We start from the raw sequence: 135,442 nt of genomic DNA on the forward strand, positions 1-135,442 counted from the left end.
AGCTGGAAAGTTTTGTTATGCAACAAGCTGTTGCCTGTCATATCTACCTGAAGAGGAATGGACCAGGTGCATCTCGCAGTATTACACTTTTTCACTGTGTATGTCCTGTAACTCTACAGTGTTTGGCTTCTTTATTTGTACTGCAGTTTCAGAATTTTAATCTGTCCAGTGAATGTTTTGCACAATACTTATTTTGGTAAGACTTTACAATACGGTACACAAAATACTGAGTAGTTAGTAATAGTTACTGATAACTAATGAATTGAGACCAGGATCTTCTATATCAGTGGATCATTTATAATGATGAGTTCATAAATCAATTGGAATAACAACCACTTTCTTAATTCCTGATTAATCAATTAACCACAGAGCAGCACACATTTGTAAAGACAATTATGAGTTACTCTTTTTGTGCACCCCGAAGTCAAGTGGAACATCATAGTAGTTACTAAATAGTCCCTCATTACTTCATGATCATCTGTCAGTATTTACTTCGTTACTGTGTTCCCCTTATATTAAACTCATAGTTTTACACATTCAAATCAAGCAATAATTAATTAGTTATACTAGCGCCAGAGGTTGGGTTGTCAGAACACATTAAAGCCTCAGACAAGTTAGTGCAATTAACCTCAGCGCTCAGACAAAAGCAGAATGCCAGGCAACACTTGAAATAGAACAGTCAGTCTGCAGATAATTCACCCTAGCATGAAAACAACAAGACAAATGACTACACCTCAAGCCAAGCCTGCTTAGACAGGCAACACCCAAACAGGCGATGTCCATCACAGGTTTGTTTCACTCCATGCTCCCTGGTTTTACTCTCCCTGCTGACCACACTCCCACAGCACACTCCCGGTTCTCCCCATTCATGCTGAGTCGACGTGGTACCTTGTATCTAGAACCACCAGTGGTCGACTGACTTCAACGTGGTGCTGCAGGGCCGCCAGCAGGGGGTTCACCTGCTCCCATTTCCTCTCACCTGAGCTAGTCTGAGCTCTAACACAAACCCACACCACACATGTACGAAGACACTTGATTAGCTTTCATCTTGACTGAATACCTGGTACAAATCTGTTCCCTTAAGGCAATAAAGCAAGTAAAATAAGTATCCAATACATTATTCTGCAGTAATACAATAGTAATATGTTTATTGATCGTGAAACTGCACTTTTTAGTGTAGGCTGGTGTATTTAATCACTATATTGTATTTTTTTTACCTTGTGTAAAAACCTTGCTAATATCAACACTAAGTATGATAAACTGCTTCCTGTGTGTAGGCAAGTTTGATCAAAAGTAAAGTTAAGACTTTTGAATGCCTGTAGAATCTAAAGCTAATCACATTGTCTGTATATGTGTCAGCCCTGCAATTTACTGGCACCCTATCCAGGGTCATTGTTTGCCTCTCACCCAGTGCATGCTGGGATAGGCTCCAGGGCCCCCATGACCATCAACAGGTGTAGAAAGAAGATAGATAGATGCTTTGAAGAAACTGCAGACTTATCAGGGAATGGGTCTGTCTGACAGGGCAGATCTCTAACATGAAACTGTTTTCTATAACTTGTACTAAATAGACAATAAAAGATTATGTTCTGGGGGGAAAGAAAATCCCTTACATTGTGATCCAAACGTTGCTAAACTTTGCACAAAAGTACATGATGTCATCTTTCACCTACTTTAAAGCAGTGAGAAAGCATGGACAAAAACTCAAATATAGAAATCTTTCATGTGAAATAACTACACAATGTGTATTTGGTATTTTGTGGGACCAAGTTGTTGCCCATCTAGCATAGATAATTCAAGAATACCTACTGAAGTACACAGGGAATGCAAACTGTAGTTAACCCTTTCCTCTGAACTGTAACAGCCACCAAAAGCCAAGCGAGAACTCGTCTTTCTCCTTTTGACATTATGAGAGAGGCTGTGAAAGCAATTACCTGCATAATTGTATGTATGTGTGTGTGTGTGTGTGTGTGTGTGTGTGTGTGTGTGTGTGTGTGTGTGTGTGTGTGTGTGTGTGTGTGTGTGTGTAAAACCACTCAACTTACCCCAACGAGGACTCCCAGATGTTGAGCTCACTGCTGAAGTCTAGACTGGGCAGCAGGTCATGTGGAAACTCAAGCTCGTCCTGGTCTGCAGATGCACCTCTGCTCTCCTCCACTCCGGTGATGACGGTGACGTCTGGGAGCACTGGTTCAGACAGCAGACTCAGCTGGCTGGTCGAGGCTTCGGTCAGAAGCGCCCTGTCGTCCCTCCGGGTCAAACTCTCAGCCTGAGCTTCGGCCTGCGGGACAGCAGAACATAAATGTAGTGGGCTACATGCTTGAGTCTCTGCTGCGCTACACATGACAGAGTGTGTAGTTAAACAAGTGTGAGCATGGTGCGTGCAAACATGGGAACACCAACAGATTCAATGCTCAAAGCCAAACCTCACCAACAAATAACTCCACCCATGCGTTAAACTATTAAGTAAAGTGTTGTTTGTGTCGTAATGCAAAGGTCATATTGACTGGAGCCTCTATCGTTGTTCCTCAACTTGCTTTTCTGATACTATTGAGCATCACATAACTATTCTTACCAAAAAAAAAGGAACTACTTATTTCATTACAGTCTGGTGCTTTGCCTCTTACAAGGAAGTTTGATACAATAAAACATTTTACCCAGCAAGTAAGACTAATCATTAAAGACAAACCAGTCCTGCTAGTACAACAAGTACAATCATGTGGTTTAATCATTGTCTAGAGACTTTTTTAAGGATGCAATTTAGTGTCTTTCATTCTTACCTTTATCGGTAAATAACTAAGGTGTAGAGGAAAAGCCTGCCTTTAATATGCGACTTAAAATCTGGCTTGAAATCTTGCGTGTAGCCAATACATGGAGCACTTGGCCTTTTCTGTCTGTCCCACTGCTTGACAGACAGAATCACACAGCCTCACACCACAACACTTGGCTGTGGCATCGCGTTGCAGCAACACTGCCCTCACAACACACAACACTCAACTGTGGAATTTTTCCAACACAGGCCGCCTCTGTGTACAGCCTCTGTGTACAGCAGGGAAAGTTTCCATTATTTCACCCAGTCAGATATAAACTGAGGTGTGCAGGTGCAAACAAATGTGAACTTGCGCAGACACATACAAACATGTGCAGATGTAACGCAGCCCTTTAACACTCAGTCTGGAACATGTGAGCGGTTTCTTACAGAGAGGTCCTGTTTTTAGCAAATTACGATGCGAGTTGATTTAACGTGCGAGAACAGAAGGATGAAACACTACTGAGGTAATGCTCTCGCTGAGTATCAGCTGAGATTCAGAATTGAATCCGTTCATTCATTATTTATGAACCAGTAGTAGACAGCATGGCTGCACATAGGAGAAGGTGATTAACTCTTTTTGGAGTATATGTACATTTAGTTTATATCTGTTTTACACTTGTATTCTCAGTCATTTACATTATTATTCAATTAATGTAGTAAAAAAAAAAAAAAATGTTAAGCCAAATTTGCATGACAATGATGGAATAAAAAAAAAAAATCTAATATTAAACTCCTCCTTCAGGAGTACAATACAAAATGCCACTTCTCCCCTTAGTGGTGTACTTACTGGATGCAGATACTGGAGACGGGTTAACAAGTAAAGCTGTTTGTGTGTACTGGGGAGGCTCTCACCTGTTCAACCACTACAAAGAGTCTTCTTTGTGAGACACATTAAGCACAGATGGAGTATCACAAATATGAATTATGCTCACACAAACACAATAATAATAAAAAGTTTGAACTTTGACTCCTCCAGGCTTTTAAAACTAATTTTAAAGAATGTTGGCCAATTATGTAGCCGCTCTCTTTACTGTGTGTACCAAGCTCAAGCAATATTAGGTTATTTTTAAACGTACTTTATTTAGATTACTCCTGCTAGCAAACTTTTGGTTGCAGAAAAACAAAACACAAGAGAACATAAAACATTAAAGAACAGAGTGAAAGAAACTGAACCCAAAAAAGTGCTGCTGCAGGTACGTGTCACTCTGAATGCCTGTGATCTCCATGCTGCTGTCATTTTCTGTATTACTGTTACATAATAGGATGCTAAAAAAAAGAATTATTCCACACCTTAACAGCCGTGCTTACAGACAAGAACATGTCGATTTAATCAGTAGATGGCTGAATGTTGACATGTCTTGGGTTTCCTGTTTCCTTAACTGTCTCACCTTGCTATCAAGAAAAGATAATGTCAAAACGGAAACAGATCACTGATATCAACTCAGAGCAGCTAAAACAGAATAACAAGGAACAGCACCAGGGGGCATAGCATGTCCAAGTTCACAGCTACTCACCACACTCATTCACAATATGACTGGCCCCTGAATAAAGAAGGGGAAGCATAGTGAGATGGAAAAGCAGAGCCCTTGTGTTAGTTAGCCTGACCCCCACACAGAAAGCCCTGTCTGTTATTAATTAACCCGCAGGAACAAAACAGAAAGCAAGCTGAGGTTGCCTGGAAACTGCTACTTGTCCAACAGTCATTAAGTTATACTTACAGTTAATTCAATCCATCAGTGCCCATGTGCTGACTCAACTTTAATACTTTACACATGACTGTTGTAAACAGGGAGGGGGCGGTGCTAAAGCACAAACCACGCCCCTACTCGGGCACAAACAGACACCTCGCATAGATTTCAACACGTCCACTCTCTCTCTCTCTCTCTCTCTCTCTCTCTCTCTGTGTTGCACTTACCCGGCAGTGTGCTCCGCTGTGCTTGAAGGTGACTGCAGCTCCTCCGCTACCCTTCTACCTTGCTCACTGTGTACAGGCAGCCTCTGCAGAGCTCTATGCTTCGTAGGGGCGACACAAACATGCTGCAACACATGCTGCTGACGCTCACTTTGCTCTCCTGTACTGACTCAGCTAACTTCCTCCTCCTACTTTCCACACTCCTGTCCTCTCCTCTGCTGCCGCTCCCCTGTTAATTCTCGCAGCGCGTGTGGAGTCAAGAGACGCTACGCTGACAAACACAGCTTGCTGTTACTGACTTGACAGGGCTGGTCACGGGGAGAGTGCCGAGCATTCTCCTCCCCTTCTACTGTAAACTCTCTCTTCCCTCCTCCTCGGGCTCCCCCTTCCCTCCATTCTTTCTTCCGTCCTTCCCTGTCCACCTCTGCTCCGGCTTCTTCTTCTTCCTCCTCCTCCCTTCTATTGCTGCTGTGTCTTCTGGCTCGTTGCATTGACTGACTGACCGTGCCTCCGCAGGTGAATGCCGGGAATTAGGCCAAGGGTCGGGCCTGCAATGACCCCCTGAGAGCGGATCAGTTTACACTCCAAGCAGCTTTGGTTACACACACACACACACACACACACAGACACAGTGGGCACAAACACACAGGCACACAACATCCTACTGCATTACAGAAGATGCCACTTCATCCATCTTTGACCTCTGGGTGTTGGTAAGGAATGACATCATCAGTACACATGGACATGACAGCAGCTTCACCTTGACACTTAATTAGCACCCCCTCCCCTGCCATACACCACGTGTTCCTCTTGGGTAACAAACACAAATGCACAAACATCTGTCAGCACACTGAATGTTTTCAGCTGCAAGTGTCTCCTGTGGCTTTTCACTTGGTATTAAGCCAACAACAATATTATCTTCTGTGTATTTTTGTGGGCCGTTCTCATTTAAAAGCAAATCTACAAAACAAACAACTCGGTCACAAAACCAGATATGGGTAGTAAAGAGATTTGCAATCTCAAGGAGTCACAAGCCTCCGGAGGATGGATTTTCCAAAGTCATGCACATTTGAATAAAAATAGACCTCAACTAATGAGCTTATTGCAGCACACCTGTGTGGCCAAACAAATGTGTCGCCTGAAGGGATACTGACATAAATGTGAAAGGTATAAAGAGTTTGAAATCTGTTTACTTTTTCCAAAATTGTGTCTGTGCCCTCTAGGAGATAAGATAACGGACACACTTTCTGATTTTGAGTTTCACAATATCCACACAGGATACAGGGAGGAAAAGTAGGGCACTATTGAGAGCCATAACAAAATCATCATTTCTAAGATTTCATGTTTATTGTGAAAAGACGCATTAAGATATCTCACCCACTAATATTTTCTGAGGCTCTCTCTCGCTCTTTCTCTCTCTCACATGCATACACTCACACTCACGCACACACACGCACACACACACACACACACACACACACACACAAATATTATACCTGAGAGTCATTTTGATTTTCCTGTGGTGGAAACAGAAGAACATTGTCTGGAGCGCCCTCTTCTGGCTGTAATAGGGAGTGAAAGAGTTCAGACCTACGTTACAGTATACAGCTGTAATCACTGAAAACAGATCACTATTGTTTTAAAAGCAAAAGTAACAATGTTAAGCCTCACTCTGCATTCACATCTAATGAGGTCCAGCACATGGTCTGTAGCTCATGAGACAAATTATTTAAATAATCCTATTAAGATAATCCTGAATTCCACCGCTGAAGTCCTTCTCTATAGTTGTCTTTCTTTTAAATTACAAAGTACACAAATACACTAAAAATGTATTCTTAAAACAAGCTAATTAAGCAATAGCTCTACATGCACACTGGAGGTATTAGTAATGGCCTTTCAACCATCATAGGGATGATGGATTTCATTAGCAGCAAGAAAGCGAGCTTTGAAGTATCCAGGTGTGTAGCAGTAGACACAGATGGCATAAACATCTAATATTTGTCTTTATCTCTGCTTTATAACAGTTAATTGGAGTTAACAACAGTAAAATGGAGCAAAGCGTGTTATCTAAATGTTTATTAGACAAGCCTCAATTAAGCATGGGAACGTGCACAGCTCCCAGTACGTACCATGTGTTTTACTGAAGCCAACCGTTAGTAATCATGTTAGCCAGTATTAGTATTGTTAGTATTGTTATTGTTAGAGTCCGAGACATGTACAGCAGCACGGGGGTAGCAAGTAGCAATCCCAGCCATCCAAAGCCGGCGAGCTCGCCCTTACCAACGCTTCAGTTGTGCTGCTCTCGTTCCCCATGACTCAGCCAGCTGCAGGGCCACAACTGCGCTGACCGACAGCCTCTCACATCAGCTGGCTGAAAGACACCGGCACAGAAGGACCATCAGAGTGCGACTATTCCCAGAGAGACGCAGACTGAACAGGGGATCTGTGGTCCCTCAGTAGTCACAGACTCCTGCTGCACAGGATTAGAGGTCTCTGGTATGAAGTTGAACCAGCAGGGAGGGAGAATGGTTGAGAGTGTGTCTTGTTTTAAAGATTAGGGATCTGTGATGCAAGACCTCCCTCCCAGATCAAAGTGCAGGCTTTACCTCTGCTGATGTGGGCTTATAATCAGAAACAGCTTCCTCACAGCATCTTGTAATTATAAAAATAATTTCTAGAGACTACTTTAATGGTACATTTACAATGACCAGCAGGACCCATCTGGTCTGGATTACCTCAAACAAATGGCATTGCCTCCCAGAAAAAAACACCTTGACATGCAGTGTGCTGCGACTGAGTGACTGTAGCATACTGACACAGTGACTGAGGCTCAGTAAGGTAATCCTCATGTGGTAAATAACAGACTGTGGCTTCCAGCAGGGTTCAGTCTGTTGACGAAGTCAAGGCTATTGAAACCATTCCGGAGCATCTCCAATCCAATTTGTAATCACGACATAAACAGTATGTTTTAGAAAGGCTTTGTAAAGATATTTTAATTATTGGAAGAAGAGGACAAAAGTTTTTAGCCGTGGACTGATTTTGTATCAAATACAGGTAGAACCACTTTCATAATCATATCAAATATCTTCTGACAATTATCTTTCTTGTTTATTTCTTTGTTGTATGAATTGCAGCTGAGCAGTAAACACTCGTGCCGACAGAAATGTTGTTTGTGCATTCCTCATATATGACTGCAGGGACTGTACGGTGTATAGTCAGGAAGCACTGACCTGAATATGCAAGACTTTATAAATAGAAATCTGTCCGCTGCTGTTAGACTTTATTCCAGTCTTGTGCACAATTTGTCATGCACACTTCATTTCCAAAAAAATCCCATGGGGAAATTAAATATCTGGATTTCCCCTTATCTTAATTGTCACTTATTCTGTGGTGTGGCAACTCTTCTCCCTGCTTTCTATTTGTGTGAATGGGGTGTAATTTCAGCCTTCAAGCTGTGGACGTGTGTGCACTTTAGCTGGTGGCCGTGTTTCAGGGCTTTTTGGCAGCATAGGGGGCACTGGAGCAAATCATGTGATTCGACTGTTGCCTGGTCTTTTCTCACCTCATCTTGGCCTGTCAGTCACTCAACATGAGCCGACGTTTAAGCTCTTGGGTTTGGATGAGCACCGTATGTCTTTGCTTAGACACCTACAGTATGAGGTTACCGTTTCCTGCCCTGTAACTGACCCCTCCACATGGCACAAGAAAACCAGCAGGAACACAACCTGTTCAAACGTTGTTCAAAATCCATTGTAGTATTTCTCAGATAACACACATAATATAATTCAACAAGGTAAGAGACCGAGGAAAGCAGGTAAACATAGAGTACAGTAGATAAAGTTCTGGTTTAAACCAAGTTCTTCAACATGACCAAGGCCACATACATTGAAATCATCATAAAACATCAAACCAGCTGATAACAAAAGCAAAACAAAGACACACATTTCAATACAAGCCTTCGCAATCCCCACTCTTTACCTCGTGTTGCTCTATTTACATATATTGTTGACCACTACAAACCAAACAAATAATTCAAAAATCTGTACCATTGCTGCAACGCATCAACTACTCACCAATGCAAACAAGAGACTCTTCCACACACCGTGTGAAGCTTTTGACAAACCCAAATCCACTCTGTGTTTACTGTCCAACTCAAGGCCAATATTTGTTTCTGTCCTCTCCACTGAGGAGACCCAGTCTGTTGCTATTTTTGTATTGCACACTGAGTGGGAGGAGAGGACGGAGGGTGGACACAGGACAGGGACAGAAGAGGGGACAGGACTGAGGGGAGGCGACCGAACTGGAGCTGGGGAAGCCATGTCTGCTTACGGTGGTAGTGGTAGTGTGGGGGGGGGGGGGGGGGGGAATCACCTGCTCTGACAAGCTCAGGAGGCCTGGCGGTCAGCTGGAGGGGACGCTAGTTCTAAAGGCAACACTGTGACCAAACAGGCACGCTATGGACAGAAGGATGGGGTGATGCTGTTTCAGTGCCTCTCGTCTGTCCATTTGGCAGAGACTGACAAGAGTTAAAACACTACTGCAAACCTGCTCTAACAAGACGACCAATGGCATGAATAGCAAAGCAACCATGCAAGCAGGAGTCAAACTGACATATCTGGACACCAGAGGGTTTGGAATATTTTTAGGATCCTGTCTTATCTGCCTTCATCACAGGCCATCTTCAGCTGAGTGCCCAGTCTGGGACACAGCAGGCGCAATATCATTCCTATAAATAACACTGGTTTGATCAGCTCTGTTTCTAACAAGCTTACTTCAAACACACTTGTTCCATTTCAGGTTTCTCAGCTGTCATCCAGTCTTTTGCCTGAATAAATCCAACACATGCACACTATCCATTCGCTTGTCAACCTGCCTCCCATCTTCCTCTACTACCATCAGCATCACCCTCTCACTTTTTATACTCAGCTCCTCCCTTCCTCGCCGTCTCCACAGCTCCTTTTCCTTGCTGACGTCGCCCCTCCTCCACCACTTGAGTCTCTCTCTCTGCCTTTGCCTGAGTAAAGACTCAGCTGTCGACCAGAAAAAGGCATTGATGCTTCACTGCAGAGCGCCCCTGCTCAGCATCCTCCCTCTCCTCCTGTTTACCTGTCTTCGTGAGATTCCGATGCAGCTCCCCATCTTGTATTCCATGTCCTCCTCTGGTGAAGTGACTCTGGCACTACATGGCTTACAGAGCACTTTCCTGCAGAACTGCATCGTTATCAGTCAAGACTGAGCATCACCAGGGAAGGCAGATCTCTGCTGGAGCTGCTGAGTGAGCGTGTGCACGCCCCTGTGTCTGTACGAGTGTGTGCCTCAGTGACTAATAAGTGCTCGGCACTGCATAGCCCGTGGTGCGCCTGTGACATATATTTTCAAGCCATTGTTATATAAAATCTACATTACATAAGGAATCCAAACTCAGTAAAACGAGCGTGAAAAAAAGGGAGCTTCTCTTTCCAGCCTCATATGCTGCTTAGCCTTACATCACTGCACGGGTGGGACTGAAGCACCGCTTTGGAGGGAAAAAAATGCTCAGAGAGGCAGAGAGGAAGAGATGGGGAGGCAGCATAGAGCGTGTCTGTCCCTTTAAAAGAGCCAGAGATGGTGGTATATCATCATGATGAGAAGGCACGATGATTTCAGTGTGTTCATCCAACTAAATCAGATCATAGTTAAGTCGTTAACAAAACAGAGCAGGGGGGGATTATTTTCTTTTGCTTATCCACACTACCTTCCTTTACATATTTATACAATCAGCAGAAACATGGATCCTGACAATGCCTGTTCTCAAGATAGCAACCATCTACAGTGGTGTTTTTCTTGGAAATTACAATTACACAATTAAGGGAAGGAACAGGATTAGGTCTTCATTTTTGGGGATTTTCAAATTGTTTAAAAAAAAAGATGAAAATGCTGGCAAATTATCTGCACATCAGCACTGCACTATACACAAATAGAAAGCCTACACCTGGACATAATAAGTTGATTGAAAAACCGCATACAGTATATGGTAGCTAGGAAACATTGTCCCAACCGGGCCGGAGCTGGTTTGTGTTCATTCATTCTCAAATCACATCACAGTAAGGCAGTGGTTGCCTGACCTTTAGGCATGTGGACCCTTAATGTGAATTAATCTCTCCTTGTGACCCATTGTAACCAGTTGCATATCTAGGTCATGGGTCATGGACTTTATGTGCACACACATGCCATTTGTTCTGCGTCTTTCAGGGAACTGCACAGCACTAATACATATTTAAAGGTTTTCTGTATGATATTCCGAACATCAATAAAGCTGCTAGCTAATATTTACTATGTAAAGATATAATGGAGTAATGTCTACCTGAGCAGAGAATGAAGTCGCTCTCCCTTGTGTGTGTGTGTTGTAATCTGAGCCTCTCTGTGCTTTGTTTACATAGCCAGGCTACCTGGGCGTTGTGTTTTAGTGCATGTGAGCGTGCCCCACTGGTTAGCTCATGGCTGACGCTCTGCACTGCGCTGCGCTGATAAGGGATTAACAGCTGACTACACCTTCCCGACCGAAGGCGTTGATGCGGAAGCGTAGCACCCACCCTCCGGTTCCCCTCCAGCTAAACACAGTTGGCTCTGTCAGCACTGTTAGCTGCGAGCCGCTGGCTTAGCCGTTATCATGTTGAGGTGTGTGTCGGTAACAGATATGCTCTGAATTTCATATTGAGCACCTTTAATGCATGAGGTTGACCAGTTAACCCAGCTTATACCAACCCAAATATCATTCAAACAGAATATAGCATATATGCCATAAATAAATGAAAACAGAATGAAAACACCAAAATTCTCTTATTTCTCTTTTTATTATTCAAACTTCTAAAAACAGTAAAAAGTAGAAATTAAAACAAAATGTACAATTGAGTAATTGGGATCTCAATGATGTGTTTACAAGAGTAACCTTCACTGAAATTCGGCCTTTGAAAATTTAGAACAATTTGTCTTTATTATTTAGACATTTAAAAAAAGCATTAACACACCTAAAAACAACGTTCGGTTTCAACTAACAAAAAGTGGCAGGGTCCATCACTCATTCTGTGTGTTTGGAGGCTGAATCATTGTGTCTGTGATGTCGAAGGCCTCTATAAGCTCCTGGGGGGGAAAACAGTTGGAACATTAAAATCATGATCAAAGATTTTTTTTTTTTTTAAATCTGGGTCTTGTATCGTTGCTAGGTTAAGTCTTCTGTGTTGAGGCCAAAACTTGCTAACCTTCCACATTTTGGGGCTGATAGAGACGATGCATTGTTTACGGCTGATTGATCCTCCAGCTTCCACCTCTCCCTCCTCCACAGGTGCTGAGACACAAAAACACACAACACTGGTAAAGTCATTGGCCTAAAAACATTTTCTCTGTTATTTCCTGGTCCGAATTATACAACAAAATCTACATCTTCTCACCTATACAAGGCAATTTGGCATTATCCATGTACATCCGTGCCAACCCATCCTGAAACACACACAAAGTTGTCACACCTGTTAACAATCACTAGAGGGCAGAAAAGCTCAATTTAAACAAACATGAGTAAAGGCAGCTCACCCTGACTAGAAAAGACGTGTGGAAAATGTTCTCAACTGTCCGGGAAAACGATTTGGGGTCGATGACAAACTCGTAATACGATATAGGTGACGTTGCTGCGATAGAATACAGAGTCACATGAGCAAATAATAATAATAATAATAATAATAACACCACAATGATGATGAAATGTTAATATCCGTGAGCTCGGCTTTCAACTCACGGTCATCTTGATAATAACTCTTCAGGTATCCCAGGATCCTTTCCACCTCTTTCTCTGTCGCTTCTTGATGGGAGCCTTCCATTCTCTTCAGCTGACAGACAACATTAACATAATGCAGTAAGCATCGGGAACATTAAAACCCTCTCAGACAAGATGCCTTTTGAAAGACTATTGACCGACTTTGTCACTTTCACAACACAGTTGTGATGGTATTTCACTATCACAGCACAGATTGGTCATCTATTGTTACACACTGAGATTAATTAATGAGGAGCTAGAGGAAAGTGAGCATAACAGTTGCCAATCAATGGTACATGAATATGTGGTTATGATAAATCTGAACATTATCAACTTTTTTTTCTTCCTCATCGTGTTAGATAAAGAACTACATTACTTGGCGGAAAAATTATTCATCTACTATCAATAAATGATTGCATTTTTTTGTTTTGTTTTCAAGTGCAGCTACCTGAGTAGGCATTATCCTTTTGGCTTCCTTGCTGGGGGCCTTCCTTTGCCGTTCTATCCTTTGCTTCGGAGGAGGCGGCTCTGCATGGAACGAACCCATCCTGATGAAACGAGTCCCACGGCAATGAAAATGTCAGAGACAGAAAATATAGTGCAGAAGGACAGTAATTAACCAGGGAAAATGCAATAATAACCTATAAATAAAAACAACTATAATAAACCTATTTAAAGGCACTTACATGTAGTGGAAGGCGGGTGCTGCCCGGACACAGCACTCTGCTCTCCTGGCCACTCTGTGCCAAGCGTCCTGGGGCAAGTAGCCGTCAGCTGCCCCTCCGTTCTGCTGCTCGTCCTCCCCGTCTTCTAGTCGGTTGAGACCCATGAAGGACAGCTGTCCGAGAAGAAGAGAGATCTCCACATGACCACTGCTACTTGGAGCTCACATTGAAAACCTATTCCGATTTTCTACATCGTTTATAGTAACACGTTAATCATGTTGCTTAATATGTTGTATTTTCTTCAATGTTTTTTCTCCTTTCTTTTGCTAAGTCTCTCTCTGTGTTGTACAATTAGGCACTGTGTTAAAGTTAAAGCCTGTCAGTGTCCCGTCTTTGTCCAGAAAAGGACAGAAACATTTTTCTATAACAACAAGTGTCCCTGGTTAAAGTTGAGAGGTACAGAACACTGACTTCAGACCATCTGTAAATGTAGTTATTACAATAAAGCTAGAATGATGATTTCTGTGGTCTTAAAAGGTGCATTCAATTGAGGTCACACTGTTCGATACATTTATTTGACTGCTCCTCACTGACCTATCAGACTAATTCAGGGGGAAAATCCCTCTCTCCAGTTTTAAATAAAACAATGACAGCAAGTATGTTAAGTTTTTCAACCAAAGGAAGAGACTTATTATAACTGAAGGATGAAATACTGTAAAGAATGAACACTGGCCGAGGCGATTTATCGATCTTGCGCTACTTCATGCAAGTAACAGCACACTGGGCCACCTCAGTGGTGCAAGGAACCAACCAACATCTTGTGTATGTAAGCGCTTATAATAGCGTAAACAATAAACTCACTCACAAGATGCTCGGCAAAAGCAGTGGGATCAAAAGCAGTGCCCTCGGCGAACAGTTGGCTGGCTTTCTCCTTTCCCAGATCTGTGGCCACAACAAGGAGCTGGGCATCCAGAGCTGCTTCTCTCGCCTGCCGGACTGCCAGGGAACACAGGGAAAGCACACTGAGCAGAATGTAGGGCTGCGTGTTGACGATGACTCCTAAGTCAGGTATGAATTGTTACTCTGGACTTTGAATTCCTCATTTACATACACTGTAGTGTTATATTTGTGTTTATATAACGTGCAACGTCCGATGCATATTTACTTAAGTGAAAACCCTAAAATTAAGAATTTGCTCCAATTGAGAAAATGTAAAACGCTGTGGCTTGCCTCGACACTTTCCGTGTATTAATTAAACAGCCCCGCAGTCTAATCATGCCAAAAGGCATAGTCACTGGATTGCAGCCCAAATTCAACATTTCTGTGGTTTCAATCACACTTACCATCTTTAAACAGTTTGTTTGCCTCTTCTAAAACTTCTGTGAGCTTGTTGTTGGAGGGTCTCAGCATATCTTCCCTGTTCTCTAGAGGGAAACACACAGGAAGGAAATGCATCAAAGACGTGTCAACAAATAAAGTTAAAACAACATCAACGTCCTCTGCCTGTCAGTCTTACTTACGTTGCACTGAGTTGATGAGGTCTCTGTACTTGCTCCGTATCTCTCTCCTGAGTCCCGGGTCATTGTCCTCGTCTTGCAGGTCAGCTGCGCCTAAGTCACAATCACCATCGTCCCCGTCACTTTGCTGTTGTTGTTGTTGTTCTCCTTTCCTTCGGCCAGCAGAGCCATTCTGCCGCGTAGCTTCCTCATCACCACCTGCTTTGGCCCTCTTCATCTTTGACGTTAGTCGTTTAGCGGACGAGCTGCGTATTGTGAGAGGGAAACACGCGGACGTAAAACACAACAGGATCAGTATCACTCTAGACAAAGTATGTCTGTGTTTGTAATAGTTTAGTTAACTTCCTTCTGGCTAAACATTTAGAAGAATAGAGTATAAAGACAATCTGATTCAAGTTGTTATTTTGCGACATGTCATTTTGCGTCACCCATCATAACCGGTTTCCGTAAAACCAAAGACGTCAATAAAGTCAAGATAACATTCCGCTACTCTACCCCGTTAACGAGGAGGCTAGGCCAGGTGTTATATATTCTTATATACAGTCTTTGTGTTACATTGAATAAAAGTCGTCGATGTGGTTGATATGATGCACTCGACTCACCGATGTCGTACTGCATACCGTAAAGTGCTAAATGGGAACTAACCATAGCTAACGTTAGCTGTTAACTAACTAACGTTACTTACAAACAGCGTGTCATTGTATATCAACAAGTCACACCATTGTTGTTACTGCAAATAGGTAAATGCATAGTTACCAAACATACCAAAGCAGCGGAAATATATTTTAAAAACCCAAACCATGTTCGCCTATCAGCAAAACCATAAGCAACAAACGTAAACACGGAAGTACTAGACAGACTGTCATCTCGTTTTAGTTACTTTCAGTGCTCCTTTGGTTTTAGCGAACGTTAGCTAATGTTAGCTAGCACAATCAGTTGTGTAAACAACGTAGCTACACGTTAACGTTAATATATTTATCGCTCCTGCCCTATCAAAGGTCACACTAAAAATAAACGCATTGCGTGCTTTAGTTATTGTTAAACTAGTTGGATCTATCCATTTTCTGACGATACTTGAACATAAGTACCTGTGTAGCAGCAGAAGGCGTTCCTGGAGCGTTTCAGCAGGCTAGACGATGACGAAGTTAGTTTCGTATTGGTACTGCCTTATCTGAGAACGGAAACTGAAATTGAAACTTGTAATCAAATGACAAATTACACTTTAATAATAATAATAACAATAGTAGTAATAATGCAAAATAATAAAAAAAAATAAAGTACTTCCTCCCAATAAAAACATGAAAAAAAGGAAATGCATACATCAATCGGAATTAATAAAATATATTCAAACCTTCAATTATTAAAATAAATCAAATTAAAAGGAATAAATAATATATGTGAACATTCTCATTATATTGCCATGTTTCAAGATTAGCATTTAAAGCAATTAACAAGCACTAGGCATACTTTTAGCTGGGAACCCGAAACAAAGTATTTAAACGTAAATAAATGACTTAAATATATATATTGCCTTTTTTTACAAACAAGATCCACAATTGACGCGTTTTGGGTTTTTTTTGCCAAGCTTGTTGAGGTTTCAAATAAAATGCTCTCCCTCTAAACTTCAGATTAACGAACGCTTGACGAATATGGAACTAACTTCAGTAATCGTAAACAACACCCGCCTCTGCTCGGCGGTGAAAAAAATGAGACGCTCATCCGGGTCACTCACCGGCAGGTGGCGCGCTAATAATTTCAAGTGTCTTCGGCTGTTTTTATGGTTTCAAGTAGATGCACCCGAGGGTCCCCCATTTGGACGCAGAGTACATAAAAACTTAGAGAGTTTTGTGTTAAAAGTAACTGGCAGAGAACCCACGAAGAACGAATATAATGATGTTATAGTTCTGCAGAAACCTCAGCGTCCTGGGAACAACATGAACTAGGTCACTTCTACATGAGACAAACACATCTCCCATCAGCCAAGCAAACAAATAACAAAATATCATAAATCATACTCGATATGACTGGGACAGACCGGAGAAAACAGCTGCTACACCCCGTTAGCAACGTGCTACCTACGAACATGCAGCATGAAAAAGCATGTCCGCCTGACGGAGATTACGGACATAGTTTCCATTTCTCTCTCCGGTAAACCATCGCAGAGATATTCAGCTTCGAACACAAAAAGTCACACAGCTTTCATCGAATATTGTACTCACTTTTGGTCGAATCTCAGCGGAAAAATGAAATATCTCCGTACTTCCACTGCATGTATGTCCAGCTGCATGTGCTCCGTGTGAATCCGTTCGATTCGTGTCTCTCCGACACTCCTCGGCTTCTTGGGGAGGGTTGGAAGCTCAGCAAATCAGATTTCAGATCTGCCATCAGATGGGACGTTTTGGAGCTTTATTGGCTAATAGTGCTGTCAATCATCTAGCTTTCAATTCCAGGCAATTCTATTGGCTCCTACGGTTCGAAGGATGTCTCAATGGTGAAAATCGGAGAAAGGGGGGCTGAGATACAGCCCTGAACAGAGAGAGTGGGCTGAATCTGAAGCAGTATTTGACCTTAAACTAAACAACTAAAAAGGGCTTAGAAACAGCTTAAAACACTCAAAAAAGGTCCAATCTTCTGTCTTTTGATTCATTGAACACCAGGAGTGATACATAGAAGTGATATAGAGTGTTTTTGAATTTAAAAAATATTTTTTTATTCAAATATTGGAATATTTAATCAGTTTTCTAATTTTATATGCTCTATATTTTATAAATGTTTCACTGTATCTATGTATAACTGTGTATATACAGCCTATATCAGTTGTTCTAAGAGCTCAGCATATTTAAAGTCTTGGATTTCCATACTTTCCAAAAAACACTATCCTGAAATTGCTGTTTTTCCAGGGCAAGCTTTTGAATTTTCCAAGTTGTGCTGTGTTCCATCCTTATCTTATGTGAACCTGTAACATGTATTCTGATAGTTCCATCATTTTTCTCATCTCAAAAATATATTAAAAAAAAATATATATATATATTTTTTTTAATTTAATTATACACTTAATTAGGTATTTCTTATCTTTATTCTAGCTGAGGCCTGCAAATAGGCCTCGTGTATAAAAGGTTAAAGTGCTTAGTGTTTGTTTTTTTCGACATTTCAATGTGTTATATATTTAAAACAAATACGTTAAAACATGTTTACTTAAAAGTACAACGTTTCATATATACATGTGATAATGTTAGCTTGAAATAATAATTGCATATAAGTTAAGTTATATAGTTAAGGATTAAAACAGCCTAATAAAAGTTGCAAAACTGTTCCCTTTTAATGGGGTCTTTTATGATTGAACGTCACTGTGGCTTTTGTTTTAGGCTTCCCGTTATTTGCCAATATATTGCCCTGTTCGCCTATCCAGGAGGTTATATCATCGTATTATTTTACTAACGTTAATTTTAATAGTACGCTACATGCTGGTGTTTCAAGTGGTAAAGTATAATGTATTAATCCTACTTAAATGTTAAATCATTGCAAGTCAAAGGCTTTTTGGCAGCCAGCAAAAACAAGGACAACCATGTCCCTGATCTCCAGTATGCTATGATTTAACGTTTTCTCACATCTGTATAAATAAAGCTGTCTTTAAATAGTAAATAGTGAGAGTAAAACTGTCAACCCTCGATCTCTCCGTCTGTCATCTACAGCTGAGGTTGGAGACAATGAGATGCAAATGAGCTCCGCTCGTCTGCAGCTAATCCCTCCATGACCTCTCCGTGCTGGGAAGCCGAAATAATGTACTTTGTATGTGAGCATGCGGGACCAGAAGCAATGTTTTAACACTCGAAAACTGGCATCGAGGTAATTTCGTTGTTTCGTAATGGGGGAGCTGAGGTCCACGTCTCCCGGTCCTCGTTTGGACCTAAACAACTTTGACTCGGCCGCAGCGGAGAGGAGTCGGTACGTCTTAACGAGTCCCCGCTCGCTGGAGTCCTGCACGCGACTCGGTATCAAACCCGTGGAACTTCTGATCAAGTCGCTGAATGACTTCATTGCTGAGCAGCATGGCGTGCCCTTTGAGGCGATGAGAGTCATGCACGAATCCTACGAAAGGGAGAGACTGAAGCTTTTACAAATGTGCCGAGAGGAGAGGCGGAGGATTATCCGGGCGGCGGGCGACAGGTGGCCATCAGGCAGTAACAGAGTGTCAGGCCCGGAGGTGGCGCCTGGCACCAAACTGAAGGGCCACAAAGGGGACAGAGAGACAGCGGGGTCCATCCCGTATGCGGAGCTGTGCTTTAAGGGGAAACCTGCCAGCAGGTCCTCCTGTTCTAACAGAGACAGGAGCACGGTCTGCAGCTTCAGTCTGGGAGACCTCAGACACACCGCGGCCACCGAGATGAAACTGGACAAGCTCACCCGGGACATTCAAAAGAAGATGTGCGTCACAGTATCAGAGAGCGACCGCAAGATAGCGGCTCTCATGTTGGTGAAGCACCAGGAGGAGCAGACCTGCCTGCAGCTCTGTCAGCGGGAGGAACAGGAGCGGCAGGAGGCCCGCAGGCACGAGGATGCCCTGCGGGCCGAGGCGGACAAACAGATGAGGAGGAAACTGAGGCAGAGTATGCGACGCTGGCACGAAGAGCTGGAGGCCCGCAGGAGGCTGAGGGAGCGTCGGGAGGAAGAGAAAGCGGGACAGCTGGAGCTGGAGGTGCTGCTGCAAGAAGACCGCTGGAGGAGGCTGAGAGAGGAGGTGGAGGTCCAACGCAGAGGAAAGATCGAGGCTGTGCGGAGAGAGGCGGGTGGCCGCAAACGCTACCAGGAGAAGCTGCTGAGGGAGAAGGAGGAGGTGGAGAAAAGGGAGCGAGAGAGGGAGCGACAGGTGGTGGCGGAGAAGGAGCAGAGGGCCAGGAGGAGCAAAGTGTCGCGGGAAAGGGAGGAGATGAGGAGGCTGCAGGAGTTAAATCGTAGGGAGCTGCTACGTCACGTCCTGCTGAAACAGCAGGTAGAGCAACAGGCGGTGGAAGAGGAGGCAAAGGTGAGGAACGCGCTCGAGGAGAAGCTGCGACACTCCCGCGTGAAACGCGCCCAGGCCCTGGAGGCGCGACTGAGGGAGCTGCAGGAGCGGGCGGCCCGGGAGGACGAGCAGGTTCGGAGAGCGCAGCAGAGGGCCGAGATGCAGAGCCACCAGCAGCTCGCACACAAGCAGATCCTGGTCCAGCTGAGCCAGCGCCGCACGGAGAGAGCCGTCCTGCGCGCATCAGCCCAGCAGAGGAGCAGAGGTCAGGAGGCGCGCCGGTACAACACGAGCAGGCAGCTGTGTCACCAGAGGCTGAGGGAGAAGATGCAGAGGGAGGAGGAGGCCGCGAGGAGGGCCCGGGAGAGCTGCATCTTCATGAAGGACTGGAGGAGGGAGAGACTGCGGAGACAGCGGGAGCAGATACAGGAGGAGGCGCACCGGCTGGCTCGGGCCTCCTTTCACATGAGGGACAGAGTGAGACAGCAGACGCACAGGCGAACCTTTGACCAGATGGCTCTGGAGGCTCAGCTGACTGCCTCCATGAGCCGCATGAAGCTATGAAAGGAATGATCAACTCCCATCCTGACGTCTGCAGCAAGGACGTGCCATACAGTGTTATAACAGTGTGCACGTTGCTGCACGGGGGGCCCAGTGCAGCAACGTTTGTGATATAACAAAATATTCTATTAAAAAACGCCTGATAGAATAAACTTCATTCTGCTTTGCAGAAATATGCTTTTTTTTCTTTCTTTTGTATCATGTGAATCATCTTGTAACCCTTGTGAGTTATCTTTGGATCCCCTGCCATATTTTTTTTTTCCAGGATGGAGAAGAAATGACCCGCCCGACTCTGCCTCTGATTGGCTTATACCCTGATATTCTTACCCCTAAAACCCAATCAATCCTTTACAGTAACACCAGCTTTCATATAGAATAACTAAAAACAACTCAGCTCTGTGAGCACAAAATAGTCTTTGTTTCACCACACATGCATCAAATCAAAGCAGTTTGTATTGTGATCCACTATCACACCACAGCAATAAATGGTTAAATGTCAGGGATGCGAGATCAACTTCCAAGCTTAGAAGGGATCCGAAATAAAATTGAGCAGTGCTGGTGAGACTTGCAGACCAGAGAATTAAGGGTTAACTTGTAGTCTGCTTGAAGGCTGACATCTGTGTTTTGAATGTGATATGAGCAGCCATTAGCAGCCAGCGGAGTGCAGATAACATTTCGAGAAAACTTTAGGGAGGTTGAATATGAGATAAGCTACAGCGCTCTGAATGAGGCCAGACTCTGCTTAGTGTTAAGCACCATTGTGTTGTTATTTCTGCTCCTCTGACTTTATTCAGTGTCTACCATAACCTCATGTCTCGCCAGAAGCACTTTCAAAAACAATTTCTTTGTTTAAAGTAGGGCAGATTAAGCAAAGCTTTGAATTACAAGATTCAAGCACAAACCGTAGTTCATGGACTCAAGTGGAATGACGTTTATCAGTGTAGAATAGAAACAGCTGTGACTGCTCCTGATTTCAAATGTGTCACTTCTGTTCAGGACCATAAGAAATGGAGTATTTATGACTTTACTTGAATGTTTTATTTCACCTTATTGAATAAATCATACTTTTAAAGTGTAAAACGCCTTTTGTTTTCATATTTAACCCTGGTTAACAGTTTCCCACTGCAACAAAAAAAAAAAAAGAGCGAGACAATAAGCAGTCGAATAAGCCAACATAACATGAGCAGACATGTTTTTATTAAGAAGGAGCTGAGAGAGAGATGACCCAGATTCTTAAAGTGAAATGGGAATAAATTCAGTGGAACATCTACGATTGGAAGTACGTATACTTGATGTACAACACGTATACTGTCAGCCACCAGTTTCTCTGAGGCACAGATTATTTAACAGATTTAAAGAGCTGCTGGACTTCCTACGTATTGTTGCAGCTCACATCCCAGAGGCTTTGGCAGTTGTACTGATAATACAATTGCACAGTTGCTTGGTCATTTGTAGCATTGCACATTGATACACTTAAAATCGGGCTCTATTCAACAAAGTAGATCTCTTACAGATTATTTGGTTTTTCCAAATGTATCAAGTCACCACTGAACAGGCCGTGTCCTTAGATTGACATGATGAAAAGGCCATGAGAAGGCTTACTGAATTCAAACTTGGCAACAAATGATACCCTTTTATTGTCATTCAGGGAAACTCATTCTACCATGGACAATGCATTAACTATCAGATTCCTTACACCCATTTTACTACTCAAACAATAGCTGGACTTCAAGGCAAGTTTCACTGAAATAGAAACACAGTTTAAAAAGGTAAACTCGAGGAGTTTTCCTTTCAGGTGTAGCAGCACTGTGCTCTTTGCGCTTCACTAATAGCCCACAGACGATTTCTTCTCAGTCGTCATGCAGCCCGAGAGCCAGCACCATCGGGAGCCCGACCCCGAGGACCAGGGTGAGGCTCTCCAGGAGCCCCAGGTGCTGCTGATGGCGGCCCTCGGCTCCGGTGTGTCGCTGGAGGTCAGAGGGGGGTTGTCCCGTCTTGATCTCGGGGAGAACATGCACCGTGGCCACATAGAGGAAAGTCCCAGCCGAGAAGAGCATTCCCACACCTGTTGCACTGAGCTGGTTCTGAGATGAACTGCCAGACTGTGGACACAAAACCATCCAATCAAACAATGCAGAAGCACCAACTGTAACTCTGTAATAAGAGACAACGCAGCTGATGTGTTCTTTCTTACTGCATGTAATAAGAAGTATGTTGTGATGGCAAGTATAGGTGCTGCTGCCGAAAAGGCCAGTAAATGCCCCTGAATGTACTTCTTTTCGAGGCCTGTGTGCATCAGAAAGGAGACCAAACCAAAAGCTGCAGGCGCCTACAAGAGATAAGACAGATATCAGGTCTTATTGTCATTTCTGTTACATGTTGTCTGGTGATATTTTATATATATATATATATATACATCACTGCAATGTTCTGTTCTGTCAGTGAGGCTCACCTTGTGTAGGATCACAGCTAAAAACACTATAACCTGCACTGTCACTTGACCCGTGGCCACAGCTGCACCCACAGCAAATCCGTCGGCTACACACAAACAAAACAAAACAAAAAAATCTCATTAATCTCAACAATCTGGACAAACATCACATCAAACTGATGGATGAGTCTGGTTTGATATATACCGTCTTAGCGCACAATCTGAGCTGAGCTGAAGCCTCCAGGCTGTGCTACAGAAAAAGTAGGCCACTTATAACATTGAAGACTCAAACAGTGAAGGAATCACATGCTGAGTCACATGAGGAAACAAACAACTCCAGCGCTTTGTGGGCCGGAATTCCTTAGAAAGATCTTGTGTACTTTGGACAAACCCACGTCAATAGAAACCGTACAGTCAGGGCGTCGTTAGGCCTATTTTAGGGGGCTGAAGCAGTTTAGCTCAAAGTAATGATGCACGGAGTGAAATTGTAAGTACAGGTAGTTACAGAATGTGTCTATCTGTAGTTGTTAACGATTGTTACCTGCTTAAATTTAGGTTTACTTGAGGCAAATGAAAGGGAATATTGTAGTGGGCTATGTTAACACTAAGCTAGCTAGCTAGCTAACTTAGCTATTTTGTTACAAACTGTCTCCAGTGAGCAAGAGTGAACGAGCGAATTCAAAATACATGAAATAACTATCGACATCTCTCTATTCTTTGCATTAATATAGCTCTCTAGTATTTCAAAACAATAATATCAGTCCCTATATAATGTTGTTTATAATCAGTTAATGGTATATTTGAAACTGAACTAGTCCAAATGAGCATAAAATATCACTGGTATGTAAAAACTACACAGACCACAAAATAGATGTAAATGTTTATCAAAATCTTATTCCCTTCTGCTCATAATAAAACAAGTAAACAACTCAAAAGTTGACACTGTCAGGTCCATTCTCCAACCATTGTGTGCGGTCCCTTTAACAATTAGGATTTGGGAGTGACGCTGATATGAAAGCTAGTTTATCCGTCTTTCCTTTACAAGCAGGAAAAATATTTCTCTCTCTTTATTTGAGAAAAGTTCATATTTGTGTTGTCAAATTTCACTATGACCCTGAAATTCTGTCTCTTGTGTTATCATATACTGAATGCAAGCAAAACTACAGAGCAAAATCACACTCTTTCTGATTGAACCAATCTATGAACTGTCTGAAACAATGGATAGCCGAGGCACCAAAAAAAATTGCAGCGCACTGCGCGCGCAAACATGACCCTCCCCTTAGGGCTAAACCCCCCTTTCTTTGAATCCTAGAAACGCCCCTGCGTACAGTAAACACTCTATCAGTACCTGCAGCATGAATAACCAGTCCCAAAGTGGCTGTGATGCCGACAGTGTTAGGCAAACAAGTCGTTCGGTCTGAAACGAGACATTGCACATGTTGTGGAGATACCGTAAATACAAAAGATATGTTGTTGACACGCAGCAAAATGAAAATGCCAACTTGCCACGCATGGAGAGGTAACTTGCGATCTGATCCACTACAAACATGAAGGTGAACCCGAAAGTTAGAGCCACCCCAATGAGGAACCGAGGTGGAGAGCCTTTCTCTGTGGAGGTTACATTTCTGTTTTTCTCACTGGCATTCAGACCGGACGGCACATCAGAGGAGGAGGAGGATGCTGCAGAGAGAAGATGAAGGGAGGGGGGGAGCTTTTGATCAAATCAACATAAAAGACAACAAGGCCGAGCAACATGTGGACCGCTAAAAGCCCACTTTCATCCTTGTGTGCTTCATTGCTCATCTCAATGGGTTAGAAACAAGAGGCGGAGGGTGAGGATGATGGTGGATTATGTGTGATCAGTTGGCAAGACAACCAAGGGAAACAAAGGGGTTGGAAGGACTGCATCCAAATAAATCCAGGATGGTAAGGTTGTGTTTCATGTTCCCCAGCTCACCTCTCCATGACTCTTCCAGTAAGCCCACTCCCTCAGGGATGGTTATGGCCAGTGCCGTCCCGCACAAGAGTCCTGCCCCGAGGATGGAGACAAACAGCAGGCTTTTCTGTGGATTGACACTTGATTTCAGCTGATCAGTGGGATTGTTCCCCGCTGGGTTTCATTTGACAGACACAGCAGCTGGAGCGATTTCACAGATGTCAAAAAGCAATGTTGTTATTTATAATTATCCCCGGGTGTAAAAAAACAAAAGTAAAACAAAAGAAAGATAATAAAATAAACACTTACCTCAGAAAGTCTGCACAACAGTGGGATGAATCCGAGTGCAAAACAACCCACAAACATCGCAACCGATATTAAAGTGATAGTCAGCCCTCCGTCCATGACGGCGGTTTCTTCTTCTCACAAGTGGTGACTTAGTTTGACAGTCAGTGCTACATTTTGGCATCAGACTGTGCTGGAAGCTGGTCGTCTGCTTTCATGGGGTCGCCGGAATTCCGCTTGTTGAAACACAACGGACGTGAAGTGTCATTCTGCCTTTCCACGTCGCACCTCCGTCTCCCTTCGCAGCACAGCAGCATTTCCTTCTGAAGCACCACCCAGTGTCGGACACGGAGAACTGCACCTCCCGCCCACATCAACCTCTGGTCGTCCAATCATCTACCTCGATTCTTTTAAAACAAACAAAATATGACCTTAAGCACAGAAAGGTTTCTGTTTTTGGATTAGATGTATCACGCATGCAATGCTTTGAGTGTTTCCCAACCGCGGGGTCGGAGGTCGCAAAGTAAATCTGAGGGGTCAGGACAAGATTAACATGACAAGAACTAGACAAAATGAGTTTTGCCTTTACTTTTCTAGTGAATTATTAGATATTTAAGTCTTCGGGCCTCTAAAGCTAAAATTCAGAAAACATATATATATATTTTAAGGCATATCAACCAAACAATAATTCATACCACATGTCATTTCTAAGTACGTTTTGGGTATCAATTGTGTTCACACTGGAAAAGTGGCCAATAACACCAGACAGCATGCATACTGTTTTGCATGCTTTTGAGTGTGCTGTTTTGAGTGTGCTGTTTATAAAACACTTTTGACCCACAATACAATAAACAAACATATGGAAGCCCATTTCCGCCACTGTGAGGAAAAAAATAAAGATCCTGTAAGTCATTATACTGAGATATTGTCTAAACATTTCGACTTACTATCTCATAATTTCGATTTACTATCTCAAAATGTTGACTTACTAACTGATGCTAACTATTTAGCCTAGCTGTTCAGCATCGAGTTTGTAACAGTTTTTATTAAAACATGGCAAATTCTTATAAACTCAGCTACCGGCTGAGACGGCAGCCGCTCCTCTCTATCAGTATTTTGATTTCAGCGATATTTGTTATTGTATTGACATTTTAGATTTGTGTCTGGTAAGAAATTACTACATTTATATAGACTGTCTGAGGTAAACATGCTGTTTGTTTAGTTATGTTTTAAATATTCTTCAGTTCTCATCCTGTACTGAATTTAATAGTTTTAAATGTACATATTTTTTTACATGGTGATTCCTTAGTTATGAAAAAGAGATGTTTACAAGAGTCTCTTGCTCGACATCAATGTGTCCACTCTGTGTTTTCTGACCCTCCATTGGCTTTGTATGTTAGTGAAATGCTGTTCTTAAATATGGTCTAGCGTATATGTACAGATAGTTGATGGAATGTGACATGAAGTCTATATTTTGATTAGTACTGATACTGTTGAAGTTAGAATTGTTTAAGATTAGAGAATAGTCACTTAAGGTAAGATGTGACACTTTTCATCTATGCTTGTTTCAAATCACCATGCTGCTACAGCTAAGCTATACATGGCTGACAGGGGTGAGGATGGATGTAACACTCTTTTAATCTAATTAACCCTAAATTGACAACTACACACACACACACACACACTTTTTTTACTCACTACATAGCTGAAATATTGCTATTTGTAGTAAACAAATAAGGGTACTTTGTGTTAAAATTTGAAAGCTCTAATAGAAGAATTCGGCATATTACAGGTGCTTGGACAAAAAGTGTTACAATCGTCCCCGGTCTCCCCTACATCTGTGTTGATACTGTATCAATAGGTTTTTAGGATACTGTACCTGTATGGTATTTTGGAAGAAAAACTGCATCAGTGATTTGTCAATGAAGCTGTCAACAAAATAGCCATCTGCTTTCAGCTGGTCGAAATGGTCCATCCAAAACTGGACGCATTCACTTCTCAAGGTGCACCACCAACGTTCCGTGATCTAACCTGATTTTTTGCAGACATCCATTGTTTTCTGTCACAGCATCTCTGAAGTAACCTGCGATAATACAAGGGTCATTGTTGGTTTTGTATGCCTCTAGCCAAATCATTTTTCTCAAGAAGCCATCTATGCAACCACTGATACATATTCCATAAGGCTTTAATTTGTCGTACCCATAGTTTGGCCCACGGCTGACATACATATGGCGTCTTAAACGGTTGCGGGCCCGCAGATCTACCCCATTCCCATCCATCAGTCGCATCAATTGACACACCGTTTCTCTGTCTGTAATTATCCCGGCCATCCAACATTTCTGGTGCATCAACCTGTAGCCGTGCTGTTTGCTAGACGTTTGTAGCTGTTGGTGAATGAAGGATGCTACCTCAGCTTCATCTGTCTTATTTCGTCTATGCCAAAGTTGGTTGTTTCGTAGCTTTCTCTCTAGGGTTCGGAGGCTTAGTTTGATATCATGTGATTCCTCCAAAACAACAAAAATTTCACAATTTGTGAATCCACGTCTACAGTAGTCTTTAATTATGGTATCCATTTTGATCTACTAAGCTTTGTCTCATCCACTTGCTTCTGTTGATTTGGCGCATGTGAGGAAACAACACATGGGCCTTTAAAACGCTTCCAATATTATGAGATGCTAAGTCATAATTATGCGATAGTAAATCAAAATTATGAGACAGTAAGTCGAAATTTTGAGATAGTATCTCATTATAGTGACTTACAGGATCTTTATTTTTACCTCAGTGTGAAAATGGGCTTCCATACAAACAAATCGGAAGAGTTGCTCACAGCTGGAAAAAAAAATAAACTGTGCATAGTAGTGACCATAGACGGTATGGTGGTGACAATTCAGGCTTTTTGTAAGGTTCACTTGGCAGTGACACTGGAAGTCACAGTATGGTGTCTATCAAATGTTGACTTGCATGCATTGGATAATTTTCTGTTAAATATGTTTGTTTTGCACAACACTAACAGTATATGCTGTATTAGTGTAGAGATTTGAACACAGCTATAGACTGATTGTTCTTACAACAAGATCAGAGAAAGAGCCAGAATCTTTACTGAAACCAACCAGAAAGAAAAACATCTTAAAGACGTTCTTGTTTCTTTAGATTTGGTCTCACAGGTGTCAAGTTAATGCAGGTGATACATGTGATGACTTGATTACCAGTTATGAGATTATCCTATAGGATGCCTTGTTATAAGGCTTTATAGCTACATTATGTGTTATGATTGTGCTTATAAAGCATTATAGACATGACTTTCATATAATCTGTTACAGAATTCTTTATAAAGGATTTATTAAATGGTTGACTGATGGCTTATGCGAAATTGAGAAACGCAAGACCGTTTATTAATGATTACTAACATTTCTAAGTGCAGACATGATGATTTATTATTTTACATGAAGTATTTATATCTGCTTGTAAACTGAAGTAAAAAACAAAAAAACTGACTAGGAACATCCATATATATTCATGAAATTGATATGTATGAATTAATATGATTTACGTTTGCATAGCGATCGTCGAAGAAAATTACAGCAAAAAGAACGGAAAGTGCATCACAACGGAAGCGTTCGAGACAGGCCATCTTTACATTGTTTGATGTCAAGTCCCACTTTGTCCCCTCCAGTATCAACGTACAATTTTGCATCATCCTTTGGATTTATGCGTCTTCGCCATTGCATATTTTTTTGCTGAAATTACCAAAGAAGATGGTTGTCAGGATTATTATCTTCATTCATAGGACATGCGTGTCTATAGCCGTGTAAACCAGAAATATACTGGGATAAAATATGAAGAAAATGCATAACTGCTCCATTCATATTTTTATTTGACACTGCTTCACATTTTAAGTCTATCTTTAGACTATCTCATTATAATGACTTACAGGATCTTTATTTTTTCCTCACAGTTGCTCACAGCTGGAAAAAAATAAACTGTGCATAGTAGTGACCATAGACGGTATGGTGGTGACAATTCAGGCTTTTTGTAAGGTTCACTTGGCAGTGACACTGGAAGTCACAGTATGGTGTCTATCAAATGTTGACTTGCATGCATTGGATAATTTTCTGTTAAATATGTTTGTTTTGCACAACACTAACAGTATATGCTGTATTAGTGTAGCGATTTGAACACAGCTAATGCTTTTAGTAGTCACAAACGACAAGACCAAGTAAGTCTGTAGCAGCAAAACACTGATTGTGTTGAATTAAATGTTCTATTGTTTAATAATTTAACTTTTTGTGAGAGAGGAATATGTATTATTTCATTGCTTTAAGTGACTATAGTTAAAAACAAACATCGTCAATAAACATGATTAAATACAGATTTATTGTTCAAAGACCTGGGGTGGGGTTGGGGGAGGGAGTACAATATATCTGTTACTGACGGCCCTTTGGAAAGAATAAGAAAATGAGACGGTCAAATGCTGAGATCTGCTATAGTTACTCTTCCTATCTAGAAAAATGTAAAACTATAAAAAAGTCAAAGCACACAAACAAACACATTCTAATTGTGCACAGAGTTGAGACACAGATACATTTTACTACCCATTCTGAGCACACTGTAGAAACAAGCTGAGAACTTCTATTAGAAAGTGCTTGGCTGTTTACAAAAACAATCCATATATTTTCAATGAGTCCCACTATCTGTACAGATCTTATGAAGATAAACTAAAATAAAAGGATTCATCATGAGCAGTTAGAAAAAAAGACTACTGGAAATCATTGCAACCATCAGACTGACAAATGTAGATCATGTTCCCAAATGGTACGCCATGCCATGGCTCTGGACACCAGTAAGATCTATGTATAAATTATAAGTACAAAACTTATCATTTGTGGTTAGCTAGTGAACCATCCTATTGAGGCTGTGTATACAACCATCACACTATTGCTATAGCCACTTTCAACTTACCAAAAGTTGCGGAATTAACCTACATTCTGCATTTAAACACTTAGTGTCGTTAGACAACATGAGACATTCAAGTATCTCCCTCAGAGATGGACCTTGGGTGTTATTTTGACAGGACACATTCAGAGATTTAAAGACATCACAGAGGTATAAAAAAATAAAAATAAAACCACCCCGTCATGACTAGAAGAGCACCAGACTCAATGGTGTCAAACAATTCTCTTGTTAGTACCATAATGATAAACCCATTTGTGGTGCCAATATACCCATGGACAAATTATGGAAACAGTTTAGTTGTCATCATTACACCCACAAGGGGTGTGCCCTTCTCCGTCAATCATATCAGTGAAAGTAAGATTAGTGCACATTTCACACAGTAGTTCTGTGAGCAGCTGGATAATACATGATCATTATTATGGCCCAACAACAATAACTGGTCCACAGTGACAGACTGTAGTGGTAATTTGTCTGCATCACTTGTCCACGTTTGCCAACAATCTTCTTTATGTTTAATGGGACAGCTCATAGTGTTGTCTTGACTCAGAGAGAAATGAAATGACGGTAACAAGAAGCTTGATAAATCCTGAGTACGGTCATAGCTGTGAGGGCACTTTGTTTCACATTATTATTTGTTACTTGCTGTTTGTATTGTTTAAGTATGTGTTTCGCTTCATATGGCTGAGGCAGATCAAGATCAAGTATGGAGTTGTAGTACAATACTATTGCTCTGTCACAGGCCTGACAACTGGATCTGCAAATGGAATGTACAACTGCGGGGGGAAACAATGATTTCATAAAGTCAAGAATGAACATAATTAATATATATTCCATTTTGATTTCAATGGCAGGGGCATAGTAGTATTCAATAACATAATACTTAAAGTTTTAAGTAGATGTGGACATCTCTCAAGTGGCCTCGCCTGTCTGATATGTTACCACCAAAATTGCACAATTTGAGTTAAACAATCTACGACTACGTATTGAGTAATTGCAAATGGAAAAACGTTACACTGCTCAATGACCACTGGAGCAGCTACCTACATGATGAAAATGGAGAGGACCTGTAGCCACCTACACTGAATGCTAATTTCAAAATCTCGACATAATGACGTAAACTTATGGACAAAAAGTTACAAACAAAAAACAACAGATAAAGAGAACCAGTCACAATGAGTATCATGTGAAGCTGACCCAGAAAACCCCCCAAAAAAGGCCTTTCTTTCCATCCTCTGAGCAACACAGAAGGATCGGCAGGCTCCTGGCCTCCAGTCCTCCTGCAGCAGTCATGCAAGGACTTCCCCCTACAGGGGGCAGCATCAGTAGCAGCAGTTCAACAGCAGTCGCCCCCCGCCCCACCCCCCACCCAATGTTCAGAGCCTGAACGCCAAAAAGATCATATTCAATGTAGTGTAGACCCGAATTCCACAGTTCAGGGATGTATCAAGCTTGATAGCATTTAAAATGCAATGCCTTCAAATAAATACCATGTCAAAAAAGGCTATTTTACAGATCCAGAGTTTTGTAGCTGTATAGTGTCAAAAGCGTCCAGGAGTGTTAGTAGCAGTGATTTCTCCTTTTTTTTTTTTTAAAAAGGCTTTTATGGAATTGGAAGAACCATTTTGAGACCATCACATCTGCACAGACCAAGCTGTCTGGTGGTGTGGACATCTCCTCTCGCATCAGCTGCTTATTCAGGGGAAGCATTTAGTGCAGACAATTAGAGATACTGGCAAAGGATTCTAGAAAAATCCCTCCACCATTTGAACTTGAAGGCATGCTGGACTACAGTACCCTAGTGAAACTCGAGCTTATGGGACAGGTCCTCTCTTTCAAGTGCAATCATGTTTAAAGAAAATACAGAGAGAACATCACTTCCCTTACAAAACAAGGCTATTCTTCATTTGTGCATTAGTGTCTTTCTTTCATGGGTCCATGTGCAGCTTTTTTGGGGGGATTTGCCTCAGCTTTAACAGGGCAGAAGGATGTTGCGGGCCTTGCATTGTCAGAGTAGATTCCCTCTGCAGGTATACAGACAGAAGATGTGGTTTGGTGAGATCCAGTGAAGAAAATGCAGGAGTCCTTGAGCAACAATCCATCCAATCCTTAGTAGAACGTGTGCTTATGTTAGTGTCAAGTCCCTCCATGGAGGTTGAGATACTTTGCAGAACTGTTGGTTCCTAGTTTAATTCACATATTCAGTGCACTCCTCAAGGAAAACTCAGGAGATTTTTTTTTTTGCTCCAGGCAGTATCAGTGTCGAACCTCATTATCGATGAGGCTGTCCTCCCCGGACTGGAAGTCCTCATTCAGGCCATTTTCGACATTGATTATTTCCTCGTCCTGCGAGGAACCCTGGCCGTCCTCGCCACTGCCTGAACCAGCCTCCTCTGAGTTTGGGTCTTGAAGTACCTGAGCAATGTACATTTGCTGTGGGCGAGACAATGAAATGAGACAGAATGTTAAAGTTTGATATCCATTTTATGATTCATGATAAGTTCTCCTTACAATAAAAAGGTTGATTCACACTGTGCACACTAACAGTTTGCTTTAAAAATGTTTTAGCAGGAAAAAATGTATATGTAAAGATCTATTTAACTTATAAATAATAACTAACACTCTTGCAAGTCCAAGGCTGTTACTGAGCAACAGATTGACTATGCGATTAATAAAATCAACAGCAAACCAAAAGCAGCCATTTAAGTTAAGTGAACAACAACAAGGTCAACAAGCATTGCTGAAGTTGAGGAAAAAAAACAACAAGCTACAAGCTCTTTCCATTGTTTGATCTTGAGGCTCATATAGTTATAAAACAAACATGACTGAATACTTACGGCTGCCTTGTTGGCGGCAGAACTGCACACTGGACGGCCATTCTCCAACCCGTCCACTGCCTGGGTGTCAATCTAGGACAGAAAACATGTATTTAACATAAGCAGCTGAATATAATACTGGTCACAAATACCAGTGAATTTAGAAGACATGAATAACATGAACGCATGGACGTATATCTTATTACCTTGTAGTTGTGAGCACTTAGATATTTAAAGTGTCCGAAGCAGACGTGAGATAGGCAGATGATGATTGTGATGATCAAAACTATGAACGTGAACATGGATGTGGCAGCTGAAAAGCCTGGGGGAGAGAAAGTGGAGGTTTATCAGGAGCTTGTACTTTACAATGCTTCAGACCAAAGTGGCAGACACTGCAAATGAATATGGGGACGTGTTAGGACATTAGTGGCCTGTAGATGGAGTCCTCGTCTCACCAGAGCGGACAGTGGAGAAGAACAGGAGCCAAAAGAGACAGAGAATAGGCGCAGCCACCACTTGGTTGACCGCTCCAGAATGGATCTTCTTGCTCAGCTTGGATGGCAGATAGGCGTAGTACATATTGTACCTGTCTGCGAGGTGTTTGAGCAGCATGTACATCAGCCCTGCGCAGAGAAGGGAGACAAAACAATTAGTGGGACTAATCCAATTAGGCCTGCTGATAAGCTTCTGTACAAAAGAACAGAGCACCTGAATGCTGCCAGGCCTCTCTGTGTTTCTCCTGCAGTAATTCAATAAGTGCACTATCTTGTACAGTAACCCCAGTAGGGCACTGAACTCACCAAAAGGGACGATGATTGGGCAGGTGATGCTGTAGGTCATTACCACAGTGAAGACACACATCATCCAGGCATAAGCTGCCCCAAACTGGAACTCATAAGCTTGGTGCTATGAAGGCACAATGACATGATATTAAAGAAAATCAAAAATCTTAAACACCCTAATTTCAACATCCATCATGTGAAGCTGATTTAAGATAAGAAACAAAGTCCTGGTTTTCTGATCTTTATTTAGCTTCATAATTGGCTTATTCATGTGCACCACGATGAAAGAATGAATTGGCTTCTGTCAGGGGAAATGTTTTTGTTAGAGATCAGTTACACCCAGCTGTTAAATCTTAAACCTAACGACTTAATGGGACATGGACCCATTGATTACGTCAACTTGGTAAGCAGAGGACACACTAACCCTCTTGACGTTCCTCCTCTCTGCTGCAGAGCGAGCCAGGCAGAGGCGGATCATGTACATAAGTAGACCGGGGATCCTCAGCAGGTCCATGGCATTACCAATGAATGCAGACGCAATGACATAGTTCACGAAGAAGGCTCCATTGTCAGGAAGGAACACGCACCTAAAGAGCAAAGAAATAGTATCACTCAAAGACTGAAGTCAGACTCACATTGAAGTTTGAAAAAGGATTATTGCAGAAGCCAATTTTATTGCAAATTAATTGAATAAGTTTCATTCACATTTCGCCCTGTTCTGCTTTGTTCCGAGTTGTATTGAAACGTCCGTAAAATCACGATACTCACTCAAATCTCACTTTAGCATCCGCCAAGAATCTTTTGTCAAAAAGCCAGCGGAAGAAAACATCCAAACTGCAAACGGAAAGGAAGAAAGGAATTAGTTCAAATATCTAGGCTGCCAAAAATGAATTCATGTAAAGCTTTACATTTCATTGAGTTGCAGGGCAGAAACCAACAACGTCCTTTACCTGCTGAGTCCTAGGGAAGGCAGCAACAGGACCATAAAGATCAAGAAAGTGTAGCATTTATGCATTGTGGCCCTGTTCTCTCCTGACCTGTAAGGCCAAAGGAAATATTTACACATTCAACCTGAACCTCGAATGGGAATAGAAACAACATGACTCTGATATGTTTGAATCGTTGACTGCAGAAAGTGTGAACCTTACCGGGTCCAATGGGCTTCAAAGAAGGCAGAATAGTAGACAATGGTAGGAAGCAAGGCGGAGAAGGACCACAGAAGGAGGGTGGGGAAGAACTGAGTGACGATTGGATTCTGAAGGACAGATCAGATAGACATGGACATGTGTCAAGAATTGAGAGGTGAATCCTTATTGCCTCCGCAACAGCTCGCAGACTTGTGATGACTTGCATTGGAACACTCGGCATAAATAAAACACTCACATTTAGGTACTCGACTGGTTTGGTAACATTGAACTTGTCCATTGTGGAGATGATGATGGCCGGGGTGGTGAGGAAGAAGAGGAGGAGGAAGAGGACAATGTTGATGATTAGGCAGCGGATCCACCAGAAGAATCCTCCCACTGACAGATGCTCCCTGTGGGATGAAGGTTATGTAGCGGTTAGATCGACACTCGCCGATGACCCGCAGTTATGGACACAGCTGGCCAGCAAACCGATACTGCTGAGTGAGAAAGTCTCTTCAAAGTGGAATGAAGTCTAATTATTCCTCAGCGTGATATTAAGAGCATTAAGTGTGCATTTGTAGAATTCCCTTTGGGCATCAAGTACTTTTATCTTGCCAAAATGTATTCACCCTATTTGGGCCATTTTTGCGGACAGAATACGTGACCTGAATGTGTTCTTACCAGTAGACATTTTGCGGATCAGGGGCGTAGCTGACAGTCCAGTTGTGTGTGTGGAGCGTGGCGTTTAATCGAGAGCTTTTGGGCTCCCGACGACACCGACACCCTTGACACTTGCAAGCATTAAAGTCTTTCAAGATTCTGATGAGAAACATTCATCCAGACAACAGACAACGTTACCAAATAATCTGTAAATTAAAAAAAAATATATCACAGATTTTACCACCTGTAAATATACTTACGTGGCAGTTATGGATTCATTCTGGAAGGTGACAAAGGCCATTCCTAAGGGCTTCCTGTTAACCTTGTCTCTCTCCTTCCTGTAGTCTTCTTTTAGTTGGGCCTCCAGTTTGGTATAGTAACCCACTGCCTCTTCCTGTGGAGGACAAGGAAATCTAAATCAAAGTCTGTGATTTTTGATTATCTTACATTGCAGTTAGTAAATAGCACTTAATACACAAGGTCGAGTATATGATCATCTCATAATTGTATAAATATCAACTCAAACTATAGCTTGCTTTTGTAGATGTAAGAATCGCATAAAAAGACACTCACTGAATGAGGAAACCATTATTATATTGAGTACATTTTATCCATTTAGGTGTTCGTAGTGATTTTATTTGAGTTTTTAATATTTTCAGTGTCATTTTAAATGTTTTTTCTTTTTTATTATTTGTAATGTACAGCCACATTTGGAAAAGTTAGCTCAGGGAGTTTTGTGTGACTAAAACACCAACAGGCTACATTATGATAGATGTGGTTTACTAAGGAGGTTATAATATATGGTTTGGTGCCTTCTCCAGGAGCAGGTACCTGTGTGTTACATTGCTTATATGTTTTTTTCAGCGTATCCCCAATTCTTCAAATTAATCTATAAGTGGACTGTAAAATCAGATAGATGCTTCTTTATCTTCCCCTCAAACTACTGTTAGTATCGGCTTGTAAATACATTTCAGGAGTGTGTTGTTTTAAGATCTAGCGACGGTATATCATTCTGACCTGCTCACAGCCTTTGATGATGCAACAGCAAAGGTGTCCGAAGGGTTTTGGATTGATCATGGTTGTAATGTGCTCCTTGGCCAGCAAGTCAAGGAAGAATTTCTTGCTGCGCTCGGTCTTCTTCCTGCATGCAAAACATCAGCTGTGTCAGACTATAAGAGGGGCTACTTCACTGAAACAAGCCCGGGTCCTGGAGCCAATGCAACACTTCACAAATACATCCCAAAATGCAATTATGGACAAAACATACCTTTCAGAGTTCAGATACATCAGCCTGGCCACATTGTAACAGATACGTGCTTCCAGTACAGCACAGTTTTCATACGCCTGCCTATGAAAGAAGAGCAGGGAGGGAGAAAGTCAAAGACTGGATCACTTTCAACTTACACATATTGACAACAACAGCAAAGTGTATTTACAGGAGATGACATATCTCTACCACATTAGAATAACTATTAGTCCCAAAAAATATATATGAACGCAACAGCCACCAACAGTTAACGGCTTCGTCACATAATTTTTTTACAGTGGAAGTTTCATCTTTCTTTTATTTTTGGTACTCAGGTTTGGAGGTGTTTTTGTGGTGCAGGAGCAAAGATTCGATTTTGATTAACAACATTTGGCTAAGTAGGAGTTGAGCCAAACACCCCATCCTCAGTCTTCAACCATCTTGACACATGACTTGCGTGACCCTGCTCATCTGGCTTCTATTATAAACAATTACACATATAGGCCCGTCATTGTCTGACCCCAGCCATAGGGGCCAGCACAAGACAGCTGCTTTTAACAGGGAAAGGCACGGCTCTCATACACCTTAATACAGTTACTGCACAGCTTACCGCCATTTTGACAGAGCAGTGTACTAGACCTTTTTTGGAAGTGGACAAATTTAAGCATTGTGAGATATTAACAGTGGAGCCAGGATACCACTGATCCTGACGGCTGCTTACTCAAAGTGTTGCTTTATCTCAGATTCCTCTGCGTATTTGGAGATTCCATTGACAAATAAAGTGCGTTTCACCTGCATGGAAATGAAGACAGGGAAGTAATTAGCAACACAATTCAGACCCGTGTGTGTACAAGCAGTGAATAAAACAGCCATTTTGTGAAGCCATGTCACCCACCAGGTCGTCCTCTTTGTAGTGCATCTTGGAGGTGTGCCGCCGCATGCTGTACACCGTTAGTAACAGGTAGAGAAATGCAAAGATGGTGTGCAGCCACAGTAGTGCATTACTGAGGAAATAAAGGGTACAAATTAGAAAGTGAAGACTCAACATAAGGCTTCAAAGCACAGTATAAAATATAATAAAGTGACGGTATAAAATGACTCACTCTGCATTCAAATTTGCTATAGTAGTTCGCCCAAAACTATAGGCATCGTTTTCTGTGGAAAAAATAAAAGAAACAAGACAATCACTCGTCAGTCACCAGAAGTTCTGCTGCCTACTTGCAGCTCACGGTGCTCCACAGTCCAAAGAGAAACAATGAATAAGAATCATGATTGAGGGTCAGGGTAGCCAATGAATGTCCCTGACACCAAGTGTCCATGAATTAATGAATATAGTTGCCATAAGTCTGAAGCACGTGAAACCATTTAGTCACAGGAGAAAAAAAAAAAATTGTCAGATTTCTCAAAATCAAAGTATGATTCATTCAACACATTTACTTAGTGTGTTCTCATTCCTTTTTTATTTTTTTTTAAACGTTAGCAATTGTTTGGACCGACATGCTAAAGAAGTTTGCAAAGCTTTGTATACTTTTATTCATGAGAAGGAATTTTTTGTCAAAATCACAAAGACAACAAGGAGCCTCACCTTGTTAAACATTGACAGCAAAACTAATACAAAAAATACAAGTAATCTCAAAATGTCTAAAGATCCCCTGGAAGTAAATTCAAATGGACTCACCAAGTAGGTTTCCCGAGAAGTTAACGGGCAAGATGATGCCCACTGACAGCACGCCCACCACTACCAGCAGGCCGATGATGTGGCGCTGAAAGGACAAGTAATGTACTGCATCCTCACCACACTTCTCCCTTATCTCCTCATCCCTATACAGAGAACACATCAACAAAGTCAACTGCAATTCAAAACAGAACGTTCCATACTCAGTTTAATCAGTGTTCCACCAATTGTTCTAATTTCCTATATGTGGCTTGTCGGTTGACTCACTTGATGCGGAAAATGGCAGTTAGCCAGGAGCAGAAGCCCTAAAAAAAATAAAAAAATAAAAAAGAGAGAGAGAGATCAGAGAAATTAAAGGTGTAATAGTTATAATATGAAACAGACAGTATATCCCCATATAGATGACAGGACACTATACTTAATCCTGTAAGAACAACGGCATACTCACTGTGTCTCTCTGATCAATGTCCACAGAGCTGGAGACAGAAGTGAGGCGCTCATAGCGTTCAGCTGTATCTGATGTCATGGCAGAGGCCACGCTGTATGCAGAAAAACACAACACATTGCATTTGCATGATGTTACACATCTACCTAACATCACCACCTACCATGAGGCGATGTTAGTTCTTTATGTTCTCAGGACAACAGGGTTACCATCAGTGTGGAAAAGTTGACCACACACACACACACACACACACACACACACACACACACACACACACACACACACACACACACACACACACACACACACACACACACACACACACACACACACACACACCCTGAAATGGACTGAAGAGATTCACCGCTGTTTTTCCTGATTTGAGTTGGTTAACCAGTCAACCACAGGAAGAATCTCTGCAGACACATTTCATGCAGCATTAGGAGTCTACTTTACACAGGTTGAGTACACCATCATTGCCAAAGGAAAGGTTGTGATAAAAAGGGTTAGAAGGCGAGGCTCTACAGAAAAGAATCTTCACAGAGGAAACAACAGAAACCCAGGGATTATAAAGAGGCAGATCTATGGAGTTTGTCCAGCAGAGCCACAGGTTCTCTTGGACACAACGCAGCATCAAGACTTTAGTAGATACTGTATACATGTGTGATTGCACTCCCCGGGGAGGTCATGTCAATGTATGCATAACTGGAAAATATGAAGAGAACCCAGGCTCTGCTGGAATTCCAACATTGGTTCAGTGTTCAATACTACATGAAAGGATGACGTCACGCAGGGCTCTAATAGCTCTCTAATGGAATGAGGAGAGAGCCTGCAGCTGTAATCCACCATCAGGCCTCCTCTCGCACATTCCTCTGAGAAGTCAGAATGGCTCTTCTTCAGCTCTAGTAGACAGGATGTTCTGTAACTGCACCGTGTTAGGGCCTGTACATGAACAACAACAGGGAAGCATTACCTCTCCCTGTAAGCATCCTGTCTGTGCAGCTCATGAGGTGCGCTCACACCTAAGAAGTCCGCGCTTCATAAAGAGGGCAACACACAGATTAACACACAGATCTGATTAGGACAGTGAGAGAGGATAGGCGCACACAAGAACAAACATGGAGAGGGAGAATAATTAGGAGCATGGCCCTGGGAAACGCCTGGAAGAGGAGGAAGAAAAATCTAAACCATCAAGAGTGAAAAACAGGCTGAAACCCACAGCGGCCTGGGCAGAGTGGACAAGAGTTATGAGTTAACTACAGAGTCAGGAAAGGAGAGAAGGAAAAGGCAGTGAGCCTATGATATGTAGAGAAAACATACTATTCCCGATCATCCAGGCGACTGTACCGTTGATCCACTCTTCTGGTGAACAGAAAAGCAAAACAAAACCATTCAGCTTGAGAGGAAATGGCCCTGTTGGCCAGTAAGGCTGCTGGTTCAGAGAAAAACTGGAAAGGCATTTTACACCACAGGCATACCAATGAAGGTTTCTGTTTATTCTGGTATACATTATACAACCATTTAATTGCATTTATGGCCTATGCTATAATAACCCTCTCATGAGAAGCTTACGTAGCTGGAGCAAAAGAAACATTAGATTTATACACCATTTTTTTGATGATTAATAATCAAGCTACCTAGTTAGCATTTCAGATGTTTAAAAGACGCACGTTGATCTCAAGGCAGCACAGTGTCATGAGATAACAAACTACATTTCCTTACAAAAGTCTCCCACGCGGCAACCCCCCTCCCATCCTCCCACCACGCTGCAGCCCCACTCTCTGCTCACATGCAGCTGCAAAAATAGTGAAGCTGCAACATCACACAAACACAGCAGGGGGATGTAGGTGATGGAGCACTGTGTCTCGCATGTTCAAGGATTCACAGTTGAAGAGGTCTGCAGCGAGGTCTGAGCCCCCTCTCTCCCTAACTCACTCATGTTTTTCACCTCAAAGTTTAAAAATGAGCCGTCGTTGTTGACAGGCGCCTCTTTGACTGCTTCCACAACGATTCTCGTTATTTGATCAGGGTCCAGACATCAGTCTCAAATTATCCCAATATATCTGGAAGCATTGCATCATACAATAACTACAGTCCACAGCTTGGATGCAGACAGTGGCTTTAAAGTGTTCTTGGAAATAGATCTAAAAGGGTATTTAAATTAATAACAAAGTTACTAATCATTTCTTCCTTTTTCACTCCATTTCAGGTTTATTCTAACAGTCTGGCCTTTCTGTGTCAAAGTGAACAAACCGTGTAACAACATAAAGCATGCATTATTGCGATTACAAATGGGAAACCGCTGACACTGACTTCCCGTCTGGAGAACCATCCTTGTGATGCCTGCTTCCGTCAGAAATCAAACTCCACCCCCAGAAGTCTAGCATCCACAATGAACCGCCACCAAGTGCAATAAAGCTTAAATGCCGACAAGGCTTTTTTCATATTGTGCCCTTTTTGTCCAACGTTAATATTTTAAGTATAAGTAAATTATATCAATGCCTACCGAGGAATCTGTAAGTAGAGGCATTAAGCTCAGTTCCTGATTTGCTGCTTGCCGCACTGGCTCTACAGAAAGTCCCGTCTAAACCTGGGCAACATGCTTATTTCTCCAGCAACTGTGTGTTACTAGCCTGACATCACATGATGATCAATTATCAAGATGTTGAGCAGATCATTTAATTTGCGCTTCTCTACAGATTGCAAACTACTGTGCAGAGGGAGAACATTTTAAGTTATCACAAAGCTCTAAAAACTAAGTGACATTTTTTATGAAAAATGTACAATTAATTATTTTACCTGAAAAGAAAATATCGTGGAAGGTTATTTATATTAGCACCCTTTCCCAAGTAGTTACCTTTGGACAATGGCATGTACTGAATATTAACCATTAATCACTACTGTGTATTCAGCACTTGTAACATTCATAAAGAAACTGTGATGTAAACATATAATTTCAACCAGTTGAACCAAGCCCTGGTACTGGACCCCCCCCCCAGTCTAGATTACTAGTTTTAAATTACCTGTCAGCGTCAGTCACCAGTGCGAGGCGTCCATAGTCCCATGCTACTTTTCTCAAGAAGGAGAACACAACCAGCAGCCCCTAGAAGTACACAACAAACAGTCCCTTTATTTATATTACAGAAAATACAAAAGTTAAAGAACTTCTTGAAGGTGCTTCTCAGTTAAAAACACATTCCTTGAAGAGTTTTATCTCAATTCTGACAGTTGTGAAGAAACATGACAGAAGGACTCACCAAGAAGCACATGAAGTCGAGGGCGAGGACAGTAGGCACCCCACCAAAAGGCAAGCCCTGGAGCACTGTACTGCGGATTCGAGCCTTGTAACAGAAGTCCTTGGAGGTGACATTGGTCTGCAGCGGCGGGCAGCTCTCTGAATTGGGGCATCCTTGCGCCCCCCAGATGGCCATTATTAATATGAGCACTCGGTGCATTACTCACTGCAGCATCTTGACAACCTGGAAAAAAGAGAAACAAGACTTTGAACACTTAGTATGCTCCTTAAAACTATTGCGTTCTAGTATAACTGGTTGCACTGTATGTGGCTATCATGGACAAATTGTGAGGAGTAACCTCCCCCAGTATTTAGACAGAAATGAATAGAAGAAGAAGAAGAACTTCTGTCTATTAAGGCTCACATTTCAGCCCCGTCACTAGTCACATGCTGTTGCTTTTCACCACATGCATGACAACTGAAACCTGCATGTTTTGAACTATTATAAACTTTCTGTTCCTTGTTCGTGGCCACTCCATGTGCAAATGACACACAGTTCAACTTTGTTCTGAATTCAGGGGAAAATATCTGTAGTGAGTAAAAATGTACACTCTGAACACCTTGGTGTTTAGGTACAAAACAGATGTTCAGTGCCAAATCCCCACCCAGCCAACCGAGAGAAACAGGCATTGCATCGGAGACATTGAAATACAAAATACACTCTCCTTTTAGGTCTGATTCAGTCTAACACCTGAAAAAATATCTAGTCACAGTCCCGTGGAATGTACTGAATCATTTGTTTTGTCGTAGGCATGTAGCGTACACTTGGGTTGCCTGAACTTGTTTGATAAGACACTGCTGCGTACAGTCATGTATTGGGTTTGATGAGAACAGTAACTCAACCATGCAGTCTGTTTGGGTTGATGGACCAAAACAAATGAGCTAAAAGCTGCAGAAAAGCTGGAGAAGCCCTTTCACATTACATTGGGTCTTTAAACTGCAAATAGTTTAGGAGCTGGGTGTATCTAAGTCAGGCTCAAGAGATGTGGCCTGTTACTTTACACCTTTCCTTCCGGTCTCTGATAAACTTCAGTAAGAAACAACAAGCAGTGGACCTAACAAGCAACCTAAAGTATAACGGTGACAAAGCATGAATAGTGTATGAGAAGTAAGACGTCCTATTAGAAATGTATCTTAATAGTACATCCTGATCCCAACACTTGATCTTAGCAGTTTGCTCCCTTCATTTAGGATTCAGACTGGTTGCAAAAGAATCCCAGAATCCCAGTAAATCCCGATCGTCCTCTCTCCTGCTGCGGCACAAATAAAGTGTGACACAGGGATGCTATTGGTCAAGAAATGGACAAAACCATTCCAACTTCCTTACAAGTATGAGGGCAGGGCTTTGATTAAACACTAGTCATTCAATCATTACCTGTCACAACATACACTTTGGAAATCCTCAACAAACTATACAGTGGCCCCTTGACTCATAAGACATAAGAAATTGAGACAAATAACCTGAACACCGAAGTACCTTCTCCATAAAAACGTACCTATCCTGATCTACAGGCTGTCACACTTAAAACGACTCACATTTCACTCAGACTGAATGAACGAAGGGCTTTGGAGAAGGCGCGTGTAGGTGTCCTGGTGAGTGCTGGCGAGTGGGTTTGCACAGTCGCACAGTTGCTATACTTGTGCCCTTCGACCCACTATTGCCAGCAGCATTCACGATGCTGCTCATCTGCCCTAACACTAACTCATTTATCCGCTCCCTGGAATGCTGTGTGACATCACTGGAGAGGGACGCAGCCAGAGCTGAACAATAAGCCGATAGAGACCGCAGGGTTCAAATGGACCGGTCTCAACCCAAGGAGGACACAACATACCCCCCTGTGCCTTCAACAACACTGCTGCACATCCTGGACCCATTGCCACGGTTCAGGATGTTTAACATTCAACACCAACGTCTAGAAAAGCATTTAATCACATTTCAAAAACGAGTTATTAGAACACCTATGTTAGAGGTGCTACTGATAGTACAGTAAGCCACCCTCACGGCTGAAACGTCAGCGTCATGGAAAGTATTGTTTAGTTTCTTGTGTGACGAGTCACTCTTTACGGTATCCATCAATAACCGTCAGGGAACATGAATCAAGGAATATAATATTCAAGCAAAAATATCTGGTTGGACAAACTGTATGCCACCATGAGGCATTCATGGGGCGCTCAACTCGTTCTATATATTGAGTTCATTTTCGTTGTTGAATATTAACCCAAAATTAAAATAGTCTGTGAGAGCCGCTGGCATCCAAGAGTTGAGGCAGCTTTTCGCTTTTTTTTTTTTAAAACATAAAAGGCAATAGGAAAAGACAGACCTTGACAAAAATGTAAATGTTGAAAACTACAGAGGTTATATTTTATCTAATCATTCTCAACGCTTTAATTGCATTCGTGAAAGGCATAACAGATCCTAGTGAGGGCGTTTTTAGTGTTTTTATAAGTGTTTAATAAGTGATTTAGATATGACTGTTAAGGTTCCCTTTGACCATTTAGAAGAACACTCATGGTGAACAAGAGCAACCAAAATAGCATTTCTCCGTGTTATGTCTTTGTATATGGCATTAAGTATCAGGGATTGGACTACAGTATGAACACATAACAATACATTGCAATAGCACTACAATAAAAGCCTAACTTTTTTTAGGCTTAAAATTGTGGCCGAGTAGAGTCAACGATACTTTCACTCAAAAGTTGAGCTCTATACGTTTTTTTAAATGGGGTTTATTACGAGATTGCATTATTGTCAGCTGGGTCCTGATACTTTGTTCACAATGCTTGTTTTAACCTTTGCCTTTAACTTGTTTTCCTGGCCATTTGTCTCTGCTTAAAGATGCCCTTTAAGGCAAACGTTATGTGTACATTCAGTGTTTCTCACTGAATGACACATTGTTCATCATTGAGGTCTGACAACTCTGCTTAGATTTGTAATCTGCTTCTGTTCTGGCGATAAATGCAAGATTACCTTAATTCTAAATGGTAAACAATATTAAAAGGCTGTAGCTACAACCTAAATATTAAGTTTGGGCAGCATGAAATATTAATCACATATTTGTCAGTGATATGATTAAGCCCCGATAAAAATTGGGATCTGGTTTTTGCAAATCCTATCTGCTATCTATTCTAATGTTAATTAAATGGATTGCTAATTTATAAGAGTTAAACAGCCAATATTGCAAACTGTAGTTTTTAGTTTGATTGTATTATAATGTCCATGTCTAGAATCCTTATTAACACACTGTGGGAGCATGACTCAGCAGCAGAGAAATACTGAGCCACCTCTCCACCTGATGCTAGTTGCTATGGTACCATCAGTCTGGCACACATTCTCAAAATACACATAAACATAAAAGGGATGAAGGCAGTGGGCTAGAATATCCATTCTGGTCGATTTGAAACTCCATCCAGGAGGGAGTCTGCTGTTTGCTCGACAGCTAAAGCAGGAGGAACAATGAGGTTTGTCTAATTGTCAGGGACAGTGTATGTTTCTTTATCTAGTTGGACAAACAATATCAGAGCCAAACGTCTAACAAGACAAATGAAAGGAAAATACAACACAATGGCTCATTCAAGTCCATGCAGGCAGCTGCGTGTTCATTATATGCTAATACAGATGCAAACCTTTTAACTGCACAACACTAATGCTTTCCATCTACAATGGACCCTTCGCAAAGTCCTGCCCCTTGAACGCAGACCGGCCAGTAACAGCGTAGCATCGCCCAGCTCCGACCAGCGTCCTTTAACTATCCGGATCTGCCACATAGACTCTCACGCAATGGTTTCAGATTGTCTTCATTTTCGGCCTGGTTTTGCTGATTTCAAGCTAGTCATGGTAAATTATTGTGAAATAGTGAGACATTACCCAGAGAGGTTGGAAGGAGATAAAGCTTTCTAAAATGTTACGTTTCTACGTAAAAACCTGTGGAACTAACTAGCTAATTAACTAGCGTCAGCGCTTCTTTGCTACACAAATCAGTTTTACATCCTGGATATATCCTTCAAACGCATATTGTTGACTCTTCTGTCTGCATTTCTCTGATATCGCTTTTTCAAAAATGTGATATTTCTTCAAGGAGTGCAGTTAGTGACAGTGTGGGCTCCATGGCAGCTCTGACAGCTTGACGAAGAAGCAGGGGGGGGGCTTAACAAAGGGTCAACTAGCAACAGCACACATATTCATGACCGTGTCCACTTAAATCAACCCCGTGTGAGTCGTTATTCCTTTCGTCTTCAAGAGTTAAATACAGGCTTTGTTCAATGCTTTAAAACAATGGGTTATCAATTATGTTAGCCAACTCAAACTTGAGATGCTCTACTTTGCTTCCCAACTAAATACAAACTAATTTAACAAAAGACGGACACATACATGTTTAACCCTTTCACACTATCCTACAATCCAAATAATGACCAGAAACCTTCAACGTAATATGTTATTTATGATTATGTGAAAGGTTAAGTCAAGCTAAGCACTGCAGGAAATAGATAAGACACATTTAAAAGTTACACTTCCAATAACAATTAAAGTGTTCAATTTTATGTCCGCAAAAGCAACTCAAAGAACAGATATAGTGTTTGTTCAATACAATCACCCTGTGAAACCGTTGAGAGATATCATACATTCTTTTCACAACACAGACTAAATACTCAATCTTCATAACCCCACTCTCAATAAATGTGTCCCGCTCAAGTCGCCATTATCACATTTGCTGATAAACGTATTAGCAAATGTGAAAATTTCAAAGAATAGGTGGACACCCTATAAGAAATGTGCCAACGACATGTGGCCTAGTAATTACATACATTTGTTTAAATGTAAATGGTACTTGCTTGTCAAAATATGAATAAACACAGTTTTGAATCCTGTTCCTCTTGTTAATTCACAAACCTGCTTTATATTAGCTGCTTTATAAAATTGCTTCACAATATCATACTTGGCATCAATTCTCCAACAATGCGGATGGCTGATAATGCAGATTTGCACACATTAGCCTTGTTGATATTAGCCTGTAAATCATTGACAACTGCTCAGTGCCTGAGCTTGATTATCACTGATCATGACGATAGAGTAGTTTCACAATCATGTCACAACATGAATGGAAAGACCACACACACACACACACACACACACACACACACACACACACACACACACACAGTAAAAAAGAAAAGAAATGAGGAAAAAGGTTAAATGTTGGAGTCTCTTTCGCTGCAGATATAAATGTATACGTACATAATTAGTATTTGTTTTACAGCATTATAAATTCAACAATAGAGAAAAGATCATACCAATATTAACATTAAATGGACGACAAATCACAGCTGATGATACAAGACTATTACCATAATAGACCACAAGTGCAACTAAATCATCATCTAAAAATCAGCAGCACAACATTAGTTCTTAATCACTGCTGTATGAATTACATTACTCCATGTCTGTAAAAGTAATCTTAATACATAAATTACCATCTTTTGATAGTAAAGGTAAACCTGAACTGTTTTTTTTAACCTAAACGATCACAAACAGTTGCAGAGTTGATATATGAAGCAATAACACCACAAGAGATTGATTGATGCCACACAAAAAAAAAGTAATCCAACTGAAAATGGTCAATCGTTGCTTCCAGCGTGGTAAAATGTAAAAACAGTACTGATTTCAGAAAAGCACAAATACACTCTTTGAAGAGGAGTCAACGCTAGTGAGTCCCTATGTGTTTTATGATATTGTGTGATATCTATATAAGCAGAAGTGTGTCACACTGATACTTAGTCTTGTGAGGCTTTCCATCAGTAATGTAACTGAGCCACAGCACGGCTCATGGACATAATATTAACACTGATTAATATTAATATAATCCCTTTACAGGCTGTGCACAAGGAAGTACTTAGAGCATTAACTTTCACAGCCAAGTAGTCTTCAGGCCACGATGAAACCCATGTCAGTGGAACACCGTGAAACCTGTTATTTCGCTTGTACTGGTTACCTAAAAAGGTGTGTCAAAAACACTGGCATGAATCCTACAGCTAGATTAAAACCATGGCTGCATTGCTAACATCTCTTCAAGTTGATTTACATCAAAACACAATCAGTGTCTCTACAGCAGAGAGACGAGCATTGTGGAGATCCAAGCAGTTTTCGAGATGATTTGAAAAAATATTCTGACATTTCACTAATGATGTACTTAAACATTCATGGTAGAATATGAACAGTGACTAAACAGCAAACCAAACATACAAGAGCCTGACGAGGACAAGCAGGCGAACTTAGTCCAGCGCTTGAGCCTCGAGTGTCGCAACCGATAAAATAATAATGAATGTCACAGATACTGTTAAGTTATCTATTTAAAAACAACTAGAACCCTCACTACTAACCCAATGCTCCTCGTTCAATAACTCTAACCTCACTGTGACTAGAGCTCGTTAACAGCTGACCAGTTAGCCTCACGCTAATGTTAACGTGTTTACTCGTGTATTGTTCTGACAGCAAGTATTAAGTTTGCCAGCGCAGCAGCTAACGGGTTAGCTGCTGCAAATGTAGAGGACAACCACACGCATTTGTCTTGAAACACCAATAAATACAGCTTCACGTTAATTAAGAAAAACAACTTACCTTGCTATGATACGCAGCAGGGCAGAAAGTAACACAGTTAGCTTCTACGAGCTAACAGTCAGCCGTAACGTTGACGTTAGCTAACCTCTCGATGTAGCAAATAACAGGTGGAGGCTACCTAACGCATGGATGTATAAAGAACTAACGACCGTCGGCAAATGTCCGCATCAGAGTAGATTTATGTCGACCTTCCTGGCCACAACACTGGGGCTTACCAAGTGTAAGTAGTCAGTCGTACGGTCTAGTTGTTGCTAATGATAGACAAGTCTCAGCTGCTCCGGTTGTGTACACTGTCTGTCAGCCAGTGGAACAACTATCGCTAACCCAACCAGTCCGACGGGAGTCACTCAGGTTTAGAGCGTGACGTACATAAAAGTAGATCACATAGAGAGACGACACATCTTTAGAGTTATACGCCATTGCCGTGTCGTCTTCATTGTGTAGCTTCTATACTTGTGTATTTCTAGGTTGTCCCCAGCGCCTTTTTATGACGTATATGAAAGTGACAAACAACACGCTAACTGGGGGTGGTAGCCGCTTTCTTGCGGTATGTCAGATACTCTATCTTTTACAAATACAAACGGTTGACATTTAACAACATTCATCAAACCAAAGTACAGCTTATCATTTGCAAAAATAAGTATTTATTTATCATTAGTGAATGCATGCTATGTTTATCAGCTAGCTCGGCTAAAGTCGGTTGGTCGCGTATTGCTGACGCGTCGCTTTTGACATTGGCATGGAGCGTGATATAAGGGTATAACAAGATAGATATTTTAATCTTAATCCTTAACTCCTTTAACACAATTATTTCTGTATTTGTGTTTTCGGGAGAAAAGACAATAAACAAATGATTCTGCTACGTAATTGGGACGGACTGATGCCACGTGATTGTTAGCTAATGCTAGCGATATCTTTAGCAAATCCTGTAACAGCTTATCAGCTGATAACCATACATAACTTCTCTTTCTAGCTGGCACATTATTCGCTATAAGTATGGCTCTCCGCCTGCTTTCAAGATCCCTTACCGGGCTCCATGTAGAGTCATCGTCAATGATTCAGCAAAGGACTTTTAGGTAAGTTATTTTACATGTTAGACCCCGTTAAGACTTGACAGCTGTGTGGTCTGATTATTTTTTGACAAATTCTATTTAAGTTGTTAAACCGACTCAGATCGATGAAAAATATAGTGCCACAGCCATAACTATAGCAGTAACATTCCTCAGCATAATGTTTGTTTATTGTAATTTAAAATGTTTCACCTTCATTCTGCAAAATCATGTATGAGCAGAGTTGAACACAAGAAGGCTGTTTTTATGTTCACCTGCTGAAGGACAAACGTTTCTCTGTGGTCACTTCAAATCCAACGTTAGTGTAAGACGTGGATCTTCTCTTTAATACAGCCATGTCCTACATCAGCCTTATAGCTACATCTCTATTAGTCTAGAAGCCAAATATGAAACATAAACAAATGTGATGAGGAAACCTGAAGCCTCTCATACACATTGCATACACACACAAACACACACTGAGAATTAACTATTTCAGTGTAGTAGGAGATATCTTGCCTCCAATATGTAAACATTTTTGATAAAACGTAGTCTGGTTTATTCCATGGAGGAGAAGGAGTTGTGCTTAAAATAGTTGATACCTAGTTGATTTATTATTATCATTATTATGTTTCAGGCACACAAATATTAAATATCCAAGCATTTCTTTTGGTTAGATATTAAAGCTGTGGACTGGAGCCAAATTATTTATCAGGTAGCTACAACAGTAGTGGGTGACCATGATACATCATTTTGATTAAACTTTATAACACACTTTATTCACTGTTTATGGAGCAGTCTCCAATGTTCATCATAAGAAGCAAGTTATTCTATCAAAGGGTGAATTTTTGCTTTACTTTACCTCATAGAAAACTAAGTTTCTTGCATGACTGCTGGGTCTCTGGAGGAGAGCTGTAGTCATCAAGCAATTCACAATTTTTTTTGTCTTGTCAGTGTATCTGCTGTTGCAGCAGCCATTCAGAAAATGTCAAGAGTGCGTGTTGTGGACAACAGCTCTCTTGGTAATACACCATGGCACCGCCCCCCGAGAGTGATCCATGTCTACACCAAGAATGGCGTAGGGAAAGTTGGTGACAGAGTGTTGCTTGCCATCAAAGGACAGAAGAAGAAAGCATTAATCGTTGGACACAAAATGCCTGGAGAACGAATGAGTCCACGCTTTGATTCAAACAATGTTGTTCTGATTGAGGACAATGGAAATCCTACAGGAACAAGGATTAAGGTCCCTTTACCCACACATCTACGTAAAGTGGAGGGAGATTACTCGAAAGTCCTAGCAATTGCCAATTCATTCGTGTAATAACACCATTCCGTACTGTGATTTGATATATACTGTATATTTCACATCTGCTTGGGGTTTATGAACATTTTATGATTGTATGTGTTGTCTTAATAAAAGGTAAAGGGAGCATACACCCAGCCACAATTGTCTCTACAGTATTCTGTTGTCACTTAATGTATGTAAGAGGCTCGAGCCTTTGTCGACATGCTTGGCATTTCACTGAGGCCTCGCTGTGCTTACAATAAATATAACCTTTAGCTTAAAGGCATAGCATATGAGCTTCTGGGGAAGTTTGAGCAGCCAAATGTGGGTCAAACTCATGTTATCATGAATACAAAGAACAAACTGGGAAATTATGAACTGTTAGGGTAATATTTTATTGAAGGCACAACATACATTTACTACACAAAACATGTCATACTTTTAATAGATGTTTATTAAATCATGGTGTGATTTATAAGGCATTAAGTATCATGTGATCCCTGTAAATGTCACTTGAGTGGACTGAAATACAGTATTTCTCACAAATGTGAGGCAACTTCAGTAGCTTCTTCCTTAAACTAAAACCTCAGTGCAAAATAAAAACAATCAAGTAAAACTAAACAAAGTTCAGCTGCTTAATTTCAACTTCAACTAAAGAAAAATATTTGTGTAATATATTAACAGGTTAAACTTTACATTAGATCTGTACTGCCATCTACAGGTCGAATCATGGAACTATCAACTCAACACTGAGGTGATCATTTCTTATTAATCTTTCTGCTCTAAAATTAGGACAAAGTGGAAACATGAGTGCAGAGAAACTATAGGACTTCACAATGTAAAGCATGATTACAGTAACATGCTTCTTCAGATTTCTTCTATGTGTTCCTTGGCAGAACAGCTTTTAGTGAGAGTTTGAAATAATAACAATTGTGAAATTGTTAGTGAATCAACTTGCAACAAGGCACATTAAAGCTAGTGATTTTTGTCATGCACAGAGTCAGAGACATGCTGTTTTTACAGAGGTGACAGAGCTATGTGGCACACAGACTATTTCCTACTGCAGGTTTGCATAGATTTCTAAAATGCGTCCTGAAGACACTTGGCTTGATTGGACTTTGCTTAATATTATACAGCTATATTTGTATTTTATGTACGCTGAGGTGTGATGTGTTAAAGGTCGCTAAGGTTGATGGATCATCAGTTCCCCGGGTTCATCGCAATCTGCAGGCACTGCGCCTTTACTCTATATCTCACTCCAGTGAAGAAGGCCCTCTTCAACCACACATTGTCAGGTAAAGCCACTGGCAATACAAGAAATACAATGAGATACACAGAACAGAAAGACTGACAGAATGCATTGAAATTTAGTTTTTAAACAGAACTCACCTCTGTGACATTCATTTCAGCCTCCCCTGATCCCTCCTTGTCAAACTGCTGGAAAGACCCTGTTAAAGTTTCACAGTTAATACTTTTACTAGTATTCTAGTCTGCAAACACACAGTATACATTTAGAATAGCATCTATTACATTAATACTCACTAAACATGGCTTCAAGCTTGACCAAGCAGCAGATGAAGTTGTCAAAGTCAACCATCTCGTTCTCTGCATACCGGGCTACCAGAATCTGGTTCAGTTTGTTATTCAGTTTAAAACCTACACAGGATGACAATGAAAATGAAAGAAAATGTTACACTTTATCATCTGTGAGCGTGTTTACAGCAAATCATTGTAGAAATGATAATTAAGAGCATTAGACCTGCTGCCTCCACAGCAAGACGCATCTCATATGAGCTCATGGCACCTGACTTGTCAAGGTCAAAATCTCTAAAAATGACCTGGAAGACAGAATAAAATGTAAATAGAAATGTAGAGAATCTAAGTGTGACTACTGTTCCTTTGACTTTGTTATTATTTACCAGCCACTTTCGGATTTTGTTCCAGAGGATCTGGAACTCCACCAGCCCTAAACGAGCACTACCATCTTTCTGGTAAACGCGATGTCAAGGGGTGAAACCACATACAAACAATCACAAGCATGCTAAATGCATGTTATTTGTTTCTGATCAATTCAATGTAACAACATTTTTTATCCATTCCTGCCTGTTAACTCAAGAGGATACGTCCATCAGGTTGACCATGGTCCTGCATGACTCCATACTGAAGCCATCAGTCTTCAGATCTTTGTCTGAAACAGCAGAAACACTCGTCTGAAACAGTCTGGTCTACAAAGACACAGCGGCACAGAGGCTTGTAAAAGAGGCAGTCCAGGAAATGAATGGTCAACACCAGCGCTGTCAAACATCCAGCCCAGGGCCAGAATCGGCCTGCCAAAGGGTCAAATCTTGCCCACTGGATGACTTTGTATAGTGTAAAATCAGCTGAAAAGTCATTGATTCCAATTCCCCCCCCAAAAAAAGCACTGCTACTCATATTTCAACGGAAATCTCAGGCTGTTCATCATCTTTTTTGTAAATAGATTGTTCATTAATTGTGAACATTGCCAGAATGTACTTGTACTGTTTTACACCAAAAGAAAGAGAAACATTTAGAGGTGTGATTTTACTGGTCTGGTCTATTTGAGATCAAACCGGGCTAAATGTGGCCCGTGACCTAAAATTAGTTTAACATCATGGTGAACACTCCACAGCAGAATGTAATACCGTAATGGAAGATCTATTACTAATATGTAAATGTTCCAGTAGCTATGAATTGTAAACAAAAAATAAACAGAAAACTCACGCCTGGAGACGACTCTGTTCAGAATGGTCCGAAGCTCGTGAATAGAAATCTCCATGTCCTGAAAAAGCACAGAGGACAAGAAAAGAGAAAGAATTACTTGATTTACTTTAATTTCCTCACCATAAACAAAGCTGATGCCATTTTTGATCTTTAAAGCTTTAGATGTTATCTAAAATACCACAATAATACCAGTATTACCATTACCAACATTATAATATATAAATCATTAGAGCAGTTTTAGCAAGTACAAATGCAAATAGAGATGCAAAACAACAAGACTGATCTGTTTTTCAGACTTACCTCTCCTGCTAGCTGGGCGAACATGGACTTAAAAGAGTCATCGATGTCGTCTTCAGTTATTTCATCCTGTAGGAAACCACAAATATAAAAGGCATTGGTTTATGATCAGGGTTCTAGTTATTTTCTAATATTCATAGAGAATAGTATGTAACATATTCATTTTAGTGTCTCACTGATACGTACATCATCTCCTAAATCGGCAGAGATTTCATCATCCAGTTCTCTGCAATGCACAAAAACATATTAGCATGAGATTAAGTAATAAATACTTAAATTAACATTAAAATCACATACAAAAAAACTCTCACATACTCTGTTTCTGATTGCTTCTCAGTGAAGACTCTGAGGACGAAGTCAGCCTCCTTACTGGGCTCAAAGGTGGAGGGGACGATGAGGTACTCTCCAGGGGGCAGACGGAGCCGCGTGCTCACCTCTCGCAGGTTGATGAAGGTCTCAGAGCGAGCGCACGATGAATGTTTCAAGAAGAAATCTTTCTTCAAATGGACATTCTGGCAGCCTTTGTACTATCAGCAGTAGAAAACAATACGTAAGAGATGCACGTACATGACTTTAGGTCAATTTAATTGAAATCATATATACTTTACACTACTGCATACCATTTCACAAAGCATAACACAGTGTTTATTTTTTAACTTCTAACAGCATTTCAATGAAAACTAACTTTCATATGGTTTGGAAATAAACTACAAAGATTTAAAACTTGTTGAAATAGAATGAATATCTCAATCATGATGCAAGTGTGTGATTTTCCTAAAATGAATGAATGTGATGAACACAATGCGCTGATACCAATGGCCACCTGGAAGTGAGTGGAATTTTTTTAAATAAACATCAATTTTAGTGAAAGGGCAGACGATCACCAGTGTTGTTACAATCAAAATATTTTTTAGTAATTGATGCTCTGCCTACCTCTTCTGGAATCTGCACAAAAGAAGGGAAAAAGAACATTAATGAGCTGAGGAAAAACTTAAAATAATAGTGTAATGTACTGTAACTATGAGAAGGCAAAGGGACAGTACTGATTTTCTCTATTCTCACCTCATAAAGAGCAAAGCCAATCGTGTGCATGTCCTGACCATGGCGCCGATATCTGCGGCGGTCCTTCTGCATGAGAGCTACTAGAAAACTGCACATCACCTCATCATCCTCTGGGTCATCATCCTCCTCCAGCAACGTGATCTTGTACTGAGGGTTGATCCAAAACGTGTCTGCACAGACGGTGCACTTGTGTTAGCCTGTTTCATAGTCTATGTCGTATCTATGTCAGCGTGTATACTTGAAAGGCTTTTTTTTTTTTTTCCCTTTCTGTGACCGTACAGTTGGGACTCACTGGGATTGTTCCTGCAGCCTCCGGCGGTGCTGCCTCTCCGCCACGCGCCGTAGAACTTGATGTTGTTCCAGTAGCCAAGACCTTCCTCACTCAAAGCATCAGGAGTCAAGTTACAGATCTCTAGCCGAGAAAACTGCGTCTTGAATTCACTGAAGGACATCCTGGAAGATCAAAATATGAGTTTAGGGTCAGAAACCTGAATGCAACCTTTTTGGAAGACTAGTTTGACATTTTGGAATATATATACGTTCATTCACTTTCTTGGCGAGAGTTAGGTGATTGAGTGGAAAAGGAATCGTGTTCCGCTACAGCTTGGACCAGCTTGGGCCTCCTTAACTTTGGCCATTCATCAAGATAAGTCCCCTTTAAATGCAACTCTCCAGGCTTCTCCTTCTTTTCTCCCTAAAACACCTACACACCCAGAAATAAACTCAACGGGACTGAAATGAACTGCCTTCCTCCATACTACAACCAGTGAACTGGTTGTAGTATGGACTATGTAGTATTTAACTTTGGAATGGACCTACAACACCCCCCCACAACCCCACACACACACTCGCACACGCATGCCACTCACACCTTATCACTTGAACACAAACCATTGACATTTACCTGGAGTCCTCAATTCATTTTAGATTACCCAATGGACATTTGATTTGTATATCTGAACTCGGTTATGTGGTTTATTTGATTTAATTAACTTTTTTTGTGTTTAATTCTGTATTTAAAAAGAAACTATTCATTTTTATTTGATTTGTGTAAAATACAATTGACTTCAATGAAACACCTTAATTGCTTGAGTTTTGCTTATGTTGCATTTTGTAGCCGGGTTAGCAGGCTAGTCGGGCTAGCTCTATCTCCAACTGTTCAAAGTGATATTTTTTTACTTAAATTGACAGGGTAGAATTTATATTATTCTCCCGTCTGGAGCCCAACGTGTACTTTGAATAATTGTGAGCAAAACCTACGCTACAAATACCAACAGTACATAATATTGCTCTACGGTACTCCAGCACCTGGGACATCTTACCAAAACTCCCCGTCTTCCATCTTCAGGTGCAGGTCCTCTTGTTCAGACGGGTCAATCTCGTCCCATTCAGGAGAACTACACACACACACACACACACACACACACACACACACACAAGACAAATAGACCAAAATAGACATTTAGAAAGAGATTTAACACTCTCAAAAGAAGACATTAACCAAACAAAAGTAGGGATGGAAAATACTTAGTACACAAATACATTTATTAACTCACTTGTCACTCCAGGCACCAGTCCACTCTACCTGACCCCAAGGGTTACGTATTCGGATTAGGCGTTCCATATTGCCGCGGAAATCAACCTACATAACAGAGTTTATGGGCAACTTAGGACCATTAATGTTATTCATAAGGGTAACCGATTAAAGACAACATACACACAGACCTCCTTCAGTCCAGTGACTGAGTAGGCGTGGCCCTTCACAAGCTTCTTGAATGTAACAGCCTCCATGTCAAAGGCACTGGTGATCTGTAATAATATGAAAACATGATTACCGCACAGACTGGCACAGAAATAAATAGAAGCGCTTTTAATGTTATTGGCTTTCTCAAGATGGCACAACATTGATCCGCATGCCTTGGTGGTGTGCCAGTGTGCTCAGCACTTACATCGATGGAGCAGCCCAGCAGAGAGCCTCTCTCCAGGGCTTTGCCAATTATCCTGTGCAGATCTCTGGGAGCACTGCGGAGCTCGTACATCTCAGACACACCACCTGTGAAGTCCTCGAACCCTTCAGTGGTGCTTCCTCCGGACAGAGCCTCATAGGAGCCATTCAGCCTGAAGCCACAGTGAAAACACTCTTGCTACATACACTCGCGCTGAATAATTTAATAACTGGGTAGGCTCTTTTAATACCTACTTGGCGTAAGCCTTCTCCAGAAGTGCACTCCAGAATTCATTGCCCTCAGCGGAATGGACAAACATGAGCTCGCCGTCTTTGACAGGCAGTCTGTCATCTATCACAACATCCACCCATTCGCCGAACTGCCAGAACTGCAACACAGAGCAATAATCAACAACTCCATCAACCTAAACTGCTTGCCTTACACTTGCTAGGAAGTGCAGTGCGTGGAAGACGATCTGGAAGTACCTGAAAGTGGAAGATTCCGGCATAATCATCTTGGAAGGACTGGCCATGAGGGACAACCCGATGAAGAAGCCTCTCATTCAGGGTGAGAGAGCCGATGGCTGCTAAGAGCCAGCAGTCACCTGCAAGTGAGAAGAATCTAATTATCTAACTGTCTTTTCTTTTTTTTTTTTCCAGGGCAGATTCAACATTAACAACAACAACAACAACAACAACAAGGGCTCACCCAGCGCTCCCTGACAGATGTCAGTTCTGGTGGCACCACCGACGATGAACTGAGGATCGTCTGTCAGTTCCTATGGAGAAATGTCTGGGTTACAATCAAATACATCAAAGTCTCAGAATTCAGACTAGTCAACGTGTTTCACAATCTGCTTTAAAAGGCGACACATCTTTCAAGCCATTGCTATTCTTGCAGCTACGCGTCAACTTCCTATGTCTTAATGAAGCACTGTAAACAAATGTCGGGAGCAAGGGAGTGGTCAGGGAATGCCATGCGATGCCAACAGCTGCAGTGGCCCGAGAGGGTACTGTCCCTACTTGTCCTGTTCTGTCTGAGTTTGCAGACATAAACTAACACAATGTCATAGGATATGTGTGTTTTTAGATGATATGTTTCTCTGACCACATGCTTGTTGTTGAGAAATGTTACATGAGCAGCAATCCAAAGAATGAGTGAGGCATTTCCACTTTATATCCAGCTTTAGGTCTCGAATCTGTCATAAAAACATCTTTTCATCTGTATGTGGGTGTAGAAAAAGTATATTTGTTATCTTGTGTCCTATCAGTTTTATGCATTAGTAGTCACCACTCACTGTGGGCCTCATCCACTCCACATCCTTAGTTTTGGAGGAATAGGGGGCGAGCTCCTTGAAGCCCAGGGATGGAGGCTCAGTGGGGAAATAGGAGTCTTCAAACAAGCAGCCGGACTCCAAACATTCCTGCTTCAGTGCCTCGTAGTCCTGGTTGGAGAAGTGTACAGCCTGCTCCTTGGAGCCCATGCCTTCAGCTCGTAGCCTGTTGGCCTGTATGGTTGCAGATATCCCTCCGCTTGGATACATACTGGTGTGAGATAAAAATATGGGGCTGTGTGAGTATGCACAGTGCTGTCTATAAATAGCAGAGAGCTAATCGGCGACACACGCTTGTCTAAGGGTTACAGCACAGCAATCAAGTGTGGGAGCGTGTGTAAAAAAAAAAAATGTCATACTAGTGATAAAGATTCTGTTCTGCATTTTGATTCTATATTATACTAAAAGTAACAGAAAGCTGAAGACTTTCAAAAATTAAAGCAAAAAGCTAAGGCCATTAAGGTGAGGTCAGTTCCCTGGTACCCCATTTGTTCATTTATTGAATGTGTAGGTTTAGCAACATGAGGGGATTTTACATTCTACAATTAAAAACAACATGATGGGTCCTGAGAGTGGTGGGTTTGCGTTGGTGGGACTTGTGTCCTGGCTACTGCCCTGCAACTAATAATTGTCATGTATGATAAAAGTAAATGCTCTGCTATGTAAATTTCAGTTAGAAGCCAACATCATTTTAAGCCCAGCTGAGAAATAATAGACATACAGAAAATATGAAGAGACAAAAAGCTATTTCTGAGGAATGTGAGACAAAATAACACCTTAAACACAGCAAACCCAGGAATAACAAAAGCACTTAGAAATATGATACCTTGTCTGTATGGGCAGGCTGAGAGGGAGAATGAGACAAAAAAAAGAGAGAGGGTGAGAAGGGTCATTCACTAAAGTTTTGGCTAAGATAAATATAAAGTGCTTTCCTATTCAAATGATTTGGATTTGCACTGCAGAAGCTTGTGCAGCCCTAATGGACATTAGTGTTCACCACTTAGTGGGGGTGTCTTTCTCCTCCCTGAATGCACTTGCTTTTCTATGCCGCACAGTTTCACAGCTTCCAGTCACGTCTCAAGGGAGGACATAATAGCTTTGTGGGGAAACCAGGGGTTAAAAAGAACCAAATATGCTGGCTGTCAGATTTAAAGTTTTTACTTGGTTGTCCCCGTCTGAATCAGTGAAGTAGTAAAAACTAGGACATTGGATGATCGTTTATATCACTCTGCTCAACTGGACAGGAATCCTAATGAGCTCAGTTCAGTTAACAGTCAAGTAAGAGGGGGAAACTTGGATGGAGCTACAGTGGTGAGAGACCGGGAGAATCCATGAGCAAAAAAGTTAGTAAGTTTAGTTTAAATAAAGAAAAAAAAGAATGTGTTGCTGTGCAAAACTGGCTGTGCATTTGATAGGATCAATTCTGCAGGCAAGGACATTGTTTATAGAACCAGCCCCCCCCACACACACACTCTGAGGCCTCTCATGGGTTTAGAGACTGCAGGAATGTCCCACTGCTCTAACAGCGAGACTGCCAGCCAATGATCTAAAGGATACATCTATTCTTCACGTTAGGGAAAAGCTGATCCATGCATTCCTGTGTTGATGATGTCATATAAAGGACTTCAACCCCAACAAAGCCCTAAAACAACCAACATCCTGTGTTTGTCTGTCAAAACACTGGCGTCCCCTTCACCCTAAAGCAGACAGAAGTATGCTGCACGTATATGTTGGCTGCTTTGTGAATTCATAGGCCTGTTACTTGCAAAAAGTCACAGCATGTCACGCAGGCTTAGATTGTTTACAGCACCTGTTCAGTAGTACAAGCAGGCCTGTCTTGTTATGCGATCATGCCGGCAGCCTGCCACAATACATCTTTTTACAACACAATCACACTCATTTTACACTGGATGTGAATTAAATCTGTGTGCCTGAATATGACAGCTGTCACTGTGTCGATTCTTATTAGTGCTACAGCGTGCAGTTTACTAAATCACACAAACCGCACGGTGGCCTACACTACAATAAAACCATGAGGCACCGTTAATCTCAATATGGCTAAATTAACACGTTCAGAGAAAGAAAGAAAAAACTCACCACAGATTTAAAGGCAATTTACGGCTCCTTCAAATTAGGTCCGATAGTGATAATCGTATAAATCTGTGAAAGGGGGCAGTGGTTTAGTAGCCAGGAGCGCAGGTCCAGGTCCAGGTCCAGGTCCAGCCCTCTCCGCTGCACACAGTACAGGATAGACCAGCCCCTATAGGAGGAGGGGCCACCGCGCTCACCCAGCCAGCACCCCCACACACTGCGGCTAGAGGCGCTGAAGACAGCGGGGATCAAATCAAATACATGCTGTTCAGACCAAACATAATATTGTAGCACATAGCCTTCAATTCAGTTTTTAAAAATAAATACACGCACAGAAATACAATAATAAACACTGTTATTCACAAAGCTTAAACAATCATTAGGCTACAAGCTAAACAACTATATTGATCCGTTGGCAGTAGGCTACATATATTAACCCTTGTGTTGTCTTAACTTTCTGTATACACTACTTGTCCTAAGGGTCAAAAATGACCCGCCTTGACTAAACCCCTAAAATAAAGCAGCGTGATTGCATTTTAAACCCCAAATCTATTTTGCATGAAGAAACAACCTGTCATTCATCACAAACTTTGTGAATATCTAGGTGTTTCCTCTTCACAGTGCAGAAAGACTGTGTTTAATCAGTGGAATCCACTTCTCCCAGACCTCTCTTATGGCAACAAGTTTGTCTGTCACACGCCTTGCAGGTCTTGACTCAAGATTATTATTATCGTTCTTGAGAAAGTATGAAAGACTTTCAGTGGCATTGTTGCACGGAAAATCGCCCTTCCACTCTCTGCATCACAAATGCAGCCTCGCCTCGGGACCTATACACACCTGCTAAGATTAGCAGCCCGATGTAGGCACGCAGGTCAATCTATGGCTGGTGTGATGAACAAGCTGAGTGCGGAGACAATATCCTGGGAAACTGCATGTCTTGTGGGCCCTGGGGTCATCCTTATGACATGTTGTGCTGCCATCCTGTCCTGGTTGTCATTTGGTGACCAGGACCATGTTATTTTTCTGTTCTTTGACAAAAATGGCTCTCTTTCAAAATGGGCAATTTCTTCTTCATCTGAAGATGATTCATCATGCTCTGGGTCATATTCTTCCCCAACTTCTTCTTCAGATACCTCTTCCTGTTCTAAATCACCGTCCTCTTGTTCCTCCTGGACATCTGAATAAATCAGATCTAGGACCTGCTGGGCAGTGAAACGTGCACTGATGGCTACAGTAAAGAGATTACTGGGGGTACTGTCATCTGCAGCACCTTCATAGCATCTGACTGCATTCCCCATTAGTAAACAATGCATTCAAGAAATGTTTATTCTCTCTGATCTTGTTTGTATTTTGTCTGCGAATATGACCCCACAGTCAGGTGTGGGGTCGTGGAGCGGAGTTGCTGCACATTCGCAAGAAAGTTTTTGTTTTCCCTGAGTTCAATCAGTAGCATACATAATCTCAATTTATTGTGTGTGTGTGTGTGTGTGTGTGTGTGTGTGTATGTGTGTGTGTGTGTGTGTGTGTATGTGTATGTGTGTGTGTGTGTGTGTGTGTGTGTGTGTGTGTGTGTGGTGTGTTTTTATGGTTTCTGTATAATGATTTTATAACTGCCGGGTCAAAAATGACCCCTAAGACAAGATTTGTACCCTGTTGGTGTACAGCTTTTTTGGAAATATGAACAAAGGCAATGTTTAACTTTTTCTCATGTTGGGGTCATTCTAGGAAAAGTCATTGCATTTCAAGTTGAAAAAAGATCATTAAGGGGGTTTCTTATGCTGTTAAACATAGTGGCGGGTCATTTTTGACCCCTAAGACACAAGGGTTAATGAATATTAAATAAAATGACTAATATCGTATGCAAGATATTATTATAGCTCTATGTTTTATGTTATGTCATGGCTTGGTGTTCATGGCACTGTATGTATAGTCTGCCGTGTTCTTGCTTCTGTAATTCTTTGCTCACAGCATGTGATGCTAACAAGTTTGCAGTATTAACAGGTAATACAGGTTGCTGAATATGTAGTAGCTGATTTGTCTAGACCAGGTAACAAATGTCAAAGTCAAAGCAATGTCTATTCAGGTTAACGGTATCTTTTACTTACATAATGACAATGAGCGATGTCTATTTCATGTCTGGTAAAAAACTACAGTAAATGCATAATTAATCATTTGTAATGCCACATAAGCCCTATAATCATGCACTCTAACAATACTGGCATCAGCAATAATGAAGCAGACAGATATCAATCATGATAGAAGGACTGTTTGTAATGGCTTTTAAGACATTACAACTCATCATAAGCTTTCATTACAGTGTTACTGATGTTTTCAATGCTGATCCCTCACTGACTACCAGCAGTTGTTGTTCAGTATGTCAGTAAACTGCCTCAAAACATCAATAACCAAGAAAATGAACAAGAATTGTTTTATTTCTTCTTTTATGCTTGGCCTACATTTTCAATTAAATTTGTACTTGTACTCTATCCTGAGTACAGGATAGAGGATGTAAGTACAGAATAAGGTTATATGGATGATGTAAGAGCACAGTGCATGTGCTGCAAAGCAGACTGGACCTGGCAGAAATCCCCCAGACTCAGTGTTGCAATGTCATTTACATCCCATTCTTATTCTTGCTCAACTTGACACTTGCTTAATTTCATGCATTTAAGCTTCCCTTTCACAACTCTCAGCAGTAAGCACTAATTTTAATCCCTTCCAATAACACCTGAACCTTTTTTTTTTTTTTTTTTCATCACTTTGATGCTATAGAATGTAACAGAATGTCTAATTATTATCAGACAAATTTAAATCAAGATACGTATGTGTTTGCGTCCTCTACTTTTACTATTGGGAGGTCAGAGACAATAAATACAATACATTGCCCACTCCACACACACACACACACAATCAAATGAGGTAATGACAGTGGAGCTTCAAGTTACCTTTAGGCGTGTCCTTGTTTGTATTTTTTCTGTGGCCACAGCAGATTTGCGTAGGGTTGCTGCTGTCTGTTTGTGATCCCAGTCAAACCTCCCCTCACCTGTGGGAGCTATAAAGGAGGCTAGGCTGGGGGAAGGTCAGCTCACAAGACAACACAACTCACAAAGAGGGAAATCATCATCCAGGGAGGCTACATACACTTGAGAGGTGAGGATGACATCCACGGCAGATCGACTGGCCCATCAGAAGGAGAGACAAGAAGGCATCGGCACAAACCAGAAAGCGGTGAAGTACTCCAAGCAGGATTATGACTCTCTGCGGCAGCAGTGTCTGGAGCGTGGACGCCTGTTTGAGGACAACTGCTTTCCAGCTGAGCACAAATCACTTGGCTACAATGAGCTGGGACCATACTCATCCAAAACCAGGGGCGTTGTTTGGAAAAGGCCAACGGTAAGAAGCCAATGAGAAGAAGCAGAGAGCAATGAAAAAGTATCACTATTTACACTGAAATATTTTCCTGTGCTCAATATTACAATGAGCTTGACAGTGATGTGTCAGAGGCTATTGTAATTATTTCTTTTCCTGAATTGTAAATATTTAATCTATAATTAAATCAATAATTGTGGAAGGAGAAGTAGAAGACACCATATTTTAAAAAAGGAGTCGTAACTAGTTACTTTCCCAAAACGCTTAAAAGTCACAGAGGGTTAAACTTATACCATAAATACTGTGCACTTACACTTAATGCTATTCACCGTAGTGATAATCTCTGAGAGATAATTTAGCTAAATGTATTGGATCAGAGCAAGACTCACTGAATGTTCTTCTGCCATCTCAGCAGTGTGATACAGGACAATCCAAGGTTCATGTTTAACTTTCTGTGATTGTTTGGTGCCCTTTATAGGAGCTGTGCTCAAAGCCAAAGTTCATCGATGATGGGGCAACAAGGACAGACATTTGCCAAGGAGCTCTTGGTAAGTGGGGGGAAGGAGGATGGATGAATGACTTAATGAACAGATGGACAGATGGATGAATGATGGGGTGTTTTGGTTTTAGAAGGGAAACACAAACATCCCTGGACTGATCCCTCCACCCATTCTGCCCACTAAGCCCGTAAGAGGGAGTTATGACAGATGTGGTTTGTTGGCACATGCTGTTTACAGCACTGTTGCTGGCAGCAACATGGATGCCACATATTGCTCAATCTAAGACCATGTCTCTGATCTTAATGTGCAGGTGACTGCTGGCTTCTGGCTGCTATTGCCTCTCTGACTCTTGACCAGCGGATCCTGGCTCGCGTGGTGCCCCATGGACAGAGTTTCACCGAGGGTTATGCTGGGATATTTCACTTCCAGGTCAGACAAAGGCCTTTCTCATATGACCAATAACTCTTTCCTTTTTCTTCTTTCTTTCATTGTCTTTTTTTCCTGCCATGTCCGACCATAGAATGATGACTTTTTCTAATGGAAACTTGTACACTGGTATAGGGCAATCCAAAATACTAAAGTACAGAGAAATACGAATCTCAATCGCTCAGTTACTCATATCAAGACAAATGAATATGTTCTTGTCAATTTCAGTATGTTCATTCAACAATAAATGAGTCAATGCTACAAAAATGTTCTACTTCTTCACCTACAAAGCTGATCAACACTTCACCATATGTAAAAGATTGTATCTTGTAACAGTCCTTCCAGCACCACCACCAGTTAAAAGTTGAGTAGAGCTGCATAAATAAAGATCCAGCAGATTTGAACTAATACAACAAACAGCGCCCCAGTGCTTCACAACAAAAGCTTTGTGTTAATATCTACATTTGTGTTTGATGTCAATTTTAAAGCCGTTATTGCATGCAGTGTGACACGCAGAGCACAAAACAACATTATCCAAGAATCACACATTTGTCTTGCATGAGTCGTAAATGTATTTGAAGTGGAGTTTTCTGATGTGAATATTTTTCTTCTCAGTTCTGGCAGTTTGGTGAGTGGGTGGATGTGGTGGTCGATGACCGTTTACCCACCAGAGATGGAAAGCTTCTGTTTGTTCATTCAGCGGAGGGCTCTGAGTTTTGGAGCGCACTGATGGAGAAGGCGTACGCCAAGTATGGATTGTTCCCCTTATATCTTTTGCATCATTGAAATGTTAATGCAGTGAAAATGTATAAATATATATAGTTGGTAAAAGCTGTCCACATCCCTCTGCGTCTGACAGGGTGCATGGCTGCTATGAGGCCCTGTCAGGAGGAAACACTATTGAGGGTTTTGAGGACTTCACAGGAGGGATTGCAGAAGTATACACCTTAGACAAAGCTCCAACGAATCTTTTCCACATCATGCAAAGAGCCCTGAGCCTGGGTTCGCTGCTGGGTGCCTCTATAGATGTAAGTCTTATTTTCATACTGATTTGCATGCTGACCTGCAAACAAACACGCCAACAGTACCGACATGATCTAAGTGTTTGTTCTTGGTGTTTTCAGATCACCAGTGCCTATGAGACAGAGGCAGTTACAGCTCTCAAACTTGTCAAGGGACATGCATACTCAGTCACTGGTGCAGAGGAGGTATATGATTTATCTAAACTGTCATCAACAAGCTGCTTTTGCTGCATGCAAATTATGTTTCCCACTGTTGTTGCTCTCTCTCCCAGGTTCATTTTCGAGGCAGGTCGATTCAGCTGGTCCGCCTCAGGAACCCATGGGGTCAGGTGGAGTGGACTGGACCTTGGAGTGATGGGTAAATAATTACATTCTAGATCCATTAACCATTAGCTACCATTGTTTACTTCTAGGATTTTTCTAAAAGCATGTTAAATCCCAATTAGATCCAGTGAATGGAAGCACGTCAATGAAGATGAGAAATCAAAGTTGTACCATATAGCTGACAATGGAGAATTCTGGTAAATCCATTGTCTTTAACCTTTCATTTGCATGTCAATAAACATAGTATTGTAGATATTTTGTTGATGCTGTAATATGGATTGATAATCTCCTACAACACCGAAGGAACTATTGAGACTCACAACGTTCTTTGTTGAGAAAAGTGTTCCTCTACTCAGGATGTCCTATTCAGACTTCATCAAGCAGTTCTCCAAGCTGGAGATCTGTAACCTGACCCCAGACACGCTCATGAATGATGATGTGGGCCACTGGAACAACTACCAGTACGAAGGGATGTGGAGGGTCGGATCCACTGCTGGCGGCTGCCGCAATCACCCAGGTATAAGAGAAACCATGTGTATGTTTGAGCTACAACTTCTGTTACACTCATGTAAAGGATTACACTTTTGTGTGTTCCAGCCACATTCTCATCCAACCCTCAGTTTGTGGTGCGTCTGGAGGATGTGGATGATGATCCTCTGGATGGGAAGGATGGGTGCACCTTACTGGTTGGGCTGATGCAAAAGGACGGACGACGCCAGAAGAGGCTCGATCGCAACCTTGAAACCATTGGCTTTGCCATATATGAGGTGTCTATGAATAATGTAATATGTATTATATGAAATTAGTGCTCTGTATTTGACTGATTTTCTAAAATACTTCTTTTGTCTGTTTCCTTTTTACAGGTCCCAGACCAGGTCTGTATTTGTACTGTCACATGCCAGCATCGATCCCTTGTGTGCAAAATAGACACAAGTGTGTCACGAGTGTTGCATTGGGCATTTCTGGGTAGCTGTGTGACGTTCCAGTAATAAACAACATTTTCTCCCGTTAATCTTCAGTACAAAGGCTGCAGCAATGTTCACCTAGGTCCGGAGATCCTGCTGCGACAGAGAGCTGTGGCTATGAGCAGCAGCTTCATCAACGTGAGGGAAGTTTGCGACCGCTTCAAACTTCCTCCAGGAGAATATGCAATAGTTCCCTCAACCTTCCAGCCTCACAAGAAGGGCAGCTTTGTTCTCAGGGTGTTCTCAGAGAAACAGGCCGCAACCAGGTATCTGTGTTGCAGTAACATAAAGATCGACTGACATCTATTTGGTATTGTGGAGAGAGTGTGCTCAAGCTTTGCATTTTTTCTTTTCAGTCCACTGCAGGTGGATATCAAAGCTCAAATAGAGGAGGTAAGACAACCCACAGAATAATAATAAGCTGCTCTTGCATGCATTGATAAATGGTTAGTCCCTTTTTTAAGACATTCTTTTATTTCTACTTCAGAACTGAGATTAAAGGAAATATGTCACAATTATTTTTTAAATGCTCATTGCTTCATTTTTAAAATACAGTGTGTTACATTCATCATTTACCGATATCTGCGAAAAGGCCAAAAATTTGAAGAGCCGGTGCTTCTATTTGGCATTAGTGACTAGACTTATCTGTGTCTCCCTCTCCCAGGAGGAAGTGTCTGAGAGCGATGTGGATCCTCATTTCAAGAAGCTCTTCAAGCAGATTGCTGGCAATGTAGGTGGAGCAACATGAGAACTGAAAGTAAATCAAATCTAAACTTGGATTACAAAGTTATACCTTGCATTTTTCAAACAGGACATGGAGGTTTCGGTCTTTGAACTGGTGACAATTTTGAACAACGTTGTCTCTCATCGTGAGTACATTGAACTCTGACATCTATTGACGTTTGGCCTCTTTTACTTTCATTGACTTAAGAGTTGCAACTAGCTATGTTTTGTCACTTCTTTGCAGGCTCTGATATCAAGACAGATGGCTTCAAACTTGAGACAGGTCGCCTTATTGTCAGTCTGCTGGATGTATCCTATTTAAGAAATGCATTGTCCTCCCTTTTGGGATCTGGGTGCATTATAACTATGGAATTGAAATATGTGAACGATAAATTAAATTATTATTATTGAGCTTTTTATAAACCTTAGCATTCCTCAGAAAGATGAAAGTGCCATGTTGGGATTGATGGAGTTCCACTTGCTGTGGAGCAAAATCCAGAAATACCTGGTAAGTTTTGATTTATGCAGTTTGAAATGAGCGTTGGCCGTGTTGGAATTAGGGTCTATAATTGGTAACACAACACATGGTTGCCTGGTCATATAGGAGATCTTCAAGAATTTTGACAAAGACAACTCTGGCACCATGAGCTCCCACGAGATGAGAGGCGCAGCCACTGAAGCAGGTAACAAACATCCTCACGTGAGGAATCTCATACACTAAAAACCATCAAATATCTGCATTAAACCAACACTGAAACATGGTTTTAAATTATGACAGCCATGTCAAGTACAAATCAAAAGCCAAATGATTTCCGTTTTATTATTGCCTCACCTCTTCTGAAATGCCTCGATGTAAAACTAACATCACCTGCAAGTATCGTTTTATGGCTTGAAATTCAGTAATAATATTTGCTTTCCTGATAAATATAGAAATGAGCTATTTAGATATATTGCCTGAAGACTTTAGTTATCTTTGAACAGAGTGGGCCACTGTAGTTGACATACGCTGTATTTTTATCAAGTTATGAGACATGAGACATGTTTGTTAAAAATATACGACTTTGTAAAACACATTACTTTACCTGTGTTTGTTATTTTTCTGAATTGTGTCTGACCATTGAGCCCTGCAGGAACAAATACCAGCATGTTGTCCCAGCTGGTGTGTGTGCATGTGTGTGTGTGTGTGTGTGTGTGTGTGTCTGGCAGACTTGAAATGCCAGTTAGAGGACTCCTCTTCCTGCACATAGATTTTGTTCATGTAGACTTTGCTGCAGAAACAAAACAAGTGGGCGAGGCTGTGTAACTTAACTCTTCTATTATCACCCTGTTAATGTCTGACAACATTTCAAAACTATACTTCACCAGGATCAGAAATAATACACCTCTATGAAACTGATCTGATATGCTAACAGGAGACAATGATAAGTGACGGCTATTTTTCTTCCCCAGGCTTCCAAGTCAACATTGCTGTGTTGCAGTCCATTGTCAATCGCTATGCCGATGCTCAGTATGCCATAGACTTTGACAGTTTTGTAGGCTGTCTCATTAAACTGGAAATGCTCTTCAGTAAGTCAGCAAACACAACAAGTATTTCTCACATTTATCTGTAGGCATGTTCACATTACCTGAATTTATATTTCTGTCTCTCAACCAGAAATGTTTAAAGCTCTGGAGAAAGCTGACACAGGGAAGATGGAGCTGGATATACAGCAGGTGTGTGAGAGAATAACAAAAGCTTCTGGTTTGTCGGCATATCAGACCACTCCTTATATAATTATGTTTACTCTTACAGTGGCTGTGCCTGGCAATCTACTGACTCTGGAGATGAGGCAAGGAAGGACCCTCTCTTGATAACTGCAAAAAGATTAACTATACATTTATTGCATTCACACACAATTGTTTTTTTTATTTTCACAAATTAAGTAAATCCAATGTAAAAGACATTTCATATTCACATGTTCCAAATGCTCAAAAAGGTCTAAAATGTATTTATACATTTAAATGATATTTGCTGGACATATGCATGGAGATATGTTGCATCACTCACATGTGTTATTCCATTTTTTTCAAATAGCTCCTTTCTTAGATTTTTTTGTGCAGTGATGTCAATGCCAAAACGTCTGTCAAATGATAGAAAATAAAGAAACTATGAAACTATGGCCTCTGGACTTTTATAAAATCTTGCACATATTCGACAAATTATAATGGTTAAAGTAGTCTGACTCCAAGCTATATCAGATGGAGTTCATTTTCTCTGTGGTGTTGTAAAAAATATCATTGATATACAACTCCACTGATCAAAGCTTTTTGGCGAGCAGTATAAGTTTCACTCATCCAGGTGGGCCACATGTGGGCCGACCACAGTCCATCAACCAAACCCAGCTGTAGAGTAGGCTGGATGAAACAGGTGAGGCAGAGCAAGTTTGCTGTCTGGTGTGAACAATAAAGGGTGTGGAGACAGTTGAGCTGCACATACAACACAGAGCCTGTCTAACCGCATACACACACTCTGGGAGACAGTCGTACACATAAAGACAGTCTTAAAATCTTTGAAAATGAGTGGCATTGCAGTTAAACTTCTGCACAGTCGAGAAAAATCGCACGGGATAGGATCCAACTCTCATGCGGTGAAATACCTCAACCAGGACTTTGAATCGCTGAGGAGAAGCTGTCTGGAGAGAGGACAGCTGTTTCAGGATGACAGCTTTGAGGCTCTGCCCTCATCCTTAGGGTATAAAGAACTTGGACCAAATTCCTACAAAGTACGAGGCATCACCTGGAAAAGACCCAAGGTGGGTACAATAAGTAGATGGAAACATATGCCAAAAGATTAAATTATTATAATCATCCCTATGAGCATCGTTGAGAGTATCTTATTTTGAAAGGTTTGTCGAAAGGATATTTTTTGTCATATCCTCTTTTCCATGTGATAAGTCACCCACTCTTCACAAATAATAGCTACTTGTTACTGCTTGTCATCACACCAAATATTGTGGTTTTATCTGACAGACTGCAATGCTTAAAATCAGCATTGTGTTCCTGCAGTGGGTCAGGCCCGAAAGAGCTACACTTTATACAGTATTTATGAGTAATTCTCATATCCAGCAAAACATATTCAACCGGATGAGGATATATTATTAGAGCACAAGAAAAAAAGTGTTGATGTGAGGAAGCATTACAATTTGACAAAATGTTTACTCTTGTTTTTCCCTCAGGAATTGTGTTCCAATCCACAATTCATAGTTAAAAATGCAACCAGGACGGACATTTGTCAAGGAGCACTTGGTGAGACACACAAACACACACACACATTCATACAGTCCTCCAACGATGTCTGCATTTTTTACCTTTAAAACTTACCTACTCTAATAATTTAATGTATTAATGTAACGTAATGACATAGCTGGGTACTAACTAACCATTTCTTAAATGGTAATAACATTACCTGACTTTCCTATCGAATTCCATTCAAATACATTTTGATGGCATAATTAGATATTTACTGTATTTTACAAAGAACACATTGATTTCCATCTTCAACTATTTGAATAAATGATTTTGCATGCTTATCTTAGACTGTAGTTAGCAGATGTGAATAAAGTAAGCCACCTACAGTATGCTTCTTATTGCTTATTTGCTTGCTTAGTTTTAATCTCTGGAAACTGTATTTCGCCAGTACTTTTGTAACCACACAATACTGAAATAACATCCAAACCTCATAACTCCAAGTGAATTCCTGTGCACTGACATCAGCTGTCAGTCATTCAACTTCTTCAGTTCTGTCCACACCCAGTCTGACAAGAAGCATACATCTGTGGGTGAGACTGGGTTGTTTACAGCTAATGAGTAAAGAGAGAAGAGACAATTTTCACAAAGGAGGTATGTGTGCAAACAAACTGCATACCTAGTATGTTTTGGAGATGTGTCACGATGTAACAGGGAATGATCTGTAATTATATAGCACTTTTCTAGTCCTAGCGACTACTCAAAGTGCTTTACAACACAAGTAAGCACTAATTCACTGGGGAAAGAGGCTTCCATATCAGGTGCCACCTGCTCATCAGGTGCCACCTGCTCATCAGGAGCGATAAACATTCAGAGGCATATCTGGGGTTCAGTATCCTGTCCAAGGACACTTCAACATGTAGACTGCAGAGGCCAGGGATCGAACTACCTTTGGACCTTTGGACCCCGATATGAAACCAACATGTGACCATTTTAAATCCTCTGGAGGTTACATGAGATTTTACACAGGAGTTCCCTTTATTAACACTGTTAACTTGTGTTCAGGTGACTGCTGGCTCCTAGCAGCCATCGCCTCCTTGACTCTCAGCAAACAGGTTTTGTCTCGCGTTGTCCCCCATGACCAAAGCTTTGAGGACAACTACGCTGGCATCTTTCACTTTGAGGTGCTTGACACACACACCACAGTTTCTTTCTTTTAGAGCTTGAGTGAGGTTTGATTTGACTGATCGTGTCCCCTCTGTGGCTCTCAGTTCTGGCAGTTCGGTGAGTGGGTGGATGTGGTGGTTGACGACCGCTTGCCCACCAAAGATGGAGAGCTGCTGTTCGTTCACTCAGCGGAGGGTTCAGAGTTTTGGAGCGCGCTGTTGGAGAAGGCCTATGCCAAGTATGAAGGAATGGAGCATCTGGATACCTTTCTGTCTATTTCAGTACCTTTTTTTTCTGGTATAATAATAATAATCCACAAACTCCATTTCTCTTTAGAATAAATGGATGCTACGAGGCTCTTTCCGGAGGGAGCACCACAGAGGGATTCGAGGACTTCACAGGAGGCATTGCTGAGAGGCATGAACTGAGGGACGCAAATCCCCACCTCTTCAAAATCATCAAGAAGGCCCTGGACAGAGGCTCCCTTCTGGGATGCTCCATTGATGTTTGTTTGAGCTTGTTGTTGCACACTCGTGGCAATTGTTGGCAATATCTGGTTACCTCACGAGCTTCTTCTCTCTATCCCAGATTACCAGCGCATCTGACTCAGAAGCCGTCACGTATCGCAAGTTGGTGAAGGGCCATGCCTATTCGGTGACAGGAGCGGAGCAGGTGAGGAAATGTTTGTGTCTGTATCCAAGTACAAGTGAAGCTGTAGTGGCTGTATGCTGTAATATATTTTACAATTTGATATATTTGATAGTTTTACCGCTTTTATTACATTTATATATGTAGGTGTCCCTTTTGTGTTTTTTTTCTGGTTGAGGGTAATTGACACCTTATTCTGTTGTCAGGTGGAGTACAGAGGAGACACGGAGCAGCTGATCAGGATTAGAAACCCATGGGGTCAGGTGGAGTGGAATGGAGCCTGGAGTGACAAGTGAGTATTGTGGACTTCTGCAGTCAAGGGTTTAAGGGTAGGAACTGCAATGAATATGCTCATATTATCTCAAGAAGTTATCATTGGCAGCCTCACCAGAGTACTTCTCTAGTTTTTAGCCCTTGTTAACAACACAAGGCTATAGGGATGCTGACATAGTTTGGTCGATGAGCCCTCTATATGTCCACACACCATAAAATTCCCTGACATTTAGTACAGATAACCACGGTTCCCAGAAGATGAAGCCTTATGACTGTGGTGATCCCCGAACTTTAAATTTAGCACCATTAGCAGTTCTAGCAAGTTTTCACCTAACCAGTGGATTATCTCAACATAGTCTTCGCCCAATGTCAGCTGGGCTTGGCTCCATGAAGAAATGAATAACACTAAACAGGGTGGAAGCCAGGGAGAGAGAAAGACTGCCTGACTGAAACCAGTTTGTATAGTTTTGCAGCCTGACCAGATGAATGAACCAACTCCACCCACAAGGCTCATAGAAGAGGTGGCCTGCTCATCTCGTCTTCATCTGTGACCTTGGTAGCAGAGGGATTATCTTGAAGACTACAGGGGAACCTAGGCACCACCTATATTAATTTAATCCTAGTCCTCAATCTATCACATAAGTGACACTGGTATCTGATCGACCAACATTTTTAAATCAAATTTTGAACTTGCATTCAACCACTTCTCATAAATGGGCTATCCCAATTGCGCCTTTTGTGTTGTTCATAAGAGGACCCAGCCCAATTAAAACTTCTACATCCTTTGTTTGGAAGAGAGTATTAAGTGTGTGTGTGTTTCTGTCATGCATGTAACACAAAGAAAGACATACACACCCAGTGGAATGGCTGGTATATCCTGTGGTTAAAAAAAGCTGTTACACTCTGGCTTTAAAGCTTGTTCTTGAAGTGTAGGTAGAGTGTGTGACATCCAGTTAGGTGCAGGCCTGTAGTTCATGTCTTCCATGTTTTAACTTCATCACACAAACTACTTCCAACTGAAAATGTATTGGCACATTTTTCTAGGTCTTCTGAGTGGAGATATGTGAGTGACGCTGTCCGTGCGAGGCTGACCAACCGTTGTGAGGATGGGGAGTTCTGGTAAACCTCTCTGAAACTATGTTTCTTCCTCTTCTGGGTTCCCAGTAATGAAATACTCATATGTGTTTTATACTCCAGTGAAAGGAAAGAGCGATTTAGGCAAGTTATGTGGTATTTTCTATTTGTTTTGTTTTTTGATTTTCCTCATTCTGTGTTGTCCACAGGATGTCGTTTTCCGACTTCCGGCGCCAATATTCTCGGCTAGAGATCTGCAACCTCACCCCTGATGCACTCACAGGCGATAAGTTCAAGAAATGGGCAGAGTCAGAGTTTGAGGAAACTTGGAGAAGGGGCGTTTCAGCTGGTGGCTGCAGAAACTTTCCAAGTATAACCAATCTTTACAATCTTCCCTTGAGCACTGGTGTATGTGTGTCATAGAATAATAGTTGTAGTAGTAGTAGTACATTTTTTTTATCCTTATTAACAACATTCCCTTTCCACTGTATTCTCCAAACTTTTACACTGTATAAATATCAAATATATACAGTATAAACAGTTTAGGTCCTAGCACTGAACCTTGTGGAACCCCACAGTAACCTTAACCAAATCAGATTCAACCTTATTTATTTGTACATATTGATAATTATCATCCAGGTTATTTCTTAGCCATGAGAACGCTATCCATTTACCTCTCTCCCCTACCATCTCTTCACAGTTTCTTCATAAAAAACACATGATTTCTAGTATTGAATGTTTTTTTTAAGTCTTTAACACCAACACAGTATATTATTTGTTGTCCAATGCAGTAAATATCTCTTCTATCAGTTCCATCACTGCCATTGAGGTGGACCTATTTGCTCTGAAGCCACGCTGATGGTCACTCAATAAATAATGTTTTCTATGAAATTATCAAATCTTTCTACTATTTTTGTATTATTATTATATTTTCTTTCTCAAATTGTTGAGGACTGGGAAAGCAGAGAAATTGGTCTATTGTATAATTGGAGAATTGATGTCTCTCTCTCTACTTTTATGAACAGACATGACTTTTGCTGTTTTGTATAATATATACCTGTTTGGAGGGATTGATTGAAGATACATTCACTATACATTCTATGATAATCTTTTTACTGGCAACATATCAATTTTGAAACCTTGCTTGTCTTCATAGATTCCTTCTGGATGAATCCTCAGTTTGTCATAAAGCTGGAAGAGGTGGATGATGATCCTGATGATGGTGAGGATGGCTGCACCTTCATCGTGGGCTTGATGCAGAAGAACAGGCGTCGTATGAGGAAAATGGGTCAGGATACGGAGACCATTGGCTTTGCCATATACGAGGTAAGATGCTACCTTCAAGATGTAAATGATGATTTGTTGATGACGATGACTTGTGAAAGTATGTGATTGTATTTAATATTTGTATCTATTCTGACATTAGAATTTATTTTGGTATGTTTTTCCAGCTGCCTCGGGAGGTATGTTTACAAAGATGAAGACACAGCACTACTACAGTTTTTCATGATGAATGAGTATTCAAAGAAATTGTTTCATTAAAATGTTCAATTTTCAGCCCTGAAAATTCTCTAATTACACAATATAAAAAGTAATAAATCAGAGAGAAGGAATAGGTCGCCCTTGTGTGACTGGACTTCATGCGTGTCATTTTCCAGTACTCTGGCCAAAGGCAAGTGCACCTGAAGAAAAACTTCTTCTTGCGCAACTCTTCAGCTGCCCGCTCCGAGACCTTCATCAACCTGAGAGAAGTGTGCAACCACTTCTGTCTTCCCCCAGGAGAATACCTCATCATCCCCTCCACCTTTGAGCCCAACAAGAACGGAGACTTTTATTTGCGGGTGTTCTCTGAGAAACAGGCATCTTTCCAGTATGTTCCTTTCACAAATAAGTGCAATTTCATAATGACAAATGATAGTGATAATCATCCAAAATGATCTGATAACTATGACTTCTCGCTGCTTTTAGAGAGATTGATGATCCTATAGACTGCCATGTTGAGCAGGTAAAATCATATCCCTTGATATACATGCTTTTGAAGATTGTTTTTTAACAAAGCAGGGAAAAAAAGATTCCTTTGTCATCTCTAGATTGTTATTGATGAAGATGACATCAGTGACAGATTCAAGAGACTGTTTGGACAGCTTGCTGGACATGTAAGTATATAATAAAGATGAGTTACATTATCTTGTAGTCTCAAATCATTGCTTATAATTTTGTGTCCTTGTCATATGCTTCTAGGATGTCGAGATTTCTGCATTCGAGCTGCAGAAAATCCTCAACCGAGTGGTGGTAAAGAGTAAGAAATTATTTCTTTCTCTTCTTTCAGTCAAGTTTAGTATTTGCATTTATGTGCACCTGACCCGCGCAGCGATTTACGCTGTGATTTTTTTTCATTTTTAGGACAGGACATCAAAACCAGTGGGTTTAGCCTGACGACCTGCCGCAACATGGTCAATCTGCTGGACGTATCCTTCCTTCCTATCTTAAGTTATGTCAAGAAAAATCCACAAAACTATTAACCTCTTAACATCCTGTTTTCCTATCTAACTCTCAGTTAGAAAGTTGAAAAGCATATTTCCTAAAATGTCAAACTATCCCTTCAAGGCTGTAAAAATAATTTTGTATGCCATCTTCTGACTGCATTCTCTGTAAAGCATGTTCTGAATGTTTTATTGATGCTACATGATGTGATGTGATGACTGAAATATTCAAACCAAAGTCTCCACTGGCTTTAATCAAATGGAGATATTTCAAATGTCTTGTGTGTGTTTACACATATTTCCCCCAAATTGAGCCTGGCACATGTGGGAACTTCTTTGGATCTCTGGATCTCCACTAGAATTTAGAATTTAAAGTTTACTTATGACCCACGCAAAAGGTCATGTCTGACAGAGGTCGACAACCTGCCACACATTTCTCCTTCTGTTACTACTTTCCTTGACATACTCTGCAAAGAAAGATGGAAGCGGAAAGCTGGGACTGGTAGAATTTAAGATTCTGTGGACAAAGATTGAGAAGTACCTGGTGTGTTCCTTATTTCTTTACATCGACATTAACGTATCATGTGTATACTTTATCAGTAGAATGGTGATAGCACACACATTAACTTTTTGGGCTCTCCATTAGGATGTGTACAAAGAGAAAGACACAGACCAGACTGGCTGTATGAGTGCATCTGAGATGCGGATGGCTGTTGAGGAGACTGGTGAGAAGTCCATTTCACAATATATTTCTATGCAGTCAGTTTCCTCTACCCTAAAGAGTTAGAGGATAGAGGATATGACATAGATTTGAGTAAACTCTGACCTTTACATGGAATAATCACAACCGCAAAAGCATATCTAATGTTTTGAACATTTACAGGAGAGCTGTTTATATAACTTTGTGTACATTGTGAAGTATTGAAGTTTGTCATTATGTGCAGTTAGAAGCTCATATTTTTGCATTCCGACAGGTTTCTCTCTCAACAACCCTCTGCATCAGATAATTGTGGCCCGCTACAGTGACAAAAACCTCACCATTGACTTTGACAACTTTGTGTGCTGCATGATCCGCTTGGAGACACTCTTCAGTGAGCTTTTGTCATTGTGACCATTTTTTTACCCTACAGCCATGCAGACATTATTATATGAGTTACGGTGTTTTCTTTTATCTACAACAGACATCTTCAAGACCCTGGACAAGGAGGGGTCTGGTGTGATAAAACTGGGTTTCATGGAGGTAAGAGCCTAACTGTGATAATGACACAAACATATAAAGAAATGGTTTATGGACCACACAGTGACTTGTGCATATGTTTTCATCCACAGTGGCTGGATCTGGCGATGTTGTAGAAAGGAGCTCTGACTATTAACAGTTGAAGAATCCAGCGTGGGTTTGAAGAGTCATCATATCTGAATATTATACAGTTTGTTTCTTGTGTGCAACTTAATCAACGGATACTGATCTTGAGGGACAATATTTTCTATGAGTTTGACTATATCCCAAAACATAATAAAGCCACAATGTCTCACAAATAAGAATCTGTTCATTCAGTGTTATCAATACATAAGATATCTATTTTATGCAGTATGTATGTCTACTGAGAATGTTTAAGTAGCCTGCTAATAGTTCAGCATTTTTGGCAATAAACTTTTTCTTGCAGTGAAGTACACAAGAGCATTATGCGACAACTCTCATGACTGTATGGTAAATATGAATCTATCACCAGCTGCTGCTAGTTAGTTTAGCTTAGCATAAAGACTTAAAACAGGTTCCAAAATCCATCAACACTAAAGCTCAATAATTATCCCGTTATATCTCATTTGTTTCAAGCTATGAGGAACTTTATCTTTGGATGGATTTTGGCAGTCCCTGTGGATAAAAACGTTAGTTTCTGAGCACCAGAGTGTCTTTAAAAGAAAACTCTCATTTTGCTGCAGCACGGTCTGACATGCTTCCCCGCTCAGTCCTGGTTCTGGTTCTCCCGTGCCTCTCTGTGCTCCAGCAGGCCCAGAAATACGGGCTGGGTCTCCGGCAGCGTCGGTGTTGGCTCCTACGGGCCCGCCCCGCTGAAGTCTGAAGATTACATAGAACTAGACTGATGATGGTCTGGTTTACTTATGTAGGTCATATAGTTGCATCAGTATTAAAACAACCAGTTAAAAGTTCCTCACAGTAATCTTAATATGTACAAAAACCAAAGTGTAAAAATAATACATTCACAAAATCACAATAACCTCCATAAAACCACAACTTGTCATTTTTACACTTTGGCTTTTGAATGGATTAAACAAATGCCATACAATTTGTTAATTAGTGAGCTTTAGATGGTGCTGGTAGGCAGATTTTTTATTTTTATTTCTCACATTTCGACAGAGCCAAGCTGTTCCCCCTGTTCCCAGTCTTTATTCTGAGCAAAGCTTACCTGCTGCTTGTGGTAGCTTCATATTTAGTCTACCAAACAAACAAAGAGAGTGGTATCCATCTTATCATGTAATTATTGGCAAGAAAACAAAAAAGTATTTCCCAAAATGTTGCACTGATCTTTTTACGCGTGCAATAATTGTCCTGCCACTGATAGATGAACTCTATGATCAGAGGAATCAAAAGGCTTTTGGAAATTCTCTCATATGTCTTACCATATATTGTGTGGTCACATGACATGCAATATGTGGGATATTATTACTCATAAAAAAATCTTAAATTAGTTCAAGAAGGATGTAATAACCATTGTAGGTAAGAACTATGCTCTGAAATGTAATTCATTAATTTAGTTAATTAAATATATGTACAATTATATATTTACAATTATTTTATTTCTTCTTCTTTTTTAGGGTTGGCCAAAAAAAAATCATCACTTAAACAGTTCAAATTACACTTCTGATGCACAAAGTTAACTCTTCATACAAACTAGCAGATGGTGTCACTCCCCACAGAGTGCAACAGATTTATACTTATCTAACACAACACAAGCACAATTCAGTACCCACAATCCACCAGTAGATGGCAGAGCTCTCACAGACTTGGCTTTGCTACTTTGACATTACTGGCTTACAACGAGCTTGCAGCAGCATGAAGTCTTCAACTAACACAGAGTTATGCAGCAGCCATTTCCTGCTCTGTGTGGTTTAGGGTTGTGTTTGCCTTTTTACTGCTTTGAAAAGTTGCTGCTGGCTGCCATTTACTCCGGTACCACAGTCATGATGATATACATATCACATATAGCAACCCCTCAGGCCACTAAAACAGAGGGTTTGCAGCTAACTCTATCATACTTTTGCTAAACAGAACAACTATAAAAACAAGTAATAAGTATACATTATATTTTCAGTTATTCTTTTCAAGTTACAGATTGAAGTTCTTGCAGTGCTAGTGTTAGAGGGCACGCTATGACATGTGCTGGCATTTAGACATTCTGCTTTTTGGAACAGAAGCTAGTCTGGGTGTGGGGCGGGACTCTGACTCTCTGTAAACCACTGATCCCCACAGAGGAAGCAAAGCCACTGTGATGCTGAAGCAAGAGTATCTGTATTTATAAATAGTAACTGTGGAGGGAGGGGTTATGATGCATTAAATGCTCTTTCAAAAGAAGAGTTTTGAAAAAAGGGCCTAAAGTGTGTATCATCTAAAAAAGATGAAGAATATTACTTGCCAAAAAGTTAGTAAAGTAGTTAACACAATAAATTACTTTTGTTGTCATTGACAGTTTTTCTCATTTAAAAGTATGTTACAGCAAATTTTGGACTATACATTTTGCCTCACAAGAGTGCTGAGAGAAACGTTTTCATATCTGACTGACACACTATATTTTAAGTAATGCAGAACAAATATAATAATAGTAATAATAACAATAATAATTGTTAATATTATATTCAATTGTTCTACACTGTAGCATATGAACATAGTTAAACGGTGTATGTTTGTGTAGGCCAACGGCCACAGTGACTCCCTCTGGATCAATTCCTCTCGGTCTTCACCCTCTGCCATCTTTCCATCAAGTAAACACAAGCTTGCTGACTGTATTCCCTGCAACAGAGATGTTGTGTGCATCGGCCTAAGGTTTGGTATGTGACGTCACCCTTATGCGGACGCATTCCTCGCTGATCCATAGCATTTTATGTCAGACTGCATCAAAGAGCTCCTCTGCGATTCAGCTTAAAAAATGCTTGGGGAAAATTGAAAATTGAAAATTGCTTGTGTTGACGCTACGGTGCTACTTGATTGATAAAAAAAAAAAAAAAAGCTAAGCTCCTGAAAAGCTTTATTTGATTCAATAAAAGGTGACGCTACCACCATGCCACTGAGAAATGTAGTTAAAAAAAGTAACGCCACTACTTGTAGCACCGCTACTGCCCAACACTGGTAGCTATTTTCCTCCACTGCAACAGGCATGGTGTGGGACCAGAGGAAAGAGGCCATGGTTCCCCTCCTGCGAACTGGGCCTCTCGTTTCTAGCTACTCCTCTGGACTAAAAGAAATTCCAGATCTTATTACTCTAAATATTGACACAGAATTATATATATTTTCAAGAGGCCCTGTTTAAATGCATTTTCTTCCTTCTTTCTTGTTTTGTTTTTTGGACCTGGGATCGGACCCTTGTCTTTTTACTCTTTGAATCAATGCAGTTTTCCAACAGCTGATATGTCATGTACGTATAATCACACTCCTTTTTGTATGTGAATTTGGGCCTCTGAAACTGAGACTGCACACTCATTTTGCATGCACCAGAGTCACTTTTTGCGAATCATAGAAGTTGCACTGACTCATCAGTCTTCACACAGAACATGACTGGAACAAAAAACCCAGTTTATTTATTTATCTATTTACCAGGGACAGTTCACATTAAGTAACATTTCATTTTCCACCTCAATGTAAATGTGCCAGAGTTAGCTAGAGAGTTCATTTTCGTCTGTAGTCCCTGGGCAGGTTTATTACAATTTAGTGGCCTAGAATTATCAGTGCATCACTACAGCAAACACTATTGTACAACACTGGACTGCACAATACAACACAATACGATACAATACAATAATATTTTTAAATAAATACAGTTGACAAATGAAAATGTACACTTAAAGTTTATACTGTCCAGATTACTCCTGTTAAATGGTAAATATGTGAGTTGTGTTTAGAATGAGTGGATTGAACCCAATGTTTATTTGGCACATCTAATTATTGACGAAACTGTCGGGAGACGTAACATCTTACTTTTCGTAGGTGGATGGGTCCCTTTGACATAACTTGTGCTCTCATCCCAGCTTTTACCATATAAGGCCAGTGCACTGGATCTCAACAGCAGATGAGTTAAATATGTGGACAGGTTTGTTCTCCATATAAGGATGTTAAGTGCCACTCCCACCGGTGACTGGCTCAAGCTCACCTGGGGTATTACCCAAAATGGTAGATCTCTACTTCTACCAAACTTGATGATGGAAAAGTTGACAAAAAATGTTTGTATTGTGCCATACAACAAAGCACATGAATCCATTGTGATTTAGGCTTCAAATGTAACGTGATTAGATGCAAATACTGAGGTTGCAGCTGAAACTGTGTCGCACCTGGGAAGAGGGGGGCGTGCCTACTTTTGGAGGTGTGCTCATTTACCCCTGCTCCTCCTCTATGAGTCAACCTGCTCTCCTGCCTTAATATGACCCTTCAGCATTTTGACTGCTGTCATATTTTCTCTGCTGCCTGTTTCCTTCACACATCAGAAGCAAAATGGTGAGTAGCTTTCACAAATAATTTGACTGGACTGACTGTTGTGTCAGTGAGCAACTTCTTCTTTGTGGTTTGTGTGCCCCACAGGACATGTAATGTAGAGTTGATAAAACTTTGAAGTGCCATATCATCATTTTAACAACATATATAAAAGCTATGTAAACTCGGTGAAGCCTGGTTGTCATATCTAGAGTGTGCAAGATTTTCATTTGGTGTTTCTTTGAGGAAATGGTCTGCTGAGTGAAATGCAAGTTTAGTGTCTTAAACACTTGTTCACGCTTGTTCAAGGTGTGGTTTTTGCCTCCAAAATGGAGGGAGCTTTGCTGTGCTTCAAAGTTGTTCTGAGGGAACACCTTGGGGCGGTCTTTCTTGTGCTAACTTGTTCCACAATGACTGGAATGTGACAGCGCCAAGGCCTTGAAAATTCATAGGGAAGCTACACCCATGGCATGTTACTGCTGAAAAGATGGTAGATTCACATTGAATTTTTTTTAATAACACTTCTCTCCAAAGGCTAGTTTTAAAGAACTTCCCATTTCCTAATCTTAAGGTTCTGCTTTCTGTCTCAAAACCAAGTGAACAAGTCCGCTCAAAATATGAACCTTTCATTATTTTCTAATTTTACAAAAATTTGTACACTTAACTGGCAAATTAGACTTGGTGCTGCACTTTTTTCATGAATAAAACAAGGGAGTAGAAAAGAGCTGCTTTGTCACTTTATTTGACGAAAATTAATGAAATTGCATCTACAATTAAGATGTTGTTCTTAACGTCATTCAAAATACAAAAGCAAGTTACAAAAGCAATCGTAACTGCATTTTTTTTGTCTTTGCATGTCTCTGATAAACTGTCTTCAGGCATTATGTAACTTAAAATGTGTCGAACATGAATAAATAATATATTATGAATGTGACAACAGGTTTGGATTGTCCTTGTTTTTTTGTACCAAATACTGACGGGTAATGTTTCTTGTTTTCTCAAAAACAGTCGTCTGGAGTAAAAGTCTGTGACGAAGTGAAAAATGTCTTCAACAAAATGAAAGTGGTGAAAAAGGAGGATGCCGAGGAGGATCGTATAAGATTGGTGACATGTGTCATCGACGAAGAAAACGGTGAAATTAGAGTGGAGCAATGTCTGCAGCAAAAAAGTGAAGAATGCAAGGAGGATGTATTCAAGTGCCTCCAGAATCTAATGCCAAATGACCACTGCCGCTACATCCTGTACGACTGCCACTTTGAAACGGAGGAATGTTGTAAAAAAGAGGAACTGGTCTTTATGCTGTGGTAGGTCATCATTTTAATTGGTGCATAATTAAGTGTGTGTGTGTGTGTGTGTGTGTGTGTGTGTGTGTGTGTGTGTGTGTGTGTGTGTGTGTGTGTGTGTGTGTGTGTGTGTGTGTGTGTGTGTGTGTGAGAGACACACACACACACACACACACTGACTCTTGGATAATGATTTCTCTTCCCATTAGGACTCCTGACTCTGCAAGCATCAAAGAAAAAATGCAGTATGCTTCCTCTAAAGGGGCAATTGACAAGGTCATTGAGGGTAAGGTTTGCTTTGTTAAATTTTCATCCCATTAATTGGACTTTTCTAGACATTGATAACATTAAAGTTCAAGTTGAGTGGTGTTCACACTGTTAAAGTAACTCTTTTATTTCTTCAACAGGTGTCAAGCATAAAATGCAGATGCATGACAAGGCAGATATCGACAAGGAGGAGTTTGCAAAATGTCTTACGGACAAAGTAAAGAACCTTGAGGGCTGCAGTCTGCGTGGTTCTCATGCACACAAGTAAACAGTCTTTGCCCTGTTTTATAATAGGGCACATTTAAAGGGATTTGAGGGGATAATGGCAAGATTTCCATATCGACTTTGTATTTGTTCATTAAGGCTTAAAGGGAAGGTTTGGGCTCTGGATGGTTTAGATTCCTGTAACACAAACACCTGATGTTTGTTCCCCTGTCCAGTCTAATTTTATTCATTATTTGACATATCCATACATTAGCCTAATGACACTATTGTCTGTCACTTTACTCTTGGTACATCTATATTTCTCAAATCAATAATTTGCAGTTTTTATTTACATACTGTTTAAATCCCAGCATAGGCCACTACATAGGCCAGTACACAACATTTTCCTTCCTTCCTGTATATGTCCACTAAAACCATATCCTGTAAAATATCCCAATGGATGCACTACTAGAGTTCACTATAGGTCAAACTGACTGGGTCTGTAACTTTAAGATAAATCTGTTTTTCTAGACTGTTACACCTATAAAGAAAAGTACGTTTACAAAGAGTTTCCACAGAAAATGCAACAGTTGTACTATAAAATAAATTCAATGCAATGAATTGTGTTAACTTTTTTTTTTTTTTTTCAGTATTTTTTTTTTTTTCCCACTAAAAGCAAGTATGGATTAAAGCTGTAATTAACGGGTAGCTGGGGATTGGTTTTAGCACCTGGATGCATACCACAAGGATTGTCCGGCTTCTCGGATAACATGTGGCCTGTTAATGCCAGATGACTTTGGGGTTAACCCAGGCTCTAAGGTGTAGCTTGAGTTAAACCAAGCACTGCAATTGGTGCTGTCCATAATTAGTATATTGCAACATTTTTTTTGTTAACAAACAGGTAGCTTGAATTTTAAGTTGGAGTTGTGTAAAATTGGAAATCACTTAGCTAATTTTACTCTTCATTCATATTCCCTCACTGCAGTCATATTTAATAGTCATATTCAATGATATCAATACCGTAAATAAAACTGCACCCTCACACATTTTTTTTTACTCGTGCATTATTACACATGAGTACACAGCAGCAAACAACTATTTGCTATTTAAAGATATAGTGGAGTTAGGTCTGATTAAGCAGATACTAAAGTTGCTCTCCCTCTGTGTGCTGTAATCCGACTTTCTCATTGCTTTGTTGACACGGCTGAGCATGCTTTTAGTGCATGAGAGCGTGTCCAACTGGTGAGCTCAGGGCCGCAGCATTGCACTGCTTTCACAGCTACAACTGATTATGGAAGAGAATAAGTGAATGTACTCATCATCCAGCATTCACATTATCACACAATATCACGACTCGTCATCATGAACTGTGTGTCCTTCTGTCACATTAACCTTAGAGCATGTAACTCACCATAGGGAAATGTTGCCTATGCAATTACGTATTTGATTGCGGTAGGTCTAAATTATGCAAGAAGAAAAAACAGCCAGTGTTGCTTGACCATATTGTAGATATATTACTATATTGCAAGGTTACTATATTATATACCTAATCTGCTCAATTTCAGGTTTTATTACTGTGAAGCATTTACTAATGTTAATGTTCCACCATGAGTACAATCACTTATTCTCTTCCCTCTGTGGTAGTTCAGAAGACACTAAAAGGTCATGGGTCAGTCATTATCAGCGGTTCGACTCCAGTGTCCACATTTCTATTTTTATGTCGCCAGACAAAAAATGCTATTTTCGTAATGAAGATGGGTAATTTTTCGTGGTAATCCTGTCAGAATCCTAAATCAATGCTGCAACAAGCCTCTCCATGTTTCAACACGCGTTTATTCGACGTGGGTCCTGAAAGGCCACTCCTATGACACATCTGCCTCACACACGTAAACCAGTTAAACTCGCACACCTGTGCGGCTTATTCAGTCTCGGCAAGAGTCGGATGACAAGGTGGATCCCACACTCATTGTTTGATAAATATGTACCTGGAGCCAGTAAACAGTTTAGCGTAAAGACTGAAAAAAAGGCTATCCTAGTTCCGTCCAAAGGTAGCAAAGTCCAGTTGCCAGGCAAACCAGTGGAGACTCCAGGAAGTTACTGGCCCAGTCCATAACCCCCTCATGAAATAGTGGAGATTGTTTAATTAATGAAAGTGATATCTATCAATCTAAATCTGAAAAATAATTGTCGGCCTACTTTGCAACTTGTGTTTTGGGGTGCTCATAACAATTCCCTTCAAAAGTAAATCAATGTTAATCCATGGCCACCACATTCACACTATGGTGAGTTACTTTTGTTTGGCAACTTTTCAGCTTTTTCTATTTTACTAGTAAGTTTATATCTATACTTTATTTAGTTTTTTCCCCACCTGGACCAGAATGCATCTAAAAAAAGTAATTCTTACTGTTGTACAAGTGTATGGACACACATACAGCCTTCCCTACTTAAGTCAGTTGAAGACTTATTCCTTCTTGTAATATACTTCCTTGTGTGTCTGTATCATTGATGGAACCTGAACCTTAGAATGTGTAAAGCTAAACGACACATTTTTAAAAAGGCTTCAAAAAGCACTACTTGTGTTTTTAAAGAACAGAGCGACTGTAGTTCATATGACAGTAACTACATCATTTATAAACCCCAAATTTGCTGTAAAATGGTAGTCTATACTGCCAAAAAAAACAAGACTGTTCTCTAAACAGCGGCGTTGCAGCTTTTAACCCTGGCAGGATAGTTTAAGTTTTAAAATGCAATCATCCTGAGATGACTGTGTTAAGTGTCATAAAGCAGATGTACAGTCAGCGCACATACATCACCGGATCTGAAACTATGTCAAAGTATAACATACTCAATAGACAACTTTGCTTCCTGCCTGCACTCATTGCACCTTAACAGCAACTGGGACACTGAACAGCAATGATATAGAGCTACACTGTAGTTTATTCATTCATACAAATTCGATGTGTGTAATTGGCAGCCAGCTACAGAGGAAAGCAGGCCCTAAAGATAATGAAACATTGAACCATAAAATGTTCCTATCATTCAACCACATAGAAAAGACATACAAAGTAATTGCACAGGTTGATGTACGTTTGACGTACAAACTGTTTCCCTTTTTAACACTGAACTATGGGTAAATGTCTGGAATATAAGGCAGGGGGATAAATAACTTCTGACATAGCCAGAATTGTTGATGGAATGTGGGTTTCGATAAAGATTGTAGCAGGATCACCTCCTCTAATCTTGCCTTAAAAATGTTCATAATATCAAACATTTGATTCCTACAGTTGCAACAAATGCAATCAACTACAGTACAAGAAAGAAATAGTTTTGGAATGCATAACTATGGTAATCATAAGGCATATTTGGCAGTTTTTTGTAGTGTCTGCAACGAACTTCCTCTCAGACGGACGTTCCTTCCTTCAGCTCCACGTATTCTCCCTTGAAAAAAAGAGATACGGTGTCAACACTTGACACGCACACCAAAACAATGAGCTTAGAAGTGTGCATGTGTAGTCTTACCACGTCGGTTGTCTCACCTTTCCTTCCAGGTGCTCCTGTAGTGTTCTCACTGTCTCCCTCTCTTTGGTCAGCTGCTCCTGAGTGGCTTTGAGTAGCTGCTGGAGCTTGGTGGCCGCCTGGCCCAGATCTTTGGACAGCTTCATCTCCTTCTCCAGGCGCTCCTGTTCCAACAGCAGTAGCAAACGTTACTTCAAAGCACCAGGCAAAAAGGTTTCATTTCTTATCATGAATAAGATATGGATTAAATACAAACTATGTCTGGTCACCTTTTAACTGTGAAATAATTCAGTCCTGCTTCTTTTCACAATAAAAGTTTATTGCAGGTCATCTTTATATAAATCCCACACTGTATATACAGTATATAGTCATCTTTACATGTACATACTGAACATAACCATCTGGCTTCTGTACATCTGTTCGGTATTTATTTGTTTTGTTTACAACTCACAGAACTCTTGACTTTAATTCGGACCAAAGCAACAGCCAAGTGGCATTATGAAATAGAATTGTCATTAGGAAAAATGGTGAGGTAACACAGACTTTGAGAAAGGACATTTTCTAATAGAAATTAGATTAAATCAATCAACCTGCACTATCTAACTAATTAAGTTAAAAAAAAAAGGAAAATTAGTAATTTCCCAAATTCATGGGTATATGAATCACTGTGTTGAATTACGAAGCTGATGTGTGTGTTTCGTTCCTTTTAGGAGCAGGATCACATGTCACTGAGATACTCTGCAGGTTACAAAATTCATAAAAAAAATAAAAGCATTAATCACAGTTCAACGTTTGGATTCTGCGTTCGTCATTTGTTAACGCACCTTAAGCTGTGGAACATCTTCTGTGTCAGCTTGTGGTGACCCAGCAGAAACGTTTAGAAGATCCAGCTGAGCCTGAAGTTCTGTTACAGTCTTCTGGGCCTAGAGGTTGACAAAACACACACTGATGTTATCTACTAGAGTTCTTTAGGCAGTGCAAACTTGGGAGCATGCATGCATGCATGCATACACACACACACACACACACACACACACACACACACACACATATATAAAAAAATAAAAAAAATCTGTATATATTCTCTCATCATATATTCACTTACATGTCAGCTTCTTGAGCCGTGTAACATGTCGCATATTCTTTACTCGTTACTTTAAGGTGATTATAAATTAAGGAAGGAAACCTTCTTACTGCTTTGAACTATGTTTTTATATTTCTTTAGTTAGTTAAGCCAGATAGCCTAAAGATACCCTGGGTATGTTGAACTCGCTTAGTGAAAGAGACCTCTGGTGTGACAATACCAGAAAAACAAAAAAACGACGGCTGCTACCTGCTCAAACTCTTCTGAAAGCTGCTGTCTCTGAGCCACCTCCCCGTGCAGCTTCTCAGTCGTCTGACTCAACTCGTTCTGGAACTGATGGAAGACAAAAATGGCGCACACACACACAATAAATACACACAGAGACAAATGGCTAACGCATACGTGTCTATGTAAACATTCTTGTGCAAAAGCAGTGGCACTACAAACCCACACATACACAAACAAGCTGCTCGACCTATGAGCCAAGTTAGCTGCCTCTCTCTATTTCAGGGGAGAAGCTTCAGTCAAACACAAACGTTCCATTGATGTTAAGAACAGTACAAACAAATGAGAAGTGAGCATGCATAACAAGGTGAGAAAAAGCAGTGGTTAGAGTTATGTCGACTCAGTCAACGCAAACAGTGGTTAGCATAAACAGCCGCTGTGTCGGAGGAATACTGGACAGACTTGAAGACTTGTAAGAGTCATGTGTATCCGTGTACTGTAGCCACATCCTTGATTTAGAACATGGGTGTGACCAAATGTATCGAACCAGACTACAAAGAACACATCTTAATAAATACAGCGCAACAAATCAATAACTTTACTTTGGGGATTTTATACTAAATGAAATAAGGCTTAGTTAAGAAGTTATTTAATAACAAATAGTAATAAATGAAATCCTAGAAGAAGTGTCCTAGTCACAGTCCAGTACTCTCTGACAGGAAGTGAAGGGTGCCCTGTGATCTTTGCACCCTGACCTGACTGGGTTGAGCCTCAGCTGGGCCATTCTGTTCTCGCTGAGCCTGCATCGTGATCTCGCCCAGCTGCTCTCTGACCTGAAACAGGAAGCCGTCACTGGTTACATAACCTACCATCCATGAATCCTCTTTGTGTTACACGTCACCGACACCGTAACTTGTTGGTCGTGTCGGTTTAAAAAGGAATTTCCACGTCTTCCCCTCACCTCGGCTACTCTGGTATATGACTGTGTAAATAATGTCGTCCCGGGGACGGGAAAGCAGGTTGTCAGTAAAGTCACCTGTGAAAGCTCCTCCTTGTGTGCCTGGGCCTCCTTCTGGGCCAAATCCAGCTGGCTCTGACACTCCAAAAGCTGCAGTTTCAGCTGAATACAGAGAGCGTAGACACAGTAGTCAGACAGGCTTTGTTTCAAAGAGGTTGATACATTTAATATGTGAAATGTCTCACTAGGATTTCATAAAAAAAACAAAAAAACAAAACACAGAGTATATTAAGCATGGATTGCTAATTTCTAAATCTCATTAACTAGACAAACCTTATCAAATAATAAAATTCAATCAAAAATATAATTTCCCCGAAATGTTGTACAACAAGAAAAAAACATGGGACTCATTGATTGTGATGTTGAAATATAACAATTAATACAAATATAGAAAATGCTTGTATGCTAATGTAAAAATATGTAAGAATACAATTAAAAAAATAATAATAATGAAGTCCACCTCCTTAATAGGGGAACTTGCACGTAAAAACACTACAACATTTTTTAGGAGCAGTGCTATATCTAGTGCAGCTGCTGTGATCTATAGATTTAACCTGCTCATGTACCTGCTCCATCTCCTCTGAGGTCTCCTGGTTGTCTGACTGCTTCTCCAGCTGGGCTTCCAGAAGCATCATCTGCTCCTTCAACTGCAACAACAACCAAAAATAAACCAGTTTACACATTTATTACCTGCTAGCTTACATCAAGGGGCAATTTGTGAGAGTGTGGGAAACATCTTCACCTGTTCTACACTTTGGTTTTCTGCCTCTAGCTTGCTGGCCTTCTCCAAAGCCTGGTAATGTGTGAAAGGGACTATTGTGAGGTTTTACAAACATGGAAAGGGGACCCGCACTTGGTGAAAAAAAAAAAAAAGTACAAAGTCATAGTGATTTCAAGGAAGTCTTATAACATACCACACTCAGCTGTTCCTCTGAGTTAGCCATCTTTGACTTCCATACCAGCTCTTCTTCCTCCACACTCTTCTGCAGATGTTTTAGCATTCCTTCCTAAAGGAAAAGGGACGAAATGAGCTGATTAAATTTACCCCCTATTTTACACTAAAGTTTGAACTGAAGTTTCCCCAATCACTTACTGTTTCAGCCAGGACTATCCTGTACTGTTCACATTCAGCCTGCAGTGAGCCATGGCTGTCCTCAGCCTCCTTCAATTTCCCGAGCAACTCCTGAGACAAAGAAAACACATTCAGAACTTGTTCTGCTGGGCTAAGTATTCGGCAAGTAAGTCTCTAAAATTGTGGCTTACAGGCAACGCTGTGCTTGACTGAGACTCCTGGCTCTGCTGGCTGACAGTCTCCTGGGCCTTCTGCGTAAATACTTGTAACCAGTTGGACTAAGTGAGGGGAAAAAGCAGAAATAAATAACTGATGCGCACATTATTCTACTGAACAATGACCAACATCAGGAAATAATAATAAAAAACAAAATTATTCAGCAACTCCTCCTGGGAAAACCTCTTTTCCTACCTGCTCCATCTCTATGGGTATCTGTGGGAAGAGCATCTGGAGAGTTTCTTTGGTTTCACTTTGAAAAGCCGTCAGCTCTGCCGTAACGCTCTGATGAAACAACGGATGACATAATCAGGAAGGAGATAAAGCGGAAAGCTGTCTCAATTTCTAAGCCACTAGTGTGTAAAAAGAGCCTTACTGCATCAATGGCCGTCTTTTCTGTCACTTCTCTCAGCTCCTCTTGTAGCGATGTGACAAGAGCATCCTTCTCAGTCAGGCTAGCCAAATAAACAAAATAGTCAAAACTGAGATCTAAAACAGACCTAACAATATGCCAGACTGAGTTTTTTTTCAGATGCCAAGACCCATTTACCTTCTCTGTAGCAGTCCCAGCTCTTCGGAGGTATCCGATTGCTGAAAAAAAAGTGGACATGCAAATGACATGCAAATGAGTCACTGAGAAATACACTTTTGTTCCTGCATGGCAGCTCCAGAAGTAAAATCACACAACACATCAAGAGGTACACTTACTGGTGTGTTGTTAAGTTGCACCATCTCTTCTTTGAGGTTTTTAAGTTCATCCTGAAGTGATGCGATTAGGGCGACATCCTCACTATAAAAAGGGACACATAAATTGGATAAACTATAAATAAGCAGAGAGCCAACAAAGGTGCGGAGAATCCATGAGATTTGAGTCAAATACATACAGTAAAAAGCACCATACCTCTTACTTCTTTCCTCTAGCTCAACAATAGTGTTATCCTGTTAGAACAGCAGATTATTTTTGATTAGTAGTGTAACTGTACACATTTTTATTTTTTGAAATATGTGTGATTCTATTCGGTGATACATCCAACAAGAGATGCAACACTTACAGCAGCTTCCTGCTTCAATTGCAGTTGCTTCACTTCCTCATGAAGAGCGTTCAACTGGTTGGTTCTCTCCTGAAGGCTGCAGAAGGCACAACATTTCAATCAATACGTGGAACAGCTCTGGATCTGATGTCGACTCTGAAGAGAGGTGGCTCAAACACTTACCTGAGGTTTAGCTGTTCCACTTCTGCAGCATTCACCTGCTGAATCAGACACAGCAAACATGCTTAGGGGTGTTCAAGGCCATTTCAGAAAAGTCAAAATAAAAGTATGTCCTACCTGGTCGTTATCCTCCTCCTTTTTGGTCTGATTGGCCTCTAGCAGTGAGTTGATGGAGGCCACCTGCTGTACAAGTTGGCTTTTCTCTGTCTGCGTCTCCTCTAGCTGGGCAGTGAGGGCATCCACCTGAGCAGAGCGCTCACTGATATCAGCCTCAAGGCTCCCAATACGCACTTGATACTCTGCAGGGACAAATCACAGCACTCACAACCTATTCTATATTTGATATCCTGTGATATAGCTACTATTAAGATGTCAACTCCTAAGCATTGACATCTGGTAAACATTCAGACTGTTGTCTGACCTGAGAGTGCGCTGCTGTCCTGCTGGGCATTGTCCAAAGTGGCCTGCAGAGTGTTGTTTCTGGTCTGTGTTGCCCTGAGCTCCTCGCACACCTCCTCCAACTTCCTCTGCAACGCCTGCTCACTCTCCCCATGGCTAGCCTAACAACAACGACAATCATCAAGATGTGACAAACAGCAGGGGTCAGCAAAGACTCACAAAATGATCCTACCTGGAAGCATTGATTCACAAGACAATTTGTTTAGAATTTTTTAAGGAAGTGTCTTGTGGAAAGTGCTTTGAACTTGAGGGGATTTTGAGATGATTAGCCTGCCTGTGCTTGTATGAGAGACTCAGTCAAAGAAGCTCATTGTTTATGACAGTCCAGCAAATCATTTCACTAAGGGAGCGAAACTCAACTCAAAGAAATTATAACCATCTTGCATCATTTGAGCATGTCCACTTCCAATGCCTGAGCCATGCTTGAAGACAATAAACTGTTAGGACTCATGTTAGTAAAAGATTAACTAAAAGGAACACTTGAGGAAGTCCTGACTCACTTGCTCCACACAACCCGTAATAGATGAGACTAACAACATTCCTTCAGTGAGCGACTGCGTAGGCTGTGAATATATATTCGACAACTGCAAATTAACAGATAATGTAAGACAGGGATGCACCTCATGTCTGAAAGCTCAGTGGTGTAAATACCGCTATACTGTTCCTGCACATTCACAGCCTTCTACAGAGGGCTGGAGAGGAGAGGTGCTCGGACACGCACACATTCCAGCTGGTGCTGCTGAGAAGCATTTTCCCTGCAGCGCCATTACTGTATGGCTACATTCCAACCCTGCCCTGAGCTACGCGATTACAAGGCAATTACACTTCATAAGAGGGTAGGTGTACAGGTGGGAAAGGTCTTAAGTTACAGAGTATCTTCAAAATGCAAGCTAACTTGCTGCTCAAACCAGGAACAGCATTTACAAAATAAAAGACGTAAAACATTTTGTTTCCATACGGAAACTTGATCATGTCCAATGTAATTTATAATAGATATGATGTGGTGTTCCCACAGGCCAGGCCAACCTGCAGCAGGGAGAGCTGCTTCTCTGTAGCGGAGAGCTTGGCTTCTAGCCCCTTCCTGATGTGCTCATCAGCAAGCAGACCATCTGTCTTCTCTCCAAGCTCCTTGGTTAACTTCGTGCATTCCTGACGCAGCTTGGCCAGCTCCGCGTTTTGCCTGAGGACAGAACGTAAGACAGACAGAGACACAGGGCAAACAAGTCAGGGCAAATCTTCAGGCTTGGTAATCCAAACACACCTTGGAATTTGTACACAGAGAACTCAATGATCACTTTAATTAGCATCAGTATGAAGAGGTAAAATGCATGTCAGTATCTATCAGCGCTTCTCATTTGCTGTTGCAGGGAAACACTCACTTGCTCTCAGCCTGACTAGTGGCTTGGTTGAGGGCGTCGCGAAGAATTGAGTTCTCCTGCTGTAGACGGGCCAGCTGGGCATTGGGGCCTTTTTCCAACTGGTCCTGCAGGCTGACAATCTGTGAAATTGTTTTAAAGCTTTTTTTAAGCCATGTTGGACTCTTGCCCCTTGGACAGCTGCTTTAAATCCTTGTCAAGACAACTTAATAAAAGAAAATTAAAAAAAACAACAACTGCATTTCCACTTTCAATGAGCAGCTAAATGACCAGGAGTGAAATAGAAGAACAAATGCAAACTGAAATGCACTCCTCTGATTTAGACATTAAGAAACTGTAGTATTTTTTGTATCAGAACCAACCTTAGCATTGAGCGCCTGGGTCTGTGCCACATGGTCCTGATAACTAGCCTGCATGCGTGCTTGCAGAGCAATCATTTCTTGCTCCCTCTTACTCAGCTGGGAACTCAGCCTCGTCTCCACACTGGCCACCTTCGACTTCTCAGCAGACAGATCCTAAGAAACAGAAAGCACGGTAAGAGCAGATTCAGGTTCTGAGGCCAAAGAGCAAAGAGACATTTTCCTCTAATGCCAACAACACAATGACGCATCAAGAAAAAAGTGAAACGTGAAAAGTAATACATGTAAAATATATTTCTGTGAAATTTGCTGCGACCTTAACGGTGGATCATTTCATGTACTGTCACCCGTAGGCTGCCATAGAGAATACAAGAGGTGATTTACATTGAAATTGAGGGAGTCCTCAATGCTTTTTAATGGACGTGGCCTGTGTCTTGCAGTTACCATGTTACATTCCTCTAGTGCCACCTTCAGGACAAAAGATGAAGAGGGCTGCAGATGTCAGTGCACATTCATTTTCAGAAAATTAACCCTTTTAATTCAGGTAACTACATTGGTTTGTTCCTCCACTGCCACCTGCAGGCCAAACTACACTTTTTGCCTAACTAGTGAAAAGGATCTAATAAAAGCAAAGATTTTCATTTATGCAACGATTTTGTTTTGTGATGTAATGAGTATTAGGAGTCTCATGGGGCTGCCACCAGGGCTACAGACAAGTGTACGTCTCACCTTGGTGAGTTCTCTCAGGCGGTTCTTTGCCGCAGAAGCATCCTCTTGTTCTGCCGCCAGCTGCTTCTCCTTCTCATCCAGTTGTTTCTTCAGCATGGCCACTGGGTCTCCTTTCTGAGAGGCCTAAAAGTGCATACGTACACAGAAAGACAGCAAAAACTAAGTGAGTCTCCCTTCAAGTGTAATACAGTATGCATTCAGTGAGCGAGTGCCTGTGCACTCCAGCTAGTTTAGCAAGGGTCCTCATCACTGACCGCAGTGTTCATTACCTTGTGCCAGGTGTCCTGAATGATGCCAACTTTCTCAGACAGGATCTCGATGAGCCTATGAGCCTCGACCTCACTGAACACCATGCTACTGATGGTGGACACCAGAGCCTTGTAGGGGAGGTACAGAGGAGCATCAGCAGAATCCACCGCTGCCACTAAAGAGGCAAACACAAAACATTACAAGGAAACCCAGAATAAAAGTGGCATGATATAAAATGGTATTCAGAGGTTATTTCATATTTAACAGTAAAAAGCCGGACCATTTTGAAGCACACTAGGCTGTAGCAGTGAAGTCTGAATTCCTACACTGCCACAGGAAAAGGACAAGGTTGTGACTTGTCCTTTGGGTCTGGGCCACTGGGCAGCTTCGGAAGGCAAAATGATGGGGCACTGTGGCACCAGGCGGAGACGAGCCTCGGGCAAGGAAGAACCCCACCCCCCTCCCTACCCATTGTAAGGGCACTGAGAGCCTTTGTCAGCTAACAAAACAGGGCAGTGGTGTTTGGACAAGCTGGCGTGCTTTATGCCCTCCAGAGCCGAGTGCCAGACATTACCCACAACGGCCATTGGCATTACTTTCCACGCTTCCTGCTAGAAGTTCATCAGTACCGACAGGGCATTACTGCCTTAGATTGTGAGTGTATGGACATGCAGCTGTACAGCCATGCCCCCACTCCACCTCCAAACACTTGAATACTATCACCAGTGTTATGGCTAATGTAGTTCCTGCCTAGATAACCGTTTCTACTTCAAAAGGAAAACGCTAATTTTAACGATGATTGTTCTTGAGTAACAACATATTGATAGACTATAGTAGCTTTTTTTTTTCCTACAGTGGGTTTTTAAAAACAAAATGTTCAGTTACAAATGCTAAATGAATATCTCTAAAACATATGCGCTTACCAGGCTCAGTCTTTTTCTTAGAGGCCTTCTTCTTGGGCTCCTGTACTTTTTCTGCCACAGCAGGAGTCTGCTGAGATCCAACCGGGGGCACTGCCATCACTGGGACATCTTTAGTGACAGCTTCCAGCACTGGGGCAGTCTTGGATGGAGCAGGTGAAGGCTTGGTTGGGGCTGCAGCAGTCTTGGCTGGGGCTGCAGCCGCTTTCGTGGGCGCAGGGGCAGACTTAGCTGATGCAGGGGCAGACTTAGCTGATGCAGGGGCAGACTTGGCTGGGGCAGATGCAGAGGATGGAGCGGTTGCTTTAGTCGGGGCAGACATGGGGGCCTGGGTTGTGGCAGTTACTGAGGAGGACTTGACGGTTGCAGAGGCAACCCCGAGTGGGGCTGTTTGGGAAGAGGCTGGCTCGACCTTGGCCACCTTCTTCTTCTTTTTCTCTTTTGGTGAGGGTGCAGGTGAGGGCTGACTCAGGGCAGGGCTTGGTTCAGCAGCAATCTTTAGCTCGGCGCCTGCTGGTGCTGGGGCTGCAGTTGGCTTAACAGCACAATCAGGGACAGGTTCAGGTTCAGGGGCAGCAGCTACAACTGGGGCGGCAGCAGGCTCAATGACCGTGTCAGCTTCAACTTCCTCTTGAACATTTTCAGGCTCTGGGATTTTTCCATTGGGCTTTTCCTCTTTCTTCTTTCCACGGCCCTTCTTCTCAGATACTTTGTCCTTCTTCTTTTTGTCAGAGCGAGTGGACTGTATCTTACCAAGCTCTCTGCGTTGTTTAGCCAGGGCTTCCTCATAAGAGGTCTCCTTCATGGAGAAGGTGGAGACAAGAGCAATCCCGAGGGCGGAGATCACCATGAATCCACCAAACACCATTATCCCAAGGGTCTGGGGGTCATAGATATCCATTGTTCAATTTCAGTTGACCTAAAAACAAAGTGGCAGACTTGTCAATACAGTAACCACTAGTAAATATTACTAGTAATAATAACAAGTGGAGAAAAAAGTACATATAGTAATTCATAGGAAAGTCAAAACTGTAATATCACCAACAGTATTTCTATGTGCCTCTGCAAAAATAAAATGAACTGACAGCAGCTGTAATAAAAGAGTAGTAGTGATGTGAAAGGGGCTTTCTTGAGAACCACAGCCTTTCCCTTCGAAGGCCTCAAGGTGTCACTATTATCCCCATAAACGTTTGCCTTGAGGGTGGTTACATAACACAGACCAGCCAATCTCATAAGCACACTATGACAAACAGCTGCTCAAAACCCACTTATCATACAACCTTCCACCTTGGGTAAAACATGCGTGTTCATGAAGCTCAATCCCCCCATAGTTAAATCTCATACATTACTGATATAATTTGAAGTCCAATACTGAGCTTTCTGAGTTAAGTACGAGTACCGAAACAAAAGTAAATAAAAGACAAAGTAAATACAATTACATATCAGCACGAGGCTAAGAATCCCCAGTTTTAAACGTTAAATGTTCCTCCTAAAAATCCTTGATCCTGTGTAGGCAATTTGCCAGAACAACTATTACAAAAAAATACTCAAAATCTGCTAAAATGATCAGAGCTATTATGGACTTCAGTGCACATGTGAAAGGGGCTTAAGACAAATCAGCTATTTAGAATTTAAACCAACCTAAATATAAATTTAAAGCTGGGAAGAAAATCCAGACCACAGATGCAAAAAGGGATTCAGGCAACAATTCCCAGCAGTTGGCTGGTGGTTAGTGTTAATTTCCTGCCCTGTAAAAAGAAACTTAACTATCTTTCAGCTATCCCTTTAAGGCTCCTGTCACAAACCAGAATGTTTAACCTGCAGGGGGTGGTTTTTGGCTGACAGCAGCTTAGCTTCATTACAACCCCTTCTCTGATTTATTCTGGCAGTATTATTAGTTACAACCTTGTTTATATTATGGACAGAAATGCTATCCCATCAGAAACTATATAAATGCAAAAAAAAGGTCAATGTGGAGCTTTACTGTAAGAAAAATAAAAACGAACATTGTGACACAGTAGAGGAGAAGTGCTGAGCCGCCAGAGTCTAGAGTCCATGTCCAGAGTTTGTACTGCCTCCTTATCTGTGATGTCACACGTCACTGCTTCTCCGCTCACACTTAACGGAGAATTACGACTTCAAGAAAAACGATCCAGAGACTTTCTGAAGATGAAGATGCATCTCAAGGTTCATAAGAAATAGGACTATACGATTAAACGTACTAGTGTGTAACCATAGCATACTAAAATACCTTCAGGTGCATTAGTACATGGAAAAGTCTTAACTTTATTTAGCAATGAAGGTAACATCTTTCAAGACGGTACTTTTAATTTACTGTAAGCTTGAGAAATAGACGTGCAAACTGAACATAAACATTCACACTTTAATACGTTACTTTATTGCAAAACGCATCGACTTCCACGAACTTCCCAGCTAGTTTATTCAAAATCAATAAACTAATGCTAAGATTACAATACTGAGACAACAACTAAAAATGCCTCTAAGATGTATGAGACTTTACGACACACTACGTAGTTATCTATTCAAACATACATTAAAACAAAAAGGAGTGTGAGCAATCTGGTAATTATTTTTTAAGTGAAACGCTTTGAATCACTACTCATAAGCTACCATTGTAGCTAACCCTATGAATCAATGAACTTGGCTATGGTCCTGCACATTAGTGTCGGTTTATGTTAGAAAATTGTGCCCCAGTGAATATAATACAATTGTAAATTAAATAGCTAGAGAGGGGGGGAACTCTAAGATTATTTAAGATAACTTTAATCGGTTGTCTCTCAGTATTAGTTGTTAGCTCAGGAGTTAGCAGTAGATAGCTTCCCAAGCTAGCTAATGCTGGCTCAAATAAATAGAAACATTCCAAGACTCCCTCTCGTACCTCGCTGGTGGTGTAGATGCGTCTGCTTGCTTCCACGGAATGGAGAGGGGGCGAACAGCTTTGACTTGTAACCGTCAGCTGAAATGACTTCTGTGTAAAGGCTACCTATTTGTCTAGCTAACTAGCTTTTTCCCCAATGCTCTTCCCCTCACTCCGCTGGAGAATCCGTGGTCTGCTATGAAGTCGTGGCACTTCGAGCTGGCTAGACGTGCTGGCCCCGTGCCCCAGATAGCTGCCATGAATCCAGAGGGCTTCTGATTGGCTGTAATGCACTCAAGCCGGAAATGAGCATGCTGGGATTTATAGTCTTCTCTGTGAATGCAAAGACTCATATAGTGGGACCGTTTTCAGTCAAACAAAAGGTTCGTTTAAAGTGTATTCTAACGTCTACTCAAGAAAAGGGCTATTTTGAGGGAGGTTATACTTGATACCTTTTAAAGAGAGCACTGCGTAGCAGTAATAGTTTTTTTTGCATAAACCTCGAGTTTCCCGAGTTTCCTAAAATCCAAACGGTCTGTCGGTATCATTTATGCATAATGTATCAGCTTCTTCTGTTCTTGCTCTTCTATGAAGCTATATGATGTTTATACTGAAACAAAAGCCAAAGATGTTGTGTTGCCATAAGGAAAGGTTCAAGATGTCTTGTGCACAATTTTGAACAAATTAAAAAATCCAGCCCCACACTTGTAGTATCTTTGAGAAGTTTGGTATATTCATTGAATTAATAATAGAGTCCTGTGGGTTTGAACAACACGATCCTTTATCTCATGCATAAATAGCTTGTAATGTACTGCTACATCTATATAAGCCCACTATCTTTTTTTCCACTACTCGATAGACCAGAGCATCAGGATCATTTCACATCCAAAAGTAAACCTCAAACAAGGAAACAGGCTTCCCAGAAAGGATTATCATTAGCCACACCTGATTAACATTGTTAGCACAAGTGACTGACAGTCCTTCTTGGATGATTTGTTTTCCACACCCTTTATTATTTTAACGCCCAACGCATTACAACAATTTGAAGGCGTTGTGTGCCTTTGTAAGTCATAATTAAGATGACAATGAAATGTGGACCTACCCTGCTCATTTAAAAAGTGTTTATAGGCATACTAGACACATCCTCCTCAAGCTGCTTAATAAAACAGTTTGTTAAGGGGACACGCTTGTGCTCAAGCCTAGTCACACTCACAGATTGTCCTCGTCAACGAATTGTATTGTGAATAACAATATACCCAATTCTTTATAAAAAAAAAAAGAAAAGATAGACTTCCAATGTGAGCCCTAACTATTTCCCATCAAAAAAGCATCTTGAGGAATTCCGAAATATAACAGTGAAGATTTTGATTGAACTACACCAAGTATATGTGACTGACAGTGTGAATAAAGTTCTACTCAACGTTGTTCCTTGACACCTTGGATTGCTGCTTGTTTTCTATTCTACAACATAATAAGGATATTCAGCTGGTGTCCTGGGTCAGATCATTTCTTGTTTATTAAACCGTGTTGTACCAACGGTCTTATTAGTTACAAACCAATACAACTCCATATCTGGCCACTGGTTTCTAAAAAAATACAGCTATTGTTTTCATCTGATGCACGTCAGTGGTATTTTCACTCCCTTTTCTCACACCGACTGCATTGTGCCAGCTATACTTACCAACAGCATTGCAAGAACTGCTGTGAAATATGAATGATTAATCCGGCTGTAAGTATTTCTGTTGTGTGACGTGATTTAGTACTTGTTGTTGGTCCATGCATGTCAATTATTTAGAAGTTGAGATTGTTTGTATTGTGTGTATGAAAGCAAAAGACTGCCTGAGCAGGGCAGGGCGCACTAACCTAGAAAAGGTTTGGCCTCTGGTCCTTTGAGCTGTTCAGTGTCGTGTTAATGACAGAATTGCATTATGGAAGGAATAAAATACTTGTCTATACAAAATGACTGAGAGATTCTCTGAGAAGCAGAGAGAGAAAGTAATTTTCCTCAGTTTTATGTAAATTCTCAACACATAAGTTCCAAAATGGAATTCACAAACATGAGAAAGCTGTGGGTCTCGAGGCTGGAGGGGTGACATCAGAGAGCTGTACAGTATGAGCCCACAGCCTTAGAGTTGGAGGTCTGCCTTTCCTCTTCTATTCTATATCATGCAACTTAGGAGGTAGACGGGTAGGGAAAAAGGACAGAAGAAATTCGTAGCTGTGTGTACACTTTATCTGATGGGCTCCAGGAAGAGGTATCATGTTCTCTTTCATTAAGGAAACACAGACAGTTCAGTTATGTCAGAAAGCCCTGCAGGTGCACTTTTTTTTTTAAAGTGCGTCCCATCAGAGGACACGGTTTCTATTTGAGGAGGCCTTCATGCTTCATGAATCCTCCTTCTGTCTGCATTCATTATGACTTTTCAGTTGAACACTGTAGAGCTGTGGGACATGAGGCAGGTGCTTTCGTAGGCTCAGTCAGTATAAGTAAGATGTTGGTTCTTTACAGTTCACCTATCCATGATCTCAGCCAAAGTGGTACAAGCCACAAAAACACCTGTATGACACAGCAACAAATCGTACATCTGAACTCATGACTTTTTCCCCTATTATTTGCTCTGTTCTTTTTGGTTGAAGCCCTCCATTATGCATTCTCAAATTCCTAGGCCTGGTAGTCTAATAGTGTGTGTGACTGAGGATTCTAAAAGATTTGGGATCATCAAGATGGAGCTAAATTAATTATTAACGACCAATCACTGATAATGTCTCCAAAAGCTCTGAAAATGTGCAAAATCGTACCCCTTATCATACGTTTAGAGCCGGCAAATTATCTCGCCCAAGGGGAGATAAGGAAATTCATAAAGTCAGCAAAATAAGTCTTTGAAGCAGGCGAATTAGTTCCTTTACTCCAGTGCAGACACATATTACATTATTGCCTCTGAATATTTCTTTCTGCTATTAGAACAAGAAAGGAGGGAGTTCTTTATCATAAGACCGCAGCTACGCAAACGGAACATGAAAAAGACTAAATTTACCTCTGATACTTCTGTTTCACGCTGATATACTCAGATCAGTAACTGCACATTTTCAGACAGTGAAGTGAAATAAGCTCTCTACAAGTAACTACCTGACTGTGGCCCCTTAAAACATACGCGTCATCTTAATGTCTGGGCCTTAAAGAGGCCTCGGTCTTTGGTTCCATCATAGCAATATTTCTATAATGTCATGCCTTCACATACTGTTTGCTCTGATACCAGTTGGCAAACGTTATCAGTTTGCGCTGATAATGTGTTATAATCTCATTGGCCCTCGTCTGTGGTTTCATCCAATCAGTGAATCGACCAAACAAGTTCACTGTGACTACACTATTAGTGATGTCAATATTGACTAATCCATCATGGGCTGGTACCGTATATTCTGTCCATGCGCGATCATTATAACTTTCCTAGTCCACGTCTCATTCACGTGTAACCTTTCACCTTGTGTGAGTAATGCAACAAAAATAATTGCTTAAAAACAGTTCTGTAAGTATGCCAGTTTGTTGCAAGTGCTACCTGTCTTTATATAAATATCATAAAGATCTTTGTCTCACAAGAGTTTCACATGGGCTGTAGTGTTACTGCAGATTACTTGTTTCGGTTTTGTAGCTTAGTGCGACTCATGAAGTAGGATTTGAAATGTGCACTCTGGTAGTGGTGGTGATTCCCATGAGCACTCTGGCATTTCCTCATAGCGTACCTAATACACCAGACAGTCCCTTCACAGGATCCACTGTGGTCAATGGATTTAACACAAACTTCTGCGCTTACAGCTGTGTTGGAATTCAAAGTCCCACACACGAAAACCTAATGGACAGAGGATGCCGTGGATGGATAGATATCGCCACCTAGTGGTATGATAGGGCACTCTTTAAAGTACTGATGTAGTACATTTTCATACCACAGAAAATGTGTTGTATTATTGATTCAAAATACGCTATAAACCCTCAAAAGAAATACAGAATGGCACAAATCAATCTTGGGAAAGTAGGATTTATTCAATGCCATTGTTACAAATTTATAAAAAAAGGCTAATGTTCTGTAAGAAAACACAATGTAAAGGAATTCACACAGATGGAATCCATTAGAAATACATTCAATTTCTTAAAAAACTATAATGCATTTTAACACTCCACTGAGCCTGGTCATGATTGTAGAGTGTTCTTTTTTATTTTCTTAGTGCATCTTTCTATAAATTCTTTAAATAAACAAAATGTGTAAAGGATCTGGTAAATATATCAGGCCTGATACATGAGACCCCATTAATAACAAAAGGGGAATTTAGAGCAAAATAAAGGAAAACAACAACAATTACGCACAGAAAATGAATGGGCAGAGTTGGTTGGGGTGAAGAAGCTGCTGAGGACATGATACATGAAGTGGAGGGGTATTACGCATGAATTGGGCAAATAAAAGCTAAATGCAGATTCATTACTAAGGTTGATTTTGCTTTCATAAAAATGCTAGATGCTCAGTTAGCCTACTGTTTGACTTTAACTCACCAATCTCAAGCTGAGGCCACTTCTTACAAACAAGAATGTGGGGACTGATCCAACTGTCCATTCCTGAGGTGAAGTGCAGCTATTTTAGAACACTTGATGTTGGCCGATTGGTCTCGTCTCACAAGTCAGTCATGAGTTTTTCTTAGGGTTGGTTTGGTCGTACTCTAATCTCAGAGCCCAAGAATTCAGATCATGACGATGTTTATTTTCCCCAAGCACTAGTTTTGCTCCAGTAAAACTGTTCCATTACCAAACAAAAAAAAGCCCCAAAAGCATATGAATCATAAAACGTAATGTTATGGCTATGCAAAAAACATGCTCCAACCCTTAAAAAAAATAATGATGGTATTTAAAAGTGTACACGAGAGAAGAGCTTTGAGTTTAAATTTATGGAGGCAAAATATGATGAAAAAGGCATATGTGCAGAATGTAAAAATTAGAAAACAAGAAATTAGGAAAAAATGATTCACCTCTATTAGTGCTGCAAAGGAATGGAAGACCTTAATGTTGGCAGCCTCATTCTCCAAGACTCCCATAAATAATGGAAAAGGATGGACCACGGACCAGAGGACAGGAACTGTAAACATGAAGACATTCTGCCTACAAGACACTCGGTCTCCTGCAGGGTTTTAAAGTGGCATCAGACCCACGGGTGGGAGCAAAGATAGGGCTTGGATACGTGTCCATGCAAGGCCCTGGGGACGACAGGTTTCCATTTGCTATGACTGGTCACTTGGTGATGGTAGGACAGGAATACTTGAATACTTGTCAGATGCTCTGGAGCAGGTCAATGCATCCCTGCAATAGAGTCACGTTGTTCTGTGGACACAGGAGAAAACAGTATTGATACTCCTGAAGAAGTCTGTCATCGAATATCTCACCAAATAAAGCATTTAAATGCAGCCTTCTAACCCAGTAACAATCTGCATTTGCAAGTGTAAACAACATATTTTGAGGAAACCCAATAAGCTTGCTGGGCGATTTTGAAAATAGTTTATTCACTAGGTGTAAATGATTAAGTGCACCAAGAAGAAACCGGAGGTGTGTTAGAGGTACTACATTTTAAATGAGTAAGTCAGTAAATAATTATATAATAGTATGCATATTTATAATATTCTTTCATTGTTCAACACAGGGTATTGCAATAGAGGCATTAAATATACAACAGTAGAATAGAAAGAAATGTAGTTTTGGTTTTGTGCATTACTTTGTAGGCGGATGTTACTGGTGTACTTGGATAATACAGTTGTCCCCTTCAGGCCAAAATAACAGAGGCGTAGCTCTGCTGCCACGTGCTGATTTCACAATCAATTAGCTTTTACTTCTTATCATTGCACGTTTTTTTGAGTATTCCCCACAAACTGTTGAATCCAAGCTAAACCAGTGCTAACCAGGTACACAACAATGGATTTTGCATTCTGTTTTATCATTCATTTTATATTATTCATAATATTATTATAATATTATTTTTTATATGTATTATCTTTCTAACATTTGATGATGATGAGTGAGATATCACTGCTGATGATGTTTGCAGGTACATGTGAGATAAATGAATCACACTATGGTGTGTAATGTTAATTGATTATCAAATCTACATATTATAGACACAATGCGTATGTGTGTAAAATGTATGTGTGTATTGTGCTGCTCACCTTAGCATGTTTTATCTCCAGCTCGGCCATCTCTATGAGGTTCTTCCTGAAGGCCACAACACGCCTGCCCTTGAAACTGGTGAGTTCTGTTAAGATAACAGTGTCCGGTTAAAAAAGGGCTCGGCGCATACCATTTTACACACAAAGAAGCAAGTACAGAAGGATGCACAAACCTTTCTTCCCAGACTCCGACAGCTTGTCAAATTTCTGCAGGCACTGCTTCTGGTGCTCCTCTGCCTGGGGAATGTCCTTGCTCTTCAGTCGAGCCTTATCCAAAGCCTTGTTAGAGTTCTCGTAGTCAACCAACGCCCGAGCTCGCCTGTACAGAAGGTCCTGACATGTTCCAGATTGTTTAAAACATGAGAAATAAAAGAATAAACAGACAGACAGAGAGAGAGGTCCAATAATTCAAAAAGGTAATTTCATTTTTGCAAGATTTTAACAGAAGATGTGCTGGACAGAAAATAATAATTAACGAGAATACACACACTTTTCTGTATTACATGATTTATTGCTGCTCCTCAAATGCAAATATTTAAATTTGAATATATCTGCAATTAGTCCTTGTGCTGAATACATCAAATATAAACTTCTCTGATCCCATGCTGACTGGATAATGGCTGCCTTGCTGCTGAAATATGTAGATTATCTTCTGTTCATCTTTACCCATAAATCTTAATTTAGATTTACTTATAAAGAACAATGAGGCAAAAAGCCGTGTTTGTTGCAGTGAGCGTTTGATATTTCAATAAGTATTGTTCTGCCTGGGTGGAATGGGTCACATTGTGGCAGAAGATAAACATTTCTCACCTTGGCAGCCTGGATGTCTCTCATGTAATATCTGAGCAGCTCTGTGAGTTTCAGCTCCTGGTCAGATGCTACTCTTCCCTCTACTTTCTGCAGGAACACAAATGAAGACATGCAGTAGCCCCCACGATGTGAGTACTAATCAGAACTAATATTTACAAAGCTGTGTTGGTAAATTAAGTTTTACTTACTCTGAGCTTCTCAAACAGGTCTGCCATCTTCTCCAGGTGCCTGAGGAAAGAAAGTAAAGGCATAACATGGAAAACTCTGCACAAAGTATGTCTTTGCGTGAAAAACATTAAATTATATATTAGTCTCACTTTTTATTTGCTGTGCTATCATCAGCAGAGAGACTGTTCAGAGTGGCAGAGATGTGGATGTAGTCATCCGCAATATCTGGAATAACAGAAATTAGCAATCAAAACAAAACCAATTTCAAATATAAAGGAATGTATTCTACTAAACTCAAAATCAGCAATAATGTAGTCATGTAAAAACCCTGTAGTACTTTTGTGCGAGCGTGTCATTTTCTCTGCTTTGGCAGTGGAATCTTTTATCTTGCTGTAGTAGTCAAGCAAGAATGTCTTCTCCTGCTCAAAAAAATCATCCACTTCCTGTGTAGAACACAAACAGACAAAGGTAACTGGGGGAAGTGGCTACAACACTGTGACTGTAAAGATGCATGTAATATAAGTAGATCATGCATGAGCCTCACCTTTATTCCTGAGATTAGGACCTCATCAGCTGACTTCACCATGTTTTTAAAGAATCCACCAAACATTTCCTTGGCATTCTTTCTTCTCACAGTGAGCTAAAATGACATGATTGAGACAGGATACATGTAAAATCTATGAGTGGAATGTGATACATTTGTTAAAACGCATTATATGTTGTTGTGGGAACTAAGTAGGGAAGTAATGTTTGTGATTTTACCAATACTTCCTTGTTTTTGTATTGTGTCACAATATAGTCCACAAAAACATATGGCCTATGTTCTTTTATCAGACTAGATCTTCCTTAAATAAAGACTTTAAATCTTATGTTAACAAACAACACAGCCACTGACTGACAAAGAATACATAGATAACTGCTGATCACAGCAGGATGTAAGCCATGTGTCACTGGTCTCCAGTAAACTCTACTTCCTCTTTTCCAACTGACAACTCGGGAAAGGAAGTCAGCATAACGGGGAACTCACATCCTGGTCATACTCTAAGAAAATCTGGAAGTTTCTGTCTTTGCATAAAATGGGGTGAGAGGACAATCTCTGCAGGAAGACTTCGTGCACTTGGACAGTTTTCTTGAACACAGCCAGGTACTCACTGAAAATAAAACAAAACAGATAGAGCAAGATATTTGTTTTTTTTAAATGCGCTAACTCGACACCATCTATAGAATACAATGAACATATGTTGTTTTGGTTGAGTGTCACACTCACGCCTCCAACTCCTGCTTCATTTTAGTGTACTCCTCTTTAGTCATAGTGGCTTCACCTTCCCCTAGTTTGTGCATCTTCTCTCTTGGGCTCTCAAAGTCAGGCTTTGGGGGCACTGGGGGAATCTATGAATGATAAAGCAGGAAACAAAAAAATTCTTAAGATTCATGAGAGGTTAAATGTCTTAATGTGTCTTTATAAGTCCAACTTACGATTAGGCCGGCATAGTCCTCTGTCTCAACCAGAGTGTCGTGTAGCCAGATGAAGTCTTCATGCTGCCTGGGAACGGAGAAATCTGGCTTCTGAAAAGTGCTAAGTGTGGTCTGGGAACAAACATAATTCAACATAAACAAACAAACAAAACAACATATCAGCAACTACCCTTATAGAATACTTTTACGGTTAGTAGTTGAGTTATGTGTTGGAATACAAACATTTTTTTCTTTACCTTTGTATGGACAGTAAACTTGACTTTGTCCCTTTCACAGAGCGCATCAGGAATGTCAATGAGAAGAGAGGCATCATGGTTTAGATCTACAGACACAGAGCGCATCTAAGGAGAAAGAACACACCAAGGTTACCAAAGAAATGTAACTGGCTGATCAAAAAACATAATTTGTCATGTACAAATTGTTTGTTTTTTTTGCTTGTGGTCACTTGGTTTCAAATCCAACTTTCGAAAAACAGGTCTCTCGTCTGATCATCATTTTGAACAATATCATGAATGCCATTCGATTAATTTTATTTCGGTCTGATTTGACAGTTTATCTACAGTGTTGCCTCTTTGACGTTTCTGTAAACTACTGAGGATTTAAGCTTTACAAAGTGGGATTGCATGTAGCAAAGACGTCAATGAAGCACAGCTCATAACTGTTGCATTTATAATATTGGTTCAATAATGACAATAACCAGTCAGTATTCATAATTAAAATATTTGGAAGAGCCCTTTCTGAACCAGAAACGCAGCAACACAAATCCCCACTGTGTGTGGAGTGTTTCCTCACCAGCCAATAAACAGACAGGTCAGAGGAATGTTCTGTTAGCAGCTACAATGTTTAGAGCCGGAAGCCATCATCTGATTCAACACGCACCAATTCTGACCGGCTACAACTTCACAGTGAGGACATCCTGAGATTGGAAGTTAAACATCTAAACGGAAAACAGGTTAGACCGGGAACAGTCTCAATCAATTGAGCTCATTGGTGCATTTACTTGAACATTGCATAACGGCCCTTAGAAATCATTCTTCCATGAGTTTAGAGATAGAAGAGTCTGAGGGGTGTTTGGTAAAAGGTCTGGAAGCACTTAGCTTTGGATCCAATAGTGAGTACAGACTCCAGTCTTGCTTTGGCTTAAGGACTAGTTTGTCACCCTTGTTTATCCGTTATATTATGGCACAAAGAATGAACAGTCTTTACTCTCTTGCTAATGAATGCATATACACACAAACCTTATACTCAGTTGTCAATTTATTAGGGACACCCATTGTACAGGATACAATGTTCAGTGTGTTAGTAACTGTTTTAGAGAGGTGTTTATTCAACTTAACGGACATTTTAGAGGGTGTAGTTGTGTAGTCTCACCGCATTAATAAAGTTATTTTGATAGTCAGAATGCTAATAATTTTAGCTCACCGAGCTGTCAATGACCAATGTGCTGCACAGCTCTGCAAAACATCCGTTAAAACGTCCAAACGTAGAAGAAAATAACACTTAATGCCATACAGAGAAAACGTATTTTACTTTCCTGTGTGTTGTAAGGAAACCATTGCCTTTACTGTTGTACATTTACCATAACAAAGAACACTTTTTTACTGCATAAATGCAGTTTTGACACCACTGGTTTGACGCAACCCACTTCTCGATAGATTAATCGATAACACGTTTGCTAGCTTTAGCCAGCGGCTAGCGTTATGTACACAGAAAAGTGTTAGCGGCAATAACTTAGCCAGAGAGCAACCGCTAATGTCAGCTAATAGTTACCTTAATGCTATCAGGGCGGACTGTTGCTGCAATGTACATGCAGACACATTCAACTCACCTTTTCCTTATTGCTTTCGTCTATGGTGGACGTCATGGTGGGCCTGAAATCGACGGAACGGCAAGAACAGGCCAGCAAACCAAATAACAAAACTATCTGCAGGAAGCTCTCCCTCTGCTGCTCGATGCCTGACGAACTGTCAAACCCTCCTGATGATGAGAAGTAAAGCCCGCCTCAAAGTGGATCTGATTGGACGACATCGACTTTACAAACACTACGATTTGCTTTTAACCTAATCACTCATACCACCCTTCAAGTTTCTATTGATGTGTTTTTTATATTAATGCTTTATGATAACTTATTTTATTTAAATTCATATTTTGTTATCATTAGGGAGCGGGTAGATGAGGCGTGGTAAGCTTGAACGTAAATGAAAGTAAATAACACGAGTACCACCCATCGACAGCACCACGGGCTCAATGATACACTACGCATTATGGGTAATGTAGTTACTATCCTTTCACATACCCGGAACTTCAAGTCCTGTCTACGGAAGTTTGTGCGGCCGGAGAGGCGCGTCGTACAGAAACAGTGGTGTTTGTTTGGATGAGTTGCTCTGGAACATGTCGGGGCAAGTACCGTCACCAAAATGAAGAGAATAATCTTAAACGTACCGTGAAAACACTGAAACCACTGTACGTGGGCTTTATGCAGTTAATTAGCTATTAGGTTATTGTGTTCTGGTTCTGTGAAGTGGTCACAATGTTCATTCTTAAACGCGTGGTGTGCGTTGGAGGTACCGTTGTTCCACAATGCACCGCCCTGTCTGTGAGCAATTTCTCTGCATTCCGTTGCGTAAGATCCCCAAAGAGACACAGTCCGTACAGCTCTGTGGACAGTGAGCGCTACTCTTCTCTTGTGAAGTCTGTCATGTCATCCAGGGTCAGTTCCCAAACCCCCGAGACCCTCCAAGCGGAGGACGAACACGTTTATGGACCTGTTGTCAAAGCTCCAACGCCCTCCTCAAGACCAGAGATGAGGGTACCCAAAACCCTGCATCCCTTCTTACACCTTCAAGAGACTCTACAAGCGGAGGAGCCAGAGTCAGGAGCGCCAGTCCGGATTTTGTTAAACCGGGCTGGCAGGTCTTCCGTTCCGAGTGTGACCCGCATTCTTCAGCAGACGCTCTCCCCGGAGCAGATCTTCTACCTGGAGAGGTGGAAGAAGAGGATGATCGCAGAGCTCGGAGAGGAAGGCTTCAAAGAATACAGTCAGAGTAAGTTTTGTAACCTCAATGTAAGCTGCTATTGAATTATGTGTGGTGTGGTAGCTTAGATGTGGGGGTCTGTAGAGGCAGGATCAACTGAAAAGTGACCAAAAGATGTTGTTTTTAACCAGATTTATTTAGGCAAGGAAGGCTTTTCCATTCAACATTGGAGGACGTCCTGGTGTCATGTGGAACTTGGAAGAACAGAAATCCTCCAGAGACTTCAGAGTATCCCCCTGAGGTGCAGGGATACATGGAGAGCATCTCTCACGTGCTGGAGGATGTCAGAGCAGTGAGAGCCACTGAAAGCACTGTGCATCACGACACGCTGAACTATCTGGGAATTGTGGATTGTGTTGCTCGCTACAGGTAAATATTGTGGTTTGCAGACATTAGACTCTACTGTTTCTATACCAGACTTGACTTGATGGCACATTTTTGTCTGTAGGGGTGTATTATGTGTTATTGACTGGAAGACTTCAGAGAAGCCCAAACCATTCCTGAGCAACACATATGACAACCCTATTCAGGTGGCAGCCTATGCCGGAGCTTTGAACAATGACGGCAACTACAAATACCAGGTGATCTACCGAGATAAACGATGTGGTCATCTTTTATTTCTCTGCTTTTCACCCAGATTGTTTACCTATCTCTCAGATTCTGTACTAAAAGCATAAATGAAAGAATAGTAAACACATTTAATCTTTCTAATTATTGTATGTCTGCTACAGTGTGTCACACAAAACTTCACACCCCACTTGTTTGTTCTCATAACAGGTTGAAAATGGGCTCATCGTGGTTGCCTACAAGGATGGCTCACCTGCCCATGCTCATCAGTTGAGCTCAGAGCTGATGTTGAAGTACTGGAAAACTTGGTTGATTCGTCTGGAAGAGTTCACAGAACAAAGGTAAACCAGTGAGCAGGTTTTTCAATCCCTTAAAAAAACGTTTTCAATTCCATTTCCACTTTTGTTTTTATTGAGTCATGGATTCAGAAATAATTGCATTAATACGATTTGATTATGTTGTTATTAACCTGATCTCAAACATCAGTTTAGGCCAAATTTACTTGAGGTGGAATTTTGTCATTATATTTGACCTTTTATAGACAATAAGAAGTATTGGCATTACCTGTAGCTCTATCACAACTTTTAATTTGATTTACTCGTGGCACCAGAGCAGTCTGGATAATAAATACTCTGACGAATAAAATGTGATGTCAGTTCTTTTATTGTTAAAACATGAATAACAATAAAAAACTGTTTATGTACTATAACAGTTACAGAGAGGCAGTTGTTGACAATGAACTTCTTAGATCTCATGCTCCCTCCAACTGTGCTCTTACAGATAATAATAAACAAAAATAGGTATAAAGAAAAATCACGCAAAAACCAAATAAATAGAATCTAAGAAATGAAGTGGTGCAGCAGCTAAGATATATGAATAAAATAGCCTGGTTAGTAATAGTAGAATGTATCAACTGTAAACAGGTTATGTAGTAATGCAGTATTAACATGATGAGAACATAAGTATCCATTTATACGTTTTTTAATCATAAAGTAATAAATATGCACACAATTAACATTAAGATTTTATTTATTTTAATTTCAGATCCAGTCATGCATCAAGTGCTTTTGAGCAAAAGAGATGAGATGTTTAAAGGGAGGTCTGCAAGGTCACTTCAGTTTAAGGCAACTGAACCTGAAGTGAAAATATAACATGCTCCCATGCAGTAGGAGGTTAAAAACCTAAACCCTAATTTCTTTCCCCTTTTTCTCACCGGGAGCAACTTATCATTTTAGAGGCCTTGTTTGAGGTATTTAAAAATCATTGAATTTAAACCAGGCTTCCCTGTACGAGGGGTCCTCAACAAAGCCCAGGCTTTTAAAGAGCCTGTGGGAGACCCTGTTCTCTTCCTCTATGAAGCAGTACACTGGGTAGCCCTGAGTGTGGAGTCTCTTGGCCATGGCGCTGATCAGGACTTTGGCGTAGCCTTTCCCTCTGTGCTCTGGCAGAGTGTACAACACGCCCATCGCACACGACTCGTAGGTCAGGATCCAGGATACGGGCTTTCCTTCTGCGTCCAGTACGCAGCAGGAGGGGAAGTTTGCGAGCATGTTCCGGATCATCCTGATGGCGTCCTCGTTCTTTCCAAACTTCCATGTCTGATTCACCAAGTCAACGTGTGATTCATCCAGAGAGCTTAGTGAGATCCCTGGATCAGAGCTGATGCAGAACAGAGCAGAGTCCTGTTTTATTAATGAACTATTAAACCTAAGATAATGATTTAGTCACATACTAGACACTTAAAGATTGCACTGCATGGGTCGACTCTACCTGTCTATAGAGGGCAGGTTGGATACATCCTCCAGTATCATCAGGTGACACACTGCCACTTTGCTGCTGGACACGCCTTTTTCTGATGCCACTGCTTTGACTATCTCCATGTGGCGAAGATTGATTCCTTGGACAGAAGTTATGAAGGAAATGCTTTTAATAAATGTGTGAAACTTGATTTGGTATTTGTATTTCTTTTGAGTTCTGAGCATTTTTTTGGTACAGGATTAAAGATTTCAGTCTACCAGAAGTGATTTCATCTTTGTCTTGAAACTGCAAATGTTGATGTATTAGGAAGACAAAAGAAGGTCACAAAGTCACTCTGCTATTTTGAAAGAAGCAGTTAATGAGTATGTTTTTACATAGTCATCTTAGAATAGAGGGCATCAGTTCCCTTACGATAAGAATCCCCTGTTATCACATCTCATCTTAGTTTAGTTCAGTTTTGATATGGACATCACAGTTGCATTACAACTGTAATATACATTTATGCACAAAGACCAGATTCACTGTGTTTAGTGAAACGCTTATTTACAACACTTGTCCACAGAAGGCTTTATGAAAAATAGAGATATTAACAAATATACACACACACACACACACACACACACACAAAAACCATACAAAGGATAGGAAATACAGTGTAGTGTATCTGCAGGAGCATTACGTTTGAGAATGTCTGTTCTCTTTTAACCATGATTTAATACCTCTCTCTATCTTCTTCTTTATTATTCACCTGATTGTTTTACTAGCACCTTGCTCTTTGGCCGTATAGTCATTTAGATAATTTAATGGCACTAAGGCAGTGATTGGGTCGCGGACCTTTGCCTGAAAATAAATAAATAAATCTTGTGCTTTTATTTTGAAGGGGCTTTTTTTTGCAGTGGAGTTATTCACACAAGGAGTTGGCGTTAATGCCTTGTAATGCTAGTATATACCCGCTATTTCACAGTATAGAAGAACACCCACAAAGTTTGTTTTCATATGCTAATTGAGCGAAACGCAAGTGACACCGACTACATGAGGTATAGATTTTCATACATTGAGGACAAAAGAAGGCAAAAGCTTCTGGCACAAGAAAGCATGAAGCCGTCAAAACTGAAGCGGCGTTTGTTGGATCAATCTGCAGCAGATAAACTGAAAACTAAACCTCTGTCAAATGACACTATAAGTAGGTGAATTGAAGACATGTCGGATGACATCAAACAACAGACCACAGCTCAAATTAAGGCAAGTGGTCATTTTGCATTACAAATGGACGAATCTACAGACGTAACAAACAAAGCAGTTTTACTTGTTTACGTGAAACATGTGGGACGGGGACTGACAGGAACAAGAGAGCTCCTACTACTACAACTGCAGAGGACATGTTCAGCTCAGGTTCAAACTGCACCATCTTTTCATTAAATACATTTGAGAAGTTGAACATTTGGGTCGCGGCTTGTCATTTAAGGGGTGATGGTGGGTCCCGCAGCCAGACCAGTTGAGAACCACTGCACTAATTAAGGCACAGATCTTTGCACTTCTTGTGATGTAGGAATATATTGTTTAAAATGGTTACATCCATTCCTACTATAATAATATATTTTATTGTGTTCAAAGTCCTACCATAGTAATGGTAGGACTTTGAACACAATAAAAAAAGAGATAAAACTCTAAGTATACCATAAAGACTATACCTCTGTCAAATGACACTATAAGTAGGTGAATTGAAGACATGTCAGATGACATTAAACAACAGACCACTGCTTGATATAAGGCAAGTGGTCATTTTGCATTACAAATGGGCGAATCTACAGACGTAACAAGTGCATTAGTGCAATGATAGTTTTTCAACATTCATAGGGCTACGCCATGAAAGCAATGTGCTAAGAAAAGAAGAGAATAAAAGATGAATACTATGATTATTGTTCAAGAGACGATGAAAAGAGCAAATGTGCTTTTTGCTGTTACCAAGGCAAAGGTACCGGGTCCAGTCAATAACGGAGGACTTCCTCATGGTTTCCTCTAGAATAGATTCATCCTTTGCAAAAAACATTGTGTCCTTGAAGAGATCACCCTTCTGCAACAAAATAGAGATGTGAAGATGCTGTATATGCAGAAATACGGATAAATATATACATATCTTACACATAGATAAGTAGTTACCTGCTTATATTGGGGTTTGCAGACAAGGACATTGAACTCTGGCCATCTGTCCACTAAGATCCTCACAGGGTCTGATCTGACTCTGTTTCTGAGGACTAGACAACCATAAACCTTAAAAATGAAATAGTTACATTATAATCCAAAGAATGGCAGCATCACTTATTGAGGCAGTGAATATGTTTAAAGGTGTTGTCAAGCAAACAATATATTATAGGCTAATATTAGTCATCGACTTGCAAAAGACTATAGTATTATATATTAAGTATATATAGTAGTTCGGACACACCTGTTGTGACCGAGGTAAATATCTTTTCAGCTGGGTCTCAGTCATTTTCAGCTGCTCTCCGGTCAGTTCCATGGTCATTTCTTTCCAGTCCGGAGGATCATCGAAGCCGTGCCAAGTGTACACTATTTAACTGATTGGGAACGCAGTGAGTAAATGCTGGGCGAGCGTTTCTTTAGGTTAAAGTGGGCTTCCGACTCGCACTTTCGACACTTAAACTGTGGGCGGACTTAAAAAAAAATCTACATTCTCTTTTGACCAGCAGTTGTGGAAGAGGTAGTCAGATCTTTACAAAAAGTTGAATTGCCTCATTGTAAAAAATACTCGCAAATACTTTCATTCAAAATCGTACTCAAATAAAAGTACAAAAGCAGACTGATCCATTCCTGATATATTACTGAATTATAATTGGTGATGCATTAATGTGTATATCAATTCAATGTTGTAACTCATTAAGGCAGAACTAGTAGCTTAATCAGTAAAAATACATCATAATTTATTTGTTTAATACATACATAATATGAATCTGCAAAGTAACTAGAGTTATCAAATAAATGGAGTAAAAAATACAATATTGGCCTCCAAAATGTAGTGGAGTAGAAGTATAAAGTAGCATAACTTGGGAAGTGAAGTACAAGTACCTCAAAATTATACAATGATACAAAAATACAGTACTTGAGTAAATGTTATTCTCCGCCACTGTTTCCCAGTAGGCTAACACTTGTCCACAGGTCAAATACTTGTAAACCGAGTTTCAAATTTGTAAAACCTTTATTTTTATCTTTCTCTTAATAGGAAAAAGGGCAATATTAAATTGTTTCTTGAGACCATGGCCTTTAAATCTACGTATACAAATAATGTACTGTACTTAAACTGGTCAAATCTGGATAAAGAACACTGAGACCCTCAAGGCTGTTTTAAAGCTTATTTCAGAATTGTGAAGCCTTTGTATATAGTTACAGAAACAAATTAAAGACATTAAAAAGTTCTGTCCTTGACCCTAAATTGACACTGAGAACCTACTGAAGCTGAGACAGTAATATGAAAAGAAGATACTCTCTTTGAAACATAAAAAATGCATGACATTTGGGGATTTTTATTTTGGGGAACCATATTAATTGCACTGGCGTGCATACAATGAGATAGCCTCCATAGAGGGTATACGATCATCATTTGATAATTGTTCAGTGCTGACAGAGAGAAAAGAATGAATCAAGGGCTCAATTTACTTTGGAGCTCTCCTCCAAACACCTGAACCTATTATGAAAAGGTGACATTGTTATTGTTTATTTGTGTCAGTTAATGCTTCTTTCCCTTACACCACCATTATAACAGTCCAGGTTTTGATTCAATGCTTGTTGGAGAGCCTATATAATGTGTAAACACTACATTTTAATCACATTTTCATTCACTAAAACGTTATGTTTACCTGATAACGTGTCAGCTGTACATTCAATCATAAAAGCTACAAAATCAAAAGTTGAACGCAAACCATGCCGCCCTGTATGAGGGGTCCTCAATGAAGCCAAGATTTTTAAAGAGCTTGTAGGAGACCATGTTGTCCTCCTCTACGAAGCAGTACACTGGGTAGCCCTCGGTGTGGAGTCTCCTGGCCATGGTGCTGACCAGGACTTTGGCATAACCTCTCCCTCTGTGCTCTGGCAGAGTGTACAATAAGCCCAACGCACAGTAATCATACACTAGAATCCAGGACACGGGCTGACCCTGGCCATCAGTGATGCAGCATGATGGGAAGTTGCTGATGAGGTTTTTAATGTTCATGTAACCCTGCTTGCTCCCTCCGAACTTCCAGGTTTTATTCACCAAGTCAACGTGGGAGAGGTTAAGAGAGGAAATCCTTGATTCAAGCTCACTGTGTAGAGAATCAGATAATAACAACCAATGAAACAGTAATATTTTACTATTCACTTATGATGATGTAGGCTAAATATGCACATATATCCTTAAAAGTACATTTTAATGATCTGACTACCTGTCAGCTGCTGGTGTGGGCAGATGACTGCTGTCTGGCAAATACAGAAGATGCACCAAAGTAAAGACTTTGTTGTTGACTTCTCTGTCAGAAGACACTTCTTTGAGCATGGTTGCATGGGAAACGTCAAACCCTGGAGGACAAAAATGATTTACATGCTTATTGCCATTCTGTTTTTCTTCTAAGAGGTTTCACCAGTCGTGAAGGAAATATTCACCTCCTTTACTCATTATAAATAGCAATACCACACTGTACAAATACTCCATTGTAATTTAAAGTCCTGCATTGAAAATGTGAAATAAAGTGTATTACTATGAGCTAAATGTAATGAAAAATGGTCCCGGTGAGTGCTTTTATACATTTATATTTATGTTACATGGATAATCAACAGTAATGTATAAATGTTTCATAGTAATAATGCATATTTTATTAGCTTGCCATACTGTTTCTGGCAATTTTTTTTTATTTGTGAAGTAACCAGGCTACTATATCTACTCCTGAATTGTAATGGAATTGAAGTATAAAGTGTCATGAAATGTCAGTACTCAAACAAAGTACCATTATCTAAAACTGAAATCAAGTACAGTCCTTGAGTCAATGTACTTAACGGTAACCTAGTTACACTCCACCACTGAGTTACACTGCCACAAGTAACCTGTGTGGCCCGTTGAATGATAAAGCACTGTCTGCAGCGACCGTAACTCACCACCAATTAAAAAATACGTGCTCCAATCAATTGCATTCTCTTCTGTCAGCATTTTCCTTAAAACCTGGTCATCCATGCTGAAGTAGGTCACCTTTTTCATGAACTCCAGGGCGCGCTTGTTCTGTGAAATAAACGACAGATTCAGCAATCAAGCGGCGTCCAGAAACACGACGTATGTACGATGTTTCCAGTGGTATGTGACGTCACCTTGGGGTCAGGTCGACAAATGATAACCTTAAAATCAGGCCACGTATCAACGATGACCTCCAGTGTGCTTGGTTTCTTCCTGTTAATCCCATATATGAAACCGTAGACCTGCACGCACGCAAAGTTTAGAGCGTCAATGGAAAGACACTGCGATTACATGACAGATATGGAGGAACGTGTTTGCAGTTATCTACCTTAAAGCTCTTGGGGAAATGTTTTAGCAGAACTCCTTCAGCGATCTGTAGTTCGTCTTTGTTTAAGATCTTCATGTTTGGGGAGTGGAGCTTCTCCGCTGATGCAGTTTAATCTGGCCGTCTGTTTAAACTGCTCTGTTCAACTATAAATGGTCTCAGCCTTTTTAAATCATTGACAGCCGCCCGTCGCTCGCCGGGGTTATGCCGAGTTGTGCTTGCTAGTGATGTGTCGGTCGCGAACGAAACGGCTCTGAGAGCCGGCTCTTTAACGTAACGGGAGCCGGCTCCTGATTGGGAGCCGATTTGTTTTTTTTGTTTTTCTCTCTCTCTCTCTCTCTCTCTCTCTCTCTCTCTCTCTCTCTCTCTCTCTCTCTCTCTCTCTCTCTCTCTCTCTCTCTCTCTGGGGGAGGGGCGGGAGTTACACACACAGCACAGCACACAGCAAGCACACGAACAGGAGGGAGGGAGACGAGTCACGAGAGAGAAAGAGAGCAACGGACTGGAAAGGTAAAAAAAAAAAAGTTGATAAAATGAGAGTCAACAGGAAACGCAGCAAAATCTGGACACATTTCAATTACATTGACCAAACTAAGGCAGAATGTAGAGTCTGCAAGACTAAAATCTCATATCGAGCTGGCTCCACAAACAACCTGCACAGGCACATGACAACTGTTCATCCATCAGTGCAATTGGAAGAAAAAAGACAAGCAAGTGAACCTGATATTAATAGTTAAAAGTTAGTTAAGTTCATTTGTAAATAGTTAAACGTTTGTTTTTGCACTTTCTAATTTATTTTTTTTATCACTCTGTAGAGTGTATAAATACAAGTGTATTTATATAAGAAACATTTGATATAGTGCATGTTTTTTTTACATTAGTAATTCATATTGCGCATAATTTTACATTTTACTTGCACGCCGAGATCTGCATGTGCCTCGCGGGAACGCGCACCGCGTAAAGCGCACACAGCGTAAAGCGAAACTCTTAAGAATACCAGACATTTAATTTATTTCTATGGCGAAGTACGGTTTAAAAACCGGATCATCAGTGATAAATAATGAAAAGCATATAGTTTATGAACTTTCAGAGTCATCAATATCTACACATATTCTTGATACGATTGGTCTGAAATATGCAAGGTTTCTTTAATTTCTCTTTCAATATTTCTGAGGGTGAACTCTTCTGTTCTTTTTCGTTGTGTTTTTACGCATTTCGGAGAGCAATAGTAAACTATTATTTGAAACTGAGGTTTTTAAATGAAGACTTTATGTCACATTCACCCTGTCAAAGTCAATCAAATAAAGTATGCACTAGAACACCTTTTGATTAATTCACTTTGATTTGAAGTGCTCTTACTGAGAAGTGAGGGGGGTCAATGTATGTTCGGTAGAAGAGATTAGCTGCTGAGTAATGTGTTCCCTTTTATTTCAGTTTAGGCTATATGTTGTTAATAAATGTATGGACATATCTGCTGATATTCCTCAGACCAGGTGTTAAATGTATGAAATCCTCAATGTTCCCTCAAAACAGCCCAAAATATCACAATGTTTGATACTAAAGTGTATGTAAAGAAACTTAATAGGTGGATGCATTATGCGGCAATAGTGATATTTTACCTGCCAGGATTTGTATCCCTTCCTTCCTCAGACCTGGGCCCCGTTCCTCGTAGCCGGATCATTTTCAGGATAAGATTACATAAGTCAGGCTTTTCGGTTCCACGAAGCAAGTTTGGCAAAATCACCATAGCAACACATCCATAAAATTGAACCTGCTCCAGCGCAGGCTAACTTAAGTTAGCTGGATAAACTTGCCACTCCCCCAGAAAAAAATGTCAGCTCCCTTCCTCAGAGATCCCATTGATGAAGGAGCGATATTAGTTAGATTAGCGTTTTATAGGGAGAGAGTTCTTCGAGATCGCCAAGATCCGTTATCACATCATGATGACTTCCTATACGAGCGCTATCGATTCTGCCGAAAAGGAATCATTTACTTACAAGACCTTCTCGACCCATACATTGCGAACACCACACGCCGCAGCCGAGCATTGACTGTCTCACGGACTGTATGCATAGCCTTGCGTTTTTTTGCGAGTGGTACATTTTTGTACAGTGTCGGCGATGCAGAGAACATCGGGAAAGCCGCTGCATGCCGTGCTGTTCGTAAAGTTTATTTGGCGCTTAAGAAACTTATGGATGTGTTTATTACATTTCCTGGCCATGTCTGAGTAAATGCAATCAAAGAGGGCTTTTATGGAATTGCAGGTAATTGAGTTATTCAATATTTCACCATTTAATGAAAATGCATTCCTATCACTATTCATTGCAGAGCTTATCATTATACAGAGTTTCCCAATGTCATTGGTGCAGTGGACTGCACGCAGATCCCCATCAAATCGCCCTCTGGCCCAAACGAGGCAGATTTTGTCAATCGAAAAGGCTTTCACAGCATTAATGTGCAGGTACTTATAACATAATCTTCCTCAAATTACATTGCTATAAAAACAATCATATGTCTTTGACAATAGGGGTCATGGACCTTGCAATTGCCTGCTGTAGGCTACCCATGTACCGTACAATACCCATGACTTGACCGCAATTTATCTTAGATGATCTGTGACTCCACCTGCCTCATAACAAATGTTGAGGCCAAGTTGCCGGGCTCCGTCCACGACTCCAGAATATTCCGAGAGTCTACACTGTGCCACAGCTTTGAGCAAGGTATAGCAAATCTCATGTCATTCAGAAATTGCTTATTTTATGTAGAGGTGATCCAACATTGTACATATCATATACTAGGTCACTACGATGGACTCCTAATTGGAGACGGGGGTTATGCCTGCAAGCCCTACCTCATGACCCCCTATGCAGAGCCAGCACCAGGCCCTCAAGCCCGTTTCAACGGGGCTCTTGCTCGAACGAGAGCCCGGATTGAAATCACCTTCGGCCAATTGAAGGCCAGATTCACATGTCTGCGGGGGCTGCGGGTGGCACCAGACAGGGCATGTGACATCACTGTGGCATGTGTAGTGCTCCACAATGTGGCTACAATCAGGAAGGAGAGGGTCCCAGTTATCATGGACCATCCCGAGGATGACCTAGAGCCAGTCCACTTGGATGAGCAGACCGGACCGGCTGCAAGGGACAGAATTGCCCACCATCATTTTAGTTAGGTGTTCAGATGACTTTGGGTAATTTTGGACTCATTTCATGTTTTTCTCTTTATGTTTACATGTTTCATTTATATGGTTAATGGGTATATAGTTTGCAACTACATGGGGGTTGAAAGCACTCATAATTCTATGACAGTGTTATTAGTGCACCATAGCATATCATTATAGTAGAAAATGATTAAGGTGGACTCGTGATAAGAATAAAGAGAATCACACACAATTTATTTTCACTGCTTCAATTGATTGAATTTCTGATTATGAATAATACATACATAGTGATCCGCCCATACACAGATTCGCACACACCTACTTCTATATGGTAATCTACACATACATGTATATACACACATATATAGCACATGATACATAAGCACATACAGTACATATAGCCCCATAAGTATCTATTAGTTTGTATCAATTAGATACTCTTTGGGCTTGTTTTTATCTACTTATTCTGAAAGAGTTGAGATCATTATTTTTGCTAGCAAGATCTCATTCGATGATGCATTCCATTAAGCCTACAGCCAGCAGGCACATTTAAAGAAATATAATCTGATTGATTGGGGTGATGAGGCACTTAAAATTAGCCTATACATTTTCCCAACACTTACGCAATATTTTGCCGGATCAGCCTTTGAGAAACCGAGATAGCCTGACATCAATCATCGGGTTAATTTAAGATGGCTAATAGGACATTCGATCGACTTAGTTGAACGTACGAGGAACGGGGCCCAGGTCAGTGATGGATGTATGAAAGCCAAACAGTCCAAAATATTTGCTGTAAAACCATTTGACTCCTAGGTCAAGGGATGAATGCATTATTAAGCCTCAGGAGTTTTTTTTTTTACCTCAAAAGAGTATAACGTCATCAAACTGTTTAAAACAATAATAGCAATTCCATAGATAGCAGTGTATAGTGTATTTGGGATAATAACATTGTTAAACAATTAAATGAGCAGAAAGACCCAACAGGACTGAAGAACTTGGCATGAACATGAACCAGAACAACAAAACACACATGTAGCCTAACATAACTAAAAAAATGTAGACGTAGGAAAGTAAACAAAATAGAGAAATTAATAAAAAAAACATTAGAAATAAATAACTATAGCAATAACTTCAGGTAACACCTTAAAACTGACCACCCCCATCATATAGGACTTTGGCTATATAGGCCCAGAGGGCAAAGCGAACCTTAAAGAATAACAGACATTTAAATGATTTCTATTTGACAGGAAAATACATATTGCTCTATATGAAGGTTATTTTACAAACAATGAAGATTTCCCACGTAGTTCTCTTTCTAGCAACTCTCATTCAACACACTGATCTCCTTCAGCCATGGTTTGCTCCACACGGTGAATGTGCACATGTAAGGCTGAGGAAGAAACGTTTACACACATTACACACACACACACACACACACACACACACACACACACACACACACACACACACACACACACACACACACACACACACACACACACACGTATAGCGTTTAGTCTTTGAGATTATCGTAGTCAAAGATCAACATTTTGTTTTTCAGGAGCAGATTGATTTAATTTATCAAATACTTTCATCTTTCAATGGTGTAGGCTAATGTTCAAATGATATGTTAAACTTAGTCATGAGGTTAAATATGACGCTACTAATTCCAACTTCTCTCTGTGTCAACAGCAACAAACATAGCTGGATGGTTCAAAGAGGGGAAGTATACAACTGTTTCACAATCGGATAGTGTGGTCTACTGTTGAAGAGAGAAGTCGACTGTATGCAATTTAAAAATTGTGTCTAATAACTCCCAAAAGCAAAAATGGGAGGATGATTTTCATCCAGAAGCTGAGGTTAGCCCTTTAAAAATCATTACCTGAGCCTTTTCTGGGTCTGTGTGGATGGCACACACATCATTTACACCGTCCTTTCTGCAGGGGGTCTTCGCCATTTTCACAGTTATTACGTACTTGACGCCAGCCACAACCTGTGAGAAGAAGTGGATGGGTGGTGGAGATACAGATCGCGGTAAACCTTAATGCTTAAGCAGTTTAGCATACAGCAGATTTCAGGTCTATATGAAATCAAGGCAAAACTGGCAGCATTTATATTCCAGACAAGTTTAAATGAACACATGCCCCAAAACACTTTTCATTATCAGCTCATCATCACCTGTCAAACATTTAGCGTTATCATACCTGATGTCTTTTATACAGCGATTTTTTTTCACAACCAGGAAGCGAAATAACGAGCGAGACCTGTTTGTTCTTGTGTGTGCGACAGACGTCACACTTTTGGTTTGTAGTTTTTCTAATTTGTATCTTCACACTCTTATACTTCAACAGTTTATGACTAAATGACACGTGCTAAATTATCTTTTAAATTGACAAATGTGTAATTCACCACATATATATATATCATTTATTTCATCCAAATGAAACGTTACTAACCTGACTCTGAGCCTTGACCACTTCTGCCACTTGGCTGAGGTACATACAGTTGCTGCCTCTGTTGTGTTCGGCGACGGCATAGTTGAGGGCATTACGCGCGCCTTCGTCATTCGAATCTATATCTCGTAAACCCCCTACCATCAAGGTTACTGACCCGACGGCGAAAACCGCTGCCAGGACAGGGAGGACAATCTTCCACAGCATGTTTCTGTCACTACGCTCTCAACACTAATAATACAAAACAACAGCTCGACGTAACCTACTTTTTTTTAATACGGAACGACGTCATGGCTGTTTGAGTGGCACATCTCGCGGCCAATCAAACCCTTTGTGTTCTCGCCTCACCACAGACACTTCAGAACGTCGAGTTCAGCAGCCAGTTGGCAGTGTGTTCGTTTTGGGTACCGCTGAATCCCGCACATGGTGCACAAAAGAAGACAAGTCAAAAGTATTCCTCTTGGTGAAGGCTGGTGGGGAGCAGGAAAGAAGCCACTGTCAGAGGATGATCAAATCTATCCCTTCAAAGTGCAAACCTCAGATGAAGAGATTGAGGTACTTTTGGGCTGTTAATTAAATTGTTTTCATCACCAGTTGTCATTGAGTTATTTATTTGATATTAGTAGTATTGTTTAATTATTTTATTAGATTGTTTGTTTGACATATTAAGATTGCTTTTTCTCTTTAATAGTAATTTGTTTAGTTATATTATGTTTTTTTCTTTAAGTATACTTATTTTGGGGTTATTTAGTTTTAGTTATTTGGGTAAACACTGTGGGCACCTTTGGTTATATATAGGAGTAGGTAGAAAGGACCAGCATGCACCGGGGTGGGCCTATAGATTTTTACCAGCACAGGAGAGGCAGCGTGAGACAGGAGTTTTCTTTGTTCTTTTTGTTTGTTTGCTTGTTTTGTTTGCTTTACTAAATAAATAAGAAAATCTGAATCCTGCGTGGACAATCTACTCTTTCCTGCCTGCGTAAACTACCAACCACGGTGCATCAGTGGCGTTTGGTTATTATTTGTTTTATGTTTGTTTTATTCAACAAATGGGCACTACAAACATGTTTATGTGGACTAATCAACAGTGGTCTTATTCAACAGGACCTTCATGAACGCATTGACAGAACTCGCTACACCGATCCTTTGGAAGATAGCTGCTTCCAGTATGGCTTCAACTCCACGTATCTCAAGACAGTGGTTTCCTATTGGAGACACAAGTTTGACTGGAAAAAGCAGGTGGAAGCACTTAACCAGTATCCACACTTCAAAACTAAAATAGAAGGTACACACAGCCCCGAGCTAAAGCTACAGGGTTTGCTTTGCTTTAGAGTAATCATTTGGATATTTGGCCAAAAATCCGTCCACACGCTACTTTTTCTTTTCTCTTCACACCAATGCTTTTGCATCACTGCAGGATTAGATGTGCACTATGTCCACGTGCGACCACCACACCGTGAGAACCAGAAGGTTGTGCCTCTTATGCTGGTTCACGGCTGGCCTGGCTCCTTCTATGAGTTCTACAAGATTCTGCCACTTCTCACAGAGAACCAGGATGGTCTAGTGTTTGAGGTCATATGCCCGTCCATCCCTGGCTATGCTTTCTCAGAAGCCCCTCATAAACAAGGTAGATGACTCTAAATTGTGAAACAGTGCTTGCAGTGTGCAAAGTGCACTCATGACCAGAACTACTTGCACTAATAATTCCTGGAGGCTGGAGCAAGGTCATTGTGCCAAAAACAATATGATAAAACAGAGGGCAAAGTGAACAGAATACCAGACATTTAAATGATTTCTATTTGACGTCTATCTAAATCCTCTAGGATCATAATAAAACACCTGACGACATTTACCACTAGAGCTTCTTCAGTCTTACAAATTGGTGGTACATTTCACACCCTTTACCTATGTTTCTGTTATATGTCCTTATGTCATGTGACCTCTCATTTCACAGGGCAGTATTATGATGTTCAAACCTGAGCAAGTCTGACACAGCTTATCTCAGGGACCACATGGAAAGCAGCTGATCTAAATTGTCATACGGTAGCTATTCCGAATCAGAATCAGCTTTATTGGCTTGACTTGACTCCGGTTACACATTGCTTCCCATTGTACATACATACATAGAAGATACAATAAACAAGATAAATATAAAAACAAGGACAAGACAACAAAGTAGAACAGATAAACTATTAGACACATTGATGACTGACTTCAATCTTATTGAAATCTTATATCAAATCCATGGAGTAAATCCCACAAATACAACTGCCACGGCCGTGTTTATAGATGCATGCGTGGAAAAAAAGTTTTAACGAAGCCACATGCAGGGTAATATGTCAAGCTGCAGGGACCCTCAACACAAGTTGTCTAGAGAAAGCTCTAAACAGAGTGGGGACAGGGCATGGGAGTCGAAGGTCATTTGTGCGCTACATTTATCAATGTACACGGTGAATAGGGCCAACAGGTTTGGAGAGCAAACAGAGCCTGGCACTAAATTTGATTCATGTCTTGACCTGTCATTGGAGTCTGCAGTCAGAAATCTGAGACACGAGGAGCACCGCACCGCTCACTGTGTTTGAGGGACAGAGAGAGAGAGAGAAAGAGAGAGGGACACGCAATGTGTTTGTAGAGAAAGTTATTCAATAATTAGAATGTCAACAATATGAATGAAGCTTCGAAGCCTCAAACTATCTGGTACAGGCCTAATAGAGAGAAGACCACTGTTGGACATTCTATACGCTCAGGTTGTACGATTAACTTGATTTGTGTGACGAATGACACTGGCTTGCGTCCATATTGGCCGTGACACCATGGTGTGAGTTTTTTGTTGAATGAATGAAAGAGAAGTCCTCACTCCTCAATAAAGCTGATGTAGCCTTAAATGATTGGAGAACAAAAATCCATGTCATTATTTTATTCTTGCATTTTTTGGACAGTTCCTGTATATGAAGGAAACACTAATACCCTTATTGAATATTGAACCTCCTGCTTCATCAGTTACTGGGTTTACTGGCACACTGCACATTCTGCCACCTGTATAAAACATTTATACATGAGAGTTAAATAACCTACAAAGATTGATTAATAGGAAATGCGTTCAATTGAATGTCTATGTGTAATTTAACAAATCGACTTTATAGTCACTACAATTTACTAACCCTCAACAACAAAACATAATTTTGGCTCATTCTAGAGTGCCATTTAACATCTGTTAAGGATAATGTACCAATGGATATTGTGTAAATGCATACTTTTGAGTGCTATATGTACAACAACTATGTTCTATATGTTATACACAAAAACATATTGAGGACCATGTCATACTACACTACAAAAGCTCTTCAGTAAGAAGAACTAGAAAATCTCACAATAAATTTTGACAGTGTGGCTGCTACTGCCCGAAGATGTTACGACAATATTACCAGTAGTATCATTGAGGTTCAATTGAGATATCGCTTCTGTCATTTATGAATTTGAGATTCCTAATCTTGAATGGACAGCCTTGAACTTGAGAGCAGCTATCGCTTCATAGAAACACATAGTTGACAGCGTGTGCGTCACTGGTTACCCTGATGATTGGGGCACAAGGGTGAAGGGGCGGTAATAGCAGTAGTAGTAGTAGTATTAGTAGTAGTAGCATTTGTACTAGTGGTAGTTGTAGTAGTAGTAATAGCAGTGGTAGTAGTAGTATTAGTAGTAATAGCATTTGTAGCAGTGGTAGTTGTAGCAGTAGTAATAGCAGTAGTAGTACTAGTAGTTTTAGTAGTAATAGCAGTAGTAGTATTGGTTACAGTAATAGTAGTAGTAATAGCAGTTGTAGTAGTATTAGTCGAAGTGGTAGTTGTATAAGTATTATTCGTAGAAGTATTACTAGCATTAGAAGTAGTAGTAGTAGTAGTTATACTAGAAATATTAGCAGCAGTAGTAGTAGTTGTCGCAGTATTAGTAAAAGTATTTAAACAAAAAAGCCTCATTCTGAGATTCATGTTAAGATACAGTCACTCCATGGGGCTTTTATTTTGAAAGGGTGGGACTGGGTGGGGGAGGGAGTGGGAGAGGAGACAGAATCATAATGTTTGACACACACACACACACACACACACACACACACACACACACACACACACACACACACACACACACACACACACACAGAGGTTATTAAATGACAGGCTTCATCACAAGCATTCCAGTTAGAATTCACTCAGTGGGGCTTTTATTTTGAATTGGGGGGAATGTGGGAGGTGGGGGGGATGCGTATAAAAATAATGTACTGTACTTAAACTGATCAAATCTGGATAAAAAACATTGAGACCCTCAAGGCTGTATTAAAGCATATTTCAGAATTGTGAAGCCTTTGTATATACATGTATGTATAAACAAATAAAAGACTTAAAAAAAAGATTAAAAAGTTCCTGGCGTGCATACAATGAGATAGCCTCCATAGAGGGTATACAAACATCATTTGATAATTGTTCAGTGCTGACAGAGAGCAAAGAATGAATCAAGGGCTCAATTTACTTTGGAGCTCTCCTCCAAACACCTGAACCTATTATGAAAAGGTGACATTGTTATAGTTTATTTGTGTCAGTTAATGCTTCTTTCCCTTACACCACCATTATAACAGTCCAGGTTTTGATTCAATGCTTGTTGGAGAGCCTATATAATGTGTAAACACTACATTTTAATCACATTTTCATTCACTAAAACGTTATGTTTACCTGATAACGTGTCAGCTGTACATTCAATCATAAAAGCTACAAAATCAAAAGTTGAACTCAAACCATGCCGCCCTGTATGAGGGGTCCTCAATGAAGCCAAGATTTTTAAAGAGCTTGTAGGAGACCATGTTGTCCTCCTTTACAAAGCAGTACACTGGGTAGCCCTCGCTGTGGAGTCTCCTGGCCATGGTGCTGACCAGGACTTTGGCATAACCTCTCCCTCTGTGCTCTGGCAGAGTGTACAATATCAACGCACAGTAATCATACACTAGAATCCAGGACACGGGCTGACCCTGGCCATCAGTGATGCAGCATGATGGGAAGTTGCTGATGAGGTTTTTAATGTTCATGTAACCCTGCTTGCTCCCTCCGAACTTCGAGGTTTTATTCACCAAGTCAACGTGGGAGAGGTTAAGAGAGGAAATCCTTGATTCAAGCTCACTGTGTAGAGAATCAGATAATAACAACCAATGAAACAGTAATATTTTACTATTCACTTATGATGATGTAGGCTAAATATGCACATATATCCTTAAAAGTACATTTTAATGATCTGACTACCTGCCAGCTGCTGGTGTGGGCAGATGACTGCTGTCTGGCAAATACAGAAGATGCACCAAAGCAAAGACTTTGTTGTTGACTTCTCTGTCAGAAGACACTTCTTTGAGCATGGTTGCATGGGAAACGTCAAACCCTGGAGGACAAAAAGGATTTAATTTGCTTATTGCCATTCTGTTTTTCTTCTAAGAGGTTTCACCAGTCGTAAGGGAAATATTCACCTCCTTTACTCATTATAAATAGCAATACCACACTGTACAAATACTCCATTGTAATATAAAGTCCTGCATTGAAAATGTAAAATAAAGTGTATTACTATGAGCTAAATGTAGTGTAAGTATCAAAAGTAAAAGTACTCAATGCAGAAATGTTACATGGATAATCAACAGAGATGCATTAATGTGTCACAGTAATAATGCATATTTTATAAGCTCGCCATACTGTTTCTGGCAATTTTTTTTTTATTTGTGAAGTAACCAGGCTACTATATCTACTCCTGAATTGTAATGGAATTGAAGGATAAAGTGTCATGAAATGTCAGTACTCAAACAAAGTACCATTATCTAAAACTGAAATCAAGTACAGTCCTTGAGTCAATGTACTTAACGGTAACCTAGTTACACTCCACCACTGAGTTACACTGCCACAAGTAACCTGTGTGGCCCGTTGAATGATAAAGCACTGTCTGCAGCGACCGTAACTCACCACCAATTAAAAAATACGTGCTCCAATCAATTGCATTCTCTTCTGTCAGCATTTTCCTTAAAACCTGGTCATCCATGCTGAAGTAGGTCACCTTTTTCATGAACTCCAGGGCGCGCTTGTTCTGTGAAATAAACGACAGATTCAGCAATCAAGCGGCGTCCAGAAACACGACGTATGTACGATGTTTCCAGTGGTATGTGACGTCACCTTGGGGTCAGGTCGACAAATGATAACCTTAAAATCAGGCCACGTATCAACGATGACCTCCAGTGTGCTTGGTTTCTTCCTGTTAATCCCATATATGAAACCGTAGACCTGCACGCACGCAAAGTTTAGAGCGTCAATGGAAAGACACTGCGATTACATGACAGATATGGAGGAACGTGTTTGCAGTTATCTACCTTAAAGCTCTTGGGGAAATGTTTTAGCAGAACTCCTTCAGCGATCTGTAGTTCGTCTTTGTTTAACATCTTCATGTTTGGGGAGTGGAGCTTCTTCACTGATGCAGTTTAATCTGGCCGTCTGTTTAAACTGCTCTGTTCAACTTTAAATGGTCTCAGCCTTTTTAAATTATTGACGGACTTCTTCTTTTTAATTTTTTTTCTTCTTCTTTCAGTTTATTGGCGGACTACAAACCAACGTTTAAGGTGCATGCCGCCACCTACTGTATCGGAGTGTATAACATCATGACTTTATCATTTACACAATAATAATGTTATTTATAAATAAAATAAAAAACAAATCAAAACAAAAAACTTCATATAGGAGTTATATTATAAACCCGTTCCATTCCAAAAATAAATAAAGCCCTTTTAACCTGAACTTATTTGTCCCCCATCTCTATCAGTCCTTTGATGCTCCACTCCCTTCCTAAAGCTATCACTCTGTCCTTCATTCTCTCTCTTTCCACACTGAACGTCCTCCTCTATCAGCACATGTTCAACAGCTTCTTTACAGTTGCGTATCTCACATTTATCCGACACTGTCGTTTTCATGATGTATAAGGTGTCATTGAGTCCTATATGTGCTAACCTTAATCTACAGAAAGTAACATCTTCTTTTCTACATTTACTTCCGTCACTTCTCACACTGACTGACGTCTGAATTTTGTTATAATTTCAACCCTTATTGTCATTATTCCAAATTTCCTGCCAAATTGTAATAATTCCGTGCTGTAATACTGATTTTTCTTCTGACCTCCCAAAACGAATTTCTAAAATATTATTTTTGTTTAATGCTCTTTTGGCAAGTTTATCTGCGACCTCATTTCCCTCTATTCCAACATGAGCCGTTACCCAACAGAAATGTACATCTATTCCTAAATGTTGTAAGTTCAGTAATGACATATAAACTTCAGTTAACAGATCTTCTCGTACTGTTTGACCAGATTGTATACTTTGTACTGCAGCTGCAGAATCTGAACATATAACTACTTTCATTGGTTTGACCTCCTCCATCCACTGAAGACTGATGATTTCTGCTGTCAGTTCCGCTGTGTACACTGACAACCTGTTTGACATTCTTTTAACAATTCCTTTGTTGAATTCTGGAATGTATATGCCCACTCCTACATGATTATGATCCAAGTGTTTTGATCCATCTGTAAAAATATTTAGATAATTACAATAGCTTTTCTTCAGGTAATCTTGAACCAAGTGTCCGATGTTAACATTCCTCTCAGTCTATTCTCTTTTTTAATATCTCTAGATTTACCTTGGGTTGGGGAAATATCCATAATAAAACCTGGAGGTAATAAAAGGTTCTCTATCATTGAATGTAGCTGATTTTATTTTGTTTCAGATGCAATCTCATATGTGCTCTGTTTACATGTGCTTTGCTTTTTTTTTTTATTTAAAAAAAAAAAAGACTATACTGATCCCCAGGAGGGGACATTCACATTAAGTCAAACTGTAAAAAATATGTTTTTTCATGTTTATTATTATTACTTCTGGTAATTACAGTCTTTCCTTCCTAAATTACTCCTTTCACAGCATTCAATGCCTTATTGGACAATGTCAGATGATGGATCAGGATACTGAAAAACAAACTTTTCCAAAAAAATATTGAAATATTAAACGGAAGTGTGGATATCAAAAGCTTTATTCCTGTATGCATTTACCACATGGACACATTCATTTAAGTTCACATGCTACTTTAATTCATTTCATTTTAAAACAGCCTGTGGTTTTTAATAGCCAAATGTGCTCCTCTAAAGGTTAATGCATCTCTACAATGCTATACTGGATAGAAATTCTAAAACACTGACTTTCAAAAGGTTATTTTGTGCTTCATCTACAGGGATATACATAATGCTCTATAATGAAGGTTATTCTGCAAACAATGGCAACAATGAAGATTTCCCACGTAGTTCTCTTTCTAGCAACTCTCTTTCAACACACTGATCTCATTCAGCCATGGTTTGCTCCACACGGTGAATGTGCACTGGTAAGGCTGAGGAAGAAAAGTTAACACACATTATATATACATACACACATACGTATAAACACATACACCATGAATAAAACGTATAGTGTTTAGTCTTTGAGATTATCGTAGTCAAAGATCAACATTTTGTTTTTCAGGAGCAGATTGATTTAATTTATCAAATACTTTCATCTTTCAATGGTGTAGGCTAATGTTCAAATGATATGTTAAACTTAGTCATGAGGTTAAATATGACGCTACTAATTCCAACTTCTCTCTGTGTCAACAGCAACAAACATAGCTGGATGGTTCAAAGAGGGGAAGTATACAACTGTTTCACAATCGGATAGTGTGGTCTACTGTTGAAGAGAGAAGTCGACTGTATGCAATTTAAAAATTGTGTCTAATAACTCCCAAAAGCAAAAATGGGAGGATGATTTTCATCCAGAAGCTGAGGTTAGCCCTTTAAAAATCATTACCTGAGCCTTTTCTGGGTCTGTGTGGATGGCACACACATCATTTACACCGTCCTTTCTGCAGGGGGTCTTCGCCATTTTCACAGTTATTACGTACTTGACGCCAGCCACAACCTGTGAGAAGAAGTGGATGGGTGGTGGAGATACAGATCGCGGTAAACCTTAATGCTTAAGCAGTTTAGCATACAGCAGATTTCAGGTCTATATGAAATCAAGGCAAAACTGGCAGCATTTACATTCCAGACAAGTTTAAATGAACACATGCCCCAAAACACTTTATTATTAGCTTATCATCATGTCTGTCAAATACCAATGAAGTTCACTCAAATTATATGGTGCAGCTACTAACCCTCTTTGGAGTTTCAAGAAGAGCACACAACTACTGTAAATTATTTAGAATTACCTACAGTATTTGTTTTTAAATAAATGTGTACAAAACACCCCACTGGTCTCCAGTTCTTTTATGTATTATTAAAAGCATGGGCGGACCTGAACCTGCCACCATGCAAAGTCTGCATCTAATGGTGACTTATGGAAAGGGTTCATAAAAGGTCTCAAAGGCCCAATCCCAATGTCCCCCCTAAAGCCTCAAACCCTGGACCCTCAAGGACTTCTGACGTCACCTGGTAAGTGGTTGAGTGTGAGAGACTGTGAGGGCTTGAACTTGTGTAAATACCAATGGGACGGCACTTTGCTGCAACATATCACGTTACCATGAAAACGACAAAAAATATGATTCATAATTGTGGGTATTTATTTTATACTCCCTGATTTGAACGTCTTCCAGGCTCTTCCATCACGAGATGAGGTCATTTCATATAATCTATTTACTCGTTTTTGTCAAAACGGCTTCAATGACAAAATTAAATATTTGATGAATGAATAAATAAATACCCTCTGATTTCATGTTTTTTTTTGTTCCATCTTTAATCCTTAATGTTTCTGAGTAAATATAACGTGACAGGCTGAACACACGTGAGCCGTCCTTTGTTTACCTTTTTTTGTTACGTCTCCATGCGTCCACTGGGGTAACCAGTGGACACATGGAGACATTAAAATTGAAAAGATGTGTGGGAAATTCCCTTAGGCAAATTCAGCATATATTTTATTTTGTAATTGAAGATGTTTTGACAAAAACAAGTAAATAGATTATATGAGATTACCTCTCATCTTGTGAGGACAGAGCCTGAAGACGTTCAAATCAGGGAGTACAAAGTAAATACTCACAATTATAAATCATATTTTTTGTCGTTTTCATGGTAACGCGATATGTTGCAGCAAAGTGCTGTCCCATTCGTATTTACACCATTTCAAGCCCTCACAGTCTCTCACACTCAACCACTTACCAGGTGACGTCAGAAGTCCTTGAGGGTCCAGGGTTTGAGGCTTTAGGGGGGACATTGGGATTGGGCCAATATATAGGGGCGAAGACCCTTCCCTTCCGGTGTCCCCCATGAGACATTATTTTGAAAAACATATGTACGATAGTCAACGGCAAGAGACAAAATATTTGTTTTATCCCATTTGAATTATGCCATGAAATGCACATATGATGTTTGTCAATCTAAAAGATAATTTTGCACATCAACAAAGTCTCAGTTTGTCGTAGTAACATTTAGTTTTGCGTGAAACTGCTCAGTGAACTTCATCTCTCGTCTTGCACAGCTATAGGTGACTCAACTATGTTCCACGCAAACATTTAAATCATAGCTGATGTCTTTTATACAGCGATTCTTTGTCTCAGCCAGGAAGCTAAATAACGAGCGAGGCCTGTTTGTTCTTGTGTGTGCATCCGAGACAGACGTCACACTTTTGGTTCGTAGTCTTTCTAATTATGTATCGTCACACTCTTATACTTCAACAGTTTAGGACAAAATTAAACTTGCAAAATTATCTTTTAAATTGACAAAGGTCATATGTGCAATTCATCCCAATTTGAACGGGATCAAAACAAAATATGAATCGCTCTCGTTGATTACCGTTATTTTTTTAATTAAGTAAAATGGGCACAGGCTTAAGCAGCCAGGCCAAAGTACACCGCGGCCCACATGTAGACTAAACTGGATTTTCTTGCCATCACAAAGTATGTGAAATAAAGTTCGTAGAGAT

The 135,442-nt window shown here is 40.6% G+C and overlaps 18 protein-coding genes and 1 pseudogene across 27 annotated transcripts in view; 8 read left to right on the forward strand and 11 right to left on the reverse strand.

Annotated features, from left to right (window-relative positions):
- Window positions 1–11,544: 11,544 nt before the first annotated feature.
- On the reverse strand, window positions 11,545–15,863 carry nsmce4a (NSE4 homolog A, SMC5-SMC6 complex component). 3 transcript variants are annotated; one of them, XM_068724896.1, is made up of 11 exons: window positions 15,781–15,863; window positions 14,696–14,937; window positions 14,519–14,599; window positions 14,041–14,171; window positions 13,197–13,348; window positions 12,959–13,058; window positions 12,493–12,583; window positions 12,291–12,385; window positions 12,152–12,200; window positions 11,963–12,048; window positions 11,545–11,843 (listed from the first exon to the last, which is right to left on the reverse strand). In XM_068724896.1, exons 2-11 carry the CDS (start codon window positions 14,907–14,909, stop codon window positions 11,778–11,780), a joined length of 1,065 nt encoding a protein of 354 aa, XP_068580997.1. In that variant the 5' UTR covers window positions 14,910–14,937; window positions 15,781–15,863; the 3' UTR covers window positions 11,545–11,777. The 3 variants fall into 3 exon arrangements, with proteins under 3 accessions (XP_068580997.1, XP_068581000.1, XP_068580999.1); XM_068724899.1 differs by lacking the exon at window positions 15,781–15,863 and adding an exon at window positions 15,458–15,762; XM_068724898.1 differs by lacking the exon at window positions 15,781–15,863 and adding an exon at window positions 15,295–15,434.
- A 2,681-nt stretch (window positions 15,864–18,544) lies between these two features.
- LOC137882996 (coiled-coil domain-containing protein 177-like) lies at window positions 18,545–20,384 on the forward strand. The gene has a single exon (XM_068724911.1). The coding sequence runs from the start codon at window positions 18,558–18,560 to the stop codon at window positions 20,256–20,258; it is 1,701 nt and encodes a 566-aa protein (XP_068581012.1). The 5' UTR covers window positions 18,545–18,557; the 3' UTR covers window positions 20,259–20,384.
- Window positions 20,385–21,430: 1,046 nt separating this feature from the next.
- On the reverse strand, window positions 21,431–25,216 carry LOC137883012 (zinc transporter ZIP9). Of its 2 annotated transcripts, XM_068724912.1 has the most exons (7): window positions 24,932–25,216; window positions 24,644–24,749; window positions 24,193–24,366; window positions 24,035–24,103; window positions 22,708–22,793; window positions 22,450–22,584; window positions 21,431–22,357 (listed from the first exon to the last, which is right to left on the reverse strand). In XM_068724912.1, the coding sequence occupies exons 1-7, from the start codon at window positions 25,025–25,027 to the stop codon at window positions 22,106–22,108; spliced, it is 918 nt and encodes a 305-aa protein (XP_068581013.1). In that variant the 5' UTR covers window positions 25,028–25,216; the 3' UTR covers window positions 21,431–22,105. The 2 variants fall into 2 exon arrangements, with proteins under 2 accessions (XP_068581013.1, XP_068581014.1); XM_068724913.1 differs by lacking the exon at window positions 24,035–24,103.
- A 4,046-nt stretch (window positions 25,217–29,262) lies between these two features.
- On the reverse strand, window positions 29,263–48,845 carry LOC137882901 (CSC1-like protein 2). Of its 2 annotated transcripts, XM_068724903.1 has the most exons (24): window positions 48,517–48,845; window positions 41,866–42,087; window positions 41,632–41,711; window positions 39,929–39,970; window positions 38,612–38,702; window positions 38,431–38,468; window positions 38,167–38,309; window positions 37,592–37,643; window positions 37,384–37,492; window positions 37,210–37,280; window positions 36,510–36,590; window positions 36,260–36,383; window positions 35,503–35,636; window positions 35,264–35,401; window positions 34,839–34,992; window positions 34,604–34,710; window positions 34,406–34,492; window positions 34,224–34,289; window positions 33,880–34,042; window positions 33,474–33,579; window positions 33,129–33,296; window positions 32,880–32,995; window positions 32,695–32,766; window positions 29,263–32,290 (listed from the first exon to the last, which is right to left on the reverse strand). In XM_068724903.1, exons 2-24 carry the CDS (start codon window positions 42,061–42,063, stop codon window positions 32,114–32,116), a joined length of 2,517 nt encoding a protein of 838 aa, XP_068581004.1. In that variant the 5' UTR covers window positions 42,064–42,087; window positions 48,517–48,845; the 3' UTR covers window positions 29,263–32,113. The 2 variants fall into 2 exon arrangements, with proteins under 2 accessions (XP_068581004.1, XP_068581005.1); XM_068724904.1 differs by lacking the exon at window positions 39,929–39,970.
- A 158-nt stretch (window positions 48,846–49,003) lies between these two features.
- mrpl14 (mitochondrial ribosomal protein L14) lies at window positions 49,004–51,012 on the forward strand. Of its 2 annotated transcripts, none has more exons than XM_068724915.1 (3): window positions 49,004–49,063; window positions 49,490–49,592; window positions 50,520–51,012. In XM_068724915.1, the coding sequence occupies exons 2-3, from the start codon at window positions 49,513–49,515 to the stop codon at window positions 50,884–50,886; spliced, it is 447 nt and encodes a 148-aa protein (XP_068581016.1). In that variant the 5' UTR covers window positions 49,004–49,063; window positions 49,490–49,512; the 3' UTR covers window positions 50,887–51,012. The 2 variants fall into 2 exon arrangements, with proteins under 2 accessions (XP_068581016.1, XP_068581017.1); XM_068724916.1 differs by lacking the exon at window positions 49,004–49,063 and adding an exon at window positions 49,138–49,273.
- Window positions 51,013–51,286: 274 nt separating this feature from the next.
- Window positions 51,287–60,474, reverse strand: capn1a (calpain 1, (mu/I) large subunit a). Of its 2 annotated transcripts, none has more exons than XM_068724907.1 (22): window positions 60,328–60,474; window positions 58,195–58,441; window positions 57,606–57,675; window positions 57,383–57,501; window positions 57,152–57,285; window positions 56,901–57,069; window positions 56,677–56,760; window positions 56,508–56,593; window positions 56,274–56,348; window positions 55,244–55,404; window positions 54,952–55,121; window positions 54,823–54,834; window positions 54,205–54,416; window positions 54,076–54,115; window positions 53,893–53,958; window positions 53,593–53,650; window positions 52,974–53,038; window positions 52,770–52,838; window positions 52,610–52,688; window positions 52,393–52,506; window positions 52,240–52,298; window positions 51,287–52,154 (listed from the first exon to the last, which is right to left on the reverse strand). In XM_068724907.1, the coding sequence occupies exons 2-22, from the start codon at window positions 58,438–58,440 to the stop codon at window positions 52,128–52,130; spliced, it is 2,115 nt and encodes a 704-aa protein (XP_068581008.1). In that variant the 5' UTR covers window position 58,441; window positions 60,328–60,474; the 3' UTR covers window positions 51,287–52,127. The 2 variants fall into 2 exon arrangements, with proteins under 2 accessions (XP_068581008.1, XP_068581009.1); XM_068724908.1 differs by lacking the exon at window positions 60,328–60,474 and adding an exon at window positions 59,057–59,074.
- Window positions 60,475–63,081: 2,607 nt separating this feature from the next.
- On the forward strand, window positions 63,082–69,807 carry LOC137882927 (calpain-2 catalytic subunit-like). 2 transcript variants are annotated; one of them, XM_068724906.1, is made up of 21 exons: window positions 63,082–63,714; window positions 64,169–64,238; window positions 64,501–64,619; window positions 65,232–65,365; window positions 65,476–65,644; window positions 65,741–65,824; window positions 65,911–65,996; window positions 66,085–66,159; window positions 66,319–66,479; window positions 66,560–66,729; window positions 66,826–66,837; window positions 66,982–67,193; window positions 67,284–67,320; window positions 67,592–67,657; window positions 67,739–67,796; window positions 67,895–67,959; window positions 68,090–68,158; window positions 68,255–68,333; window positions 69,100–69,216; window positions 69,305–69,363; window positions 69,443–69,807. In XM_068724906.1, the coding sequence occupies exons 1-21, from the start codon at window positions 63,478–63,480 to the stop codon at window positions 69,464–69,466; spliced, it is 2,103 nt and encodes a 700-aa protein (XP_068581007.1). In that variant the 5' UTR covers window positions 63,082–63,477; the 3' UTR covers window positions 69,467–69,807. The 2 variants fall into 2 exon arrangements, with proteins under 2 accessions (XP_068581007.1, XP_068581006.1); XM_068724905.1 differs by having other exon boundaries at window positions 65,476–65,824.
- A 336-nt stretch (window positions 69,808–70,143) lies between these two features.
- Window positions 70,144–78,070, forward strand: LOC137882980 (calpain-2 catalytic subunit-like). Its single transcript, XM_068724909.1, has 21 exons — window positions 70,144–70,442; window positions 70,866–70,935; window positions 71,941–72,059; window positions 72,147–72,280; window positions 72,379–72,547; window positions 72,631–72,714; window positions 72,897–72,982; window positions 74,008–74,082; window positions 74,247–74,407; window positions 75,194–75,363; window positions 75,489–75,500; window positions 75,696–75,907; window positions 76,006–76,042; window positions 76,128–76,193; window positions 76,279–76,336; window positions 76,441–76,505; window positions 76,996–77,064; window positions 77,167–77,245; window positions 77,495–77,611; window positions 77,702–77,760; window positions 77,850–78,070. Exons 1-21 carry the CDS (start codon window positions 70,206–70,208, stop codon window positions 77,871–77,873), a joined length of 2,103 nt encoding a protein of 700 aa, XP_068581010.1. The 5' UTR covers window positions 70,144–70,205; the 3' UTR covers window positions 77,874–78,070.
- Window positions 78,071–82,162: 4,092 nt separating this feature from the next.
- Window positions 82,163–84,593, forward strand: cfl1l (cofilin 1 (non-muscle), like). Its single transcript, XM_068724914.1, has 4 exons — window positions 82,163–82,242; window positions 83,227–83,522; window positions 83,711–83,787; window positions 83,909–84,593. The coding sequence occupies exons 1-4, from the start codon at window positions 82,240–82,242 to the stop codon at window positions 84,034–84,036; spliced, it is 504 nt and encodes a 167-aa protein (XP_068581015.1). The 5' UTR covers window positions 82,163–82,239; the 3' UTR covers window positions 84,037–84,593.
- A 2,296-nt stretch (window positions 84,594–86,889) lies between these two features.
- Window positions 86,890–99,521, reverse strand: rrbp1a (ribosome binding protein 1a). 3 transcript variants are annotated; one of them, XM_068724901.1, is made up of 27 exons: window positions 99,306–99,521; window positions 96,410–97,325; window positions 95,507–95,661; window positions 95,238–95,360; window positions 94,512–94,664; window positions 94,153–94,271; window positions 93,800–93,953; window positions 92,736–92,874; window positions 92,432–92,613; window positions 92,318–92,352; window positions 92,156–92,231; window positions 92,005–92,042; window positions 91,812–91,893; window positions 91,654–91,694; window positions 91,480–91,558; window positions 91,299–91,388; window positions 91,079–91,165; window positions 90,909–90,998; window positions 90,730–90,822; window positions 90,558–90,608; window positions 90,382–90,462; window positions 89,834–89,917; window positions 89,553–89,630; window positions 88,822–88,905; window positions 88,313–88,411; window positions 87,509–87,652; window positions 86,890–87,410 (listed from the first exon to the last, which is right to left on the reverse strand). In XM_068724901.1, the coding sequence occupies exons 2-27, from the start codon at window positions 97,305–97,307 to the stop codon at window positions 87,372–87,374; spliced, it is 3,294 nt and encodes a 1,097-aa protein (XP_068581002.1). In that variant the 5' UTR covers window positions 97,308–97,325; window positions 99,306–99,521; the 3' UTR covers window positions 86,890–87,371. The 3 variants fall into 3 exon arrangements, with proteins under 3 accessions (XP_068581002.1, XP_068581001.1, XP_068581003.1); XM_068724900.1 differs by having other exon boundaries at window positions 92,318–92,355; XM_068724902.1 differs by lacking the exon at window positions 89,553–89,630 and having other exon boundaries at window positions 92,318–92,355.
- Window positions 99,522–103,299: 3,778 nt separating this feature from the next.
- Window positions 103,300–109,897, reverse strand: snx5 (sorting nexin 5). Its single transcript, XM_068724917.1, has 13 exons — window positions 109,762–109,897; window positions 108,170–108,274; window positions 107,934–108,044; window positions 107,725–107,846; window positions 107,485–107,608; window positions 107,002–107,097; window positions 106,795–106,900; window positions 106,607–106,682; window positions 106,478–106,517; window positions 106,290–106,376; window positions 105,653–105,812; window positions 105,480–105,565; window positions 103,300–104,643 (listed from the first exon to the last, which is right to left on the reverse strand). The coding sequence occupies exons 1-13, from the start codon at window positions 109,795–109,797 to the stop codon at window positions 104,593–104,595; spliced, it is 1,200 nt and encodes a 399-aa protein (XP_068581018.1). The 5' UTR covers window positions 109,798–109,897; the 3' UTR covers window positions 103,300–104,592.
- A 369-nt stretch (window positions 109,898–110,266) lies between these two features.
- On the forward strand, window positions 110,267–113,483 carry mgme1 (mitochondrial genome maintenance exonuclease 1). The gene is made up of 5 exons (XM_068724918.1): window positions 110,267–110,977; window positions 111,100–111,337; window positions 111,417–111,549; window positions 111,746–111,876; window positions 112,580–113,483. Exons 1-5 carry the CDS (start codon window positions 110,464–110,466, stop codon window positions 112,617–112,619), a joined length of 1,056 nt encoding a protein of 351 aa, XP_068581019.1. The 5' UTR covers window positions 110,267–110,463; the 3' UTR covers window positions 112,620–113,483.
- On the reverse strand, window positions 112,789–115,909 carry si:dkey-76k16.6 (uncharacterized protein LOC566817 homolog). The gene is made up of 5 exons (XM_068724919.1): window positions 115,740–115,909; window positions 115,454–115,564; window positions 115,259–115,367; window positions 113,306–113,432; window positions 112,789–113,194 (listed from the first exon to the last, which is right to left on the reverse strand). The coding sequence occupies exons 1-5, from the start codon at window positions 115,815–115,817 to the stop codon at window positions 112,789–112,791; spliced, it is 831 nt and encodes a 276-aa protein (XP_068581020.1). The 5' UTR covers window positions 115,818–115,909.
- Window positions 115,910–116,812: 903 nt separating this feature from the next.
- On the reverse strand, window positions 116,813–119,143 carry LOC137883129 (glycine N-acyltransferase-like protein 3). Its single transcript, XM_068724920.1, has 5 exons — window positions 118,837–119,143; window positions 118,643–118,750; window positions 118,436–118,556; window positions 117,730–117,862; window positions 116,813–117,609 (listed from the first exon to the last, which is right to left on the reverse strand). The coding sequence occupies exons 1-5, from the start codon at window positions 118,909–118,911 to the stop codon at window positions 117,210–117,212; spliced, it is 837 nt and encodes a 278-aa protein (XP_068581021.1). The 5' UTR covers window positions 118,912–119,143; the 3' UTR covers window positions 116,813–117,209.
- Window positions 119,144–120,664: 1,521 nt separating this feature from the next.
- Window positions 120,665–122,139, forward strand: LOC137883145 (putative nuclease HARBI1; annotated as a pseudogene).
- A 61-nt stretch (window positions 122,140–122,200) lies between these two features.
- LOC137883161 (cystatin-C-like) lies at window positions 122,201–124,717 on the reverse strand. Its single transcript, XM_068724922.1, has 3 exons — window positions 124,450–124,717; window positions 123,876–123,986; window positions 122,201–123,383 (listed from the first exon to the last, which is right to left on the reverse strand). The coding sequence occupies exons 1-3, from the start codon at window positions 124,651–124,653 to the stop codon at window positions 123,309–123,311; spliced, it is 390 nt and encodes a 129-aa protein (XP_068581023.1). The 5' UTR covers window positions 124,654–124,717; the 3' UTR covers window positions 122,201–123,308.
- Window positions 124,718–124,869: 152 nt separating this feature from the next.
- LOC137878422 (epoxide hydrolase 1-like) lies at window positions 124,870–126,426 on the forward strand. The gene is made up of 4 exons (XM_068718724.1): window positions 124,870–125,001; window positions 125,551–125,731; window positions 125,864–126,073; window positions 126,401–126,426. The coding sequence occupies exons 1-4, from the start codon at window positions 124,870–124,872 to the stop codon at window positions 126,424–126,426; spliced, it is 549 nt and encodes a 182-aa protein (XP_068574825.1).
- A 613-nt stretch (window positions 126,427–127,039) lies between these two features.
- LOC137883209 (glycine N-acyltransferase-like protein 3) lies at window positions 127,040–131,041 on the reverse strand. Its single transcript, XM_068724925.1, has 5 exons — window positions 130,835–131,041; window positions 130,641–130,748; window positions 130,434–130,554; window positions 129,732–129,864; window positions 127,040–129,611 (listed from the first exon to the last, which is right to left on the reverse strand). The coding sequence occupies exons 1-5, from the start codon at window positions 130,907–130,909 to the stop codon at window positions 129,215–129,217; spliced, it is 834 nt and encodes a 277-aa protein (XP_068581026.1). The 5' UTR covers window positions 130,910–131,041; the 3' UTR covers window positions 127,040–129,214.
- Window positions 131,042–132,515: 1,474 nt separating this feature from the next.
- The window catches only part of cst3 (cystatin C (amyloid angiopathy and cerebral hemorrhage)), a 3,232-nt gene continuing 305 nt past the window's right edge, over window positions 132,516–135,442 (reverse strand). The window contains exons 2-3 of the mRNA XM_068724926.1: window positions 133,337–133,447; window positions 132,516–132,884 (exon numbers count right to left, since the gene is read on the reverse strand). Of these exons, the coding sequence (XP_068581027.1) occupies window positions 132,810–132,884; window positions 133,337–133,447 (186 nt within the window). The 3' untranslated portion in view covers window positions 132,516–132,809. The remainder of the gene's footprint in view (window positions 132,885–133,336; window positions 133,448–135,442) is intronic.

The sequence above is a fragment of the Cebidichthys violaceus genome, unplaced genomic scaffold (genome assembly GCF_023349555.1).
Source record: "Cebidichthys violaceus isolate CVI_PGR_0920_01 unplaced genomic scaffold, fCebVio1.0.p SCAF_10, whole genome shotgun sequence".
NCBI classification, from domain to species: Eukaryota; Metazoa; Chordata; class Actinopteri; order Perciformes; family Stichaeidae; genus Cebidichthys; species Cebidichthys violaceus.

Coding starts and splice junctions, on each gene's coding strand:
- nsmce4a (XM_068724896.1), bottom strand. CDS start 14,909: ATGAAGAGGGCCAAAGCAGGTGGTGATGAGGAAGCTACGCGGCAGAAT. Junction 14,172..14,518: donor AAACAAACTGTTTAAAGATG/GTAAGTGTGATT, acceptor GTTCCCTGGCAG/TCCGGCAGGCGAGAGAAGCA. Junction 12,201..12,290: donor ACACGTCTTTTCTAGTCAGG/GTGAGCTGCCTT, acceptor TGTGTGTTTCAG/GATGGGTTGGCACGGATGTA.
- LOC137882996 (XM_068724911.1), top strand. CDS start 18,558: ATGGGGGAGCTGAGGTCCACGTCTCCCGGTCCTCGTTTGGACCTAAAC.
- LOC137883012 (XM_068724912.1), bottom strand. CDS start 25,027: ATGGACGGAGGGCTGACTATCACTTTAATATCGGTTGCGATGTTTGTG. Junction 22,794..24,034: donor ACTGGTTATTCATGCTGCAG/GTACTGATAGAG, acceptor GTTTGTGTGTAG/CCGACGGATTTGCTGTGGGT. Junction 22,358..22,449: donor CATACTTCTTATTACATGCA/GTAAGAAAGAAC, acceptor TTGTGTCCACAG/TCTGGCAGTTCATCTCAGAA.
- LOC137882901 (XM_068724903.1), bottom strand. CDS start 42,063: ATGCACCGAGTGCTCATATTAATAATGGCCATCTGGGGGGCGCAAGGA. Junction 37,493..37,591: donor ATAGCAAATTTGAATGCAGA/GTGAGTCATTTT, acceptor TTATTTCCTCAG/TAATGCACTACTGTGGCTGC. Junction 34,290..34,405: donor CCTTCCCTAGGACTCAGCAG/GTAAAGGACGTT, acceptor TTCCGTTTGCAG/TTTGGATGTTTTCTTCCGCT.
- mrpl14 (XM_068724915.1), top strand. CDS start 49,513: ATGGCTCTCCGCCTGCTTTCAAGATCCCTTACCGGGCTCCATGTAGAG. Junction 49,593..50,519: donor ATTCAGCAAAGGACTTTTAG/GTAAGTTATTTT, acceptor TTGTCTTGTCAG/TGTATCTGCTGTTGCAGCAG.
- capn1a (XM_068724907.1), bottom strand. CDS start 58,440: ATGTATCCAAGCGGAGGGATATCTGCAACCATACAGGCCAACAGGCTA. Junction 56,594..56,676: donor CAGTCACTGGACTGAAGGAG/GTCTGTGTGTAT, acceptor TCTGTTATGTAG/GTTGATTTCCGCGGCAATAT. Junction 52,839..52,973: donor CCATGGTCAACCTGATGGAC/GTATCCTCTTGA, acceptor CGCGTTTACCAG/AAAGATGGTAGTGCTCGTTT.
- LOC137882927 (XM_068724905.1), top strand. CDS start 63,478: ATGACATCCACGGCAGATCGACTGGCCCATCAGAAGGAGAGACAAGAA. Junction 67,321..67,591: donor TCAAAGCTCAAATAGAGGAG/GTAAGACAACCC, acceptor TCCCTCTCCCAG/GAGGAAGTGTCTGAGAGCGA. Junction 67,960..68,089: donor TTATTGTCAGTCTGCTGGAT/GTATCCTATTTA, acceptor AGCATTCCTCAG/AAAGATGAAAGTGCCATGTT.
- LOC137882980 (XM_068724909.1), top strand. CDS start 70,206: ATGAGTGGCATTGCAGTTAAACTTCTGCACAGTCGAGAAAAATCGCAC. Junction 72,060..72,146: donor CTGGCATCTTTCACTTTGAG/GTGCTTGACACA, acceptor TGTGGCTCTCAG/TTCTGGCAGTTCGGTGAGTG. Junction 76,043..76,127: donor TAGACTGCCATGTTGAGCAG/GTAAAATCATAT, acceptor TGTCATCTCTAG/ATTGTTATTGATGAAGATGA.
- cfl1l (XM_068724914.1), top strand. Junction 83,523..83,710: donor GAACTGGTCTTTATGCTGTG/GTAGGTCATCAT, acceptor TCTTCCCATTAG/GACTCCTGACTCTGCAAGCA. Junction 83,788..83,908: donor AATTGACAAGGTCATTGAGG/GTAAGGTTTGCT, acceptor TTTCTTCAACAG/GTGTCAAGCATAAAATGCAG.
- rrbp1a (XM_068724900.1), bottom strand. CDS start 97,307: ATGGATATCTATGACCCCCAGACCCTTGGGATAATGGTGTTTGGTGGA. Junction 89,918..90,381: donor CCTCAGAGGAGATGGAGCAG/GTACATGAGCAG, acceptor CTCTGTATTCAG/CTGAAACTGCAGCTTTTGGA. Junction 87,653..88,312: donor AAGATGTTCCACAGCTTAAG/GTGCGTTAACAA, acceptor CTGTTGGAACAG/GAGCGCCTGGAGAAGGAGAT.
- snx5 (XM_068724917.1), bottom strand. CDS start 109,797: ATGACGTCCACCATAGACGAAAGCAATAAGGAAAAG. Junction 107,098..107,484: donor TCTTAGAGTATGACCAGGAT/GTGAGTTCCCCG, acceptor ATGTCATTTTAG/CTCACTGTGAGAAGAAAGAA. Junction 106,901..107,001: donor TCCTAATCTCAGGAATAAAG/GTGAGGCTCATG, acceptor TGTTCTACACAG/GAAGTGGATGATTTTTTTGA.
- mgme1 (XM_068724918.1), top strand. CDS start 110,464: ATGTTCATTCTTAAACGCGTGGTGTGCGTTGGAGGTACCGTTGTTCCA. Junction 110,978..111,099: donor CTTCAAAGAATACAGTCAGA/GTAAGTTTTGTA, acceptor GTTTTTAACCAG/ATTTATTTAGGCAAGGAAGG. Junction 111,338..111,416: donor GATTGTGTTGCTCGCTACAG/GTAAATATTGTG, acceptor TTTTGTCTGTAG/GGGTGTATTATGTGTTATTG.
- si:dkey-76k16.6 (XM_068724919.1), bottom strand. CDS start 115,817: ATGACCATGGAACTGACCGGAGAGCAGCTGAAAATGACTGAGACCCAG. Junction 113,433..115,258: donor GACCCGGTACCTTTGCCTTG/GTAACAGCAAAA, acceptor CTTCTGTCCAAG/GAATCAATCTTCGCCACATG. Junction 113,195..113,305: donor AACCTGCCCTCTATAGACAG/GTAGAGTCGACC, acceptor GTTCTGCATCAG/CTCTGATCCAGGGATCTCAC.
- LOC137883129 (XM_068724920.1), bottom strand. CDS start 118,911: ATGAAGATCTTAAACAAAGACGAACTACAGATCGCTGAAGGAGTTCTG. Junction 118,557..118,642: donor TTTGTCGACCTGACCCCAAG/GTGACGTCACAT, acceptor TTTATTTCACAG/AACAAGCGCGCCCTGGAGTT. Junction 117,610..117,729: donor CCCACACCAGCAGCTGACAG/GTAGTCAGATCA, acceptor TTCTCTACACAG/TGAGCTTGAATCAAGGATTT.
- LOC137883161 (XM_068724922.1), bottom strand. CDS start 124,653: ATGCTGTGGAAGATTGTCCTCCCTGTCCTGGCAGCGGTTTTCGCCGTC. Junction 123,987..124,449: donor TGGTCAAGGCTCAGAGTCAG/GTTAGTAACGTT, acceptor TTCTTCTCACAG/GTTGTGGCTGGCGTCAAGTA. Junction 123,384..123,875: donor CAGACCCAGAAAAGGCTCAG/GTAATGATTTTT, acceptor TTTCTTCCTCAG/CCTTACATGTGCACATTCAC.
- LOC137878422 (XM_068718724.1), top strand. CDS start 124,870: ATGGTGCACAAAAGAAGACAAGTCAAAAGTATTCCTCTTGGTGAAGGC. Junction 125,002..125,550: donor CCTCAGATGAAGAGATTGAG/GTACTTTTGGGC, acceptor CTTATTCAACAG/GACCTTCATGAACGCATTGA. Junction 125,732..125,863: donor CTTCAAAACTAAAATAGAAG/GTACACACAGCC, acceptor GCATCACTGCAG/GATTAGATGTGCACTATGTC.
- LOC137883209 (XM_068724925.1), bottom strand. CDS start 130,909: ATGAAGATGTTAAACAAAGACGAACTACAGATCGCTGAAGGAGTTCTG. Junction 130,749..130,834: donor ATTTCCCCAAGAGCTTTAAG/GTAGATAACTGC, acceptor GCGTGCGTGCAG/GTCTACGGTTTCATATATGG. Junction 129,865..130,433: donor CACGTATTTTTTAATTGGTG/GTGAGTTACGGT, acceptor TTTGTCCTCCAG/GGTTTGACGTTTCCCATGCA.